The 144,179-nt window shown below is 40.0% G+C and overlaps 1 protein-coding gene and 3 long non-coding RNA genes across 5 annotated transcripts; all 4 read left to right on the top strand.

Moving 5' to 3' along the window:
* The first annotated feature begins 49,802 nt into the window (after positions 1-49,802).
* LOC128910606 (uncharacterized) lies at positions 49,803-61,278 on the top strand. The gene is made up of 3 exons (XR_008466789.1): positions 49,803-49,837; positions 52,234-52,297; positions 61,189-61,278. It is a non-coding gene; the product is annotated as an uncharacterized LOC128910606 (long non-coding RNA).
* A 3,963-nt stretch (positions 61,279-65,241) lies between these two features.
* On the top strand, positions 65,242-77,720 carry LOC128910604 (uncharacterized). Its single transcript, XR_008466788.1, has 4 exons — positions 65,242-65,507; positions 67,081-67,131; positions 67,963-68,167; positions 77,666-77,720. It is a non-coding gene; the product is annotated as an uncharacterized LOC128910604 (long non-coding RNA).
* Positions 77,721-78,417: 697 nt separating this feature from the next.
* LOC128910603 (uncharacterized) lies at positions 78,418-100,160 on the top strand. The gene is made up of 4 exons (XR_008466787.1): positions 78,418-80,969; positions 89,269-89,394; positions 95,527-95,705; positions 96,852-100,160. It is a non-coding gene; the product is annotated as an uncharacterized LOC128910603 (long non-coding RNA).
* Positions 100,161-104,132: 3,972 nt separating this feature from the next.
* On the top strand, positions 104,133-114,431 carry PCDH18 (protocadherin 18). 2 transcript variants are annotated; one of them, XM_054203845.1, is made up of 4 exons: positions 104,133-107,217; positions 108,202-108,290; positions 108,420-108,583; positions 113,247-114,431. In XM_054203845.1, exons 1-4 carry the CDS (start codon positions 104,713-104,715, stop codon positions 113,924-113,926), a joined length of 3,438 nt encoding a protein of 1,145 aa, XP_054059820.1. In that variant the 5' UTR covers positions 104,133-104,712; the 3' UTR covers positions 113,927-114,431. The 2 variants fall into 2 exon arrangements, with proteins under 2 accessions (XP_054059820.1, XP_054059821.1); XM_054203846.1 differs by having other exon boundaries at positions 104,134-107,217; positions 108,205-108,290.
* The last annotated feature ends 29,748 nt before the right edge of the window (positions 114,432-144,179 follow it).

Genomic DNA, 144,179 nt, shown 5'->3' with positions numbered 1-144,179 from the left:
ACCCTGATATTTCACTTGAATCAACTGTTTAAATGAGCAGTTTAATGACAGTCATTATTTGTGCAAGATTTGCTTATGTAGCAACTTGAGTATTTATACAAAGAATAGAAGCTTGATGAAACAGAGTTAAGAAATGCATGCAAGCAAAATTAGATCTGCGCCAAACCATCTTGTTTCACATTTTTTACATTAGAAGATGAACTCTTCTTCCATAAATGGAGAAGTTTGTATCGCTTAATAGGGGAGAAGTTAAAAAGAGTCCCTCTGAATTTTAATTGGATTGATTACACTCTAGGAAAAATCTGAAGCCTTCTTCCTGTTTAGTCCATCTGTATATGTTACAAGAATCTACTTTTCTCTGGTGTGCAGGTTTCTATTTGCAGGCAAAAAACCCAACCCTGAAATTCTCCAGGAAATGTCTTTCTACTTGCTGAAGAGCGCTTAGTAGTAGTGCTTTCACAGTTACAACTTTCCTTATTAACATGGGATACGATTCATCTTACCTACAATGTCTGCAATATATATGTTTATATCTCATGGGCATAAATCCTCTGACTTGTTCTAGGTGTATCTCACTCAGGGTGAGACGTGTAGTCCACAGGAGTGCCTACTAATCTCCTTGGAGTACGATGAGATCCTAGAGAAAGTATCTCAGATCTGTACTTCTGCAATGTAGATGTCTACTTCTGATCTGGTAAATCCTCCCACGTGGGCCACATTAATGGGAAAAAATTTCTATGATTTTTAGGCACTTTTAGACTTTTTAGACTACCTATGGACGTAACTTTCAGTTATACTTTTACACAGCCTATGTGTTTTTAGGAATTTGGTCCTGGTTAGATGCATCGTTTATTCTAGCTCATACTTTTTTTTAAAATCACTGCCACTTTGAGGGCAGAAGGAAAGATTAGGCACTGAGTGAATAATGTGTAAATTCTTGCCCCAAAGTGTTATGCCAAAGAGTGGCTCTGAACTGTTCCATTTGTGGAGCCACTTACGTCTGTTTGTTGAAGACATTGGTGGTGTCTTTCTGCTCTCATTAAGGGGTGACAGTATGCATAAATAAGTTTTTCCACTCAACATAAATTGATCTCTGAGCATTCTCTTGAGAGACGTATTCCTGTGTCTTGCTTGTCACTCGGTCCTTTTAGTCGCAATGCTGTGCAGAATATGAAAAAAAAATATACAATTGAATGTGTGGTGGGAAACGGTGCAGTGTTTTCTCAGGAGAATAGTTTCTAAAAAGTTTGTATTTGACTATTCTTGTGTTCACTTTACCTATGTATTCTAGTAAGTACATTTGTCCAGAAAAATGCTTACAAAATTGCTGGATTGGTTATGCAAAATAGCTCTAGAAAGATATCCAGAAGTAATGCCATGTGATCTGTACATAATTCTAGACTGTAGAATATGAGTTGTCTGCAACGAAGTGCTTAGAAATGTATTTATAGACCAAGAATTATATACTAACATTTTTTCAGCAATGATTTTTAATACAAATAAATTCAATGACAAGTGTGGTGTATTCATGGGCAACTGAAGAATTACATTGAACAAATTGCTTTCCATAAACTGTTTCCCTACTCTAGCTATAAACAAGACAAATATTAAATTATCTTTTACAGAATACAAATAGACATTTAAATTAAAGTCAACAGTCTAATCAGGAAGAGAATGCAGGCCATACAGTAAATTATCATTAATGCTAATTACATCTATGTTTTAAAAGTCTTGGACTTTACATGCAAGGCCATTTTAGTAAAGAACAGTGAAGAATATTTAATTCCTGGGAAACATAATATAGATAGACGTACGTATTTGCATATAGGAGTTTAGTTTATTGCAACAAAATAGGTAATGTAGATATATCTCCATCACACAACATAGCCACCCTACTGAGACTCATGCTTACACATCCTCTTACAGATACAGCTCTGTTAGCTAAGGCAGAAAGGCCTTCAGTTACCTCTCTCTTTCCCCCTCTTGTTGATCACCTGTGAGGTTTTTGCTGGATGTGGTCCTTCACAAGCTTTTTCTATTGAATGAACAGTGTAGAGTAACCTAATAAATTATCCAGTGTGCTTTACAAACCCAGCTTTGATTGAAGGGACACTGTTGGCAAAGCAGCGTGACGTGGTACTGGGAGCGCTTCAGGGGTCCTGGTTTTATCAGTCACATCCAGAACGGGATGTGCACTCGGGCCCTGGCATAGCTCCAGCACCTGGGGTAATACATCTGGGTCCGCACAGTGCTACTTGAGATCATGACTCCTTTGCGGGTGCCAGGCTGATTGGCCCTGTATGCAATGCTATGCTAACGTCGTCATTTTCTGCATCCCAATTTAATACTCAGCAATGCGCCGCACTGTGCTGTGCAGCACAAGGCTGCTGAGGAATGGTGTGGGGATGGCCACGCGGTGCCGTGTTGCGCTCTATAGCTATTGATTTGTGAAAGAGAATCAGATAGAAGCAGGCAAAGCACAAAAAACTGCAGCGCGTCTTTAGCCCACGCACCTTTTCCTATGTAGGTCTCAGCAGGACATAAAACTTATTCCAAACAGGCAAAACTACTATGTATTGACTAGGAAAAACATAGCTGTGTTATTGATGGAGAGTCATAGCAGCTTTCGGAGAGCTGTTCCACTGTTGGTAATTATGGTATAGAGCATTGAACAAATGCAATCCTACATACTCAGGGGTTTTATGATAACTATTCACAATTTGTTTTTGAAGTATTATTAACGTGACCTACCATTGATTTATGTTCGTTTTACAGAACAAACAACACGTGAATTTGCAACAGTACGAATCTCTGCCACAAATATGCCTGTGATGTTCTCCAGAATCTTTTGTTACAAATTGCAATTTGGTTGAAAATCAAATTAGGCAATGAGCTTGCATGGAATCCTGTTGCTCGGGTTTGTAAGCCTACAAAGAAAATAGATCAGTGGCATTCCGGTTTAGTTTCACAGCCAGATCAATTATGAAAATGTTGCTGTGTCAGTGAAGCTGCTTTGACTCAAGGCCACGTTGTTATCCTCCCACACTAGTAAGTCTGATACAGATGATGAACACGAATAAAGGATCTCTAGTTTCAGGGGGCTGTTGTGCTCCAGGACTGTTCATCTTCAAATTCTGTCTCAGCCATCAAAGTGTTTGAACATCAGGTTATTTTGAGAGATTATTTTTGTGTGAGATCTAGCATCTAAGTTTTTTTTTTTAAATACATTCATATTTTCAGAAAAGTGCTTTCCCATGATCTAATTCTAAAGAAACCCACTTGTAAGGATTGAATTTAGGCACGTTTTCAGAAATTTCCACAACCATGAAGTGCAATTTGCCATAGCTTTGATATTTTGACAATATTTCCATCTAAGGAAAATCTTAATTTTTAAGGTATAAAAGCAGAATAAAACGTGTTGGGTGGAAGGAAGAAGAATTTATCCAGCCTGGTTTGAGACATCAGCTGTAATAGGTAGCTCTGCTCCCTTTTGTTATTCCTCTTCCTTCAGTATAGCAAACAACACACGGTTTTTCAACTTGTCTCTTTCTTAGAGAAAAGTGAAGTATGGCTTCTTCAGAGCTGGATTGCTCTGATATTATTGGATAGAAGCAGGCGATTGGGATATAGGGAATCCACTATGTGACATATGTGATGTTTTATAGCGTCCTCTGCTCAGGTTTGAACAACAGCCTAATAAATCACAGTGGTATCTGAAGAGAACAAAGTAGCCTCAAAAGACAATTAACTAGATAAAAGTAGAACTTAACAAATACATGCTGGCTTAGACTAAAGCTGATTTAAGTCTTTTTACTGAAATGATCGCCTAGTTCAAGACACTTCTGCTAGTAAAAGAAAACAACCAAAAAAAAGCTTTTTATGAAAAATGAAGTGCAGCAAACAAAACGGTATATTCTAAAAGTAATCTCTGTGTTTTCTGTCTGCCAAAAATCTGTTTAAATCCTTTGAAAATATGAAAGGACTATCTAAGAATATTCCCTGATGGCTTTAGTAGTGTCCAACCTCTTCAAACTCATGGTGAGCTGGAGAAATTGAGAAGCTGAACCCATAGGATTAGTGTGTCTGGAAAAGGAGCAGAAAAAGGTAGAACAATGGAAGTTCATTAAAGTTAAAAGATAGTTTTGTTTTCTGGATTCAGTCTGAGCTTGAAAGGAGCTTGTGAGCTTCAGAATCCTGTAGAGATTTGACAGCTCAGAATGCAGTAAGCTAAATTTGTTGTAAAAATTATTTCTTTTGGCAGTAACACTGATCTATGAATATTAATGATTCAACTTAGCATACATTAGAATTCTGTGGATGGCATCCGCAGGAGCTCTGTAGAGGCTCTTCTCTATCTCACCATCCATGAAGCGTAATTCTGTTTCAAGGGAGGAAAAACATAACAAAGCCTCTTTTACTTGTCTATGAATCACTTGACTCACGGTTGGCTTTCAGCTGTATAATGTTCCTCCTAACCTGTTGGGAGCCGAGACGCATTTCCATGTAAGCCCCATAGCTGGCATTCACAATCAATAGGCTTGATATGTGCTGCCGTTATGTCTTCTTGAGTGGACACAAGAGGAAAAACTGCTCACTGCCAAACACCTGCTTTCTCTACATTCACACCAAAGGAATTTCTGCTGCTAACATATGCAAGGGCCATAGTATCAACATCTTCGTTAAGCTTTTAGTACTATGAGGAGCCAGGAATAAAATTAAGGTTCTGGTTATGCTCCCAAACATGTAATAATCTTTGGTCTTCCCAAGGACAAGCAATGAGTGCAGTGAGCGCAGAGCAAGTGAGAGGTAGAAAGGTTCTCAAATAGACACGCTCATTTGGCAGCTAATTGTGGGATTGTCCAGTGTGCCATTGCTACTGGCAATGGTAATGCAGAGCTCTGCGTGGTCAGGATCCTGGATGGATCCTAGGAGCAGCTGCTATTTAAAAGAAACAAATTTGATGGCAGAATAAATAGTGTGTGGGAGCAATGACAGCTGGCAACTCCACAAGGGCAGGTGAGTTGGGTGCTGATGGTGACAGCCAGGCAGGTGAGGGCCAAGTACCATGTTGACAAGGAACCTGAAGTTGTCAACACTGTCATGGTCATGGTCAGGTCCAGAGACGGTGACTTGGGATCAGCCCCAGCTCAACAACTGCCCAGCAAGTCTGTGGTGGTGGGGTAGGTCCCAGGTCAAGTCAGAAAGTCAAGTCAGTGGGTGGAGTGATCAACTTCACTCATAAGAGAGTAGTAGTGAAATATTTATTAATATAAAACTGTGATTTAACAGTTATTAGTGAATGTGACAGTGTTTTATGAGATTTGATGGAAGGATACACTTGATTATTTACTGCATAGGGGATAGAGTCAGACAGAACTGTTAGGGAGACCCTCCCATTGAGTCACTAGGTTCAGAAAGGACCCCCTGGCTTTCTAAACTCCTTCTCAGAGGGGAGTCTAGGTGCGGCTGGATCCAATCCTAGTCCCAGACTTGGTCAACGGTTTAATTCTAAAGGATTATATATGCGCAATCAATCCTTTATATCACTTAGCTAAGGTTTCAAAGTTTAGTATGCTATTAGTCACTCACTGAGAATCTGTTGCAGCAAGGAATCTCTCAACCTCGAGGAGCAGAACCTTAAGCGAGTGTCCCCACTCAAGGGGAGATCCTGGCGTGCAGCCCGCTGCCGTGCAGGAGAGCTCAAAAGGCTCTTGGCCTGTCCACTATTTTATAGAGTAAGATAATTGACCTACAGTCATATTCGCATGGGAATAAAATATCTAGGTCCCCACTCCAGACAGTGTTTTTGACTGTGTTGCCAGCCATCCCCCAAAATCCAGGTGCAACTCATCACAGCTCCCGCTGATGGTTATGGCTTGAGCAGGATCTGGGAAGGGGGAGAGCTCACTGCCACAGCGAGGGTCAGGGTTAAGGAGGTGTGAGACCCAGGCGCTGGCAGGGGTGAAGGGCAAGACCTTCAGCTTGAAAGCTGCTCCCAAGGGGAGGAGAGGGGAGCTCCTTCCAGCTCCTGCTTCACACCAGATCTTAGCAGGGAGCTGGCACTGAGTGTAAGGAGCTAAACTCCTGCAGAGGCACTAGGGCCTGGCATCATAATGGTTAAAGCAACATGAAAATATATTACACCCATTAGGTTGGTTGCCTAAGAGATAATATTCCAGTTTGTGCCAACTTGTCGATATAGAAGACAACCTTTACCTCATCTCACAACACAACAGCCTTTGATTCTGCATGTGTGTGTACAAATATATATATATAAACATGCACGTTGGGATATACTGAAAAGTGTACTTGTTTGGATACATATTTATATTGTTTGTGGCCATATGTTAAAATGTGTTACTAGTCTTTAGGCTAAATAACAAACCATATGTTTTCTGATTTTTTAAATTTGATTTTATTTTGGTAGATCCAAAAAGTGCGAGGAGGGCTCTACAAGAAATAGCTGAAAGTGAAAGTACAATAGCGTTATCAAGGTGCAAGACTGGTAATGTAGGAAAAAATGCACAAAAGAAATATAGCGCAGTACAGGTGGTTACAGCAATATTTGTTGCAAATCATAGCTAGCTAATGATCTGATCCTGTTTCCTAATTCAGACAGGTGTCTTTCCAAACCTCTTATCACCCTGAAATGTCTGCCAATCTCTTGGTCTGATCTGAATCAATATTCAGTAATGAGTCGTATGCATTAGTCATGTAGGTACGCATTAAATGTGGTTACAAACAAACACGTTGTATGCAATACCTGGATTAATGTATGGATAGGCAGAACTTTAATGTTGGAGCAATTCCTTGCCTTGGAAAAGGGACATTGTTCCCTGTAATGAGTTACCAACCTGTTAAAGGCTTAAGCAGTCATGGGAACAGTCATTAACAATCTGTCTGGGCAGGGTGACAGTTTGGAGGAGGCCCAGGAAATATTAGCATATCCAAAGCAAGCAATAGTGCACTGTTGCTTGAGGAAAGGAAAGCTCCAACCCTTCCTAACTGGGTTACTCTGTGCTGGAGAGAAGGTGGGAAGACATCTGGTGTTTGCACCTGAGGAGTCTCAAAGGGGCATATATATGTGGTCAATAAAAGACAAAAGGTCTGTCTAGCCCTGAAACCCTCTCTGTGAAGGTTTTATGACAAAGCTGAGAATTGTATGCCAGCTTATTAGAACTAATTGATGTGCAAAGTAGACAGAGATGACTGTTCTACCTTCTCTGAAAACTCAGAGGATGGGAGTGTTTTTTTGGCGGGGTGTGGGGACACAGGAGCAGAGAAAGGATGGATAGAGACTCAGAAGATAACAACATTCAAATTGCAAAGCTGGTTTAAGAGCTGTTAATGCAGGAATCTGGAAGGTAAAAATAGTGACTTCCCCTGGTGCATGAAGTGAGATATGTAGGAGTACGCCTGAACCTCAGGAATCCAGAGAGTCTGGGGCAGCAATAGTAGAGGGAAAAAGCAATTTAAAATAAGTAAAACTTTTATATTTATCTGCTCTCATAGTGGTTTTGCTCTGCCGGTCTCAGTTATAAAATCAAGGACTAAGGAGGATATTTGAGCTGAGAACATCCTGTTATGAAATTTAATAAGTACTGCTAGTACTATTTCATCCAGAAATGCTTCCACTTACTGTGAAGGAATTACATTCTCTGCCTTCTCTCTCTCTCTTTCCAACAAACACCAGAGTAGTCTGCCCACATTTTTGTTAAGGCATCTTAATGTGTGAGCTACAGTTGGGAATTGTACCTTAATATGATTTTAATTTGTGTTAACATAACTGAAAGGGTTTGGCAACCCTTAGCAGCTGAGCATCATGAGAATGAGAGGGGTACATTATGGGATTATTCCAATACCTTTATTTTATTTACATTTTTTCCATTTCCTGTTTTCTTAAGCAATATCCAAAACTCTCATAAAAGTCTGAAGATAGTAACTATTTGGATGCCAAGAAAATATGTTTATCCCTTTTTATCACAAGGATATAAAGCATAATGTTTTAATTGCAGGCAAGAGAGCGTAGCTGGAAGCACCAGCCAGCATAGCGCTGTCAGAACTATTTCTGTCTCTAAACGGTTGGCTTTGAGCAGAACACCAAAGATGACAAAACTCAGGAATCATTTTAGGGAGCTGCTGATTCTGAAAGTAAGATACCAAACATCTGTTTCTGGCTCGTTAGCTTACAAGTTACCTTGATGTGGGGAGAAAGATGTGTGCATGTTATATTTTTCCCTACAGCTTTAGCACAAGGTTTTATTGAGTCTCCTTTTTTATGCCTGGTATCTCTTCATACACAAAGCTGTCTTGGAAATCTGATGTTTCCTATCTAGATCTGCTGTCTAACTGAGAGTAGAGTCCAGTACCTAAGTGATGCTTTCGCCTGCTCATCACCCTGCAGTCAGAGAGGACGCTCCTCCAGCGCTCCTTTTGCCTTTCCCAAAATTTACTGGCAAAGAGTCCGAGGTCAGTTTTTATTGCAGGACAAAGAACCGTGATATATGTCCTCCGAAATCCAAGGTAACACATGTTAGCTGAGAGAGATTGTCCTTGAGGAATATCCCAGTGGAGACACCCAGGCTCTGTCTGGCCTGCAGGCCTCGAGGGTGTCCCCAGGCCCCTCCAGGCGCGTCCGTGCTGCACAGCAGACGGCAGCTGTAGGCCAGGCCCGGTTCACAGACCTGTGCAGGGTTGTCCTTGGGAAGCTTTTCTAACACTTCTGTGTCACACCCGGCTGTTCAGTGGGAAACCCCATCACCTTCCAAAACCGCCTGACACAGACACCTGACCTATGGAGGTGCTGCCACCTCCACGTCGTTTTCATTGTCGCACGCTATAAGAGTAAGAGAGAAAACTGGAAGTTCCAGCAAGCATGGATAGGAAGAAAGATTAAATCAAGTCTGTGAGACCAGCTGCCTAAATTATCGCTACCCAATGTCCACTGGACACATATGAATCGTGAAGGATATCACCCTCATCCTTCAGGCCTTTATCGATCGTGAGGGGTCCAGCTGCTGGAGCCAAATTGCCTGGTAATGTTTTGAACTCCCGTGTCCTTTTAGCACAACAAAGCACCTTCTCCTTTCAGTGTGCCCAAGGTACGAATGGAGGGTGCCAGCCCTCACGCTTGGCAATTTTTTGTTCCCTCATCCCATTCAACGAAGTCCCATTGCCCTTCTGTTTCTCCTTCACTTTCCCTCAGCATGTTCAAGGGGTGACCCTTCTCTCATTAGAGAGGCCTCTCCCCCTGAATGTCGGATGTGGTAGGGAGGTTTCCTTACTCAAATAACTAGAGAGGGAGAAAAATAAGAGTCTTCTGTCGGAGCTCAGACTGGGGTGCTTCCTATTAGACTAAATCTCCTAGACATCCTTACAAATACACAAGCTACTGAATATCTAACATGTGTGCCCGTGTCCTTAATCTCTGAATGTGGTTCACAGTTTTAGAAAAGTCTCAATTTGCTTATTGTCAAAGGAGTAAACCTTCTTTTGCTCCTGAGTAGGAAATGTGATCAGAATAAAGAAAATGGTGTTACAGAAAGCAAAACTTGCTCTTTCTTTTCTTCACAGGACAACTTTCCCTAGCCTCTGCCTGTTCGAATGCCTGTAACTCATTTAAAGGAGCAAGAAACACCAGCCTTCCACTAACAAAATGAAGTCTTATGTAAGGGTAAGTTTTTCAGCTTACTTCAAAGGATATCCACTGAATTTGTAGAGGTTGCTTATTTTCTGTGGGGGACGATATTGTCCCTTAATTAGGCTTTTCAAATGTAAATTCCTGGCAATGAAACATTTTAAGGATAAAAGCGTTTGTTTGTGGCATAATGCCTCAAAGTGTCAACAAATGTGAGTCTGTAATCTCCATATGTTTTGATTACTTGCTATCAGAAGCAGCTTCTTGCAAAGCAAAACTTTTTTATTTTTTTTTCTTTTCCTTTTTTTTAACACTCTGGCTGTATCTACTCTAAACTTACACCTGGTGCCAGTACTCTCTTGCAACCGACATATGACTGTTTGAGTGGGAACAAAACCACTTTGACAGATGGGCATAAATTCAGGGATGCCAAACAGCCAGTGCCTGCACTAACTTTGAATGCTAACAGGCCATTCATACCCAGTAGTGTCAGAACAACAGCCTATTCACAGCTCCAGGTCATTAGCAGAGGAGGGGGAGAGAAGAACATGTAGTCAAATTAATAAACCTGAAGATTACATTGTTGTTTTAATGCTATAAAAATAGATAATAGGTTAGAATAAATTGTCTAAATATCTTAATCTAGAGAACCAATTTATATAATGCATAGAAGGAATTCATACATCTTCAGTGGAAGCAGCTGCTGAAAACTTTGAAAGAAATCCGGAAGCGATTCTTTGTCCAGCAGTTCACAAAATAGCTTGTTTAGCTGCAGCAGTGACGTTTTGTAGCTCCCTTGAGTCATCTTCAAAAACCACCCTCAATACGGGACCACTCCTAGTGATCAGCTATTTGCGCAGACAGACTCTGGCAATTTTTTTAGGAGAGGAGACAGACCGTCCAGTCCTCCTCAGTTGCTTTCTAGGGTGGCCTGTGCAATGAACCAGGTATGCAGCAGCAGTGTTCTGCAGCTGCTGCATTAGTTCCACATCACTTTTCAAAGAAAGATTTTGAAATGAAAGAAATTACACAGAAGATAAGTTGCTAAGTTGAAAGGAACAGTTCAGCTGGCTCATGTTCATGTACGCAGTTCTTCTGGGGATACAGGCTTGCAGCTTGTGAATAAACAGTACCCCCTGCTTCAGTGAACTAGACACTACTGGCTTTTGTACACTGGACTCTGCAAGGATTTGTTTCTTAGTTTTTTCAAGGAAAGCCAGAGACCTTGAGGGACAACAGTGTCCACCCTCCTATTTTTTAATAATTCCTTTCCATGCAGAGTTATCAAACGTCTTGGTGGGGCTTTGGGTAAGGTAGCTAACTCAGGGGAAAAAATTTGGAAGGGAAAAGACCTTTATCATCTAGGGCATTTTTAATGTGTCCAGAATTGCACATTACTCTTTGTGCTTGGTGTTTTCTCTTGGCTAGCTTCAGGCTTGCAAAAACATTTAGTGAAAAGGAAACACTAGGCTCAGGGGCTTAGATGGAATTTAGGACATCTGAATAGCTCTCAGAGTGTATAAAATAAGCTGGCTTTTATCTGGACTAAGGTTGTTGACTCTTTGGGGGCACGATTGTTTAGGATTTAATTTACAGTTTTGGCTACATGGCACAGATTTCATTTAACTTTCCCTTCAGGCACGTATTGAAATTTGTTTATGACAGAGATTTTTCCAACCCCACTGTACGTTTGTTACTAGGGCGAAAGGGGTGAATGACACTTCCTGGCCTTCTACAGCTCTAAATTTAGAATTTTTTAATGATGACCTCCTGTTGTGGCTCCTTCCTCCAAGTTTCCTGTTATATTTTTTCCATGCACACGTTTTTTCAATTTGGAAGAAGCGTATACTTCAGTTTAAAGAAAGGAGCAGAAAAAGAAATTCCCCCTCTGAAAGAGAAAGCATTTTTGAGATATTGCTCCATCTTTAACATCCACCTTAATCTATATGTGGTGGTTTTGTCCACACGGACTTGACAAGTGGAGACAACACTTGATTTAAAAGTTGCTATGGAAAAAGAATGGAACTAAAATGTCACTAGTCTATTTTAAAAGGTATGTAGAATTGATTTCCAAGATAGCAGCATAGATCATTAGAACCTTGTTTTTGGGAACACAGTGACAGTTCTGGTCATAGTCACAACTGATTTAACAGGCTTGAGTGGATGGAGAGTTTGCCTCATTTGGAAACTGGAGAGCTCAGATTCATTATTACATTCTGTTAAAAGAGTGAAACTTTTTCTAAAATTTGTATCTATATTATAAGATCGTTGACATCTGAGAAATGTGTACGTACAGAAACATGTACATTCTTGTAAGAATAGATAAATGTACCCTGTTTTTTCTGGGCCCTGGTCCGACAAATACTTATTTTTATGTATCTAAACATATAATACTTTCAGGAGAGCAACTGACACAGCCTAGAGAGCTCTTGTAAGCACAGATGAGCTATACATGTCTTGTCCTGTAAAATAGCTTTTTGCAGTTCTGATCCATTTCTGTTTTGTGGGGGAAAGGCAGGAAACACAGGCACACGAGTGCTGTGGAGGAGAAGTGGCATGTGCCCCGTTCCTGCCCGGTGGCTTGTGACAGGGGCAGGAAGGATGATGTGTTTGAGGCTGGTGTACTTTCCAGCCGCACACAAATCCAGGATGTCCTGCTCATTTCAGGACAAGGCATAGAACATGAGATGCTGCTTTCTGCTTGCAGCCCTGACAGGCGACCCCCATACTGGATTTTCCCTATGCACGTAACATATATTCTGGCCATGGCTCATGGGAATTGCAGATGGACCTTTAAGGTTAGGTTGAATCCTGGAAGTCATATGACCTGATCAACTGAGGACAACTGTTCCTCAATTTTTAGTCTTTAAGGTTTAATCTACCCTTGGAGCAGGTGGCAGCCACATTTGAGACAGCTGTGGGATGTGCTAAGACCCAGCACCATAGCTAGCTTGCTTTTGAGTTTTTTTCGTATGTATGTATGTGCTCTTTAAAGGCTGTTTATTTTCAAAAATCAGTATTTTGAAAGACAGAGGAAATCCTGTTAAATATTGACTTTCTCTTCAAATGCCAGATGTTGTGAACCTTCCATCTGCTGATCACTTTCTAGACAGATGCCTGAAATAAGATATTAGCCCTTCCTACCTCTAAAATATCCCTGCTGCTTCTGCTGCCTTTCTTCCCACTCTTCACATCAATCTCTGAACTTCGGTTCTCCTACATGTATACAGAAATATGTGCTTGATTTCTACTCTTTCTACTGTTTTACTGAAAGTCTTGCATTTCATTTACCCTTTCACAGTCTTCTCAGACGTAGAGCTGGTATGTTTGAGACATTAACAGAGATTTAAACTTTTGCCCCCAATGAACTAATAGATATGGAAGAACCTATGAAACTGTGGATCAGGCACCCACATTTTTGCTCTGATCTATTATTTTTGGTGGCTCTTTTATGATCTCTGAACTGCAGGAGATTGTCTGCAAACTGAATGCTTGTGCAGTACTGATGGCAACATTTCAGGAACTAAACAGCCTCAGAAATGTAATGGTGTGGATATTCATCTCCTCGCTCTGCTGCTCTTGGTGCTGATCCGTCGCAGGGAGTGAAGGATGGGGTTTTTTCCCTTATACGGTCAGGAACGAGAAGGGAAGCCCTGGGATCAGAGCAGAGGGGACCATGTTGTGATCTGCAAAGTCACATCAAGGCTGGCGTAGGGTGAGATGTTTTCAAACAATCTTCAGTCTCAGCCTTGTCCATCTGGTGTATCGCCTACCCCTGTGACAGGAGATAGCAGCATCCGCGGGACAAAGCGAAGGATTATCATCATGTTGCTCTAAAGCACTTAAGTCTTAGTGTAGCCTGACCTGGGCAGAAGGCTGTGGTCTGGCTTAAGTAATTTTGTTCTATGCCCAGCAGTGTGCTAAGGCAGACCTGGTTCAGAAGGCATTTGGACGTATTAATAACATCTGAGCAGGGAAGTCACCCAGAGAGACTCTACGCAAAACCAGCCTTTTTATGCAGAGGTGATTCGAGTTCTTACCTGGGGGGGATCTGGGCTCCTCCCTTGTCTAGAGCGATTTGGGTATCATGCCATTCGTGGCCACTAGCTTAGAGCTTGCTAAACGGCTCCGGGTGAAATGGTCAGTCTTTCACATAAATAATTTAATATTTGGTGGATTAAGGACAGGACACTTTACATAAATCTCATATTTACGATGTATCTGAATGAGAAGAGTCATCTGAAGAGTCTGATCTTTCTACCAAGAGATATATGTTTTCTCTGCAGTGTAGAACAAGATCTTTTGCACTTTAGAGCAGTGAAGCTTACTTCACCCCTGTCCTTACCTCTTTTTGTGTGTGTATTTCCGTCCTAATTTCCACGGTATTGTTTACATGGGTATTTTCCAGCTCAGTGTGCTGGCCTCTCTGAAACTCAATCTTAACTACAACTTGTTAGTGCTACGTGGACAATCAAAGTTGTAATGTTGGCTAGGCAGCTGTATCGTTAAAATTAGGAACATGTTTAGCACATAATTCCTGATTGTAGCTCTAGCTCTGAGTCATCCAGACCTGTATCTAAAAGGCAATTAGAAGTTTTAAAGGACTTCAGGCTTTTAAATATCTTTTCAAACCGTGGCTTCAGATTGTTTGAAAATGTTAATGTGCAGATAGGTTGGGAGATAAAATAGTATTTACAAAATGTTGAAATGGCATTAGAAAAGACCAAATAGCCTGGTAACAAGATACAAAGAAGCTATAGGGTTAGCACCAAGTTCAGATTTTTATTGGCCAGAACGTTGCAGTGTGTTTAAAGGTTGTGTTGTGCTTTTGGCCTCTGTGAGACTGTTCAGCTTTCAGCAGGTCCTGCAGGGAATGTACTGTGTCTGGGTCCAGAGACAAAAATCCTCTGTGCTTTCCAAACAAGCTCGCCACAAGGGGAGGTTCCAGCACAGCTCACGCTGACCCAGTTCAAACAGGGTTAGAGTTTGCTGGGTCAGACCAGGCTGCAGAGACTGGCCAGAGTCCTAGCTTAGTCGCTTCACTGTAGCCAGGTACTGTCAACGCTAAACTTTGTATGCAGTCAGACACCATCTGTGTTGTAACCTCGCCCAATGACTCCATTTTAGTTGTTGATGCCCCAAAAAACTGAGGAAAATCCATGCGTGATCTGGAAAACAGTGGGGATGTTTGGACTATGAAGAAGTAGTGGGGGGAAAAAGATTATTCCATTTCACAGATGATAACGTTAGATCTGATTATCGCTCTGCTACAAAACGAAGACCCTTTCTTGAAAATTCACTGTGAAAGAATGTGGGTCTGCATTTAGCAGCACGCTGCTGGGGACACCCTCCAGGCTCTGACTCAGGTGCCAAACAGGGAGCTACAGGGAATTTTGTTCCAATAAAACTTAGTTGAAATCAGAAGAAACCAGTAAAACTTGCCAGAGCGCTGGTCAGGGATGTGAAATTTTTTTGTGACCACATGCTTTTGGAATTGTGGTGCATTTCAGCTGCAGATGTGCTCCTGGAATCAAGTTTTAGCATGTTCTGGTTTAATTCCAGTGATAGTGATAGGGTATTTTTGAGTGAGTTGGCACTGCGTGCTCTCTGGCTTCAAATCATTATACCTTCTGCTGTTATTTTGCTCCTACCAAGCGAGTGACAGCCATTTGCAAAAAGGAATACATTTAGCTCTGTAAACACTACTGTGAAGGAAAGAAAAAAAAAATCAGTTGATTATATTGAGCCTAGCTTTTAAAAAATGTATAAAAAAGTTAAGTGCATGTGTTGCTTATGTTCATAGCAATCCATATGTATGCACGTTATACATACAAGACATTTTCATATATGGACATAGTTCATATGTGCCCTAGCAACCAGTGATATCCCAAATGTTTATTTAAATGCCTATTAATTATGTAGTTTGAATTTTTCTTTACTACTGAGAATGCCCTATAATGTGTATAACTTTGAAAGCTGTTCGGTGCTGCGCAGCGTCCTGTGGAGATACTGAAGGATACCATAAGGAGGGGTGCGGTCTCCATCCAGAATTCTGCAGGAGTGATCTTTTGCTGATGGGACGGAGGGAGGGTGAATTAGCCTGAGTCACAGTTTCATACCGCCCAGGATAGGTTTCTCCTAGTGCCCAGTAATCCTGACTGCTGCCAGGAAATACCCAGATCCAGCCCTGGCGATGTGTCTGCTCCAAAGAAACTTAACAACAAAGCTCTAGTGGCTTATATTCTGGGAAGCTCTAGTGTGGAAAAGACATCTGAGGCAGGATTGAGCCGTATGACTTTGGCTCAATTTTGGCAGAATTAACTTAAGTAAGGGTGAAAGCAGGTCTAGCTGGTTTATCTAAAAAAACACTCCCATAGGACCCTGCATTGGTTCAGATGAGGATGTGGATTATTTTTCTAAATATCTGCAGGACTGACACAGCCTGAGAGGTTAACCAGAAAGCTGTTGGTAGATGTAGAACAGAATCCAGGTCTCCTATCTGTCTTGTGTCTTAGCTCCAAAATCATCCTTTTAAGGAGAATTCCCAGGGCCAGTCATGTTTTGTCATTCTAAGCATTAAATTCACTGGTATTTTAATTTTTAAAGTTTCATAAAGCTAAAGAACCCCTTTTTTAAGCTGTCCAGATGCTTAGAGGCAAATTTCTTTTCTTTCTTTTTTCCTTCTAACTAAGCCTTCCTTTAACTGGGAGGGGAAAAAAAAAAAATCACAAGAGAGGCTTTATGCTACTTTCCTGTTTTCCAACATGACAGATGCATTAGAAAGTGTAATGCACTCTAACAAACAAGGAAACTTTGCATATTGAATATAGCACATGAAATAATAAAAGAAGAACAGCTGCTGAGAGACAGAAAGGAAAAAAAGAGAGATAAAAGTTAACTTGAGTTGTGTTTTATATGAAGAGCTTTGAATTCAGTCAGATTTAAAATTCAATGCCAAGTACATTTACAGACATCTGGGAAATCAGGTCACATACTCTTTGTTAAGTCTGCTACTACTGGTATAAAACAGGACACACGGAAATGTAAGCCTGTCACAAGGGCACCCTTTTTCTTTCATAAAGTGACAATTTAACAATTAAATTCATACAGTGATTAATGTGACCAGTGATAACTGGAAACAGGATAAAACGAGGAAGGGGTTATAACGGGATACAAACTTTTCCAAAGTTTAAAGCTATATGAATCTACAAGTTCACGGAGTAACATTTTTGCCAAATCTATATTTGCTAAATGAATGCTAATGAAATCTTGTGGATCAGGACATTAACTTATTGCTGAAGGCATTACAAACGCGCACATACGTCACTGCAGAATGAATAACTGTTAATACTGAAATGATTTAATAGGATACTGCTGTGCAATTGCCACTGATCTCAACTGTCAATCTGTAGCCAATAGAGAGAATGTATATAGCAAGTTGCCTTTGATTCCCAGGTGTTTATTATATTTACTTTGTATGAAATGTTAGATTAGATGTACTTTCCACATCCCCAAAAGCTTTGGGATAAGTTCATAGTGGGTTCGGTCTCTTACATTGGACTTGAAGCTTGGAGAATAAGGCAGACAGTGCTCAGGAAAAGCGAGTGAAGCTGCATAAGGTGACCCTGATGCTGAATGAGCTTTAGGAGTTGCATCTGCTTACGAGGAAATGTCTGTCCCTAGTAGGTCAAGATGATGTCTGCAGTGTCCTAAGCACAAATATACAGGGAGTGGTCCTGTGGTTACAGCAGTAGCACTTGTGCTAGCTTGACACGTGAGAAATAGGAAGAAGTAGCACAATGTGCTTTATGCCTTTTCATTGCATTTTAGCTTTCCATTAACCACTCCTGTAAATATTTTCCTAGTCATAAGTCCTCACATGTGTTTTAATTTCCAGAATTGGAGATAGGTCCCCCCATCCTTCCGTAGAGGAAGGTTGAGAGTTGTTTTGGCTTTCATTTTAAATAACATTAATTTCAGTGTGGGTGAGATAGCAAAGCAATGCAAGATGAGACATGTTCTGTTTAAGTCTACGCTGAATTTTCAGAAATATACGTGGTCTTCAGCAGGGCACGCTCCCCAGTAATACTTTGAATGCAACTGAGAAATTAAGCACACTGGTCATGCATGCTGCATTGCCTTCTTTGCTTGAAGTACACAGTGAACTTAATAAACCCCAAGGAAGATATCTTAAAAAACTAACATTCCTTGTAGGCTCTGGATGCTCCTTGGAATGCTAATAAGAAGCTCCTCCCCTACATAGTCCATTAATCCTTTCAGCCTCTCAGTAATTCTGTGGAGGAGGCCCAGCAGGTCTGGCTGCTCGCCTTTTTGCTTCGGACCCAGTACTGCAAATATCAGAGTACAGATTGCACAAATTTCAGCATATGTGCCTGGAGCCTGACGACAGCAATTGGACTGAGACAACAGTGGGCACTCCACCTCATGCAGCGTTTTGTGATTTCTTCAGAAACTAAAATGCTTAGCCCTGTTGGTTTGGAGGAAAAGCAAAAATACATGTATGTTGCCTTGCCCGAGTCTCCACGCAGCCTGACGCAGTAATTCCAAGAAGACAAAAAGGCTGACCAAAGGTTGAGGGACAGCAGCCGGATGATTACAACAATCTCTCTATTTTCTTTCTGTAGTTGACTGAGAGGCGGTGTGAGCAAGTGGGACTTCTCCTGAGGGTGACTGCTTGGGCGTACTTGTAGGACTTCTGCGCAAAACTAATCTAAGCAGCTTTCATTGCCAGGTGACATGAGTAAGTGCCATTTGCACTGATGTGGATAAGGAGTGCAATGATATTTTCTTAACAGCTGTGGCATAAGACCAGTAGACTTCTGTAGAGAGGTAGCAGTAACCAACTGGTGGGCTCACATAGTGAGAAGTTTACATACTTGTGTCACAGGCTAATGATGAGATCAAGGCGTAATTTCGGGGCATTATTGTGTTATTGAATGTCCCTGATAATTTTTTCTCCAGTAGGATTCTCATCACATTGATCTTTAATGGATTTACCTGTTGCCTGAGTTTTGGAAATTAGACCATTCCTGGTTCTAGCGTTAGCCCTTTTAGCGTGGGGGTTTGTGCTCTCCAGCTGCTCCGAGGAGCGAGGCAGGAAGGCTAGGGCAGTATCACAGACTCTCCTGCAGAGAGAAAATGCTCAACTGTCTGCATAAGTTCTTCTCTCACCACCTCTGCCTTGCTGAAGTGGCGTAAAGAAGGCTGTATGGAAATGAGAATCTACTTTTCTCTCTTTTCTGATCAAGGACGGCAGATCTCTCTCTGGTGACTACTCAAAGCATTTAATGTGATGATGGTGGGAAGGTGCATTCAATGCTATCGGAGAAATCTAGCTTGATACCATTCTAGTAGTGACCGAGCCTGAAATCCTTTATTCATTTGTAGTGCGTGGTGTTTCATTCTCCCTGCTTGTTTCTTCCTTTACTCATCTGTGCTAAGATTTTTACATTCCCTCAAACAAAAGCTTAGGAGGTGTTATTTGGGGTTGCTCTCTAGGCTGTACTGGATGCATGCCAGTTTGTACCACCTGATGAGACAGACCACTATTTTAAAATAAACATCATATTTCTTTCAGAGAAAGAGAGAGAAGGGAGGGGAAAAAAAAAAAAGAAAGAAACAGAAATCCCACCTAAGCCTCCAGTATTTTAAGTGTTGAATTTCCCATCACATTTTCTTGGTGAAGATGAAAAGCCCTAAAAGAAAATCAGACTTTGTAATCAGATGATGATGCATGAAAGGATGTGTCTGGATAATGTGACAGATGATCCTAACCTTCATTAATGTGCTTTAATTGGATTAAGCTCTATGAAAGGCCTTTTCTTCTTTTTCAACACCTTCAGGGCTCTTGGCTGCACAATGTGAACGTACAGAACATCCTGCAAAAGGGCACTCATCCAGCTTCATAGACATATGCTGTACATCCTGACACTAAGTTAACATAAACAGAGCTTATCTTCAATGACATGGCCCCTAGGGTGCCGGAGAGTGGTGGCCATCAAGTGATAATTGGGCAGTTACACGATTTGTTGCAGCATTTGGAGCACTAAATCCCTTTACAACCGAATGGGTTGCTGCACCAGGGCTGGAAACTGTCAGCACACATATCAGGTCTTCAAACTATTTTTAATAAAAGCACAGATTATAGATGATTGACAAAGGGACAGCCTCGCTGCTGCTGTTAATACTGAGAATGCTATTCCCTGCGTTGTCTCACAGTTTTCAATAGGACTACCTGGGGAGTAAGGTATTACCGAGCATAAGCCAAAGTGGCAGCCACGCTCATGAAATGATGGACAGGAGCAGAAGGAACATATGTTTTGCCTTTCTGGATTGGGAACCTGTTCTGCATCATTTTAGGCTATTTTTGTAAATAGAGTTTACTCACTCAACTATTTTTCTGACCTCTGGCTCAAGACTTACTCATTTTGCCTGCTCTTAAAGGTTCAGCACTGACAAATTCCTCACAAACGTTCACTGTTGTGGATTTGGATGCTGCATATGGGTGGTTGGAGGAGAAATAACTAAAAACAGGCTTAAAAATAGGTGTGGGAGATAGGAATTGTGTGCTGAAGGAAAAGAAAAAAGGAAGAGAGAAGCTTTCTAAAACAAGAAATGCCTTTCATGTCACATAAAATACAGCATCTCATGTTAGCCCAATTTGCTGGTCATGGAGCCTTTCTCTCAAATGGCACTTACCCTCCAAAAGCAGTCAATTTTTAAAAGGCACCCCCCGAAAAGCACTAAATTACACGGTTAAGTATCAGTCAATGCATAGGATGATGGCTGTGGCAGTTGTGCATTCAAGTCTGAGGTGCCATTGTATATGTGTATTTCTGAATGCCTGGTCTTTTAAACCTCAAAAAAGCAGGGGCAGCTGGTTTTGAGTATTCTTACATTACATTGGTTTTGTGTTCTTGAAAGATTTTTTTAAATTCGTTTAACATACTGTATTTACAGTCATATTGGAACTACAACTTCATGGGAAGTTACCAACTGTATCACAGCTAGAATACTTTGTGCAAAGAATGTTCCCACAATATGTCTTTGGGGATGCATCTGGGGGAAAGCCAAAAATTCTGAGATATTTCATATTGATTCATGACTCTCCAAATGTTATTTTAGTCTTCTAGATCACAGAATGTGGCACACTCAAGATTTATTTCTTTTCCATATTTTAACGGTTGTTTGTCAAAGGTCTTTGTCCTATTTTTAAGCTGACTTTTGCAGCTTCCTTTTTTGCCTTTTATTTATTCACATGACTCCAGAACACTTGATTTTTACTTTGGGAGTATTTTGAATCTTGGTCTTTCCCTTAGCATTAACACATTATTTCTATAACTTAAAAGGGATTACAAATTTTGCACTGCTTTTGAAAGCTAGATTTGTGTTTTATTTGCTGCTTGAAGTCATTAGTGTGGATGGTAGCAAAGCCATGCTGGAAACAGGTTTGTTCATCTGCCTTCTCATTCCTTGATGTGATTAAATCTACCATGTTGTTCCGTGGTGTTTTGCGGCCTATACAAGTTTGTCTTTTTACTGAAGGACAGGGAAATAGTGGGTAAAAGTACCAATCAGTTGGGGCATAAACAACTCCCTAATGCATAGCATTTTGTCCCAGCACAATATCATACCTCTGCCCTGCTGAATGTGATTCCACACAGAAACCCTCATACCCATTCAGGAGAAAGTGCATAAAGCGAAATTACAGACACACAAATAAATAGAAGTCAAATATTTTACGTTCGCTATCAAATCCCTGTCAAACAATCACAGTTGCTTTATTGTGAAAAGCTGTGTTCTGTTGCCACAGACATTTTCTAATCTAGTATCTTTGTGTAACCTTAATAATTCTGTGTAGTCTACGTGTTATTACAGCTTTAGAACTGGAACTTTACACTTAGTTGTTAAAAAAAAAAAAAAAAACCAAAATAAAACAACAAGTTGTCAACTCTGAGGTCCAGACGCCTGTTAGACTAACGATATAAATTGCTTAAAATTATTTAGGTGGGCATATTTATGTTGAGAATATTCTTGCCACCCACATCTTATGCCTAGAGAAATGACACAGGGAAAACGCTCCTTCAAAAACAGAAAAAAAGCCTTTCACGTCATTCTTGTATGCCATAACAAAGCCATAAAGAACACAAATCCTGTGGTTTTTGTCTTCCTTTCTAGGTCACCTTTTGCTAACTTCATGCTGCTTTACTCGCTGACCTCTGAAATGGAGCAGTCATCCAATGACAGTCTGCTTCAGGCTAAAACTCTTTTCCTCTTCAAACTGCAACGTTTTCTGTTAATAAACTCTCTAAGGTCATACGTTAGTAACCAAAATATATGCATGTTTGTAGCAACCAGCAGTGCTGCAGAAGTACTTTAGAAGAGCACACACTATCAGCACATCAGAGTGGTGGCAGCACTGGTACAGGGAACCATAGCCTGCCAGAAATAGCAGGAGGTGACGACGCATTCGTGAATATTGGCTTAGAATTAACATTTCTGGTGTGCATCTACTTTAGGTGAGCACTCTTCTCTGGGAGCACGGCCTGACTCTGCTCTGAGCACCCATGTTCCGTATGTCAGTGGCTCAGCTGAGTGCACTGATGTTGTCCCAAGGCAGACCAAGCTCAGGTTGCCTACAAATCCCACCTGCCTTTGCAGCAGATGTGGGAAAGTCACAGGTGACATGTAACCCAATTTTTCTCCTTTCTTATCCTTCCTCAGTTCTTCTCTGCATGTGTAAAATTTTTTGCCTTGGCATTTATGTCTACGTCCACCCAGCGTGGAAGACGAGATGGTACGCAAACTGATGTAGGGGGCAAAGAAAAAAATCTCAACTAGCATTTGTAACAGCGGTTGGTCAGTTTGTTTGTAGGTTTATACAATGCGATGGCTTTTGTGGCATGGGCACAAAATTGGTAGCTTAGCAGTATCTTAAATTTGTGTAGCTTAAACTTCTTTTTATTGTTGGAGATGCCTGACTGTCTCCAACACCCCAAATGGAAGGACAGTGGAGGCATGAAAGCATGCCTGTTATCCCTGTGTTAAGTGTTTAACCTGGGGCTGCAGGCAGTTGTTTTGGTGCTTTCTGTTCTACTGATTGCTTTGTTGCACTGCAGGGATTTGCTGGTCTAAATAAAGTCAAGAATTTCTGAGGTGTACTCCATTACATGCTGTAAATACACAGGTTTTATGTATACAGTTAGGAAGCGTCTTCCCTCTATTTTTCTTTAACTAGGCAGGTTAAAAGTCTTCACCTGATTAAAACAAACAGGAGCAAATTCAAAGAGTGGCACTGTATCTGAAGACATCCTAGAATAAAGGCCGTTTTAGAAACTGAAGCATTTGTTCACCAAAACCCTTTAAGAGCATTTAAGGGGACACTTCCTGTTGCCGGTCCTCTGGCGTGGGGCTTTCGAAGGGAAAGGCAGGGAATGCAGGTGATGCTTGCAAGCTTCAAAGCTCCCCGTCTCCCTGGAGAGACAGATAACAAATCATCCGAATTCTCCGCATCATTCTGGCCTCTCTGCTCCCTAGTTTGGAGCCAAACATATGGTGACTGGCTGCGGGCAACATCCTTCAAGCTGGCAGGACAGGAATGCTGGCTGTCAGCTCATCTGCCCCTTTCTTTCCGCCGCTTCCAAGGAGCGCCTACGATATCGCTCTCGTGCTGATATTTGAGTGGGCCCAGACTTTTTTTTATAGCTCCAACCAGGAAAGCCATCGGGCACTCCAAAGAGCTATGAACCTGAGCCAAATGCAGACAAATTAAGGAGTGAGAGCAGAAGAGTTACATCTGCCAGGTCAAGCTGGGTGCAAAATGGCTTTGGAGCTGCTGAAATGGAAGAGGAATTTCACCACGCTGAACTTCTCACGAGAAAACAGCCCACTCTTCCGCGTCCTCCTCCCAAGGCCCGTGTGAGTCAGCCCGAGTGGTATGCAGTTTACAGTACAGCTCTGGAGGAAAAAAAAATAACAACGGGCCTGAGAATCCCAAAGAGATAAAGATGCTTATTATAGAGCCCTTGTACTGCTAAGCTGTATTTTCTCCCAAGGGCAAAATGTTAACAAGTAGCAGCGGTCAGCGTGAATATCAATTTAAAAGCATTTTTCTCTTTTCTGGAGAAAGCCTTTGAAAAACTGACTTCATCAAAAATCCATTTCCTTTCAAGTATTTTACTACTACATTATTGATACCATTTCCTTTTTAGAGTATCATTTACACATAAATATAATCCTTCCCTTTCTTCTTTTAATTAGTCTGTGCCAGCTCAAGGTCTCTTTTGAATGCTGGATACAATCTGTGGGAAGAGCAGGGCACGTAGATTGTTTTTTTTTTTTAATGGGGAAAATCAGAATGCGCACTTCAACTTGACGCATGCTTACATATGTAGACCTGCATGTATGCATGGTGCACGTGTGCATGTCCTTAAAGGATTTGGTCAGCTCCCTTTCTTAGCATGGCACGGACTCTGGGCTCGGTGTCTTACATTGAAGTTGTACTGGTGCAGGCTCATTTATACACAGATAATGCTCTCAGGATGGTCAAGAGAGATCATTTGATAGTTACTGCTAAAGGAATAGTCACCAACCTGCCAAATGTCATGTGCTTGATGCACTAATTGTCAAGCCAGTGACGAGGTGCCAGGTAGCCCTGTAACACTTCTGTTAACCACTCAAACTGGGTAACATGGGCTTAGTTATCTGCACCTTTTCCCTGAGGGCTCTGAGAATCAGTGAATCAAAGTCATAAAATGAGATTGACTTTGTCTCCTCTTTTCTGTGACCTGTTTTGCTTCCCATGTGTCGTGCATTTCTGTTAACATAAAGCTGGAAGCCAGATGCAAAATGGGATGCTATTTTTGCTGCTCCCCTGGGTCAGTAATAATAGTTCTAGGGAGTAAGTGGCTTTTTGCTCTTGCTGTTGTGGGAATAGGGTTGGGCTGTGTGTTCAGTAGTGAGCATCTACATCTTCTAGTTGGGAAGATCCATGCAAGATCTTCCACAGACTGTTACTTTCTTGGCTCCTGAGTCCTTTTGTTTCCCCTCTAATGCCATGCCAGATACTGGTAGGATTATATAAAGCACACAGTGTTGTTAAAATCTTCTAAGAAAATTTCCAAAGCAAATCTCTGTTTCCCTGAACAATCCCTGATAAGCAAAATGAAGCAATATGATGGGTGTAAGGGTTGGTAGGGTCAGGAATGCAAAGCCAATGTAGAGTTTGAATTTAGCTCTAGAGTTTCATGAGTCTCCATATATAAATGCTGAGGGCAGCAGCAGTCAAATATTGTTTCTAAAAGATATAAAGGACCAGAATGTCAAAAGCCTTATTGGGAGATGCAGATAGAGATGCCTGCAGAAGTGAATGAGCCCAAATCTTTCTGGCTAAAGAGGAATTGAAAATTCCATTCCATGTATTTCTTCTAAGCACATGTAATGCAATACGCATTCTCCTGGTCAAAAGTATAACCTCCATGTAATTAATATAAGTACAAGCATATGAGGCTCTTCCTATGAAACAAAACAACCTCAGTTAAAAGTATTCTTCTTAAACATGCTGCTTCATGTTTAAGCTGACAATAGTTTTATGTGCAGAAGTTTGGAAGTTTATGCTTCATAGAACCATGGAGTCAGCTCACATGAAGTAGGATACAAGATGTCTGAAGGTACTTAACTTCATGTTTAGCTGAACTTCATTTGATCCTTTGTCCATAAATGAACATGCCTATATTAGATTTTTCTCTTAACAGAGATCATGTTTTTTCCTGGAAATGACCATGATTCTGTTACTAGAGTTGAAACTATCTTCCAAGCAACTGCTATCAAATCAGTCTCAAAGCTATTTTATCTAAAGATGTATCAATTAACCATTTCATGTATTTGAGATCGCTGATAAAGACTATTTAGCAGGTTCCCCTTTCATTATAACCTGAGGGGTCTGATCCAGCTTGAATTGCCAGAATCTCTTGAGAAAAGCAGATCTGTGTTTTCAAACTAGTCTGAACTTATGTCCAGATGCCTTGGGTAGGAAATCTTCTGCAGATTGCTCTGACTTTTGTCCTAGGGTGTACTGCAGCCTAAAAATTTTGAAGGCCAAATTACTTGCATTCATTAGTGCTGGTAGACCTGTGCAGCTACCTTCAGGCTAGTTCACTGTCTCTCCAGTGGTGTCTCTTTCAAGCTACAACTGCAGAATAAAGATGATAGCAGTAGTAGGAATGTTTTTATTTGTGGCTTGAGAGGATGGCATCAAAGGAGGTTAGTGAAGCAAACATCCCTAAAGAGTAGACATAAAGAAAAGTTTGGTTTTGCATGTATATTATTTAATAGGTAGAAGGATCCTTTAATACCATATATTTTGCAGTTGACTGTAAAATTTCTGCAGAGCTTTTAAGGTAACTCACTGTGGGCTGCCTTAAGAGCTGATCTCGGTCTGTGGACAGTATATATGACCCAAGGAGTTAGGAATAGGTTGCAGTAAGGATACAGGCGGTATCCTGTGTCCCACTTTCTTCTCTACCAAGAACCGGATTTTGCTCTGAGTTGGCTGGGCTGTCCTGCCTGTTAGTCACAGCTCACCTGTTTCTCCTGCTCTTTCCTTTAACCACCATCGCAAGGGAAAACTGACCCCTTTATGTTGGTATCTCCCCTTTTTGCCGCAGCTTGCTGTAAAGACAAGATAGGGATAGAAGAGGCAGTCTGAATTCATTTACTTACCTTTACTCGGTCACAACAGACAGTGGATGCAGTCTGTCTCCAAATTAGTATTTCTCCTGTGGCACAGTGACTTGTGTAAGCAAAACTCTTTTCAAGTTACTCTCGAGATGAGTTTTGAAGGGAAGAATGTGCAATACTAGGCAGTACTAGAAAGAAATGGTTTCCAGACAGGATTTTCCTCTGCAGACAATAAAGTAAACTCTGTCTCTGCCCCTTATGTATGTAATTGATTCAAGGTGGCCTGTCTTGGGTAAACACTGAAGGGGGGAGAGGAATTAAAAATGGTTGTTAGGGTGTGTGGAATTTACAGGATGAAAACAAAAATCTGAACATAAGCTTGAAAATATGGCTTTTGCAGGCAGAATGAGAAACTTTTTGAAAAACAACACTGAAAATCATTGAGGCTTCAAGTACATGCTTCAGCATCTTCCTTGTGTCTTGCTGTGCTAGCTTTGTGCAATGTTACGTTCTTCCAGAAAAAGAAGAGCGTAACAGCTGGTCCCAATTATCTTAACTACAGTGTGACTACACACATAAATGTCCCACATTTCCATTTAGTTCCATTGGTTAATGAATGAGTTATTAAAAAAAAAAAAAGGAAAGAAAAAAACCCAAAACGTGGCATTTGTACTCTGCTCCGCCATTTGTTTCTGTTTACTCACATCAGTGGAGCTCAGTTCACATGATCTCCATGATCAGAGGCCAGCATATTTGATCAGAGAAGAGAGCTGTGCAGAATTTAAACCAGCAGAGTAGGAAAGACTATGTTTGATACAGAATAACATAAAAAGGTCCTCCTGGAACTAAATGACATTTTTTTAGTAATGCTACAAATGAGGACAACTGTACTAATGAGAATGCCTTTTTTACTTCAGCTAAGGGTAACTGAAAATCACCCAACATTTTGGACCCGAATGACCTTTATCAAAGTCAAAGACTCCTGGCTACAGCGAGTTATTAAGGCAAAACCTGTATGGTCTGTACTGTCCTTGATAAAGGTCACGTGAGACTAAATGTCAGAGCTTTTCCATCTCTTCACCTTAAGTAAAAGCACTATTTTATGTACTAAAGCTGTCTTGATTCATTTAGTGTTTTAAGGAATTATTTGAGTCCAGCGTGCCCAGAGGATTTTTGTGTTAGTTTATAACAAATGAGATGCTGAGTTTGGAACAGGCAGCACCCTGGAGCACCTGCTTCATGCATTAGAGAGTAAAGTCAGGCTGTTCGACCGCCCCTGTTCGGGACTCACCTTGCCCTTTTAGAAGTCAGGCGAGAACAAAGAAGAAAGCTTCAGGAGAAAGTCAGGCACTCGGAAACTACAGGGAGTAGTATGTCATTAATATACAGCCAGTGCTTTTTCAGGCTGTCCTCTATAAATAGTTTTCACCAAAGGCCAGTTTCCTCTCACATGTGATGCTTGCAATGGCCCTGTGCAGGAACCATTTCTCCCACCGGACGTGGCCTCCTCAGCCCAGTCGCACTCACTGGTTTCATATGAACTTAAGTACAGGATGCTTTGCAACTGGACTGGAACAGCTGGTGCTCAGTTCTCTAGCCGCTGTTTGTCAATAGCTGGGTTGGAGATTTTGGGGAAAATCATGCCTTGGAGTCAATGAACGCATTTGTGTGGCCTCTTCTTTGAGCCAATGCTCAAAATATTTTTCTAAAGAATTTATTATTGTTTATCTAATGTTAAATGATGTACATGGTTTAGCATTATCAGTGGCCTTGGCATTATCAAGACACCTCAGTCCATAAAGATGAAGAGGTCTCAGCCTCAGAAACTGCCAAGATCTGGATGTTCTCTGTGGAGAACTGTGGAGGTGGGACCTTGTCAGTGTGGGTATGGTAGCAGTCAAAGACTTCTGGCTTCATAGCTTAGAAAAGCCCAGTAAATCTTTTAGGATAGCTCTCTGATGGAAAGGGTGCTTGGACCATAGCAGGGCCTTGAGGACCACACAAGGTTTTAGGAGGTAGTGGAAGTATATGAGTAAATCTGGCCACCCCCAGGGAAGCAGATGAGAGGCTATGGCTTCCTGCACCAGGTAAGACTTAGCTTCAGCTGAATGACAAGGCAAGAAAATTGCAACTGTGGAAAGAGCAGGAAAGGATAAGTTCTTGTCTGGTTCTTTGTTATGAACTTCCTGGAGCATTTTGCAGTCAGTAAGGGGAAGGGAGAGAAGGCTTCAATTTGTTCTGGCCAGGCAAGTTCCTGGTAACAGTTATAGTCATGCCTAAGGAAGATTGATTTTTCATTTTTCCTGGTGGCCTCCCCAGTCAGCCCATCCTTTCCTCCCTTTCCCTCTTTTATGCACTGATTCCCTGACTAACTTTGTCCTCAGGAGAGATTCTGTTCAGCTTTGACTAGGGATATAAGGTTAATGTGGTAATTATTTTGACCAAGCTAGCATACTTAATCTGGATTTGCAAGATGTCAGAGTGTCTGTTTTATGTACTTCATTTCATTCGAGCCTGAACTTGGGCTCATTTGCTACCTGACTTTAGGAATGTATCTGGCCGTTCTCTTATTCTGATGTGTGAAGTGAGTTGTCTGTTAAAATCTATAACATAATTGTGAAGCATCTATGAATAAAATCTCTAGCTGGGTGTAAACTGTTCCTGAAAGGAATGGTGCAAGCTGCATTTGAAAATGCTATCCTGAAATAATATTATATGGATGTATTATAGGGAATAAATAGAACTCTTGTTTGTTTCAAAAAAAAAGAGAGGGAGGATCACAGTGCAAGCCGTTCACTCAGATCCATCCCTTCTGTTGCTAAATAAGGCAGGCATTTAGAATAGGCTAATACCACACTCATGGTTTTACACTTTATTTGCATTTGCCTACCTTTGAAATAATGGCATATAGGATTGTTTAAAGTCACAATATCTGATAAATCTCATGATGGTCCAATAGAATGGGAGAAATAAAGGTTTCAAAAGCCTGTAATACCCATATTCTAGTGTCTTGAGACAAGACAAGATAAAAAAATACATCTGCAAATAAATGGGCTGCTATTTAAACAACATTTATGCTTTAAGAATATTTTGCTATTTCTTTTGGAGGAACTACTGACCTGTGTAGGTCTAGTTTGGCTATATCAGCTACGATAAGAGGTCTGGATGCTTATGTGCTATCTGAGCAGATTACATTATCCAGATTGTGGGAGGCTTTTTTGTTAGAAAAAAATAACATACTATACAAGCTTCCTTTTCCCTCTTGCAACAGGATGTGACCTCCTCCTTTCACTCTCCATTTAAGACAGCCTGTCTGAGGAAAGCAGAGAGCATGGCGACTTGTCACTCACTGGGGTAGAAATCTTGTTTGGGAACTGGGCTGAGATCGTCTAACCCTGAGGCAGAGGCTAGCTGAACCACTGTGAAGACACGTGTTAGGCTTTGTGAATATAAGAGGGGATTTTTGTTACATAAAACAGGTCCATGGCAGTGTTTCGTGTGGTATCAAAGGAAGCTACTATATAACAAGTAACTTGCTCAAAAAAAAAAATCAAAAAAAGAAAAGGTTATACAAAAGACCTTTGTGTATCTCCCAGGGCAGCTCTGCATCAGGATGCTCTGCTACAGAAAATTCTTCTGTAATAACACAAGAGAGTGAATATTGATTCTCCTTTAACTATGTGGTTACAAATGCTTTTTAGGCAATTAAACAATGCCTAACATTTTACCATTTGCTTGCACTAGTTCTGGCTGGCTGCCTAAAGTTCGCAGGAATGTCTCAAATCCAAATGTTTAATAATCTCCTGGGTTGTCTGTTCCATATTTCAAAACACTAGAGCAGCAACACTTCCAGAATTATAAATAACACAATCAGATATCACTGTATGCTTCCTACTTTAGAAATAGATCGCCAATGTAGAGAATATATTTTCAATTTACTGCTTTCAAGTCTGGTATCAAAGATAGCTTCTCACTGTCATCAACAAGTATATGTACAGAGAAGTTATATTTAATAATGATAAGAAAGATCATTTTTTACCAGGCATACAGTCTGCATTTTAAGGCCAAGTAACAAACTTAGTTGCACTTCTGGCTTTTAAGGATGGGCTTTTCAGAAGATCTTACTGTCTACCAAAGACAGTTAAGTTTTTGTTATTGACTTAAGTCAGTGCAATCAAGTAGTGCTGAATGCTTTGGGAAATTCCACCGACCCTCCAGTATAATCCAGAGTGTGACTTAAGTTATATTCATTTACTATCTCCTACTTTCGCTATGACCTAATTTAGTAACTGTTGTTTTACACCTGTGTGGTTTTGAGCACTTTTGTTTCTGTAAGTATTGGCAGTTGCTTTAAAACTTTGTCTCTTACTGTCTCTGTCCCATTCAAAATATGAGACTTTTGCTCCTAATTCACTTGTGTATTTCATGAATCACTGTTTCCTACCCCTCACCGCTCCTTATTTCAAGAAGGTGATCTAGTTGCTGAATCCATTTTGGAGCCAAATATTCCCATTTTGCAGAAGCTTTTACATCTTGAGCCTCAGTTCTTCACATAAATAAAAATAACATAAATAAAACTGAATGACAAAATACTTCAAACACAGGACAGGACAAGCCATATTCTTACTATCTTAAAAGTAGAAAAGAATGGTTCATTAGCATCTGAAAATTTCAGTCACAAACTCATTTCTGAAGGTAATGCCTTATTCAGCAAGCCTTTAAAATTGTCTTACTGGTGTTCTTATGCTGTGATCCAAAGTGCACTCAGGTCCCTGGAGAGGCTCCTGTGTCCATCAGCGGGGTTTGGATGTGGACCAAAGAACAACGTGCGGTCAGGTAGGAGGCTCTGCCAGAGTGGAACAAGGCTGTAGTCTCCAGAACAGGATGAATTGGCCAGTCAGGTCTATAAAGATTTCTTTAATAATATTTCTTTTGGCTGAGTCTCAGTCACCACTTCTTTCTTCCTTTTTCATAATACCCATTTTGGCAGAGCTCAGAAAATTCTTGGCTCTCGCAAAGATTCTTAAAGTGTCGCATTTAAAAAAGTTTTGAAACAATGAGCTGCCTCAGAAAGGATTAAGAGCCTCCATTTTTCTTCAGACACATATTCAAACTCTGAAACAATTAAACAGGATGGAGGACAGAAACTAAATAGCAGCATCAATAACAGGGAAAAGTATCTTCAGATAATAATGTGGTCCTGTTCTAAAGAATGCTTGATATGATTTCTGCATTGAAGGGCATTTATTTCAGTGCAATTTAATTCATTTCACTTCATCTATTAAAAATATTTAGAAAGGAATATTGATCGAGAAAGTTAAAGTGTCAGAGTTTTTGTAATTTCAAACAATGCAGGCAGGTGTAACAGCATATCAAAAAGAAGAAAAAAACGCTATTTTAGATACACTTTAATATATAGGGAACATTGATAATTTACAGCAAAGTATAGATCCTATTAGATTTTTACTGTTCTGCAATGTGTAAAAAAACTTGCAGTCATGTAGTCCAGTGTAATATGGGAGATAAAGAAATTCAGACTACTCAAAAAATAGTGGATTCTTTGTTTCCTGCTGAAAACCATTGGAAAAAACCCCTTCTTGAAATATTGACAATATAATTTGTCAAAGTAGCAGCACGTAGATGGACCCTGCATCTGGGCCACAATTCCAGTAGAGATTTTAAGCATGTGCTTAACTACATGCCCATCAATAGCTTCTGCTAGGCTCGTTAGTGACACTTGCATGGTAATACTTAACAGCGCACTAAATGCTTGACTATTGCAAGGTCAAAACATTCATTCACATTTAATGATTTTTGGAAGTCCTTCTCCATTTTTAAACCTCACAGAATCTTTAGACTTCAAAGATTAAGACTATTATGAGCTGATTCTTATTAATGACTAATCAAATGCCTGTTCCTGAAAGTGTTATCTGCTGTTGTTATTAGGCACAGGAGTTATAGTTCTGTTGGTACTTTCAGCCAGTATCTGAGCTGGAGAAATACACTAAAAAAAAGTATGACATTAGAAAAGAAAGTCCATTAACTACCTATTTTTAATATTGGGCTGTGGGACAGATAGTGATTTTTATAAAAATGTACCTGTTATTTAAATGTATGGTCTGTGTATGACTAAACTTTGACATACTAATAAGCTTTTAAAATGTATTATTCTACCATACGCTACAAATGGAGTGGCCAATTTTAAATAGTCCCTAAAGTGCCATTCATTTTCACATGTGCAAGAAAGTAATTAAAAATGCAAGGTAAGTGATGGCTCAGATTTTATGTATTTGCATTGGATTTAAACTATCTAGAACGCCAAGAACCACAAAACTGTATCCTAGAAGTGTTAATGAAACTTACTATTTTTTCTAATCTTACAGATAAGTGGGAAAAAATATCTTTTAAGATCACAGGCACTGCATAAAGTTTTGCTTGGTTTCTTAAAAACTGTGTCTCTTAACACCCAGTGGACAAATTAGAAGTTCCCTAAAAATTATTTTCCTTAGGCAGTCTAATAAAACTGAGTAAGACGACCACATTCTTTTTTACAGTGTGGGTAGCGCTATCCGATTGTTGCTCCACAGCTTAGCAATAACTGCATTCAAGGGTGTCAAAACGTAAAACACTGTTGCTCTTCAGAATCGAAGCTGCTCTATGAACATTGTCTTTGTGACTTATTTGGATGATTCTCCTAATGAAAGGAGGAAATAAGAATGTTTTGTTTCCCTTTGTAGCCTTAAATTAGAATTAATAAATACTAAGAGAAAAAATTAGGATGTAGTATATGTTTGTGAGTAAAAAGATGTGTTTGTATAGTGTAAGGGTATGGACTATAGAGGTAGGTTGGTTGGACATTTATTTGCAGATGTAATTCCCAGTTTTTGTAATTGCAAGCTAATTTGTCCTAGGACCTTTTTCATACTTTCATCGGAGTGTCTTCAAGCAGTATTGTGTTTCATTGCTGATATAGGAATGCTGCTTCTGTATCACACTGTTCTGTTCCGAGAAATTTTTTCTTTTTCCTGACCTTGTATTAGTGGCCAGTAAATATCAGTTTTGGTTTTGTGCTAACAGCTTGCCATATAGTAAATATCTCTGTCTTCTACGATGTTTACCTGCACAGGACATTTCCTGAGGACAGATGTCTGTTGCTGAGCCTCATACCTATGAATGAGCAAGATAAGATGCTTTATTTAGTATCCACAGGTAGCTTCACCACACAAGCTATCCTAGGGCCCTTACCTTTCTTGGATGGTAAGACACCCTACTGAAAAATGTCTCTGTTTCAATACGAGTTTTCATTAGTCATAAATGTAAACCTTCCTCTGTCATAAATACAACTGTTCCTTTTGCCAAGCCCAAACCAAAAACAAAGTCTCCCATTTCTTGAATGAATTCTTCCATTTTATGAGCCTGTGGTTCTGCTTCAAAATCTGACTATCTTATGTTAGTTTCAGTATTCTGTAGAAAGAAAGCTCCAAGAACAGTTGGTTACTGTCCACATGAAGACAGCAAAATCCTGGGTGCCCTTTCTTTCTCTATTTCCCTTTCTGTGAAAAGTTATTGGAATGCAAGGAATTTGGCATTGCAGGAGGTCATACTGGAAGTTATCATCGTATCCTTCAGGACAGCTCAAATGATTCTCTCTCTTCACAATCTCTTTCTCGTCAACTAATGCTTCCGCAAAATCTGTCTGAAAAACTGCATCTGATCTGAAAGTGTTCATCTGGGGACTGGGAAAAATGCTGCAGAGATGGGTAAAAAAGGGTTGAAATATCACTTTTTTTTTTTTTTTAAAGTCTTACATTTTATTCTCAGAGTTGCATCATAAATAACAGTCTAAAGGCAAAGAGGATGTAGACGTTGTGAGGTATTGTATGTATTTGAGCTTTGGTCTTCAAGGAAGAGTCTGTAATCAGAAACTGAATGTACGACAGTATTCAAGGATAATCATATATACTGGTAACGAAAACTATTGAGACACTACTGGGTTGCTACATGTTGCTCACTGTACATCTTTCTAATGTAATTTGGTGGAAAAAAGATGGAAGATGACAGCCAGAGAGGTCTTGGAGTCTCTGTCTGAAGAGATATTCAAAACCTGGACACCGTCCTGGTCACTGGCTCTACCTGACCTTGCTTGAGCATGGGCGTTGGGCTGGAGGACCTCAGGACTTCCCATCCAAATTTAATGATTCTACGATACATTATTGGTAATCAATGTATATGACCCTTTCTTGCAAGAAAATGAAGGCTGGATTAAGAAAGCTACAGAATATCTAACCTTGTAACCTATTTATCCAGCCAATGTCCAAGCTTTCATAACCCAGTGTATGTCGATCTCTAAAATCCGAATCTAAATCTGACCTCACTATTTTTGCCAGTCTCTGTTGCATTGTTGTTATTTTTAAAATACTGTCATATCTCATATTCCACAAGGTCACACAATGTATACTATTTAATGGGCCACCAAGGTTGGTGTGGACTTGAAAAAGACCAAATATTGATGTATGGGCTGCTCTGCGCTTCGTTATAAGGATATGCTGTCATTAAATTGAGAGCCTTGGAAAGTCATTTGTCTCTCCTGAGAATGAAAAGATGACATGGTGATCTGAGGCCCACCTGAAGCTTGTGTCTAGTAAACAACGTAGCTTTTGGGGCTCAGAGAACTGGACCAGGGGGTGGGAAAGAATTTGTTTGTTTTGCAGGGTTAGTGAGTGATGGATGAGAAAAAAATGAGATGGCATCTAAAATTTGTCAATCATTTCTGAAAAACAAAACAAAACTTTCTTGGCTTGTTTTTTTTTTTTGTTGAGAATTTTTGCTTTCATTGTTTTTGTTTTCATTGTTTTCTGCAGAGAGCACTTTTTTCAGAATCACACCATTAAAACATACTTTAGTATTTCTTTTTCTACTTAGCCTGTAATTCCTTTTGCTCCAGCTACTTATTTTCTCCAACATATTAGCTATCGTTTGGCATAGTCAAGTGCTGTGTGTTGAATATTATCTGTCTCAATCTTACCCAGAAAGAGTGAAATTTTGATCTGAAGGGAGAAGGGGGTTTTGAAGCCAAGTCCTATGGAATCAATCCCGTAAGGGATTTTGAATCCCAGCAAGTCTTTCTGAAATAATACTTCCACTGATTTTAACGGTAGCTTTTCTTTCATATGTGCTGAGAAATGCCTTATACAATTCAAATCTGGTAAACTAACTGCAACCATATACTATTATCTGACATTATAGGAAGCACTCAAATATAGCATATTCTTTTACACAAGTTTATTGAATGCTTAATTTCATAAAAGAGGCAGAGAGGATTACTGGTCTTTTTGATATACAATTTAAGTTCCTGGAGTGACTCCCACTTGTCTGAATTGGCTTCCAAAGAGAGACAGAAATATGTTGAAGTGAGGAGGAGTGCAGTAGGTAAGGCTTAAACTGATAGGCAATTTCATTTCCAGTTGCCCTGAGGACTCTAAGGGTTGAGATAACTTGGAGAGATCATGTGAATGTATAAACTATGTATCTATTTTATATTTGTGACACAGAGCTTGCTGTATGGTTCAAGGAAATCAATTCACAGCTTTTAGTAAAGTGTCATTGAGACTAACAGCACCATGTGCAAATTAGCGCACATAACGTGTCTTTCTCCTTGTCCAACAGTTAATTGTTTACCAGGGACTCTGTCAGTGCTGACATGAAGCCTTGTTACTGAACATAGTTTAAGCATTGTACATTTACAGCAGAGAAAAATAATGATTTAGGGTGTTTTAATTTTCTGACAAGACATTTTTTAATTAAGGGCACGAAATACATGAGAAAGTGATGATCATATAGATTGCATGTTGAAAACTCAGCTATTTCTTCCTCAGCAGAGCTGTAGCACAACTCTGTAAACAACCTCAGTGGAAACAAAAGTGGAAACCAGGGCACTTCTCAAATAACACTCCTCAGTTCAGCTCTTTCCCCCCCCTTCCCTTTGCCCAGCCTGTACTTTGACAGATAAATAACTCTGACAAGCGCACTCCTGTGGTGTGGAAGTACAGGTCTGAGATTTTGTGGAGGGTTACACTTCACCATCTAAGTGTTCAAGTCATTAAGGGAGGAAAAGTGACTTTCATTATCATTTCAGTTTTCCTTGCATTAATTCCTATATGTTTGCGCTAATACTGGCAGTGCTTATACCACGCTGTGCTGAGAACAGGCAGTCTCCATGAAATAATCTCTCACCACCCACATGCAGCTCAGGAACTGCTCACCACTCCCTACTTCAAAGCACCTTCAGACTTCGTTTCCACACTTGTTCTTGAGTTTGGCTTGCTCTATGAGTGCCTAAGTGTGCTTTGACAGTAAGGCAGAATTTGCACTAATTGTCCTCTGGAAGTGGTTTGAGGCTACAACGTGAGAGGGTGAAAGCTGCAAGACAGACAGAAAACCTAGAAATAGCATTGGCTCTTGAGAAAAAGCAAAATGTGAAAGAGCAAAACAACAAGTAGGGACTCAAAGTGCATAGCAAAGCCCTAGTCTTTGTCTCTCTAAGGGAAACGGTGCAGAGTTTTACCTCAGCTTCCAGAAAAAATGTGCATCTGAACATAAGCCGCAAAAGTTTACAGTGGGGAGAGATCCTCAGCAAGTGAGGTTCAGATTTAGGGAGGAGAGTGAAATTAGTTATCTGAGTTAATTAGCAAGCTACGAAAAGCATGTATATCAGCATGGTAACATGTCTCTCTTGCTCCTGGTGTTCTGGCTCCTACTTTTCTATCTTTGATACACATCTCCCTCCTTGGGTTTGCGATGAATCACCAGTTTTTGATGTATAGGAAAGTCTGCCTCACTATGACAGACTCATGGTGAAAAATAATTTTTTCTTTGTTCTAGGGTCAATACGTTTCCATCAGCAGGATTGGGCAGGGGGCTGGTGTTCACGGAACTACTGTTCTTTGAAACCTGACCACTGTCATCTGACAAACCTACATGTTAGGAGAGGTTGGTTTGATGGAAAAGTCTCTGTTTAATTAGTGACGAGAACAAATAACAGGATCTTCTTAGTCATTTGATAGACTTTACAGACCAGGCCTGTCCTTATCCCTGGAGTAGAAATAATCTACTCCATTTGTAGTTCTTCTGAGACTTCTCCACAGGAAATTTTTACATCAGGTTTCTTTGTAGAAGCCTTGTTAATAGACCTAACCAAGAATGCATTTCCCTTTACAACGTTTCAAGTCTGTGAAAAGGCCTTTCACACTCTCAAGAGCTGTTTCTATTGTAAGTCTGTATATGCTTTTCTTCAGCGAGTAATTCACATTTCAAACATATTTCTGAGAGGAGCTAGGGGCTGTCTTATCCCAAGAGGTCAATGGACAGAAGTATCTATCTAGACCAAATTGCTTCTAAAGCTTACTTGATGACAGAAAAGGAATGCCTTACCATTGAAAGGCTTTGAATGTCTTCACAACTGCCTCTTCAGTAACCAGTCAGAATTGATGACTCTTTCAGACATCTGACTTTCCGGGAAAATGTCAGTATCCGAAATAAAATTATGGTACTTAGCCCTCAGCCCTATTCTTTCAGAAGCAGAATACTATATTTCCATTTCTTTAGCATGGAAGAATTTGACATTTGCTATATGGGTCTGATGACCCTTGCTTACTTATATATGAATGTCTAAAGAGTGCACAAATTCAAGAACAGCCCAGCATAGAAAGGAATTAAGGACTAAAATTGTCAGGATAGATTTAGGTCTTCCTCAGTGCAATACTTCCCAGATATACATATCATATTTGCAGATGATAATCTAGGAAAAGCAAGAAACAAAGAAAAGGGAAGAACCTTCAGAAAGGAACTGCTCTTACAAAGATAGGACTAATTTGTTTCATGAATTAGGTCTGTAAGCACAAACTCTTCCCCGTGGTTGGACACCTGACGTAATGGACTTTCCCTGCTTACCTGTTTCTCGTTCCAAGCATTTTTTCTTATTTATGTTTGGGGTGGAGGGGGTTGGGTTTTGTAACTTTCTTGTTATAGATTTGTATAAAATTTTGTGCTCTCAGAAGCTTTGAGTTTCTTAAAATTGAAAGACTTTCAATTTAATTTTACACTTTCTCTCTTTCTCTTACGCCTTATGCCTCTCTCCATTCCCCCTCCTTTCTTTTTCTTCTTGCCTTCAGCTGCTCTTCTGATTTCCTTCTGTCTTCTGCTTTTCTACTCTTAATTGCTGCTTTTGAAAGCTAAAGTGAAAAAAGGGCTTAAATATTTCCTTCTACAGCAATAACAGACATTAACTGCAATATCTCTGAACACCTACCAAGAGCTTGTGGAAAGAAGGCTTTCTTTTTTCTTCTCTTTAAGCTGTGCTTTAAGCAGTCTGAGTGCGCATCATTGTGTTCTTAGGCAAAATGTCTTGAAGTGAAGCCAGTAAGTGCTGTTACAAGGCATTACAAGGGCTCTGTAATGCAGTAACACAATAATAATTAGCGCATCTCAATGGATACAATTGGAAAAAACGCCAATTAAATTATAATTATAGGTTAATTTATAAAACTACCATAATTATGAAGTGTTTTAACTATATATCTTATATTTTTAAGTACTTAAACCAATTTGGCAATACCAACAGGGAGCTAAAAGGGATCAATATTAATATATGTAAGGTTAGCTTCATTTGGTTGGTTTGTTTTGGTTTGGGTTTTTTAGGTGTAGAAGATAGGTGAGTTTACGTTGCCTCAGAGATATTAGAGTTGCACTGATCCTGTACTATGATCAGTGCCTTCTGCCACCGAGTGCTTGGATTCCTGAGGCAAACTTGCATGGTCTTGCAGGAGTGACCACTAGATGAACATTTCCTTAGGCTAGCTGAGCTTACGCTGGGCTCTCACGATAAGTAACATGCTTAGCCTGAAGGGAAAGTAAGAGGAATGAGCTTGTTTGGATAAATTTTCCTATTTCACACCAAATTTACCCCTTTCATGCTCTCCCCCCTACTACTCCTTTGCATGCCCTCTGCACGTATATTAACGCATTCAGTCTGGGAAAAAATATTCATGCATGTTCGGAAGACTCTACATGTTCACATGCATACTTTCTACCTTTTCCAGTGCATATTTCCTCTAGCTGATAATTGCGTTTCTTTTGAAGCCGCAAGGCAAAACTCCCAACATTCCCGACATTGTATGTAGCAGTTTCATGAGAAACCTAGGGGAATGGTAAAATTCTCTGGGAGAATAATGAAAACCTTATAGAATGATAAAAGCCCCAGTCATCTGTCCCCTGACTACATAGCATTGTTATCCTGTCTATCCAGAAAGGATAAATACAACTATTCAGAGAGAAGAAAAAAAATGGAGCTGCACATTTTTACCCCAAAACTTCATGTCATTATCTTGATTCAGCAGCACAATAATACAGCAATCAGTTGGGAATCCGAATAGGTTTTCAACTGGGACAGATTAAAAACTGAAAATACTAACAGATACTTGATGTTAAAATCTCTCCACTGTGTGTTTCAGTGAATGTGTGCATTCCTAACTACAAGAGAAGTACAAGACATAGACATCATAGCTTTGAGTGCACAGGGTACAGCATTTGTTTTAAAGACACAAAGCATAATGGGAATTAGTGGAGAAAAACCAGCATCTTTATCTGCTGATGAAATTTTAGCCTCCAAATTAAGCACAAAGTAGGATGACTAAATCGCGCATATTCACTCTGTGGAGTGTGGGACAATAGAATCAGGAAGCCTGTTAATTTTTTTTTGCGTGGAAATTTGGTCAGTGGTAGATGATCTGAGCTTCTAAAAATGGGTGGATAAAGTTGAATATGAGTAGAGAGGAGCTTGGCATAGAGGAACGCAGAAGGACATCAGGAAGTTCAGACAAATGTGGATAATCTTTTAAAAAGCATCAGAATTTTGGAGCCTTATCCGAATCAAACTGTTAGTTCACCTACCTTTACCCTTATTACTTTACCCCTTGACTTGGCAGTTATCCCTACATATAGCTTCTATGCTGGCATACATCAGTATTTAATTTTTTACTTCAAACAATGCAGGAATTATTTTACATCCTTTCCATGTGTTCCTTATTAGTATCTTGAAAGCAGAGGGACCGACCTCCCAGCATTTCCTGCTCAGAAAGCTTTCAGTTCTAAATGTCTAGAGAATATCTGAAAATATTTGTTTATAAACACATTTTTAGAACTTAACTGCATATTCAAAGCCAGGCTGGATGTGAAAGACGTTTACAGTTGTCCATATAGCCAGATCTGGAATGTGAGTTGTTTATTACAGGAAGAAAGGTCTTGAAGAGCCAAATAAAAAGAGAACTGTAAGTTTGATAAAGTTTTGTTTAGTCAAAGATCTAAATAAATTCCTGAAGGTTTTCTCTTGCTCTCAGCTACTTGACGCCTTTTGATCATTTACAGATGGCTTATGTGGGACTGTTATGAGATCCAAGAGCAAACCTTCTGCAGACTTCCAAGCCACTTTATGCTAACGCCCAGTTATCCAAACAATAAGTAATAAATCAGATACTTCAAAACCGTTCTGCTACCATCTTGCAGAATGTAACTCCACCCTTCAGGACTAACAGCTGAGGCTCAGCTGGGAATACAGAAATAGGTGCGATCTGTGTGATGCCATTGCTCTGAAGATTAATAGATCAGGAGTTAAGTTTGCTTGATACTTTGGCCTTATTTTGAACCACATAGCTGCTGTGCTTTAAAATCCGCTGTTTAACCTGAACTGCAAATCTCCACATAGTTTTCAATACAGCCAAGAAGTAAAGGAAAGATAATGCCTTTTTATGTCAAGATATTTCAATAGAGACAGAAAAAAGACAGCTATAAAAACAAAAAAAAGGTTGACATTTTTAAATGGTGCATATACATTAAAGACAATTTGTCTGGATATCAGTCGTGGGATCCTGTATTTGTCATCTTCTAGCCATACACAAGGGGACTAAAAATAATTTTTTTTTTTTTTTTTTTTTTTTTGATAACAGTCTTGGGAGCTTATGTCATTTCTCTGTTATTATAAATGCAAAGTCATGTGTAGATGGGCTTGCTGGGAACCAGACTTGCTTTTTCAGAGAAGTAAAAATTTTTTGTCCCCTTCGTGTAAAACACATCAGTAGGGCTACATTGTCAGAGTTTTTCCTTCCATAAAGAGATATTTGAATCTCCTTAGAACAGAAGAAGAAATACAGACTTTCAATTTATTCTGATCTTTATGATTTTTAATGGTACATCATCATCATAACAACTAAAAGAAAAACCCAGCTACATTATAAGGAAAGATGACAGTGTACGTTGCTTTTGAATTCAAATATTAAAAGGATTACTCTGTGTCTTTTCCCAGGGAATGGCTATTTTTCATTCAAGAAAACTCAGTCTGGCCAATAAACATGTCCATATTTTTGTGAGGAAATGCCCAGACTTACCATTCCCACTTTACCTTTTGATTATAAAATGTATCGTCACTTTTCAGCTCAGTTTTCTGATACATTTCAGTGATTGCATCCTAAGACTTTTTTCTTCCCATCTGTTTAAAGAACTGCTGTGCTTTTTTGTCAGATAAATTACAAAGCTGCACGATATTTAATTTTATATTTTTCCCGTTTAGAAATTGTGATGATCTGAAATTTCTTCAGCTGTAGCTTTTTTCCTGTCTTATGTGGACATCCCAATACTCAGCAGACAGTTGTTATCAGGGCTTCCAGCATAAGTTATTTCATCCAGCCTGGCAAAAACACAGCTGAATATCAAAGGGATATTAACATTTCAGTTTGCCAAGAGTGGCAGATCCGATTCAAAGCTGGCCCAGAAGACTGCAAATAATGGCCTGTTAAAGAAAGGTGACAGATTATTTCATGCTGTGTTTCATGTGCAGTCTAAAAGCATGCTGTGAGACCTGGCTAAAGCTCTAAAGAGGAAAATACATCTTATGGCAATATTCAGCTAACAAAACGGGAGAGATACATACAAATCTCAGTGCATTCCTTTAGTCCAAATTTATAGGCTGGGACAATAATTAGTAAGGATTTTCGCCTCTCTTTTGGCTCACAAGTGGCTTGCGATCACATTGTAGGGCTGGGCAATATCTTCATTCACGCTTGCTTGAATAACTTCTGTGAATAATTTGCAGCTTCTTGCTTGTTCACAAGCATTTCACCAGTCACAAGCATTTGATATGCAAGCTGTTTCCTTTGGAAACACGGGTCACAGAATGTGTCTGATCCCTTGCTGGATCAGAATGAAAGTTTGGATGCAAATTTTCCTGATGATTAATTTAATACTTTTTTTTTTCCCATTTGAACACACTTGCATTTCCCAACAGAACATGGTTCCATCGATGTTTTTCTGATCAGTTCTAGTGCTGAATCTCTGAAAAAATAATTAGCTAAAGGAAAATGCAAACCATATGTCTGTACCTGTCTCTATAAAATGACATGCATATACAAACATCCAGGAAGTACCGTAGATCATAGGGGCCCTATTTAGACTAAATTAAACATGTTTTGGATCTCACAGTTCTTGGAAGGCAGTGCACTGGTCTAATACACTACTCCAGACTATTAATGGAAAATATTTTTTTCCAGTGTGCGTGCCAAAACCCACACTTAGTGGAGCTGTGGAGAGGAAACTCAAGAGTGGGTGATGGATGCTATTTCCTATCTTGAATCTGTCTGTCTGCTCTTGCATCTCCAATAAATCTAAGCAGCAAAACTCTTTGTGCTGTAATAAACTCCTTACATCAGTCTTACAGGGGGATGGGGTAACTTGAGCAGGATCTTTGCAGTTCAAAAAGAAGTAAATGCATCTTCCTGGTAATGGGAATCAGATCCCTCGCTCTGAGTGGGAGGCACTCTTCCCTTCAGTGCTTCCTGTGACTGATGCAATTTGTAACCTCCCCTTTAAGCCCAGTGCCAACTTCTTGTCCCGTTTTAGCTTTTCAAACTCAAAATGGGTGCATTCACTTGAGAAATGTGAACAGGGTTGTGCATCATTAGCCAGGGTTCAAGGTGTCTTGGCTGCCATGGTTGGTGTAATTTTCAGTGTCATTCAAAGCACATTCACTGATGAGTGAACTTACATAATAATTTCTAGCGATTTGCTTTGATCAAACCCCATTAGCCTGTGGGCAAGACACTGGAAGATGTGACTAGAGCAGATGAGATGCAGGTGAGAATGTGGCGGGTATTTACAGCCATATGTTGAAAAGGTGTTAGTTACGTGATCACTATAAAGAGAAAATCAGGGTCTCTGGGGAGGCAGATTGGCACCGAGCAAGAATGGTGATAAACCTTCCTCATGCTTCCTCCTCACCGCTGTTTCTATTGCTGTTGATTGGCGTTTCTGAGCGTGGTCCTTGCAGCAAGCAACATCCACGAGCAAGAGCTGGTCCCCTTGCAGGCTGCTCACCACAGTGGCCTCAGGCTACCAAGACAAGAAGTTCCAAACCCTCTCTGCAGCACAGTTGAGTTCCCGACAGTCACGCTGTGGTTACCAGCGAGAGGCTTGCCCAAGGCATAGGTATCAGCCGAGATAACAGGTACTCTGTGTATCTCAACCTAGGGAAGAGAAGATGAAGGCAGCATGGTTCAGGGAACATAGCTGGCAGTGATCTCCTGGGTGCTGAACCGCAGCCACTGAAATTTTAAAGCGTTAGGAAAGAACAAGTCAGATTTTCAAATATGCTTGTATTTAGCAAGGTGTGAAGGGACACATTTGTCATCTATTGAAGTAGTAGTCCTCGGGCACTTTTTTTTTAAAGCATTTTTTTATTGAAGTGGTTATTGCAATAGCTAATCCTTTCAAAAGCATGTTTGTGAGCATTTTTTTTACGTTACAGAATAGCCAATAATGAAAACATTTGGAAGGAAAACCACATTTTTCTTGCAATGTTTTCCCATTATTGAAGTTAGATCATTTTCAAATGACAATGAACAAAACAACAAACTGAAAAATGAAATAAACTATACAGCCAGCTTTGCTTGGGAAGAGGATTGGCTCTTTACACAGCAAGTAAGACCACTGGATGCAATAGTTTTTCATGTGCATGAAAATCTGATCTGGGTAAAACTATTTATCAGTCTCTGAGAACTATTTTCATGATGTCTTTTTAAGCAGCTTGTTCCATATAATTTGAGGGATTTTTTTACTAACTCAGCAATATCTGGGAATGAACTGATCAATACATTCTCACATCTGTCTACGCTCATTGGTGACAGCTTCCCAATGTCATAGACAAACAGCATCTTTTTGCAGTGCTTTTTAGCTTCTCTCTCTCTTGTTCTAAGCTTGAACTGAGTTCAAACAGCTACCGAAACATTTCCAGCCGGGAGAGAGGAAGCAGTAATAGCTAACCCTATGATGGGCTGAATATGCCGTTCCCCTTTGAGTTGCAGGAAGAACCACCTACAATAATATTTGTTTCAGGTTATGGTTATTAAAAGAAGTTCTCAGGGAACTCTTCAGTGTGGGGAAGACAATTCAGACAGGGCATCAAGAACACCAGCTTTATAATTCATTGTATATATGATGTCCTGAAGAAAAAGTTTGCTGTCAGAGGATAAATGGATATTCCTTCCTCCACAGAGTAGTAACGATTCTTGTGTCTTCACTTTGGAGAGATGACTATAGTTACGGCAGGGGAATAGTTTCATCCTTCTGTGACTAGCAAATAATATTTCTTATTTCTCCTTTGCAAGAGAGATTGGATTCTTTCTTTTGTCAAGTTTTTTCCTCATTAATATAGGAATTGCTTAGGAGAACAGTCTTCACAAGCTCTTTTCCATGTATCTGAAATGATGAGCAATTATGGTCTTCAGGATAATAAAAGCCTGAGATGTAGACAGGAGTTTTGTCTTTGTCTATTTATTACATAGCACTTGATGCAATGGCAGGGGTTTAACCGAGAGGCATCTTTTGGTATGTGGAAACATTCGGGCTTATGCTTTACCATCAGCCACCAAGAATTCAGCTTGCTGCAGATCCCAGATGAGGTGCAGACCTGGCGGTTGCAAAAACCATCTGCGACCTTACAAAAAGCCTCTGCGGTTTGTTATATTTAGACTTTAGCCAATTTTGGGGACCCTGAAGTACCTTACTTCTGCACAGCGGTTCACACCTAGGAAATACCCCAATATCTCAAAGGTGTAGATTGTTCTGCTGTCAATCAATGTGGCAAGACAAGGCCACGGTGGTGCATTCTCTCCACTTCCCTCTTCCAGTGCTCCTCACCTGACTGGTGAAAGCAGCACATGTGTGATATTTCTCTTCCTTCTCCTCCCTGCCCCTTGCCCCAAGGTTGTGATGCTGGAGGAAATGATTTCCAATGGTACTGAGTAAAATCAGATGTGGGAGTCACTCAGTCACCTATGTAAAGCCACACAGTGCCGTGTTTACCAGAGTTATTTCTCAGTCTGTAACTGCACTTAACCCAAGTGATTTGAGTATATGTGTCTGTGAGATTTGGACTTGCACAATAGGCCAGGTAACGAGCAAAATAAATTTTGCAGAGTAGAACTGGTATGTTCTTATGAGTCAAATTAAATGTAATGGGAGTTAGGTGTGTGTTTGATCAAGGGGACAGAGCCCCAGTTCTCAGGATTGGTATGCAGCTTGCCTGAAAAGCGAATGCGTTCTGTGTGCTGTTGTAAGAGGCTGCTGGAGAATGAGGGTTGCCATAGCAATACAGAAAAATTTTAAACAGCTAATACTTCCTACACCGCTGAATAGAGTGGGTTGAGTAGCAGAGTCTGAAATCACCATCTTTAGCACAACTAAGTTCATTTTAAATGCATTTATTAAATGTTTTCTTATGTCACACTGGATGCTCTACAGGACCTCAAAGTGCTGCACCAGTGTAACATATAATCTGGAACAGCAGCACTCAAAGGCAGGCACATTTAAGTGGAGTGATGACAGCTGAGTACCGCAACATAAGATGATTCAAACCTTGGTGAAGGACCAAGTATGACAGTAAGACAACTGCCAAGTGATGTTGTGTCCATTTGGAAGAGATAAGGACATTTGATTTTGACAGACCCTTCTGCAGTCAGGCTCCACTGTAAACTGCATATTATAGAAGGCTGGAAAAAAATTTATAAGGAGACATCACTTTCTCTAAAGCATCCACTGTATGACTCTCACTTTTTATTTTTTTTCTTGATCCATCTTGCACCGGTCTTCTGCCACTGACAACAGCCAGTATTGGATGCTTTCAGAAGCTATAGACAGTGCAGAGAGATGGTTCTCCCTTCTCCAGTACACCTGTCCAGGAGCTAACTCGTCAGGCAAACTGCATAGTTGATATGTTTATGAGCTGTTAGGTGTTTTGGGGTAGGTTTTTTTGTTTGGTTGGGTTTTTTTGTTTGGATTTTTTATTATCTTGCTGCTTAAAATCACAAAACTTCTACACATTCAATTTTAGATCGAATGCTTAAGTAGTTTTGTATTATCAACAAGCTTTGTCTTGCCACTGTTAACTGATTTTTTTTTTGATAACTTACGACTGTGTTGAACACTATGAATCTCAGAACAGATCCTTGTAGGATTTGAGACAGAAAAATGTTTTATCTGTTGTGAAAACTGAATATTTAACCCATTTCCTATCTTTAAATAGTGATTAATTCACAACCAGATGCTCTCCTTTTTCCTTTCACATGTGGGATCTTGGCTACAGGGTTTTGAACCCAGAACTGTCAGAAATTCCATTCTACTAAATCCAACATCAATTCCTAGAGAACCTGGAGATTTTCTATATCATTTTTTCTCCAGCTTGGGGAAATAAAGTTGCTTAGTTGCTGAGCATAATATAGTTTCCTCCAATGATTAAGAATTGTCACAAGTAGTCTATATCCAGATTTCTCCCATGAGCATATCCAAAACACTCTGAATACTTAGCTCCGGCTTTTCTGAGCCTTTGGCCTTGGTGTCCCGTGTTCAGCTGCAGTTGCATTATTCCAGGCACAGCAGAGTCAGTAGGCTCAAAAATCTCTCAGCAAACACATTGTTCTGAAGTAAGTTTGTTATGAAATCACACTGTCTTCAGTGCTGACAGAGACTATTTCATTTTTGCTGAATACTGTGCAAAGTAATGAATCCAGCTATGGACTTGCAAAGTTACATTATACAGTCACCCAAGGGGGTTCTCCTTGTCCTTGCTGTGCATACAGAAATGTGCAGTCTAGCAAGTAACTTGTATGTGGCTGCATATTTTATTTTTCCTCTAAACACTGCGCTGTCAAAATGTATCTGTCCTGTCACATGGAGGAACTGTGTGTCGAGTTATAACTAAATCCCTTTGAATAAGAATACGGTGCATTAATTGCATCCTCTTTTGAATTACCATCTTTTTTTTTATTTTTAATTTTTTTTTTTAAATTATCCTGATTGCTTTTGGTAGCACATGATGTCTTACAGGCTCTGCCCACAACTTTAAGCGCAGACAGGCTCATGGCTAGCTGGATGCTTTCATAATCAGCAGCAGCTGTGTTCATTTGTAAGCTGACATGCCTGCATAGCTGGGCCTGATGGTTGGTGACTTCCAAGAGGAAATCCAGTCGTTTTTACAAACCATGTATTTCTGCAGCATCGTCCGTAAGTTATGGTATGTTTTTCCTTGTCAATAATCACAATAGATTGGCACCTTATTCTTTTGGGTGTCATCTCCTTTTAATGTCACTGCCTTTAAAGCATTTCTAGTTTTTTTTTAATTGTGGTTTCCCTTTGAGCTAGTTTCATGACTGACACGTTACAGAAGTTGCATTTGTACTGTATGAGCATCTTTGTCTTGATGATCCCCTGAATAGTGATAACACTGACTGAGGAGGAAACGAGCTGTCAGCAGATGTGAAACTTTACAATGCGAGTAGATTCAGTTCCCTGTCCTTGTTATATCTCTGGGATTGCCAGGAGTGAGATACTGTGAAATTACTACAATGACATATATGTAGATGAAAAAGATGGATAAGAAGGTAATACATATTTGTCCCAACTTCTGATTTGAACCAAATATCTAGAAGCAATTAGCTCTTGCTCCTCATCTTTAGCATTCTGATGCCCTATCAGCTGTATTTTCCCAAATGAATAAATAGTACTTCTACCCCTCTAAATTTTCGAGAAATTTAGTGTAATTGCTGACATTGTCTCAGAGGATTAGGCAGCCAAAGTGCTTTGACTTTCAATAAGATAGAAATCCTTAGGGATACATACTACAGTAGTAGCAGACTCCTCTTTTTTTGTCTTGCTTCCCACATTCCCACTCATACACCAAGGTACATGTTAGCAACAAATAATAATAATATTGTCAGCTCTGGCTAACTTGCCTACATACTGCTCCTGTTTGTGCTTTCTCCCATTGTAGTACCGAGGCATGTTGAAATAGCAGGTATTTATAATCCTCTAGTCACCTCCCGCAAATCCTCCCTTCCGTGCCGTGTCCCCAGAAGGGACGCTTGGGGACTGAGCAGAGAACAGCTGAGCTTTACAACATGCAGGAGATGTCCTCCAAAATTTAGTGACATACCCTCAGGAGTGCAACAGCAGAACACAGAAGCACGAGGATGGCTTTAGAAAGTGTCTGTGAACATCTGTTGCTAAGCTAACCCAGATGCTTGGGCCCCAGTGTCAATTATCCCAGTTTATGCTATAGTCCAGGCATGTCACAGATCCCCTTTGAAAAGGGGGCTTCAGTTCCGAAGTGATGTCAGAGTATTAGTAACTTTATGATCTCAGCCTACGAGCTTTTGCCCAAATCCGGAAGAATCTGTGTAGATATATGAATGATGAGACACCGTTTTAGGCAGATGAAGCTATAAAATCGTTGTATTGCTTCTACTGTATAAGCTCTATTTTAAAATTGATATAAAATAAGGAAGGCAGGAACACTGATTTCTTATGTAATATTTTATAAATTTTTTGGTTCTGAAAGGTTGCATAGAAAATACTGCCGCTTGCATACACTTCCCATTAGAAAGTTTAACTGGAAATTACATGCAGTTTTATAAATCTCTGATTGTTGTACCCCCCAGAATTAGGGCAGGTAATAGAATTTTTACTTCTTGTTTATGAATCTTCCTGTGAGAACTCAAATAGAAGAGATCCCTTCTAATAATGCATTTGGCACAGTTCTGAGGAAACAGACACCAGGAAAGCCTTCCTAAAAAATTAAAATAATTTTTCCTCTCCCCCAAAGCCCTACCACCATGGGCAAAAACGGAGAGAAAAGAGGGCAGAATGAAACAGATGTGAAATGTGAGGGTCCTTCAGAAGGCGTTCTCAAGGAATAAAAGAACACATTTATATTTTATAACGTGGTCCCCAATCACCAAAGAAAAAGCATAAAATTAAGCAATTCCCTATAGACGTTCTGTATGATAGCACTGCTTTAATAATTCAAACAGAAGTCTCTTTTAAAAGAACTCAATGTACGACTCCCTCCTTCCTTCCGAATGCATTACCCTGACTGACTGGGAGAACTCCGCATGAAGCAGTTCAATGGTATAGTAGCAGCTATTTTTTTTTTAACTTGAGTTTCCTTCCTCTCCTCTTTCTCTTATCACCCTGGATTTCACACGATGATCTGACTGGCCGCCTTTGAAAGTCACAGTAATATGGCATTTTCCAGAAGCGCACGGACAGGCAGAAGGGAAGCCAAGTGAAAGATTCCCGGATTTCTTTACACAACTGCTCTCTTTTTATAGTTACGTTAGATCACGTGGAAAACTGGGCTCCCTAAGCATACAGTTTCTTCACAGGAGACTTTACACACTCAGATCCGATTACAATTAATAGCAACTGTGTGTCTGATATGCCATTTTTAAAAAGTATGCTTTCTATGAGGGCTGGAGTTGAAAGGCCAGCAAAACATTCCAAAACTGCATCTCCATAAGCAGAGGAAGGTGCTAGCGTTTGCAGCCATTGCGGTCATTTTGGGTTACAGTTTGGGGCCTCTGGTAAATCAAAAAGTTCATTTCTCAGAAGGTTTATGAGAAAAAATTGTCACTCCAAGTGTCAGAAGGATTGGTTAATGGTAGGGGTTTTTTGTTGTTGTTATTTAATCCAGTGAGCACTGATGATAAATTTGGCAGTGAAAAAAAACATTTTCCATGGTTGCTTTGTGAGACATCTTGGGTAACTGCTTTCCCTTCACGAACAGAAGAGCTGTACCCAGTTAAAGCTTCACAAAGCACAGGTTGGTAGGAATGCACAAAGAATATGAGTGAATAACCAGTGTTTTTTGATCATCTTTAATCTAGTTCTTATGACTTCACCAGACAAGAATGTGGCAAATGTTATAATACATACAAAGGAACTAATTTTCTCAGTGAAAATAAACAAAACTTGTTAAGATTATAAACACCTTTTGGTCTTTGCACTCCCATGTTGGGAATGTTATTTCTCAGATGATATTTTAACACTATGGCTTTGCTGTAGAGCAAAACAGTAACTTTGGGATAGATCATCCCTTTTGGTTATTACGTGGGTGGGAAAGTAAACTTCCCTAATTTGAGGAGGCGAAGGAGTTGCCTCCACAGCTCATTTTCTTTCTTAAAATACTGTCTCTGGGTAACTGGGAAGGCACCAAGTATCCTCATATGTTTTATGTTGGCTTTCTAAGTTGCTGAAGAAGGAGCCTTGGGAGCTGATGTGGAATGTGAAGTGCAGAAATTCATGCCGTTTCCCCATTATTTATATAATGTAAAAGCCAGGATCACTGAAATAGACTAAATAGATTGCCACTCAGGCCACTTGTTAGTAGATTGGCGCTCAGCCCCCAATGGAAAACTATCATGAAGAAAAGCAGAATCATGTCTCCTTTTCAGTCCTACCTGGAAAAAGCAGATGTTATCCATTTTCCCTTTTCTGTCTTTGTCCTAGTTCAATTTTCCAGCTAAAACATATGACAATACATCTGAATTCCTTGTCATGCCAGGCCACAGTTCTTGGGATTTATTTTTCGTGTATTGGAAAACCCATACCTGGCCACAGGTTTCCAAAATAACCTTCTGCCTTCCCAACTACATGCAAGTTTATACTACCCTTAGCGTACTGGAGAAGCCATGGTAATGAATATATAATTTAATAGGGATTTTTCTAAAGATTTTTTCCTATGTGACCTTTTCTTAAACTCAGTCTCTCCTCTTTTCATCCCTTCTGAAAATTAAACATGATGCAGTGAGAAAGAATTTGGTATGAAGTAATTTGATAACATTACCATCCAGGGTACTAGCTATTTTTAAGATCTATTATTTCATATTTCACTGCCTCTATCACTTTCCCCTGCCTTGAGCTCCACAAGTCTGTCCTGGTTATATCTGAAAATCACACAGTGGAAACGTGATCCATCTAGTAAATGAACAAACAAGGGAAGGAGAAGCCATAGGAAAATATGCAGAACAAATCCACTTTGCTGTGTTTTCTATCAAGGCTTTTCTTGGGTCCCACGGAAGACTAGGCACCTAAAGTCATATTACGGAGTAATGGGATTTGAGTGTGAATCTTCAGTGTCCTTGTAGGAATATCTGCACCCCCTCTTGCCTGAAGAAAATGGGATGCATCACGGTACAGTTGGCCCCATCCCTGTTGTGTGATCTCTACAATTATCCAAGAGGGCTGGCAGGCCTCACAGCTCTGTCCTCATTGCCTCCCTTTTAAATAATATTCTTGCTGTTCAGAAAAGGTTCTCTTGCACGGGGATTTTTAAAAAAGAAAAGAAAACTGCTGCTGAAGACTTTGTATTTTCTACATAGCATTGAGTATTTTGAATTTAGGAGTATCAGCATCAATGTCTTATGTGATAGTGTATTTCCCTTTGCTTATATGTTGATAGGGTGTGGTTTTGTAGTTTGTTTTTCTTTTATTAAGAATCAATGTTTTTCAATACTTATTTTTAGCTCTTTCTAAAAGACCGAAGACAGACAAGACGTCGTCTGTGGAGCTCCCAATGCAAGTTACATTGTAAGTCAATGCAGTAGCTTTCAAGTTTTGGTTTTGCGCACAAAATGCTCTCAGAGGGTTTAGGACTAGTAAGGAAAGTAGTAAGGGGGGAATTACAGAAGACAAGGGTGGCAACATGTTGTCTCTCTGGAGAATGTGTTAAGAGGCCAGCCAATTATGCAGGTTTGGCATATTGAAGGTTTATATCATGGGACAGCAGCTCCCCTTTATAAATCACTGTGATGATAAGGAAAACACACATCCTGTTCCCGAATCCAAGGAAGAAAAGCCTACATCTGTTTTTCTTCCCTAAGCATCTTTCCAGATACATATTCTCTGGCTACATAATAACTTGAAATGGACCTCAACTAATCTCCATTTTCAAGCATTTAAAATTCTCGGTATTTGAATTTAGAAAACAGTAACCAAAACATAAATAATTCTTATATAGAGGTTAAAAAGGGATGAAAACCAGAAGCCTCAGAAAAGAAATATGTTCAAACTCCTACATGCAAAAGCCAGAGTGGTCATTGTCCACCGCTGCTAAGGTGGGTGGCGTTTTCAGGACCAGGCTCCTTGGGCGCCACCTTTATGGAGACATTAGAAGGAGAGAGGAGGAAATGCTGTTCTGGAGGCTGATTGTTACAAAGGAAGCCCAAATATAAGGCCAGTTTACTTAATTTCAGCAATCCTGGTCCTATCAAGTCCATATTTTTTATTGTGACTATACTTTTAGAAAGGAGAATAAAAATGATGAGCCCACATACCTAGAACATCAGGAAGAAATCTGGAAGCCAACTAAGAGGAAACAGTACTACATATTCAGCACTTTTTGAGGCTCCCTATACTCCCCTTCTCTAAGATGCCAGTTTTTTCCCCTCTTGGGTATGACTTCTTCAGCCATCTAACCTTTACTTGTCCTTTAGCCCTCTGGTACGAAGCAAACCCACAGGCTCCTATGCGGTGCTTTTAAATCACAGACAACTTGACTTAGGACGTAGGAATCCAGCACAGTCCTAAGGGGTCGATACGATGCTGTCCTGCCAGGCTACACCACCTAGTTCCTGCTTCAGCTTTAGCTTCCCAAATCATCCTCGGTATAATATTTTGTGATATTTCGTGAAACCACAAAGGCTTGCTAAGGCCAGATCCTCCTCAGTGAGAAAAGTTCCCAAGTAATTTGACTTCTTCCACACGGAAGTGTCACTGAGGTAAATTGGGCTGCTGTTCTCTTGGATTCACAGAGGTATGACGAGTCTTTTTTTTTTTTTTTTAACTCCTTTTTCTTTTTTTTTTTTTTTTTTTGTGATCAGGCATTCAGAGGTAAATGCTCTCCTTCTGGTTCTGTGAAGAGCTTTTACATTTCAGTGGTCATACCATTGTAATGAGTGAAACCAGCAGACCATCTGGTCCTCTATTTGATCTCTGGTAATGGCCAGTACCAGATGCTTCAGAGGACAGAGCAGCAGAATCCACAGACGAATAACCAGCCGACAAGAGAAGGGTTTTTTCAGCTCCTGTCAATTAGTGACTCATTTATGCCTTATAAAGTGAGCATTTTTTTATTTCTTGTACTTTTTGTTATCCAATAATCTTAACTTTCTAATTGTCCAAAACTATTTTGCCTTGGATTCTGGAAATACTGATGATAAAAATATATTCCTTATTCTCCACCACCTTTTTCAGGAGTTCATTTCACATTTACAGTTGATAATAGAGATGATCATGAGATTTTACATTTTATGATGTAAAGGCAAATTTCAACACAGCATAATTATCCCAGATCAGTTAGCAGAAATTAATTCGTTATTTGTTCCAATGGTCATCCTGTTCTTTAGCTCGGACTTGTTGTTTCACCCTAGTTGAGTGGCAATTTGGTTTTGTACTGATTAGAGTAGAAACTGTAACAAATCTTAAATACTACAGCTGGACGTACCAGAGGACCCTGGTTGAGTGGGCCTTGCTTTGGTGCAGGACAGACATAACAATATTGAATCCTAATTTATAATTCAGGATTATTGAGTCCAATTAGTACCTCAGAGCCCAAAAGCTTTGTTGATCTCATCTGTTTCTAACTGCATGCTCCTACGGCCTTTGCCACAACAAAGTGCTACCTTCATTGGTACCTCTTGGAGGTATTGCCACACAAACTGTTTAATAGTAATTTCTAGTTTGCTGGGTTTTGTGTTAATAAATAACAAGCACAAAGTGAATTTATTTCAGGCTGTTACTTCCAACTAATATGTTACAATGCACTGCTGTTGGCCAGGCAGTGGGCTGTTCTCAGTAATGGTTTGTATATTTTAACTTGTTATTTTTCGTCTTTAATCATATTACATCCTTTGTTTTTCCCTTTCATGCCAGAATGCTGAACCTTTGTGTCTCATAAGATGAAATTTGATGCACTGTCTCAGACCTGAAAGACTGCACCAGAACTTTAGACCAGACTCTCTGTATGACACATGTGTGATGGAGAGTCAGAGCTGTGTGACTCCACATTTCTAACCAGGCTGTATGTGAAGGAGGTTCAATGGTCAGAAACAGAAACAATGGTGCACTGGTTTTGGCTGGGATTGAGCTGATTTTCTTCACAGCAGCTCTTACGGGGCTATGTGTCGGATTTGTGACCCAAAGCAGTGTTGATAACACACTGATGTTTTAGCCATTGGCGAGCAGTGCTTGCAGAGCGTCAAGGCCTTTTCTCCTTCTCACGCTGCCCTACCAGCATTTGGCTGGGGGTGCACAAGAACCTGGGAGGGGACACAGCCAGCACAGCTGACGCCCTCAAGTGACCAAAGGGATATCCCAGACCATATCACATCATGCTTGGCAATAAAAGCTGGGGGAGAGAAGGAGGGAAGGGGTAGATGTTTGGAGTTACGGAGTGTCTTCTCAGGTAGCCGTTATGTGTGATGAAAATAGCTAAACACCTGCCTGCCGATGGGAAGTAGTGAATGAATTCCTTATTTTGCTTTGACTGCACACATAGCTTTTGCTTGCTTTACCTGTTGAACTGTCTTTATCTTGACCCATGAGTTTCTTCCCTTTTGTCCTTCCCATTCTCTCCCCCATCCCACCGCAGTGGAGTGAACAAGTGGCTGTGTGGGGCTCAGCTTCCTACCAGGGTTAACCCCCAACACATGCCTAAAAATCCAACTATCCTTCCCAAACAGCTATTGACTTCCTTGGCTCACTTTTTAAAAATTATTCAGACTCACAGCTTCCAGAGGTCTTTCAGAGTCTGCTAATTTCTCAGATGTTTTGATCTGCTTTTTCCTATCTTTGCTGTGCTTTACAATTTTCTCTTCTCATTTTGCTATTCAAAAATAGATCTAACAGTGAAAAGGACAGGTTTTTTTTTAACAGAAGGTTATCTGAGAAAGAAAGGTTCACAAATCAGATCTGCCATCTAGCCAGAAGAGGACTGCAAAGAATTAATTAATATATGGAAGGAGCATGCAGCAGAACATGATTTCACTTAGAGAGCACAGAACCAGCACATTTATGACAGAATTGCTTTGCAGCTACCTCAGGGAACACAATATAAAAAATAATCTTATGCCCGGAACGAAAAATAGTGGAAAAGACTGCACATTATTGAAAGTTAACTGCAAAGTCCTGAAGAGTAATTTTGTCAAGTGTGTAGAAAAGCTAATGAAGTCAAATAGCTGTGAAGTCTCACTGCTGTTTCATGTCAGACACACGACTGATTTGCCTTCGTATGGAACTGCACGTGTCAATAGATCAAAAATTCATGTACGCTCTAGAAAATCATCAGCCTTTTGGACAGGCTTAATGTGCAATATGCTATATCGGTATGGATGCAAATTTAGCAAGTTCGAGAGGCTTGTGCCATACAAGTGTAGATACAGATTGGTTCTTAGATAATTAAACATGTGAATGCTACCTTTGATAGCTGAATTATGAGGTGGTATTTAGGTATAGTTCTATCAAACCCTGCACAACATGGACATTTCAATGTATCTGTCATCTGGCAAAGCTCTTCCGGAGTACACAGAAATGCTACAGGAATTAGTTATTTTCCTCTTTGCTAACAACAAACTTATCCTTGTTTTCAGCTCAGTTTGGTGAAAATGTAACAACTTTTACAAATCACTGCAGGTAGTCAGGCAGGGTAGGTAGGAAGAAATGAGTAAAAAATAATCTCTTTCCAGTGTGAATATTTACCGGGGCATGAAAAGACAATTGATTCTCACCATGATTAACTGCAAGAAATCCTAACGCAGCAAAAAAGCCAGTGATAAATTGGCACAGGGAAGGGAATTGAATGAAAGGAATAGGTTTTCAATATAAGCATAATCTAAAGCATGGCCTCAAGTCACCAGATGGCTCAAGGGATTAGCAATGCTATATAGTCTTTTCACCTTCCTCCTCTGTCCCCTCCCCTTCAAGCAACAGGTTCAAATGTTCAAGTAAGTAACATAAGCATCCAGACAGACAGAGCTTAAAGGGTCTTTATCTACAACAGGCAGCACGGTAAAAGCCATCACTATCTAGTAGCATTATCTCCGTGAGAAGAATTATATGCTAGGGCTGTGTGAATATTTCTTTGTCGATGAAAAGAAAAACATTCATTTGGGTTAAATTGAAATCTTCCCTTTGAAAAGTTTCAGTTTATCTTCAGGCCTTTTTAAATGACATCATTTTGTTTATGTTCATTTTGTAAATTTCGAAAAGAAACACCATTCTGAAATGAAAGCAGCAAGGCTTAGAAACTGCTACAAATCTCACATTTGCTTACTCCAATTAGGAGGAAAGTGTTAGATGTAAACCATAAATCTGTGAACATGCAGAGGGGATGCGATTCTAAATTTTCAGTACACAGAGTGTTCTGTCGGAGATGTTTTGCTGAAGTTTGCTTCTGGTCATATTATTTTCTTAAGGGAACACATGCACATACCATAAAAGTATGATCATAACTGTTAGTAAGTGAAAATCCTTTAGGAAATATTAGTAGACTACATACTGCTTAAGTTGCCATATGAGCAAATGGTGGCGTAAAAGGTATTGAGGAGTTATCTTTTCCCCTATATTTGAGTGCTTGCTTAGGAGATAGGTAAAAGACTTCAACTCTTTTCTGGAGAGCTATATGCTGTTTCAACAGCATGAAAAGCAATAATCAAAACCATTGATCATATTCTACATTTAAATTAACAATACCGATTATAGTAAAAAAAAGAGAACTAATGAAGGGAAAAAAGGTAAGGCAAAAAGCCACTGAAGCCTGCGTATAAATGTAAGTCATAATACTGTACCATTTATTCTGGTGTGGCACTTCTTTAATACAAAACATATATGTATAGCTTGAGTTTTCAGCTGATCATACTCTGCTAACTTGTAGCTATAGACTTAAATTACTCTCTCGCTTTTCTTCAATAGAAGTAACATTTTAGCCTCTGTGCAAGATGAATGCAGAAGAAGAAAAAAAAGCTGTTTGAGTTTAATGACCTAATTTTATGCTGCAGCTTTGATAAAACTCTACTTTTCTCCTTTTGCTCAGTTACTTGCCTTCTGATGCCTGTTTTTGCAGGCAGCTGCAGTACAGTGCGTGATTTAGACTTCAGATGCTAAAATATTTATTTTCGTATAAGTTCAGGCAAGCTCTTAATGTTATGTCTAAGTTTCTTTTGTAAATCTTGACCTTTCAAGGTAATATGTTGGCCCCACTGATGTCACTGGCAAAGCTTGAACAGAGGGGACGTTACCCTCAAGGATGTCGCTGTGGTAAGGCTGTAATGCCCCTAGGGAACTCCTATATTCAGATTAGATTCACATTGCCTGTGATTTCACTCTATATGGCTTTTTTTGTCTGACCTAGAACATGCTGTTATTGTCCCGAATGATTAACAGTACTTATTTACCAGCTGTGCTGTGATGTTTGGGTACAACGGTACATGTGAAGGACAAAGTTTGGGATGTAGATCTATGTTGACTGCGTAAAGTCACAAACTAACATGGTTCAGTTTAGGACTTGGTGCCATTCATTGCCCTCTTTCCTTACTTCCAATGATGTATGTGGTGGTGTTGCGGAATATGGAGCAGACAAATGTTAGTTTGAAATGGGCACAGTCTGGCAAATCTCTACAGCCTCAGGGCCTTTTGACAGTCCCTCCTTACTTAACCACTGTGCGCATTCTCTAAAGTCAAGGAGCTTCTCTTTTCTTGTACTATACAGGAACATGAAGAACAAGAAAGGGGATTTCTCTGTCCTTTGCCTGTTTATATTTAGGCCACCCAATTTATATTTATATTTATATTAAACAAAATCAGAGAAGAGAATGCTCAACTTAAACAGCAGCCCCTGGTTCTGCCAGGACCTTTCAATAAATTATTGCTTTGTGCATAAAGAAATCATTAGATTAAATATCTTCATGGAAGAGAAGCTCAAAACAATGTGACAGCCATCACTGAGCAAGTTCAATACCGAATAGGCAAATTTTTTATCAGTTCCTCTTACTTATAGGGTCTTACCATAATCATGATAACTAATGAACCTAGAAGAATAACATCAGGAAAATAAATAACATAGTGTTAGCTAATCTTGAATACAGTTTGGCATCTGGAAACAGGGAGGTACAGACTGAACTGCATGTTCAATAAGGACTGCACAGCAAATCACCAAGCACTACACAAGTTCACAGTAATTCACCTGAGAACAAGAGTTCATATCTCAGTAATCTTCTCCTGAGTCTCTCTTTCAGGTTTTTCACATTCTGTCTCTATCTCGTTTTCTGTCATTTAATACTTCATAAGTAGCAGACCGTCTTGGTTTTTTCTTTAACAACTTCTCTTTGTCATCTCCCTTGGAACTTGCAGGATTTTTTCTGTATTATATGTACAATGTATTTGTGATAACCATCGTGACAGCAACATGAATTTCAGCACGCTCGCAGACTTAGAATTTTTACGGTACAATTACTGTGATGGCTTTGGCAGACACACGAGCCTGCATTTTGTTATTCAGGCAAAACTTCTGTAAGTTCATTGAATGCCGTTAATCAATGGAGACCAATCATGCTGACGTTGAATTCACAAAGTTTGCTTGATGTTTATATATTGCTACCTGAAACTGGATCATGCACCAGTACGCTGAGAGTCATCAACTCTAGGCTTGGGGGACCTTTGAGCTTCTCCTGCTTTCACTGGTTATCATGGGCTTCATCTGAAGGACACGCACCATTTTACTATCAGTTGAAGCTTTGATTCAGATAAAAATGTGGGGTTGATCTGCTGGCCTTCAGCCATTTTAAAATTCCTTAAATACGTTGGTTTCTGGGAAGTATCTGCTGTGCAAAGTGATGCTCAGTCTGAAAGTTGCAGAACTGGCATCTAAACAGAGTAGAATTTATTGTAGTCACAGTATTTCTATATGAACTATTTAGCGAAGTGCAGAGCGTAAAGCTATGGACTGTAAGCATGGTTGCATGCAAGGCAAAAATGCTTTTTGGTAAAATGTACTTTCTAGTCCTTCTCTGAGTGCTGCCAGTGTTGTTTCAAAAATATTTGAGCCATAAAATTATTTTTACAGGAAAAACTCCTTAAAAACATATGTAACTGAACAACTCAGAGCAAAATTCAGCCTCAGAAGTTCAGTGTCAATATCCTATGTGCTAGACTTATTTTGAAACCGGGTAGTTTGGGACAATTTTACAGTTGTTCTCAGATTACAATAAAATCCAAACCAGACTATAGAAACGTGGAAACGTTATTGTTAGTCTGCCTTTCGGCTCTGGTCTCATAAAATAAATTTGAAACTGCAGATCTCCAGCAGCAAAGCTTTCAGACGGCTGGCCATTCAGGACCCTGGGCCAGAGAATGGAGGTGGGAGGACCACCCTTTTCAGAGGTGGGCTCGGGCCGTGTAAACAGATGTGGCTGGGCTGAATGGGGGTCCCTGAATGGCAGCATTGTTCCTCGCCTTCCCGGCCTCCCGCCCGCCCGCCCAGCAGGGACCCGGCACAAGTCGCGCTCAAGGATGAGAGCTTAAAGCCCGCCTGTTACAATTTAAGAAAACCCCGGCTGCACCGAAGTTTTATTAAGTCTATCAAATATCACGAACGCCAATTTGCCTCCCCAGAGCCATTTCAGAGGCATTCCTGAGCAGATTTTGCAACGGTTTTTCTTCCAACGCGTGGCAGAATCCATTTTAAAAAGACAGCGTTAAAATCATTTCCAGTGTAACGTTCACATTTCTAAATTAATTGCAGTTTATTTTTGAAACCGACTTATCTCCAGTTTTCTGTGACTCATGATGAACCTATAAATAGCAGCTTTAACATATACATACATACATAACGCTGTTCTATAGCTTTACCTTAAGTGTATTCCAGGAAGGAAGACTTGTGAGATATTATAAACATATTTTATACAATTATATACGCCATGCATTCAGTAAAATCTTCTAAACTGCTTGTAGGGATATGATTCAACAGTGATGATACAATTTCATCTTGAAACTTCCACGCCACTGCTGAGTTACCATGCACATGTTCATGGATTTATTTCATAGGGGACTGTTATTGTTGAATACTTGTCAAGGTCGCGTATACCAGCATTTGGAAGCTTGCCCAGGTTCCTTTAAATAACCCCAGGGGCACAGAGTTTTGTGATTTCTGAGGCCTTTCTGGGGAGGAGACAGCAATAGTAAAGCAGTTCTAGTTTAACAGTTTAACCAGCACTTAATTTTACAGAAATAAAGCAGCACCGTTTCCCCCATTTAAGTTCAGTAACAAAGTTATTCGTAAAATATGCAGTGTTGCATTCTGCTGCGCAGGAGTGGCGTTTTTTCCTCTCCCCTAGCACAGACAAAAGTTTGTAATAAATGTATTTCAGATGTGTATATTCTATCGTCTTGTTAACTTTGTGCATAAAGGTTGTGAATGTATTTTGTAGACATTTCTGTGGACTGAAGCATGCCATGCATTGCCAAGACAGAAAAAGAGGAAGCAAAAGAGAAGGGAGAGAAGAGGGCGAAGAAATGCACGCTTTGTAAGTGCCAGTTTGCATTTCTCTCATATTCAAAAATTAAACATAGGTCTTCTGTAGCAGCTCAATGCGCACATACGATAATAGGTCTAGTTAATTTTCCAACCTCAAAGTCCTTTGTTTGTCTCGGCAGCAGCTTGAGAAAGTTGAGAAAGCAAAATAAACCCAACAGCGTACTTTAAACAGTATTTCAGGGTCACCCTGAAAGCGTTCAGTTTGCAGTTCTGCTGCGAATCTGCCACCGCAGGCAATGTCCAGGAGTGTGCACCGTCCCCTTTTTGTGGGACAGGACTTGCTCGTTTAGTCTTAGGCACACTATTAAAGCCTGGGTTTTGTTTATTTTTGTTTTTTGTTTTTTGGTTTTTTCCCCTTTTAGTATTATGATTCTATCTCAAAAAACAGTGATAGGGAGTAAATACGGGCCTGATTTAATTTCTTGTTCTGCCACACACTCTGACTTTGTGTCTCATGTCATTAATAGATCTAATAGGATTTTGGCGTGAAACCAAAGAGGGGGGAGGGAGGCGGGGATGAGCTGCAGAGAGAGCTGCTGCCTTTCTCAACTCGAAAGCGATGTCAGGCCTATCAGCCTTCTCTTTAGTCCTCCCTGACAGAGCTGGAGGCATTTCTCTATACATGAATGTGTCTCATGCATTCATGAGGCTTTTTGACACCGCAGCCTCTTTTGTTGGGAGCTGGATCACAGCTCTGCCCTTCTCTCAGCTGCCATATGGTGCCGTGGAAAGAGGCTTTCAAGAGAGAGCAGGACTGAGGGACCGAGGCAGAGAGAAGAAAGAAATCGAACTGCGGCAGATGAAATTGATTTATTTTCAGAGCAAAAGGGGCAAGTGACTACGACTGGTGGAGAGGGGGGCGGGGGGGTGCCTTGGAATATAAAACCCTCTCCGGAGCAGGCGAGCAGGCTGTCCGGATGACAGCCATGCTGTGCTTGTTCTCCAGGCGCAGCGCTTGAAAATAAGCATAAGCATTTTTGTTATCTTAGTAATGCTATCTGAGAAAGACTTATAGCCCCGATGCCTCAGCACCGGACCTCAGCAGCTTCATTTCAGCTTGCCATTTTACATTTTTTTGGAGAACAAAATCTCTCTGCCCTACCATGTGTGCATAACTGTCAAGTATTAGTCTGACAATGTTAGAAGTGTCCAAAAAGTATCTGTCTCCAGCATGACGCTTAGAGAAGGACTGTTAAAAGGAAAACATCAGATGATAAATTCTTTTATCTGTTCAATGAGTACAAATCCATTAAAATCAATTGAGTTTGTTTAGCCTTACAGGTCATTACCTTATTTTACCAAGGTGACCTACTCTTGTAAAAAATAATATTAAAACCAAGTCAAATTTGCTTCTTGGTATTTTTCATGCCTTATGCTTCATTCAGCTTCAGAAGGAGGCCTGTTTCACAGCTGCCTGCAGTCACTTTGACTCCCAGATTTGGTGGCAAAATATTTCAACTTGAAAAAAAAAGTAAAAATTATATGTATGGGTCTTTATGAAGAGACCTTCTCATAGAGATTATTTAAATTTTGTGACAAATTGAACTTCAAAGTTGATGTCAATCTGGATCAGAAGAATACGCATAAGGACAAGCTTCTCAAATCCACGTAGGAAAAATTCTGATAAAACTGATTGAAATTGCAGTTCTTCTTCCCAGAAAAATTATTAAATTTGTGTAACTATTTTCATACCTCTGTGGGACTGAACTAAAGTATGCAGAATGCATAGGAAGGGAATCAACAATATTACTTAGAAATTTTGAAATGTTTTGGTTTAAATTAACCGGGTGGGGTTTTGCATCCCCTGAACTGCTTCAAGAGACTTATGGGAATTGTAGTTCAAGGGACACATGAGAGGACTGGGGAGATCAAAGACACGGACCATTTCCACAGAAAAGCAGATACACTGACAGAAGAGGCAATGAGAGGGATATGGTATAGGTTTGACAAATTGTGATTGGCATGGTAGCTAGGGAATCATTATTCGCTATTTCTCAGTGAAAGGACTGGAAGACACCCAATACCAATTTAAAATAAAAGTTTTTAAACGAAACAAGGAAGTGTCTTCTTCACACCATGCATAATTAAATTGAAGCTCTCATTGCTGCAGAAAATTCTGAAGGCTGAAAATATAGATGGATTTAAATAGACTGAAATATTAATTTGTAGAAGCATAAAGTTGATATTGCAGTGCTTTGGATGCAATCTGTAGCTCTGGAAGTCCTGGAAGCGGCACATTTTTGGGAGCTGGGGCAATATGTCAGAAGAAGCTATTAATTTCTAATTTTATTGTATCTTCTTACCTCTTCGACTGACCACTGTAAAAATACAAATGGTTACTAAAAGAACATTTTATCTGCCCTGGTATAATTATTCTTTTGTTCTTATAAAATATTTATCACTTCCAGTAAGGTTGGCACTCTCCTTACTCCATTTATCCTGTCAGGTACCATTCATATATTTACTTCTGTAGTTCACTTTTGATGTTTAACTGGAGGGAAGATATTGAAGCGTTTGGGAGATACATCAGACAAGGAAAGCTGGCTCCAAGGGGAATATTCCAGTCCACTTCCCATAAGACAGTGTGGGAAGCTCAAGCAGCTACTGAAAGAAGTTGAACTGCCTCAAAACAAAATACTGCTTTTTTTCTGAAAAGTCAACTGCTTGGCTTGGATTTCACCCAAGGTGATTTCTATAATAGATTAATTAGTTTTGAATCAAAAAATTTACAGACTTTGTTATGGAAAAAGACTCTTCTATAGAGACTGGATTTTCCATTTCCCAAAATGTGCTAGTTAGCTTAGTGTATTGATCATTGCAAATGGCTTTCTTTAGGAGCACAAAACAGTAACCAGGGTTACTAATCATCTAAAGATGATTCTCACCCCTCACTTCTGAAACAGCATTCCATATGTTTGGCTTGTTTCAACCTGGAGGTGGATCTTCCCTGTCAAGGTTTAGGACCATATGGTAGAACTGACAAAGGAGGAAAGCAGTCGAAGGAAGAATAGGAGGCAGAGCCCTTGGAAAACCCAAAAGCAGCAGAGAGGGCACTAGAGCAAAGCCAGACGACTGTGAGGGATAAGGGCTTCTGCTGTCAATCCTCACTCGATAAAGAGCTGTTCTCCCCACAGATATGTTTCTGTGCCCTCAGTTAATGCTATCGCTCTGGGAGCTGATGTGACCACCCTGTGGTTTCCTTTTCTCCCAGAAGAAAATCAAGTTCCTTTCACACATAGCGCAATGTTGTATGTGGTCGAATTGCAATGTTGTTCCCTGTTTCTAGGGATGAACAAAAGAAGGGGGATTTGCTGAAGTGTTGGTGGTTGGTGTTGGTAGGCTCTTGCTGTGCTAGCAGTGCCTAGTGAAGCACAGTCCAGCTCTCCGCCCTCTCATCCATCCCTCTCTGTCTATCAGCATCCTCAGCTTGCAGCAGCACAGGAAAGGAAGGTGACTTTAAAACTGTCCCACGCTGCACAGCAGAGCTGTTGGGACAGATCACACAGCTCCACTGAAACCCTGTAATACTTGGTGTAGGGAAACAGGATTGCCCTTTCACCCTGTTCACTGATCAGAGGAGATGGAGAAATGCCAGTCTGAATTCCTTTGGCTTGGATTCAGCAATGCCTTTGAGTAAGAGTCAGCAAAGCTTGTTTTAAGTTAATGATTGTGCTACATGCAGTCCTCATGGAGAACATGTGCAAGGGATCATGTTCCCCTTTTATGCATATGTCAGCCCTTGAGAAAAGTAGAATGAGATGAATAAAACCACTTCATCAAGATTATTTCTGAGAATTTTCCACTGAGCCGTCCAAGTTTCGTATCTTTCAGAATTTAAATGATTTCTATAGTCGTGTTTTGCCTTCTGCAAATAAATACATATGCAAATGAATGAAGGAAAGGAAAATAATATTCTTCTGAGTTGGTGGTGGTCACAAAAGAACTATTGTGTTACTTGTTTGTTGTTGCATTTTTTCTCTTTATTTGTCCACACTAGGAATCATTCATATTGTCAAGTGAAAAGACACTGCAATTACTAATCGCCTTAAAAAATGCTGCTGCTTTTTGAAAAGAGAAAAGCAGGATTTGGGCTAAATTGTGACCCTGCATTATAAATCAGTGTTAGTCACAAGTATATTTATTCAGTATTCGCTTCTCTGGCTAATTTTGCAGTAGGAAGAGAAAGACAAGTTTACACAAAAGAACAGATAGGTAAGTAATATTTTTCTTTTTTATTTTTTTGCTTATCTTTTATTATTGTTGTTGCTGTTATTATTTACAGTTAAGAAAGGAAGAAATGCTCTACTGGGCCAGAGCAGTGGCCCATCTATCTCAAGACTATTTCTTAGAAGGGCCATAGGGAAGGACACGTGAGTCTAAATGTTTCCAGCAGTCCAATCCCCTTGGCTCCTTGACATCCAGAATTGTGGTACTAGCTATTTTAGGATTAGGCAGGAACATACCCCCTTTTAGTCCATTTGGTGACCCATTGACCATGAGTTTGTCCAACCCTTAACCTGCTGATACCCCTAGACAAGAAATTGGGAATATGTATAAATAAATAAATAATGTGAAAGAGTGCATTCTTACCAGGTTTAAATGAATGCTTTACAGTGTAAAGGAAATTATTTAGTAAAACACACCATTTAAATAAAATTTAAAATGTTTTATAGGCTCACAGGATTTGACCAAATAACTCGATTTACACATAAGATCTACCCTGACTATGGCATAATTTGTGATATTCAGATAGGCAGGTTTACAATTTATTTTAAAATATAATAGCTATAGCTATGAATTTCAGCTTCTCAAGAATGCAGAGTATGACTGAAAAAGTCTTAAAACTCAGTGTTCATAAGTTTAATTGAGCACCTTACTTCGAACAGAGCACCTTGCTATATTCAAAGGAAACTGTTTATGCAGTATCATACGGTTAACAACTTTGACTCACAAGTGAAGTGAAATGTTTTTAACGAGGTCAAGCAAATCATTTAACAATTTGATTTTTGTAAAGACTCAGTCTCAGTATACATCATAAGCATGAAAAAAAATTACAATTCCTTTTGACAGATGTCTTTGTTTCTGATAATTACCCTGCCAATTTTCTATTTGGGCTACCTGGTAAAACTTCCTTATTCTTAAAGGCAGAGAAGGAGCTAGATACTCAGTGCTTCAAAGGCAGGTAAAACATGTTAACACAAAAAACCCCCAAAACATTTCACCAGCCCCCACAATATTTCCAGTATGGCTTGCTTGTGATTCCCTATTACAAACCTGTGGTAATTGTACTGCGTGCGGGTAGTTTTGCCCTGTCTTTCAAAAAGGGTGCTAAAGCATCGAAGATAGCTTTCTTCGGGTGACGCAGCTACAGAGAGTCCCTGAGGCCATGGGATCTGAACTAATGTTTATCACTGCATAAGAGTATGACATCCATCTTAATTTCCATTGAATATAGTGTTTTGGAAAATCATTTAACAGGACGTTAGACCAGAACTGCTCTACTCATGCATCTCGGTTCATAATTCTGGGTAGCACAGAAGTGCCAAAACGCATTGGTTTTCAGTTCCTGTTCTTCATACATGTATTTGACAATGAAGGCATTATTATATCAGATTCATTCAAGTATCATAATGAGGTGCCTCATCACTTTACAAAAATTACATCCTATCAATAACTGTAATGACAGTAAGATTTCATATGGGTTATCTGTAGAAAGATATGCATATTTGATGTTTAAACATAATCTGATGTATTTACAGCCTATGGTAATTATGCTTTTTTTCAGGGGAAGTAACTGACAGTGCTTATTGTGCCTTGACTGTTCTGCAGCTTCCAGGTAGGTTATTGCTATAGTTTGACAACCGGAACTGTTCTTGAGTCTGGCCTGGCATAAGGGTTTTTTTGGAGGAAAGTTTCTCAGTGACTCACAGGAAACTGCTACTCAAAAAGGACTTGGCAACTACTAGTTTATCAGAGAACCCTTTGAAAGCTCTGACTAACGGTACTGAAAACTTACATTTAGAAACTAATACATGAGAAAGTTGCAAGTTGGTTTTGCACTGCATGGAAGATTTTGTGGAGCACTTATTGTAGCACCTATTACTACATGTTCTCTTCATTTTAGCAGCCTTATATCAGCAATACTGCAGCAAATAGCTCAGATACTGTCTAACTAAACCAATACAGTAAATTCCTGTGAGAGCAATATGCCAGAACTTGACACTAGCTACTCATATGGTTTTCAGGGAAACATCCTTTTCATTTTGTACCCAGAATTTCCAATGCAAGATGTAGCCAACTCACAGGTACAGCAAAAAATGCTTGAACGAGCACTGTTAAGAAATTACTGCTTGCAAAGGCTGAGTAGAACTCTGCTTTCCAATTAAAACAAATTGTTTTAATTTTAAATATATTTAATCTGTGTTAGTAATGAATATAGATCAACAGAATACAAGCTGAGTGCCTAAAAGAATCTTAGGGATTCTTTCTGTCCATGTGGGAAATAAAACATTCTTACATAAAAGTTGTTATACCTGAGTTAGGGCATTACCAGAACGCAGTATTGAAGCAGAAGAAATCAATAGAAATCATGGTGCTCAAAAATGGTTTAACATTCAGGGAATAAGTAATTCTTAAAAATAAATTTTCTTTTTTTTTTTTTTTTAAGGCACTATGTAGAGCTGGCATTGAGGTGGGACAGCTCTAGACAATCACTTTAAATCAAACATATTTCATACCATATGAAGAAAGCAGAATGATGTAGGTCCTGTCCTGCATCTCTTCTGCACACAAATTCCTGTGTGCAGGAATCGAAGCTTTGACTGATGCTCTTTGCGGAGGTTAGTCTTGAACAATCCAAGTAAGTTCAAAAGGTGGGTACCTCATTTGATATCCTTTTTCATTTTGTTCTTGTGTTTATATGTTATCTCATATCTATGTGAAATTGCAAAGTCTATCTTTTCCTGTTACTATATTCTTTATATATTCTATGTTCTTCAGGGCTTTAAATTCTAGGAGGTAGAAATGGGAACATATGGATGCTAAGAATTTCTGTTTTCACTCGTAGCATCAAAATATTTTCAAGCTATTCAATAGTGGTGAACCCACAACATATGGATTATGCAATATATGTCATATATATACATTTGTGTGTATATACTATTTCTACAGTGGGCAACTTTAGAAGGTCTATGTGCTACCAATGTCTTAGAAGTTGTATCTGCCATTAAAATGTCAACCAAGTCACGATGGTCAAGATTTTCTCAAATTGTTGTTAGGTTACCAAATCCCCTGATTAGAAACGGATACGCAGGAAGTTAGTAAGCTCCGAGGACTTACTGATTTTCACTGATTTCAGTATGATACAAGCATTCATAGATATTTACACTTCCAGAGATAACAGCACTCTTGGAAGAGCTATGTACTTCGTACCCTGCAAAGGAAGGAAACTGGGAGCTGTGCTTCCCAGCCAATTTTCTTTCACTGGAAACTCCTGGGTTCTCAGCACCTTTTGCTGAAAGGTAACATCTTATTTAACTTTACTTACTTAAGTTACAAAATTCTGCAATGTACAAACTTCCATAATCATTGTAGTGTTGCAGTTAATTAAAAAAAGAATCAGAGAAGATCTATGTTCTTTATAACTGGAAGTGTCCAATACTTTTACCCACAAGGTTTCTTCAAGGAAACTGACACTGGTTTTGTCCATGGTATTGTCCATCCTATATACTAGGATATATGGTAACCCAAACTGCGTGGGTTGGGAAGGAAAAAAGAAGTCTGGGCTACTTTTCATGCTTAATGCCCAGTAAATGTTAATATAGTATATAATTACTTTGAGTCCAGTTTCATCAGTAATTCTGCTCTCTGAATCATATATCGTTGATTTCTCACAAGCTAGAAGTGTACTTTGCTCAGCAGCCAAAGGTTTGCTTCTAAGGATTTTTAACTTTCTGACAGCTGGTTTCTGCTAAATTCTGAAAAAAAAAAAAACAAAACCAAACCCAAAAAAACCCCCCCAAAACCAAACAAAAACCCCAACCCCTACATACAGGTTTAACCTTAAGCATAAGTCTTCTTATTTTATCCCCAAGTTAAGCACAGGTCAGTGGCATGCATTTCTGCAGTCTTGGCAGATGCAGTAGGTGATTCCTTAAACAAACACAAGCCTAAAGAGAGGCAATATTTGCACAGATAGCTATCGAGTCAAACAAAATAAGCCCCCCATTTCATTACTGAATGCAGTGCAATAAGGACATCCAGCCTCTGAACAGAAACACATTTCTTCTGGTATTTCAGCCCTAGAACACATTGAAGGATCCCCGTGGCCAAATAAAGTAAGTCGAAAAACCATGTGTAATGAGAAGCAGGATATTATCCTGTTCGTCACTTTTATGGGGTCACATGCCTCCTAATGTTAAAGCTGGATCATATAGCACTTTAGTCACACAATAAGTAAGTAAACACTGAGTCTCCCCTCTTCCTGTCCCTGCTCCTTCCTCCCTGACCCTCAGAGGAACAGAGGAAAGAGCAAAAGAAAGGGAAAAAAGACAACTTACATTTGCTAGGATTTAGCTTCTGGCAAGAGACATTAGAAGGAATTCATTTCCTGGCACATAATTTACATGTCCAGTCCTCCCTCCCACTCCTTTTTTTTTCTCCCACCCTTCCCCCCTATTCCCCCTCCAAGCTGTCTCCTCTCGCCGCAGCTTCCTGCCGTATGTTTGCTTTCTATTTTCAAATCCATGGGAAAGGATACTGCTCTAACACACAGCTGCAATCCTGCCTGTGCCCATGCCGGCTGCTGCTGCCACCTTTAGCTTAGGCCACAGGTATTTGGACTTCATTAAGTGATGGTGAAGCATCGAGCAAATGACAGTCATTAAATTTTAGCAGAATCAGCTGGAGAAGTCTCCTCTTCTCTTTGAGGTTTTTGCTTTCTGCTAGCAAGCTCCAGACAAAATAAAATAATTTTCAATTTTAAATATTTAATCTAAATCCTGTTTTAGGGTTTTATTTTGGGGAAAAGACAGTCATGTCCCTCTTGCTCATTAAAGGGCTCTCTGTTGTGTATCTTTGATGCTGCTTTGGGCAGCTCTGCTACTTTGATCCTCTTAGAAATAGGCTCATTACAACATCCACCTCGCAGAGTAACACTTCAAAGAGCTTTGCGAAGGACAAAGGGAGGAATTTAGAAACAGAGCCAAGTGGCTCTCAAGTATCTTGACTAAATTAACTTTGTATTAAGAGTTACTGGCCCAGTTGCAATTTTGAGAGGAGGAAACAAAGAAGTAACTCTGTATGCTTCTTTCATGCATTTTATATCAAATTAATAAACACATTTGAAATCTTCTAGGACTCTCTGCCATAACTTCTGCTAAGCTAAGTAGACACCACAGTTGTCACATCAAACTTAACAGTTGCTCTGGACTTGTTAAAAAGGCAGATTTACGTTACTACTCGATTTATATTGTTCAGAATGATAGAGCCAACATTAAACAACCAGTGAGATTAACAGAGCAAACAGGCAGTTCTCAAAATCATGATCTCCAGAAATAGCAGTAACCATGTACATTTTCAACACTCTGAAATCTATCACAGCTGTAATGATTAGTATTATTGGTCATTCTCCAATCTGATTTCATTTCTTCTGACATGTTTGACTTAGGACTTCAGTTAGGAATTCATTACCATTACAATATATTATTTGTACTATGTGCTTTCAGCACAAATCACAGTGCTCGGTGCTGTACAAATACAAGCTATTTAAGCAGCCTTGTCCCAGAGAAAGTACCATGCCAATTAGAGAGCTGAGCCGATACCCTGAGTGTCATAGTCATGCTGCCTAACAGGAGAGGGCAAAGCAGCCTAGTCCTTGTGCACGACTATGAGCTTAGACCCTCAGCTCATATTGCCATAATCTCTGCCATGAGAAAGTTTTCTTTTTTCTTTTGAAATATCAAATGACACTAGTTTAAGTAGCAATGATTCTTGCCGCAAACCCTATGCGTGTGCTAGAAGTCAAATGCAGATGTCATTCATTACTCTAACCACTGGAACAGCCTTTGAAAACACGTATATTGGTCTCTTTCAAAGACAGCACAAGGACAAGGCAAGTTCACTTGAAAGTTCCGATTTTATTATTTATTCTATTTATTCTGCCTTTTGAACACCTTCTCCAGAAGGTTTTCTGAGCAAATGAGAGCATCGATTGTCTGAGGTCCCAGTAACATAATCTAATCCTGGTTAGGCTTGGGCCATTCTTAGTTTAGAAAATTCCCCTTTAACTAGCAGGTGTTTTACAGCACCTATTATTACAATGCAAGTTGTGTCTTCTGTTGTGAAAGCGTATTAAGCATGGAATAAACAGAGAAAAACCACCAGGAAGCCTGCACCTTTTAGGTGCCGGGATGGAGGGTGCAGATGGCTGCCATTCATCAGGCCTAGACCACGTTCATTATGTGTTTTATTGCTCCGCAAAAAGTGCCATAGTTTCTTGCCTACACATACTTCTACTCTATCTTCGTAGCAATCCTTAAAATGCACTTATGTGTCTCCTTGAACCATTAATTTCCCTCTTGCAGAGGGTTAGCAGTAAATTTAATCAATGAGCTATGATTCTACTGGGAAAAACAAGATAGAGCTGTATAAACTTTTGCTAATACACAAAATTTTTTTCAAAAGAAAGAAAATCCGAGTTTATATACATTTGGTCTACCCACATATATTTCTTTGGTCAGTGTGAATTCAATTCTAATATAATTTCAAATTATTCTTCATCTGGGTTCAACAGGAATCCCAGGATTTCCAGTCTGGTAAAGGAAAACAGAGAAAGAAACCTGACTGGGATTGATCCCTAATTGTGACTAAATTTGAGGTAGAGCATTTGGGGACCAACAATGAAGCTATTCATTGACTTATTCATTCCGCTTATTTTGAGGAATCTACTTCCCAGCCACTCCAGCCCATATCAGCCTACCCAACTGAAAGATGTGGTGATCAATCAACTACTTCAATTTTGTGAATAATTTAGTCTCTGCTGTTAAATGTGTTAAATTGGAGGTTAAGAATCACTACAATTTCACTGTTAATATGTCCTATAGCTGTACTATTCTGCCAGCAGCAACTCTCGCTCTCTTGTTCCCATCTTCAAAGTTATCATTTAAATCTTTAATCTAAGATTCTAAAGAAAATATTGACACACTGTATATTTCATTTGCAACCTGTATTGCAAATTGCACCTAACTCCATAAGCACTTCTTTCATATTTTCTGCTAGTCCTTCTGTCCATTATTTGTTGGTTTTTTTTTTTTCTTACAGGATTTCTTGCAAGTAATAATGTGAGATAGCCATCTATGTAGCTGCATTACATTCCTTATATCCTTCTTGTGGTAGTTAAAGTAATCACATAGTGATTGATCTACTGAGATGTTCTGATAAGTAAACTCTGGGATATATGTAATCAATCTGCTCTTTAAATTTTGTCTGTGAAACCCAAATACACTTTGTAAGTGTTGTCTTCATTCTGTTAAATTCTGCTTAGCCCTGATTATCCCAAGGAGTGTAGCTTTTTTTACAGCCAGTGCAATAGGTAGAAGGCCCACTTGTTTACTTATCATTACTTCAAAATATGCAATCAGTTCAGAACAGTTTGGACTTTTCCTCTGAGCCCCTTGGACCAGGCAGTTTTATTTCTTCCCAGTATGGCTCGTATTTGATGCTTCTAGCTCTCCTTAGGCTGGAGTGATAGCTCACCCTGAAGTTCTCGTCCTTTTTACAACTGCAGAAATGAAATAAAAGTTCTTTCCAGCATCGTCTGATTTGACAATTGCGACAACATCATTAGCTTAATAAGAGACAGAGAGAAATCCTATCCATTTCATAAGCAACAACAGAGGGCTGCAAGTCCGTCTCCACCTGGAGGTTACTCTAGGTTGGAGTTAGAGAGTTGTCTCTCTTTTGGGACCCCGGAGAGTTACATTCTCTCCTGGACGTGATATCTCAACATGATACTTTAATGCTCTTTTGTATTTTTCTCTTTTATGCAAACCACGTTAAAATCAGCCTTGTTCCTGATTAATCACAGCCTTCCATTCAGATGTCTGCTTAACCTTTACACTTCAGCAACAAGTCTGGAGAATCTGCCTGGCATAGGCAGAACCCGTATGAGAAGTTAGGAGTGTAAGAGTGCAGGCACCTGCAGTGTACCCTAGTTATGTCTGTACATACATGCAGCTGGGGTCCTCGCACGTTGAGTAAATGAGAAAACCTTGATTTTTCCAAGTTAGTCTTGCTTTGGACATTGATTACTGCCACGTCTGGAAGATGAGGCATCCATATGAGAGATAAATCTAAAAATGGAAACAGCAGAAATGTCTACCCTGTGCGGCACGGACTGTGGGATCAATTCTTCCCTTCGGGAGAATGGTCTTTAGGTAGAGTAGCAGTTTCCTGTTCTTAGTGTACTTGATCTCCGAAGGAATTTCCCAAAGCAAAGACCAGGCTATATGCAATTTCCTAAAACTTTCCTGCTTTTATTCTGTCGCAGGCCAGAGAGATTATGGGCACTGACAGCAAGTCTCAACAGCAATGTTTTCTCCACCAGTATGTCACTGACAGAGCCAGACGGCCCAAGCAGTGACAAACAGAGCCCTTTCAAAACTGCAGTTATTCCTCACTATTTCAATGACATTTCTATTGGCGTGGGCATGCTGTCAACACTGGGGTTTTGATATAGCATGGTACTAACACAGTGGTTGTTATGACCGTCTTTTATGTAGAAAGGTATTCCTTTCTCTGACTGTGCCTAACGAAAGCTTAGAAAGCTTGAGATATTCTTCCGCTCTTGAACTGACCTTTGTCATTTCTGTCTCTAAATCTATGGTGTATCTTTTCACAAGAAACTCAGAAGTGTTTGAACAGAATACTTGCTGACAACTTGCCTTGAGGAAATAAACTTTTGTAACGAAACTCCTGGAAAAAGCTCTTTAAGGGCAGTCAGAGGTTTACTGTTCTGATGGGCTACATGATGGCTTGAGGGCGATTCTTTCAAAGTTATCTCTTCCTCTAAATTTCTCACCATTTTCAACACAGTTGACCTTTAGGCAACGAAATACTGGTTTCAATTCACATCTTAGCTCTTCTCGGTTCTTCCCCCAAAAGTAGACCCTAATCTATATTTCAGCTTCTTTTTAATATCTGTTTCCGCCATAGCCTCATGGACAAAGAGACTGGTTTTTGCAAAGCTGCTGGCATTCCCAAAGGAACATCCATGCCCAGTATAGGAGGAAACCCAACTTCTACTGATTCCTTTGGTTGGCTAGTAATGTTCAAGAGCTATCTGCCATGTCCGAGCAAATAAGATTTTCCTTGAAAATATTAGGTCTCGTATTTCACCATCTATTCCATTCTCCTCTTTCTCTACTGTCAACTGAAGAAGATCCTGTTAGGACAAACCGAACTGTGTTTTAAAATCTGCTTACTAGAAAGCTGAGTTTAGTGTTTGTACAATTCTATTCTATCCTATTTTGAGCAATGTAGCAGCCTCTGTAACAGATTCAAAAGCAGCCAGTAGTGACTTATATTGCGTTATTAACAAATCCCTCGATTTGCTGGGAATCTTGATTACATACGAGTTCTCGAAAAAGTATGCTATTTGCAGCTGCTGTCCTTTGGACAACTTTTTTTCTTCTTCAGTCCCTCTTGTAAAGATGGGTAGATTCTCCAGATATAGCTGTGTTAATTGTGAAGCACCCTTACCAGCACTATGAGTGCATCTAATTCATCACGCGGAGTCCTGGAATGTCAGCCTTCTACAACACATAAATATATTTCTATTTTTAAGACAACTTCCATATAAGGAGAAATCAAATCCTGACACATTTCTCAAAATTGTGACACATCTCTGGGAGGCTGTTGCCTAACTACACTTTTCAGTTCAGAGTAAGTTTCTCTGTCAAAATCTTAGGTTTATCGACTTCTGCAATTTTCAATAGCACAAAGAAATTCATAGCAATAGGAATATATTCATGAACTTGGGCTGCTTTCTCATGGGAATGTAGTTTATCTATTTGTTTAGTTTCTGAGGAAAAAAACCCACTTGTTTTTATCAGGGAAGCTAAAAAATCAGAGGCAACTGTAAAAGACAAATAATGGAAAGGGCTGACAAAGTGAGACTGGAGGGAAAGGAATGTGCTAGACTTTTTTCTGTCTTTAGTAACAGTTAGTCCTCATTTTACCCCAAAACTCATGTTTTCATGGGGGACTACGTTCCCTTGTTGCTTTATGGCAGAAATAAAACCCAATGATCTGAGTTCTTTTCCAAGAAAAAGACTAAAAGGTACAGGTTTGTTTTTTTCTTTAAGAAAATGTCATTCTAAATGCCTCTAGATAAAGAAATATTATAAGCAACCTAATATTTCTTGCACTGCGTGCAGGCTAGTTTCTTGAGAGTTGGTACCATACAACAGTATCTAGGTGCTTGTGTTTACTATAGACTTCTGTAGCAGTAGCAGATAGATTCATTTCAGGTCCATACCTTTTTTATAGACTTCCACAGTAGAAAGACTTTTTTCTTTTCTTAATTGCACACATTTAGTAGAAGGCGGCTCTATTTTAAATACAAATTTTATTTTTTTGTAAAAACATATTTTAACACTTACTAGTTTAAGAAGTATATTGAAGCATTTATTTTTACTAACAACTAAGTCAGAATTAGTCCTCCAGCAAGTTGTTAACCTGCTACGGTATGCGAATTGGGATAGCTTACATCATCTGGGGTTCCTGTGCTATTTGCACGGTCATTAGGGAATGGATGAGATAGTCAAGCTTGATGAGACAGTACCCGCTGTGGCTGGTCCTACTCCCGCCTGTAAGACCTCTGGGTTCTTCTGACTACTGCGGGGTCAACAGAGCAATCACTGTGCCAGGCACGAGACAAAAAGCCAGACAGCTTCTTTCTGCAAGACGAAAAATGAGATGGCAGAGTTCAGTGATTAAGGCAGCGGTCAAAGAGATGAATGTGACCAAACTGAGACACTAAACTGACCAGACATAATTCACAAACTAGTATTACTCCAGATAACATGACAAAGTGCTCTGGCCCAGGGAGATCTATTTTTGATGTACTGGCATCTGAACAAGAAAACTGGAATTAACAGTCACATAATTTGTTTCCCACTCCCACCCCTCTTAAATTATTGGACAGGGCTCATGGGAGAGTACAGAGGTTCAATGCCAAGGATGATGAAAACTGACCCATTTCAGTTTGCATGTGACTGGCAAGATGAATTTCAGAGAAACTGTGGCAAAAGCCTCAGGTTTCCACTGATGAATGCTCTACAATTGATCTCTCAAAGACAGCAGATGGGAAACAGAGCGAAGCTTTTATAACACAATGGAAAAGAGAGGGACATTTCCAAACCAAATAAATAAAAAGATGAAAGCATAGCAAAGAGCACCTTTATAACTGTGGGTAACAAAGGGCTACGAACTCAGCCATCAAAACGAAGCTTTCTTTTGCTATCTTTTTGCAATCGCCAGCATTGTTATCAGCCATACAGCAAACGGCACCTCGCTAAATGCAAAGCAAAGTCATGCCTGATCTACACATTGACTGCAAGTACATTGGTAGAAGGAGACATAAAATTATTTTTTTTAATCAATTTAATGAAAGTGTGAGGTAAATACCTTACACTGGGTTTGAGGTATTGAGATATTTCTTTTTCTAACATTCAGTGGAAATTAAATTGCTCTCATCAGTGTTAAAAGTGTGATTCAGTCGTCTCTGCGCAATGTCTACATAGCCTTCATCTAGCATCTTCAGTTGCAAACCTCTATAACTATTATTACTGAAGGCTGGGCACAAGCTAATATTCTCTGCCTCCACAATTTCTGTACTGAAACTGTTGCTGAGGGAACAGGTATATCTTTTTCTAGATGTATAAATCTGATACAAAGTAATTATATTGGGGTTTGTGTCAGTTTAGCTAAATTAAACCAACGTGAGGTGTTAGAAGTGGTCCCAGGTTTCAGAAACAAAGGTTTCTTACAACGCTCGCTCATGGCCGTGGAGCAACAGCCTAGGTGTAGGTATGGAAGGCCACTAATACTTATAAGTAACCATTATGAATTAAACGCAGGTGAAAACAACTCAGAAATGCTGTCCATAATTTGCTAAGTCTCATTTGCACAAGGATAATAATTTTCTGAAGCGGTACCATGTTACTAGTATACTGTTTGTTGTCAGCCATCAATTTGTCTGTTGCCTTTTTTTATTGTTGATTTCCTCCTAAAAAGCAGGTTTTTAATAGCGGTTTCTGCCTGGAATTACTTGTCCTTTGGATAAAATGGTGTCGTCTTTCTCTCCTTAGCAGGTACAGCTGCAAACACTGTTCAGTAACTAAAGTAAAATATTTTCCAGGCAAGATGACAGGTAGGTAGATGGCAATTTGCATGTATTAGCTGGCAATACCTGAAGTGGTTTCTAAGAGTCAGGTTTGAAATAATTTGCAGGCAAGCGACTTCTCTGTGTGTATATATGTCTATATGACTTTTTTTTTTCTCACAGACCTATTGTTCTGCCCACCTCGTGTAGCTGCATTTGCGAGATGCAGTGTAATACTCTGTTTCTTGCCAGTTTAAACGTGGGCTCAGCCTTACAGTGACCATGGCCGCAGAGCTGCCAGGCAGTTCGCAGCCAGACTGAACTCAGCCTTTTTTTAAAGCCCAGTCAGACAGCACTCACATGGGCCTGCAAAACTCTATATAGGGTTTAACCTTCATTATGTCAAAGGAGCCTTTGAATATTCATTTCTTTTCAGAAATAATGGTTCTGAAAGTTCCCAGCATTGGCTATATGGTAACGTTTTGCTCCCACTGGTCTCACCTATAAGGATGAAGGTCAGGATTGAGTGGATGAGTTGATTGTAGCACAATGTAATGTCTACTGGCCTATTTTTACCCTCAGAAGGAGCTAGAACCCTCTATTCACATTTTATATTCATTTATGCCTATTTGCTAAGTAATTCTTTTCTTCTTCATCTTTCTATACCCTGACACCTTAATCTTGCTGACATCTTACAATAGTTAATGAGAAACAGCTCCCTGTCTTTTCGTTGCTCGCTTTCCCTCTCTTAACACGAAGGCATCGGCTGATAGTTTACTTTGCAAGACTTGAAAATGTTGTGTTGTACTTCTCTTTTGAAGAATACATATATATTAACAGGGCTCAAACCAAGACCAATAATGACAGCCTTATAAACATGATTACTAGCTGAGACACAAGTACAGACACTCTCTTGAATATATCACCCAGGTATTATTTTCAGCTCCAGACCTGAAAACAATTTCCATATTTTATAGACAAAAAAACATGACACCTAGCTCTAGGAGAAGCACAACCAATCTAATATCTTTGGAAATACAATACTTCTTCTACATAACACCGTCTCAGGGATATCTATAAACTCTGTGTCATGAGGGTATTTCACTAATTCCAGTTCCTTTAAAGTCCATCATCTACTTAAGACATGCAAATATTTTTAACAATCCAGATCTCTGGCTCTCAAGGGACAAGGTGTTCTGAGAAAACAAACAATTAAACTCTGTTAAGCTAGCGCTCAATACCTAATGTAATTAACGTTGAAAGAAAAATACAAAACAAAACCAACAAGGGGTTGAATTTGTTCTTAATATATTTTCAAAAATCCGGATAAGGAAATCCAGGTGGCTGGATAAACCATAAACTACTGTTTATGCTATTAATGTGAAAGAAGGAATTATCACGTTGGCAGGTTGCACTCACGGCACTCTCAGCAGAGACGGTTGTGCAAGTCTCCTCGGTTTTTCTCCATGTGCTGAAATCAGGACAGGAGTATTAGGAGAATTATTAAACCAGTCACTGCTCAGCTGAAAAGATACTACCTGTACACCCATCTTTTCATGCCAGGTTAACTGCTCCGTGACTGAAATAAAGAAAGTTTTGTTAAAAGAAATCCTAACTCTAGATGGGTCAAAGGACCTATTATTTTTATTTTTGCAGGGAAGACTGTTGGCTTATGTTAGCGCGCCATATACAGGAAAGATCACGTGCTTCTTCCAGATAGGAACCATGCCCAATGATATCTATTCTTCTAGGGTAATATTCAGATTGTGAATTCAACAGCCTCTCCATGCATGCCGCTTTTTAAGTCCTGTTGAAACTTTGATTGCAATGTGCCAAGCCTATGCCTTTGTAATACTAGCGGCTGTGGCAAACAGTAAACCTGCACAGGCTCAGGGTCTGCCTCAGTCAGACACCTCCTTGATCCCTCTCTGATCTCACAGCCTGCAAAAAGTAAGCCAGACCAGTCAAAATTGCTTTAGATGGTTGCTTCTCAGGTTTGGATGGGAACTGTAATATTCTAATTCTATTTTTTTTTTTTTCCCCTCTTTTTTTCCAGAAATGGATGGGAAGGATTTTCCTGATGACGACTGTTGTAGAAACTTCTTCCGAATCTAATATATTTATTTTACGGTCTCTTCTCTCTCAGTATTACAGTATACAGTATGGCCAAACTTTTCTTGGCAGCACTGTTTTCACTTTTTTTGTCCCCAAGATGTTTAGGCTGTCTGGAAATACACGCCTTTTACACTGTCATTTAAAGCTTTATCACTTAGGAAAATTAGTTCTCTGATGAAAATCTGGAAGTTCCTTCTAATTTTAGGGTGTTATATCTGCTAATCTAATAACTGTTTTGTGCACTGTTTCATTTATCTGAAAGTCAGGGAGAAGGGCTAGTGGTGGTGAAATGGACCTCCAGCTGTCTGGTGGTTTGAACTGGGGCTTCTGCGGTGATTTTCTGTTTGCAACTGTCCTAGTTCAAAGCAATAATATAGTTTATGTACTTGCATCTGTCTTATTGCCCATTGCGTTTCTCTCAACGTTCTTGAGAAACCAAACAGTTAAAAAAGGTCTTTGATAACACGAACCTCTACCTGATCTGTTGTTCCAAATACAAACAGTTTCTGAATATCCTGAGCTAACATACTTTCATTTCTCCCTCAGCAATGGTCCTTTTGAAGATAAAATATTCCTACTCAAATCCTTTTTTTTTTTGGCTTATAAGTCATAAAGTGTCCTAACACAATGGGAACTACCCAAGCCATTGTAGAAGCTCTGCTAGCCCACTGATGGCTAGTAGTTCTTCAAACACTGAATTTCATTGCAGAAATTCAGAGCTTACCTCAAAGCTGGACAGTGTATTACAGTGACTGTCATGAGTTGATGCAAAGCTTACCAATGGTAAAAATCATCTACCTTTATGTTGGCTTATACAGATTCAGATAACTTTCATGGCTCCATGAAAGTCTTTGGTAAGGATGAAGAGCTGGTTGTATTGTTAGCATGCTAGTATGGCTGACTTCAAAATAACTTCCCATTGAATACTTCATTCATCCACCAAGAAATTATCCCAAACCTGGCCTAGAACACAACGATTTGTGAGCTTCAAATTTGAGGAGAAGCCATACTGTAGTTTAGGACTAATTCAAAGCCTCCTTAAAATTCTCTCTTGTTTTTACCCACAGGCTAACTCAATTCTTCTTCCCTCTGGCCAGAATGCATGCCAGTGAAGGAAAAATTTATTTCCTGAAACTATGCTGCCTTCAGCAACTTCAAATAGCTCTAAATTATGTGTAAGTATGTCATTTCTTATTGATATTTCTCTTTTAATGTTACTGAGTGCATAGGTCTGTACTACTCATTTAGGATTTTTTTCGTAAATATCAGTTATAAATTACCAACCCTGTTTGGGCACTTATCATTATTCAGACTATCAAGGATTAAGCAAGTATCAAAAAGTTCTTGTGGTGTTTTCTCCTCAATCCTGGCTTGTCATTTACTTGAATTCATAAAGCTTTGCAAACTTCAGATACTTTTAATGGTCTGTCTGCTTTAGCGTTATCATAAAACCTTTTAACATTTCACCTTTGCATTCTTCAGGATGTGACCTTTAGCTTTTTCTGGAAGTATTAAGACAAGAATTAATTCTGTCTCTCCAGTAATATCAAATTTCTCAGTCACCAGCATCCTACTTTTTTTCCATAATGGTCCTATTACTGTCTTCCCTGACAGTTTGCTTAGCTACATACAAAATTTCGAAGCGTAGATGAGAGAACCTGGGAACAGCTCCATGTATACGTTCAGCTGTAACAGTGTGCGCCACACTTAGTAACCCATGGTGCATATGCAAACTTTCGCACACTTCTGCTACTCGTATAAACGCAACATGCCTGTGTTGTGCGGTATACGCCATCATTTTGGTATTTATTACTGAGCACAAAAGTGATGCCAATCAAACATTCTTGCAAGACCTCTTGACTAATGTCTTGAATTTTATTCTTCGACATTATTCCCATTAGCCTGGGGTCTTTAACCCTCAGATCTTCCTTTTCAACTCTAAGAAAGGAATAGTGCCAATACTGAATTAAATATGAACATAATTCAGCGTTTGAATTTCTCCCTTATTCCATGCATTAAAGTTCATTGGGCCAGGATTTAGAGTTTGGTAATGTTTACAAGTTAAAAATGGAGACATTACAAGTGTCCTCTTTAATGTAGCAGTTAATGAAACATGACTGTTGTTCTTCTAAAATTCACTTCTTCATTACTAAACTAAGCTTATAATTTCCTTTATACATTATATCCTGACAAAAAAAAACCCTAACATACAAATTTTTCAAGGCTTTCTTGCTCCCTTGTTTAGTCTTTACATACCAATTTTCCAGAAAGAAAATAGCTGACCAGCCGACTATGCAAATGAAAAAAACCCACCTCTATATAAAAGTATTGTTAAAGAAAATTCCTCATAACTTCTCCTTTATGCTGCTTATTCCTTTTTCCTGTCTCTAGAATCATCCTTTAATCCTACTTTTACATTTTCCTAAACTAAAAGCCTCAAAAGTTGCTGTAATATGGGAAAGTGTCAGTTCTAATAACATATCTGCTTGGGATACAGAAATCTTTCTTTCTCTTCATAGGAATATAATCTAGTCTTTTATTAATAATACAAGTTATCTTCAGAAAGAGATGCTGCGGAGAACTGAACTTTCTTCTCTGTTTTGAATTCACTTTGTTAAAAAAAGGTAAATTCCAGGATTATGTCTGTCATCCAAATAATCTTTCTCTACTTCACCACAATATCATCTACAGCTGGATTTGCATCCCCCCATGTTGTATAAATTTTATGGTTCTTTCTCATGCATTATTCCTATGGCCTGGACTGATTCATTTGTAGTTTTTGCTGTAATACTAAGGGCTTTTTGCACCAATTCTTTAAGAATCTTAGGGTTTTCCAGTTACTCCTATTTGAGCACATACAGTTGTGACTGTATCCTTTTTGGATGCAGTCATTTCTGTTTTCCAGCTCCTCGTTTGCATTAGCCATCCTCACTTTGTCCTTATATTTAAAGAACTGGCCCCCATACAGCAGTCCACTGAGAGACCTGGAGTTCTGACTTAGTACATCACAATAGACCAACAACATCTGCTTTCTGTCCTCCACTCATCAAATTATTCAGAAATTAATCTGATTCTGTTATGGTATGCAAGCTTTCCAAAAGCACGTGCATGATTTAGGAATACAATTTGTATTCTCATAAGTGCTGAAGCTGTCAGGCCCAGATATTTTTAAGGGTAGTAAATGTATAAGTATTTAGCTAGACTGGGATTTCAGTTGTGTCTAGGTGCCTAACTCATTGATTTCAGTGTACTTTCAAAGTTTCCTGCAGTGATCATTCAGATTATCAGGTGTTTAAGCATCTTTCAAAAATCTTGCCTTTGAGAGCTGGCATTTCAGAGTTTGCTAAGGCATTTCTGAAATTTCTACCAATTCTCTTTGGTTTAGTGAGAAATCACTGCACAGTAAAATTAAATTACTTTGTTTACCTCTGCCAAAGAACCTATTAATTCCCATTTCTTTTAAGAAACATTTTTAAAAAATTATTATTGATTCTATACAACTTAATATCAGGTTTTACTTAAACAATTTTCTCCTGAGTGCATCTTCCTGGGATCTATGCCTCTGTTCTGGATAATGAGTACCGTATTTGAAGATTAAAAAAAAATAAGTCTAACACACATATTGTTATACAGGTCATATCAAGACTACACTTTCTGGCTGAATATTACCAGGAAATCAACCACCAAAGCAATAAATGACAGCAGGCATAGCAGTGACATTCTCAAAATGAAAAGAAGAAAATTATACATTAAAATAAAGCTGCAACAATCCCCACAAACCAAATGAAGGAGGAAGGACCACAGTTTGGTTCTGTTTTCTGTCTCAGAAAGGTTAATTGTTTTTCAGCTTTGGCAGAAAAAAGTACTACTGAGTGTGAGTGCATGTCTAGGGAAATGAGGTTAGTGATAGCCAAATGAATATTATGTACTGATAAATCAATATGAAAACGAATTACAGAAGCTCTTCCGCGAGTGTAATCCATCTTCCTTTTAAAGTCGTCTTCAAGTTTATGCACCGCTGTTTATTAGGTCTTTCACCCGAAGAGAGGAGAGTGGCCATGTTTCCCCTGCTCCTTTCCATGACTCATTTACCCACATACTGACCGATGTCTACACAGTGCTGATTTATGCGGACGCTCCTTTCCTGGCATTGGGACGGAGAGAACAGATTAGAATAAAACGGGATTTTGAAAGTTAGCCTTTATGACCTGGGAACTGGATTTGTTTTGGTTTTCTTCATAAATTCCTATTCATGAAACTTTTTGAGGATTGTGATTTACTTTCATTTGGTAAGCAAGTGAAATAAAAACAATATCTTTCAAGTGTTTTGGGAAACGGGGCAGAACAGAAGCAGATATTCTTTCTGTGGACAGAATTCACTGGATGACCTTTGTCTTCAGTCGAATTTTCATTTAAAATTTTGTTGAGGGAAACAGGTTCCAGTAAATGTCTTAATTTAGGTGAAACAGCATATTTTGCCAAAAATATGATTAGTTAAAAACATCCTGGCCAGCTCTAGCAGGAACACAGAAATTACACCATGTTGTTAGGCTGTTTTGCAGTCTGCTGACTTCAGTATGCTTTTATGTTGTTTAAGCATCTGCACAAGAAGTGTGCTGCTACTTCGAGCTCAAATCATCAGGAAAGCAAAGGAAGAAGCTGCAGCTTCTCATCAGGTCCTTTCTTCCCCTCTCCTGCCAGGTGGCTGGCTTTGTTCTGCTGCTTCCAGGGATTTTTCTCTCTCTTTCCTGTACTGCTGGCTGCTAACTGATCCTCCCCCCGCCCCCAGCATTTTTCCCAGCTTCTGCTCTTCTCTGTTCACTCGTCTCAAACATGGATCCTGGGACCCCTTTCTGCTGGCCACCTGAAGCACCCAGGCAGCTACCATACAGGCAGCGCTGCATGTTTCTCCTGCTCCCCTCACCCCGGGACTGTTTTCTTCCACAACGCACTTTCTGGAGATGCCCCCCAGCTCGGTGGAGGCTCTCCTCTTTCCCATACCTTCTCTTGTTTTGAGCTCTGTCACTGCTAATCCCCAGGCTGGCACCCACCGTTTCTTTCCAGCTGGCAAGGAATTTCTCCCCCTCCTCATCTGTTCATATGCCATTTTCCCAAAAGACACAGCTGGATCTTGGAAGTGATAATTCAATCCACATGTCCAACAGAGGAAGGTAAACTAATAGCCAGAGCTCCTCAATATGTTTTTGGAAATCACAGTACTTCGGGCTTTAAGTAACCTGAATATCGCCACAGTGTATCCCAGAAGCTTGCAGAAATCTGCTATTAGACGACTCAGCGGGACCCAGGTATCATTCTTTTCCAAAGCTGCATAAAGAAAAATGTAGCACTTTCAACTGCAATGCCTAATTGCGAACATTCAAAGCATTAAATATTTTGACAGCTGGAGGAGAAAACATGTCCTGGAAATGTCCAGGATTGTTATTCATGAAGTGATGCAATGAGTAGAAAATCTAAGTTACTTTAATATATAAAAAAAGTGAAACCTTGCATTTCCTGGCAGAATCTGAATAACATCTTCCCTTGGAAAGGAAAAAAGGGCAAGTGAAAGAAATCCTTTCTAGATGGTTATTATGTAATGACAAACGCTCTGATAGCCCCTCCGTTAGACTGATCTGAATAATGCTCGAGCCAGACAAGACCTCCCCTGGCTTTAAGGGTCTTTGGATGAGGCTCTTAACCATATAGAAAAGATAGCTTGACATTTGCATGCAATAAATTACCCACTCTTGGCTTTATGCTGTTCCAGTCTTAACCAACTTCCCTTACACACATCCACACAACAAGAGCTGGCACTGGCTGCTAGCACAAAGAGGTTGGTCCATATAAGGTCCTGCTTCCTCCTCCCCATTCCAACACAAAAGGTGAATGAACAGGAGCACAGGCCAGTTTTTGCCCAGAAACGATCGTGAGAAAAAGGAGTTACGTGTTCGAGATATCTAGAAATAAATTGACTACAACCAGCTGTCTAAGTAGAGTAAGTATAACACAGCCCCACAAGAGAGAGGTTGTTTAAACTTTGAGCATCGGATGCTATGCCTTTGACTTACTTAACCGTGCTGCTTTGCTGAGTGGAAAATCTAGTTACTTGAATGTATAAAGAAAATGAAGACTTATATTCCATGACAGAATCTAAATAACGTCTTATCTGTCCAAGTGAAAATCATGTCCATTACACTAGAATGGTTACGTACATCATCCTTCTAGTTTACATTGTTAGAGTGCTTTTACATCAAAGATGTCATTTTATCTTCCATCAGACATCTGCGGGTTTCTCGTGCAGCCTCCTCTCTCTCTCCTCCCGCTCTGCCCTCACTGCTCATTGTTTTACTATCAGGTACTATGAAATTGTAGCTATATTTTTCTGAGCTGTTTTTCACAGGTTGGAGTAAAATGTATTTATAACACGAGTAAATTCTTCATTTTAAAACATGCAAAAGGTATTTCTTTATTCAGAAAACTGTCCGAACTTAGAGCAGCAAGTGTATTATTAGAAGCAAGGTGTTTCACCATAAAAGCTTTAAATGGCATCTTAAAGCTTTTTAAATACAGTGTGTTGCCTTTTGGACTCTGTAAATCACCAGCCTGTTAGAGGTCAAAAGATAATCATTTAGAAAAAGGTTTCATTCTTTAAGAAGGAAAGTGGTAAACCAAAGTTATATAAATAAGCTGTCTGCCCTGAGACTTAGTCACCTAGTGTGATGAGGTACATGTAAGAAGGAAGCATTTCTCAGAATCAATAAACACCACTTTACTCATTCAGAATTTCCTTGGTTTACATGTTTGACCTTGGGATAAGTACAGCATTCCAACAATGTGTTGGAATGTATTATTATCTTTCTAGTTCTTAGCCATATTCTAAATCTTTAGTTTATCCTAACATAGGTTTATAGTAAAATTACCAGCCTACCTGCAGAAATGTGTGTATATATACATATATTCCAAATTTGAAATATATGTTGTTGTGAAATACGACTCTCAAGTGTAAGGTATATAGCATTATCAATACGCTTTGATGTTAACCTCTAACAAAATCATAATAAATTAACTTCAAGCACGGCAGCTTGGATCCTTGACTGTCCAACAGCTTCTCCAGTCAGCAACACTATAATTAGGATGTAAGTATATGGAAACGTAAGTGGCTGCAATTTGTAAGGCCGAATTTTAGATGCTTTTAAAACTCCCTTTAACCCCAGAACTGGGATAAATGTACAGGCCTGACTCCTATGAGCGTGCAGGCACGCTCAGAAGGAACCCTTTCCTAGGCAAAACATGCAGGCATTAATTTACGGTTTTCGTCTTTTTTTTCATACGCTGGCGGCTTAATGCTGAAAGAAAGTTTTCGTTATCTGAGTTGATAGCTAACAGTCAAAGTTGTTCTCTTGTCTCTGTATCTTTCGGCGACTGGGAAACTGATTTATAACAATACATGGATGCACTGAATTAGAAAAGACAGTTTTAGAGCAGTGACATGTTTTTTTTTCCTACAGTGCACACTCCGCTGAGATACGTCAAACAGGCTGTAGGAGAGCTGCCTGCGCTTGGCAAGGTTCTCCTGCCCACTCGCTCTTTTTCTTCCTTTCTTTTTCTGCTTGTCCTTTTGACTCCTCCGATTGCGAGTGGAGAACCGCTCTGCCAGCCGGAGGGACAAGGGGGGCGGGGGTGAAGGTCTTATTCCCTGGTTAAAAAGGGCACAGCGACTGGTGAGCTGAAATCCCGGCTCCTGAATCGAACCGAGCCCATCAGATCAGCTTGGCGAGTCAAGATCTTAGCCAAATTTCCCTCTAAAGCAGCTCAAACAGGCTGTGAAGGCTTTGAACTTACACCCAAACTTGCTTTTATCCTGAAATTTCCAGGAGAGATCGGATGATTTCTCAGTGATGCTTAAGTGTCCTAAACTGCTGTTTCAAAGACTGTTTCCTTAACAAAATGTCCATGTGCATTTATAAATCTAACACCAGTTTTCCAGACTGAGATAAGGTCGTTTGCAAACTAGACTTTCTATGCCATTTTCATTATTTTATTTAATGAAATTTCAGAGATGTTATTTAATCACACTAAACTGTGCATTCAATTTTATTTGCAAATTTAGGATAATATGCCTTTTCTACCTAGTTGTGCCTATACAGAACGAGCACATCCTCTGTGACTTTGGATACTAAACACGTTCCTACCACTGAAGCATTTTCCCCAGCTCCTTCCACTGCATCCAGAATGCAAAAGGAAATTCCTTTCCTACTTTTATAATCTTTTGAATCCCATGAGCGGTGTATGCCTTCCTAGCCCGAATTTCTTTTACTTTTGCTAAACAAAGAAGAAATGACAGAGAAGAATTTCCCGTAAGATGTCACCATATGCATCTGTCTGTAATCCAGAATCCAAACTGGCTATATAATGGATGCTCCCTCTAGAAGGCCCTTATGGAATACAGCTCGGTGTGCAAAAAGCACATTCGCGATGGTATGCATACATATATATATACACCTATGTGCCATATGCAGAAGCTTCTGACATAGACAAAATTGTTACATTCAGGATAGATTTTGTCAGAAATGTCCACCTGACTGGATGAATGAATTTAGCCTTGCCCCATACAAATATAGGCACAATAATGTCTGTGAAAATCGCCCTTAGATCTGATCTGCCACTCAGGTCACATCCTTTCATAGCTGTTTGGAAACGCTATGCCGTAGATGGGGGCTGCTACAGGAAATGGTAATATTTTGGACCAAAATTTGGGCACATACGTTTGAAAAGAAAGATGACAGCTGCTTCTGTTTGCCAATGACAAAATTGGAGTTCCTTAAAAAACTAATGAAAAATAGCTTACAAAACAAATGTAGCTTCTTTGGCTTCATTGTAATTTACAAATGTAACTTTTTTTTATTAATTTAAATACAGTGCTGAATATATATGTGTGTGTATGTGTATACACATATTCATATATAAATATCTACAGAAAAGGTAATCATAATGGATTATCTTAGCAAATTTGCAAAATTGCAGAACTAAAAAATAAGTGTCGTCTAGGTGAAGAAGAGGATGCAATGTTCAGAAATAATATTTATGTTCAGTCAAGCAACTGTGTCAGGAATTTTCATGATTAAAATAAAAATTGTCAGGTCACTCAATATAACATTTTTTATACAATGAAACAACTGAAAACTATTAATTTTATGATTTTTATTATTTACTGAAAATTGTTTTGATTTTCCACAATAATGAAAATAATTCACCATGAAATTTCACCTCGCAAGGTTTCACCGAGAACCTCTTTTATAACACAACACAAAGTGTTATGATCATATTTACTGATTTATTGGAGAGGCTCAACTTAATGTAACAACTTCAAATGCAATCAATTCCAGCAATGTATTTCAAGTCCCACTTTTTGTTCATATGTATTATATTTTTTATTTTCTCATAAATTCTCTCTCTTTTTTCTTTTTTTCCTAGGAAGTAAAATAAAGGTCTTCAAATCCAGAAGTTGTTCTCCACTCGCTGTGTGTTTTTCTCTGAGGAAATTATTGCCTTTTAATCTGCCATTCATCTCACCCACATAGGAACAAAGTGGATTTTCAGGTCAGATACCTCTCTCACAAATCAATAAGGTGTCGTTGAAAAGTTGAGTTGGAAAAGTAGAGTAAAAATATGTGTATGTGACTTCCGTGTAAAGGAGGTACTTACACGCGTACAATATTGAGAGGTGTTTGAATCCCTCATCACCACCAGAACCCAACTGGGTTCTTGGCTGGGCTGTACAAGTGATGGAAATGAAGTCTCACTGAATTCACGTTTTTGTCGAGGAGGTGTGCAGGGTGTTTTTCTTTCAGGCAACTTATTCCTTGAGGTAAAATACATCCAGGTATCTATTAGGTTTCACAAAAATATAACTGGCAAAAAAGTAGACTTTCTAAAAGGCTCTAGAAGTGGCACTGTGAGGCTGTGAGTACCTGGGCAGCACGAAGAAGATTCAGCTGTGTTGTGGGAGTTAGTGTTGACCCATGATAATGAAAATGGGGTTCTGGAGTATAAATAATTGATTTTTCCAAAGTAAAGCTTTTATAAATGAAAGAAAAAAAAATAATCTCCTGGTTTAATTTTAAAAGGAATCAATTATTGTAATTGAGCTACAAAGACTGAGCTGGTATTTAAGTAATGGGAGTTTTCAGAAGCGGATCACTTCGAAGACAAACATCAGCCTGTCCAAGAAGGCATCGGGCCACTTTGAGGGGGTTTTTTTCCCCCTATGTAGTATAAGCTTTATAAAACAACTGCCCTTTGCCAGGTTTAACCATTATGTAGACTAAAGAGATGGGAACTGGCTAATGCCTCTGAAGCACTTAAGTGTCCTTCATTTCTCCTGATCATTTGTACTGGTTTGGCTGCAGCAGCTTGTGAGGCATTTTGGCATTGAGGCTATTTCCACACTGTGGCGTTTGTTTCCATTTGGATCTAAACTTGCTCCAATTAAAGCCTGTTCCCTGGTTTTCTGCTGCTCACAAATGCACTGATTCATGAGTAATTTAACAATATGTATTTTTAAAAATTGCTGACTTATCAAAAGTCTGATTTCTTTTTTTTTATGTCAATGTTGGTTCTGACAAATTTTCTAATCAAAACTGGACTCCATACGAAAACATTTAAGCATCTGTATTTCTATGAATATCTTAACTTCATGACTTTACTCACCCTTCCGGAGATGAGGACATGAAATGTGTCTCCCACTTGAAAGACTCGCCTCGCCTTCCCTTTCCTCTTGCTTTCCCTTTCCCCTTGCCTTCCCTTTCCTTTCCTTGCAATACTAATTGACAAACAAAACGCTTCCGAGCAAAACATTTTCTTGACTTGTGGGCTCTTCCCAAATGTTTCACTGCTCAAATCTTGCTCATTCCTGCTTCAAGCTTTCGTAATTTGGATGGGAGTTAATGAGCCCCACATGTCCTGGCTCCCAGCATCTGGTCCTCTGCATCAGCAGAACCACCCTGCTCCTCTGTGCAAGGTCACAAAAAATAACATCATTTCTCAGTACCTTTGTCAAGTCTTTTTTTGTTGCTGTTGTTTATACTCTGAGGACTATATTTGCCTGTCAACTGGCCCTGAAAAAGGTACACTGAATTCAGAAGGCAGCAAATTCCCTGCGTGGCCATAAAGACAGTAGACAAAATAGCACCGCAGAGCTCCGTTCTCTCTTCGCTTCCCATGAAATATGATCCTGAGATCTAAGTTTTAGACTTGATAAAGCCCTCTGCAGAAATTACCCATTTTACCAAAGGATCTGCTCCCCTTTACACTAACAAAATTACAAGGGAGAAAGCCCCAAGGGTGGCACCTGCTTTCAGCGGAAGTGCTTCTGTGGAAAGATCAATGATTATTTAATTTTAGAAGGGTATACGTGTATAGATGTATGTATACAAGTATATGAACTACTTTTCAGCCATCTCAGAAAACAAATCACAATGAGCAGTAGAGAAGCATCAAAAGCAACTCATCTGATCAAGCAAAAAATAGCGTAAGGCATCTAGATCAAATACAGCGATAATCACGGGGAAAGGAAAAAAGATGTCCTCAAATCTCAAAGACAAGACTGATCTATAGGTTTTTCATATGGATTTTCCATATCAAGGTAGATGTCCGTATCGAGCTATGAAGGTATTCTCTGTCACTGCCATAGTAATTGCCTGTAGTATTTGTGTACCATAACAACCCTATAAACCACATAACAGGCTGTGATTCACTAAAGTAATTTAGCAGAAAAGACTGGCTAAGAGAACGGTCAGTGGCTTTAATTACTAATTTTTTACACTTAAAAGGATATGGGGAAATTCACACGGGATGGGAAGAAAAGCCTAATTAATTGGGAAAAAGTATTCCTTCTTAGAGACTGTTTAACCAGCACAAACCATAAGCCAAACGAATGTAATCCTACTTCTTTCTCAGTTTGAAGAGTTGCAGCAACAGCTATCTTAAGAGTAATTTTCTTTGAATTTTGATGATAACTGAGTATATCAGAAACGTCAATATTAATTTGATAAAGCAGAAAGAACTGCTGAAAGAACAGACTCAACCATCAATTTCAGGAGCTATCTCAGATCGTATCGGCTGCAAAATATGTGCTCTAAGCTTGCCTGATGTAGCATACAGCATTCAGGAGCACGGCCCCATCAAGGAAAACACTTAGGACTGAGGGATAACTCTAAGGCTGCATGTTTGCAGGCTTGGATTTGTCTGTCAGTCCCTTACCACTGTGGTAAGTGGTCAAAATACTGTGAGAGCAGTTTTGCATAATAACACAGAGTCAGCCTTAGAAATGGTATATGCCATGTAGTTAGGTAGACATACCAACTGGGAGCCTGAAAAATGAAAACTGCTATAAAGTAGTATTTTTTTTTTTCCAGTTTTCAACAAAAAGTAATGTATTGCGGGAATTTTTGGTAGGAAGGATGAGGCAAAGATAATATCATAGCACTTCTCTGTTAGCAAAGTCAGGCTGACTTTATAGGATTCAAATGCAAATTTATACAGGTCTTTAGTTCAAGGCTGACTCTTATTTTATTATATTTTTTTCCTCTTGAGGTAGTTACGATGCTTACTTTAAATACTCAGTGCATGCATTTGATTTAAAATACACCAAGCTTTCATGGTTTTACAACATTAGGAAGAAAGCATACATAATAAAATGCATAAATGATAAAATTATTGTGTTTTGCAAATGGATTTTACAGTAGATTGGATGCCCTACAAAATACTAATGATGAGATGTCAGAGAAGTGCTCTCTTTCCCTCTCTCCTCTATTTCTGTGTACATACAATGACAAACCTGATAATCTCCATTCTCTGTTGTGATTTTGGGGCATCATAAATTAAACCTAGTAACGGAGATCAAGGCTAGTAATTTTCAAAGGGAAATATCTCTGAAGTGTCCTTCTCATTTCATTAATGTGTGAATCCTAAGACTGTGGATATACCTCAGTTGAGAACAGAGGTCAGTCATTTCGGTCTCATTTCCACGCGGATGGGGCATATATAGGTTCACATTTGTTTTTTTTTTTTTCTTTTTTATTTCTGTAAAAAGAGACATTCTTTCAGGTGGGTTGTTGCTCTTCCGGTGCAAACACCTCTTCTGTGTTTCAAGGAAATAAATGCATTTATAAAAAATGAAGTTCCCTTCAGTTACACTCGGTTATGGCAAATGAGACGTGAATGTGGCCCACGTCAGGAGTCATTCAGTGAAAGAGTTTATCTCCTCCGTTAAATCCTGTTAAAAGGAGGGACTTGTGCTGCCCAGGCACTCGCTAGTGACAGCAGAATTTGGCTCAATAGCAGGTATTTCAGGAGATGGACTTTACAGAGGCAATCAGGTTGGTTAATGCATACAATCCAGGTAAACCATAAACACAGTACTTCCTTCTGCAGCCTCTAAGTTTTCAGCCTTATTCCAGTGAACCGACGTCCCTTTACATCCAATAGAGCCAGAAAGGGTCCAGTGAGCTCCCAAATGGCACACGCAAATCAAACCATCCTGGGCCATCAGACACTAAGGAACTCAAATGAAGCTTGAGGACTAGTTATGAGAATAATGTCTGTTTGAATTATGAGCTATGGATTGTAACCATGTTGAAGAACTAATGGATCAACTGCATTTCGTGGTTGAGTGCTGTTTGACCTGGGTGGAAATCAGAAAAAGAGTATGATCAGAACTTAGTTAACAGGATACATAAACTATAACTTCCAAAAGTAAACTCTTAAAATATTATTGGCTGCAGATACGAGACATCCATAGGAGTTTCCTTTAAACTTGATCTGGATTCAGCGATATGCACTTCGGCTGAAATTAAACCACTAATTCGTCAGTACACGTAGATACCAGAGTCAACAGACTTTGTCCTTCTCATGCTCAGATCAACAAAGAGATTGGAGTTTATCTTCATTAGCTGTAAGCAAAATCTGGTGTTAAAGTCAGCTTAGGAAGAGACATCCCTAAATGAGCGGAAGTGATCCCTAATGAAAATAGTAATTATTTAAGAAAAAGGTTTCCACAGTTAAAAAAGAAAGCACCCCAGTTTAGTTTCAAACCCCAGCAGACCTGGGGAAATACGTGCTGTTAGCTTCCATAGCGCATATGACAGGTTACATGTTACTTAACTGGTTTAAAACCGGTGCAGGTGTTTTGTCTAAAGTGATCATAAAACAAAGCTAACAACAAAAAACATCAAAGTTGTCAAAACACTGAGGTTTTCTTAATACGTGCTTTGTACATTTATCACTTGGTTTTATAGCTTTTAGAATTCAAGTGACAAATTGTGAGGCATTTTTATTTTTTATTGTTAGCTGTTGAACCATTTCTTTACCAAGGTACTCCAAAAAAAAAAAAAAAAAAAAGAAAAAGATTGGAACTATGTTATAGAAGCTATATAAAAATAAGTGTTTAAACAATACAGGATGTCTAGGAGAACGGTGCCTAGCAATAATGTTAAGCATTGCCATGGAGCTTAACTTGTGTAACACTTAATCCCAATAGCAATATACCAAATCCACTTAGACTCTGCCATTTATTTTTATCAAGTTTTCCTTTTATCTATATATTGAACTTCTTTAATGGAAATCATCCATATGCCATACTGTGCGCGCTTGATTTATTCTGCATTTGCTTAATAGCTTCGTTTTGTGATAGAAGTCTGTGGAAGGACAAAACAAAAGACCAATATCTTAACAGCACAGACGCCTTAAGAAAAGGCACCGACGAACAACAATTATAACTACTTGAAAACTGCGAAAGCAGATTATTGAGATTCATTACAAAGTTCTTTTTACTGAACTTCTTGTTTCTTTAAAAATGTTACATATACATAAATACATACAAATACATATATATATATGTGTATATGTATAACCCCTACAAATTATTTCAATGAAATATTTATACACCTATATTTGGAATATAAGCATGTCAGTTTATGCTTTAAGTTCCAGTCACCATAATATCACTGTCTACTGATCTAGTGAATTAATGAAAAAGAAAGACCAGCTGCCTCATTACATCATACTGAAGTGTTCCAGGATCTGACATACATGTTTTGGACCACGAAATTAGGGAAAAAATGTGGGTGTACCCATATTTATGTAGCCTGGTGAGAGAATGCATTCCAGTAAGTTAAGGTTATTTTGGAATAGTCTTGCATGTTTGTTTTAATTGATGTCTGATTGAAACAAAAATCTTTCTGATGGATGAAAACTTTGTTCAAATGGCTCCAGAAAAACAGAGTGCATATTTTTACTACGTTTCTTTTTGCTGGCCATAAAAATGCTAAATTTTATAGTACAAAAGAACTATAAAATTATATAGTACGAAAGAACTATATATACAGAGGTCTTTCATTTGAACTAATGGGTTTCTAATGAGTTTTATGAATGCTAATATGTCCACAATACATTTCATACAGTTAAGACATAATGCACTACTTCTAAAATGGGTCTGTGTAAATTAACTTTGAAGGGTGCCTGTGTTAGTCTTTCACCCATTAATTGCACGATGTGAACCCCCAGAGCAGCTGATTTCAGAGTTCACCCCGGCTGGTTCTCACTTGGTGGAAATTTGCCAAAATGATTACATCAACTTCCAACAAACCACATGTGCACGACAACAGTCAGCAAACAATTACTTAAAACCCTATAATATAATTTGTAATTTGACATAACGGACTCTTCTTTCAGGGTTTGCATTTCCATGACAAAGCCAGGGGAACTGGGGCAGGTCTGCGAACAAGCGTGGGCTCTGGACATCAGCGGGGGAGATGCCCCTCGTCCCTCTTCTCCTCGGCGCTCCAGGGTCCTGCAACCACCGCCTGGAACCTGGGATTAAAACCGTGACAGCCATCATTTTGGGAAGCTCGGTAAAACTCCACTTCTTTCTTTTTGGCCCTGAGCGATGACAATGCCCAGCATATGTTTTGCCTAACAAGACAGAGAGGGGGTTGAGGAAAATAAACCGATAGTGATGATTTATGGAAACAATAACACTTCCTTGAGTTTTAAAAACATCTGAAAGCAAATGTCATGCCCCTGCCTCGTCCCCAGCTCTATGTGATGTTTTCCATCCTCCTGGGTTACAAAGACCTAGTAAAGGCTGAGTCTCGGGAAAGGCGTATTGTGGTAAATTCACTTCTGCTTTAATCTAATATTCTTCAGTAAGGTCACAAATTGCTGCCTATGCAACATTCAAAAACTGCAAGATTATCGCAGATTCAGGCCTTGAAGCCCTTCTGTTTTCTTTGTTCAAAGACAGAGATCCTTGACGCGTATTCAGGAGATAGATCGGTTTAAATTCTCTCCCTCTTTCTCCCTCCCCTCCTCTCTGCTTTTAGCCAAGTGATTTATTTGAAAATTGTGTGCCTTCTCTAATTTTCCATTTATGGGCTAAGGCTTCTTTGTAGAAATAAAAGGACATAAGGCCAGCAAGGAGGAATTATGCAGCATCTATTGTAAGGAAATGTAAAATAATTGCAGTTTTATGTGGGGTGAGGACACTTAGAGGAATGTGAAGTCTTTATCTGCAGATACGTGGTAACATTTTGTTTAGGCTGCGGTTGCCAGAGAAAGATGTCAATAAACTCCTACTTTCCATGATACCGTAAGGAGCAAAAGTCTCACTTTTTAGTCTGGTTTCCAAATTAACTCAAAGGTGGAAAACGGACTTTTTGTGTACATGATGCGAGAAAAAAAAAAGGAAGAAAGTTTGTCATGACTTTGCAAATGGTTAGGGGCTATAGAAGGACAACAGTAATGCTGTGTAATATCTCCTGAATCACGGAAAAAGATTATAATCTACTTACAGAAAGCCTACGATAGCATAAAACCATAGAATGTGGGTTTTAGGAATAAAGTGACTTATACAGAAGGGAAAAAAGCCATTACTATGCATACTGAAAGTTTATCGGTGGTGCTGTATGCAAGGCAGTTGATCTTAGGCTGTTAGTAGCTATTATGTCAATTTGCTCTTCCGTCCCCGAGTGTTCCTTCTGTGTGATCTGTTTTCACAGCCCCTTGGCCCAGACTCGGCAGCCGAGGAACCCGTACGTTCAGATGAATGGTAATGAGCATTGTCAGAGAGGCAAGAAAATTGAGTCCCCGCTCTGGCTGCCAGGCCGAGAGCTGCAGGAGCTAATTGTGTCAATGGTAATGAGACCGAGCAGGCAGCAGATGCTCACGTGCCTTTACAATCCAAATCCCACCAACAAATTCCTCCCACAGAAACTTTGAGGGACGTCTTGGCACCCTGGAGATGATGATAGACCCGGTCTCAGCCACATGCCACCTGCTAGAGCCATTGTTTAAAAAAGAAGGAGGGAAAAAAAAAGCCTATTATGATAACAAAGTTGTTTGCTGTCTCTTGCAATGACTTTATGGCACCAGTTTTACCATACTGCAGCTATTGAAAAAAAAAAAAAAAGAAAGAAGAAGAGGAACATCTGATTCTTTAAAAAGAAACATTTGTATTGAGCACTGTTAACAACTTACTTGGGAAGCCGGATGTTCAGTGTATGTTACATATTCTGCTGATAAACCATGCCTGCCTTTTTCCCATTACAGCTCCCACTGTGCCTGCTTCCTACAGCAGGTTTACATTTCCACATGTTTTCCCATGACATTGAAGCAGGGAGCATTTTATTTTCTCTTTTTTTTTTTTCCCCCCAGAAAAATCAAGAATAAAAAAATGCAGATACCCACGCGGAGTGCTGTATAAATATTTACTGTAAAATAAAATAAACAACATATTTGGTCCTTATTCACAGAGTAGGCCGGGTGGTGAATTGTGCCTGAGGTTTTGAAGACAGGAAGGCCATTAAGGGTCTCTTAATGACAGTCCTTTGTAACACAAGCTTGCTAAATGCTGCAGTAGAGAGATGCTCAAATCCTTCCAGGAAACGTTTTCCCAAGAACATCTTTTTCTGGAGAAATCCGATCAAGTGTCCTTTCTTGCCACCAGACTTTGTGTCCAGCTTTGTAGTCCCTTTGAGGCTCAGCGCTCTTCGAGGCAATTTAAACTGACCCTGAAGCTGTTCAAAATCCTTCCGTGGATTGGGTTGGTTCCCATCAGCCCCAGGGTCAGAAGAAGACAGAAGCGTCTTAAAAACTCTGGAGTTGCCTCTGGCTCCACCGCGGCTGCCCACAGCCGAGCTCTGGCTCTGCAGAAGATGATGGACCCTTTCCCTTCCGGAGACTGTCCTTAGAGCATGTTGGTCGCAAACAGCTGCTGGCAGTAGGTACAGATGAGCGGATCTGGATCATTTGGCTTAGGCTGTCAGCAGAAGATTGAATACATGCTTTGTCTGGTCTGAGGACACTTGAAACAGCAATTATGCTCCTTTTTTAAACTCCCAGGGGCAACGGAGAAAGTTATAGTTGCGTGAAAAGCTTGGTTTGAGCTGGTAGTTTGACAAAGTATGTGTTGCAGCCCTGACTAAATTCACATCTACACCAAACTTCAAACCCTTCCTTTACAGAAACTCCGCTCCTGTGAATAAAAGAAGTATCACAGACGCAGCTGCTCCTTCTGCTCGGTATAAAGTAAGAGCGGCCTTGAAAATATCCTCACACGCTTGTTAGTGTGTTGCAGGGTACGAGAGCAAGACCTCTGTCAAAGCAGGATAGCAAAAGTGTAAGACACCGAAAGCCTTTCAAATTTATTCACGTAAAGTCTTTCAAATTCCAGTGCATGCTGTATATTATTGTGTTAACATCTGGAATAAAACCAGATGTGGGAAATCCAATGCAAGTACGCCAGCAAGGCTGAAAACCAGTAAGCATACCTCAGGCAAAGAGCACAGAAGTTGCTAGAGCTTTCCATACAGGGAAAACTGGTCTGGGGTCTCCGACGGCACTGGTGACCACTGCAGCCCCACGGAGCCTGCGTCATTAGGGGACAGGAGGTGACAGAGCATCTCTGTTCCTTGAGTTCCCCTCTGCATGAACTGGAGGTTACAGCCACTGTCCTCTGGAGGATCTGGCTCTCCTAGTTATTTGTATTTGCAGTGATAGAGACGGACAGAAGGGAAAAAATGATGCATTAGGAAACGGGCAGCTCTACCTGCTGTACACAACAGGACCCACTGTTGGTTTCTTGGTGGCTTTGTGAGAAAGCGGAACAGGCCAACACAGCGTTACCCTTGCTGGCTTAGGTGTGGTGGGAAAGAAGTGTGCCGCAGTTTTCACGGGTGCCTTTTATCCCAAGCGTACATAATACTCAAAACCTCGTTTTGCTGAAGTGCATGTATTGCTCTTAAAGGCAATTTTGGGTAAACAGCTATCAAATAGAGATAGTCTACTTCACGATTTACAAGGAAATAACTAAACAGAAATGACAAATGCATCAGAGTGATCAAACAATGGAATTTCCATTATATACTCTGCCATATTAACTAAGCCTCAAAATAATTCAAAAGCATCCGGTGATCTATTACAGGCATTCGTTTTGAATAGGGGTTTAGTAAACTGTAAGTCTTAGGCATTTTTCTCTTTTGCACTTGGTAAAACTTTTGAGAGATAAATGTTTTATTGGTTTGGAAAAAGACTGAATATCTGGGTACAGTACTTACCATGCATGGAACATGTACGGGTTTAACTCGCTATTTATATACACAACGCTGCATTGCAAAACTGCCACGGAAAGTTACTCATGTAGCAGAAAATCTGATCCCCTGCCCTTTGCCACGATGATTGATGATAATGTAAAATCTAATTTTGAACTCACTTATCAAAAAAAAAAAATTCTCACCCATCAGCAGGTGGATGGACCATTGCAGTTTGATGTATTTTAATGAACGTTCAGGTGTTTTTTTAAGCAAGCTGAAAAAGTGAAAATTATAGATCAGGGCTCTGAATAAATTTCTCTGTTCATTCGTACTTCTGGGTACCTGGCCTTTTGTTCCAGGGCTTCTACAGGCTATTTGATGGGGCAGGAAGATACTTTTTCCTGGTACAGCTACTGCCTTTTCCAAATGTTTCCTGGGTGTCTCGGAGGCGACAGAGTGCGGCCTTTGAGCCCGTTCGTGTTGGACGCTGCATAGAAGGGACGGTGCTCTGACTGGGAACAGAAACTGTGAGGCAGGGTACCTTCAGCAGGATTACTTCAAGGTATAGGTACATATAGTTGAGGCACAGATTTTGGGGAGGTCAGGACTGATAGTGAAATCCACTTGATAAGTGGATTTTTGGCTTTTCTGATTCACCTGCCAGGATCCTCTGACCCCATTTTAGATCACCAATTCTCTGCCTTTTCAGGTGAACCAAGTAACTGATGCCTGAGTGGGGCTTAGTATTCCACAGATTAAAATATATGCCCTACCTAATGTATTTGGGCTTAATTAACAAGACTGTGATGCAGAGGTTATATTGATAATCCCATGGCCCGTTCTGCCTTTCATATCTCTTAAGATCTCCAGGCTCTGATGCACCTAAGTACTGAGAAAGGTATCGGGTACAAGCGCGACTGGTGAGATAGCAGATTGGACAAATACAGCGTTCATTTGTGATTAGTTCTATAATAGGACAAATACTGCACTAATTTGTGATTAGTTCTATAATATGGTTGTCTGTGCAAAAAGTCAGACTGAAGTGTCAGCCTTCTTTCACCCACTTCACCAACAGCATCGGATCGACCCTCGATCCGCTTATTTGTGGGGCCAAGAGGGAGTATAAAATGGTGATGCTCGTTCGCCTGCAAGGATCCTCTTCACTCACTCCGGACTCATGCGGCAACAGATGGAAATGGAAAGTACAAAGACCAGGGTGAGCTCTGCCATTAGTTTTGCTTTGGGAAACCACCCTGTTGAAGAGGGACGGAGGGAGGGGGAGAGACAGAGGGAGGAAGAAAGAGAAGAGGAGGGAGAAAGGGAAGAGAGAGAGGGGGAGCCCCCCAGTTTTGTCATTCATCGTGATGGAAATATTCCTTTAAAATACACTTCTGACTTCGGAAGACTTGTCTTTCACATTCATTACGCAGGTGTCAAATCAAATTTTATCTTGGTATGTCTTGTGCGCTGGAGCATAGTGCGTATGACATTTTGTAACATGATGCAACATAAGGCAATAAATCATACCGAGAGTGAATAAAACCTCATTTTTTTGTGCGTGTGAGCGCGGGGAAGGGAATGAGCCAAATGGCACTGTGCTAATTTCACTGTGCCTTTATCATTGTTAAGAAAATGATTTTCTTTCTCCCCTGCCCCTGCTGAGGGACTATTTTCTCAAAATAGTCCTTCAAAGTAAAATTCTCCGTCACCTAAGTTTTGCAGATATACCGTGCATCTAGGGGATCGGTAAGTTTTAGAAGAAAATATATGCTTGAGAGCTCAGTAAAACTCCTCGGAGAAACAAGACAGACTTTAAAGTATATCGACCACATAAATAAACCTACTTTTCAGCTCAGTGAAAAATTAATTAATCTGCTGTGTGGCTGTGGTTTCTGAAGCAGTACTGTGGGGCGAATGGAAGTGCTTTTTGGAGTCAGTTTGTTTTTCTTCCTCAGGTGCATCACTGGAGAATTTGAATACGATTTTTTTTGAGAAGAACGTTGGGGCGACTAGATCCGTCTGAGGTGGGAATAGCAGAGATTACTCGCCAGGAGGCCAAGCAGCACTCCGCTCACGTGCCCAACTGCATTCACAACACCACGCTCCCTAAGAAGTGTCTGCTGGCTGCACGTGGGACTCTGCCTTTTCTTTGTGAGGGAAGTCTGCCATGTCAAAGGTGGACTGGAGTTTAAGAGACTTTCAGACAAAACTCTTTCACTGGAGGTGGGAGGAATCGGCCTTGGGAGTGCTGCGACTGCACCCGGCAGAAGCAGCACTTCCAGAAGCGCTGCCACGCACTTAAACCTTGCTGCATCTAAACAAATGACCCCAAGGTGTGTTTCCGTCTCACTTGTACGTTCAAATGAATGAGGGGGAAAAAAAAAAAAAAGGAAAATCCAGGCTTTTTCATCACTTTACTTCAGAATTCAGATAAGGACTTTGTGATAATGACGTTTCATCGTCATTATAAGTGTAAATGCTTCGTTGCAAGCATAACCTGACTGGTGAAGTTGCAAAACAAAAAATAAATTCAAAAAGGGAAAAAAAAAAAAAAAAAAAAGAGGTGCTGTAACTCCTATCTGTAGGTACCCTGCTATCTATTAATATACAGAGCACGCCTCTCAGAAAGACTGATGTGATGAAGTGGAATTACTATTTGGAAAGTGATAAGAATTGCATAAAGCAAATTCTTCATATCTAAATGTACTAAACAGTTACTTGGAAGAACACGTTATCATTTAAGAGAGTATATGATAGTTTAGTTTTTAAGCAGTGAAATTATTTCTACTATGAATTATTCATCTCCTGTACTGCTCATGTAAAGGGGCAGTGACTCCTTTTATCAACAAAATACTCTTTATTGACATATAAGAACAGCATTTAATTGAACCTATTTCCCCAATTATCGTCAGAAAAGAGTTTACGCTGGTGTTTTGGAAAAATGTTTTAGGAAGATTTATCAGCGCTGCAAAAAAAGCTGTCTATGAACTAATGGAATTAGATTATCTTTGAATTCTCTCCACCAGAACTTAGAATGGCCACTAATTCCTTTCTTTGCTCTTTTGGTGTTTGCAAAGGGGTTCACTAAAGCCTGAATTGATATAATTATTGGCTTGGATTGTTAGAGATTTAGGCCAGATGGCTATGGGTTTCTAAAGTCCCAGTTGCTTGTGTTAGCTTTTCTAGTTTGCCTATAGGGTTTGGAGATCAGCAATTTGAAAGGGCTGCAAACTTGTAAAACAGTATTATTCATGGGGGCAGAATGTTCATCAGCGTGACCCAGTACTAAATACATTCATTATGGGCATTTCTATTCTGCACAATTTGCCACACGGCGCTGGTTTGTGAAGAAAAAAGAGACAATGGCTTATAAAATGCTTTTGAATGCTTAAAAAGAAGGAGAGTTCACGCTGAGCCTCCTCTGCTTGCTTTTTCAGCAAGAACCTTCTTAGTGACTTTGCTTTGCTGAGAGTAAGTAAATTGGGAGAATGAGAGATTTACTTTTTACATTTTTGGACACGGCGGGGAATAGGAAAGGAGCAATAAAAGAGAGTGATGGTATGATTATGGGCAACGCCGATAAACAAATGGGCAAAGTTAGCAGAAAAACACCGAAAAGCACGGCGAGGCTGCGGCTAAAATGGTAAACTTAAAAAGCAAATGAAAAGAAGAGGAAATAGAAATCACATCATAAATAGAGACATTTGAAACGAGAAGAACACATCAGGCTCTGTGACCCGGGTGCAGCCTGAAGCTCACATGACCTATAGCATTGCTAGTGCACCCAAAATACACCGTCGACTCAGCCATAAGATTGGGGGGGGTGGGGGGGTGTGCAAAGGTGTTGCAGTGTAAACGTGAAAACAGTTTTCGGCAACAGCAAGGAGGCGAGGCAATTGTCACTTTCCGAACACTTAATCTACCCTGTGGCTTCTTTCTCTTTAAAACGCTTGGCATGTGGGAGGTGTACTCAGCACAAATTGTCATGGTGAAGCACGAAGGGCTTTTTCAACTAGGAGGAAAAAGGTCTTCTGAAGAACCACTGGAAACAGCAAATAAAAAAGCGGAGGAACCCAGAGAGGCAACCGCACACACGCACGAACCAAGTTGGGGCAAAGGCAGCTGCGCTGGGGCCAGGAACGCGGCGAGCGGGAGCCGGGGGAAGGACAGGAGCGCGCAAAATGCGACCGGCTGGGGAAGGAGGAGGGAGAGACTTCAAGGAACGAAGGAGATCTGCCCGTGCTCCAGGCAGGAGCGCAGATGTTGAGGAAAAAGCAGGTAATGGGTAAATAAGCAGCAAGAAGACGCTCTTGAGGCATGGTTAGAGAGAGCCTCCCCCCTCCCCCCCGGTCCTTTACTAAGCAAACGCGCTAAAAAGATCCCAGTTAGTTAAACAAGGCAACCTAAAAGTATGTAAATTAGGCGGTTTTTCCCGGCAGGAAGGGGAGGAATGAAAATCACAAAAAAAAAAACCACGCGCTTGAAAGTGCCCTGAAAATGGGGGGGGAGAAGTTGATTTAAAGTTGCCTTTTAGTCATTTGTGTGCTTCCCTCCCCTTTCCGCCCCCCCCCCCCCGTTGGCGGCGGCACACGGTCGGCGAGCGGGGGCTGACGGAGGAGCCTCCCCCCCCGCCTCCTCCGCCCCCCGCCCGCCCCTCTCCGCGGCCGCGCAGGGCTGCGGGGCGGCCGCGCTTGTCCCCGGCGGGGGCGGGGCGGGCTGATTGGCTGGACGGGGTTCCACATGCCGGGCAAAAAAAAAAAACAAAAAAACCAAAAAAAACAAAAAAACAACCCACTAAAAAAAAAAAACCAACCCAAAACCACACACCCAACAGAGAAAAAAAAAAAAAAAGGCTTTGTCTTGAGGAGTTGGAGCCAAGTTGCGGAGGATTTTAGGCTGGAGCCGGCGAGCGAGGGGTTTTCATTCTGGCGGCGAGGAGGAGGGAGAGGGAAGGCGAGAGGAGCTCGGCGGGAGGAGGGAGGAGAGGCTGCGGATCCCGGCGGCTGCATCCCGGCCCTCCCTGAATGCCGGCGGCGGGAGAGGAGCCGGTTGCCCGGACACGTTTCAGCCTGGAAGAGGAGCGGGGAGTCAAATGAGAGAGCGGGATTGCGTACAGATCGTGTGTGGATGCCCTGGCACGGTGTGTATAAAAACAGAGAAAAAGTTTTTTCCTTTTTTTTTTTTTTTCCCTCTTTTTTTCTGATCGGGTACGATATTGATACTTGGCTGACTAGAAAAGGTGTTTTCAAGTTTTAAAGGACCAGATGAGCGCTGGGTTTAAGGTACCGGAGGAAGTGGAAGTAATTGCTTTTTAACTTGCTTTGGAGAAATGAATTGCAAAAACTTACAAATGCACCACCTCGGCAATAAAATGCACTTTATATTCATTTTTGCACTGATGATAGTATCTTTCAATAAGGCTGTGCTGGGCAAGAATTTGAAATACAGGATTTATGAGGAGCAGAGAGTTGGATCAGTAATTGCCAGACTGTCGGAGGATGTGGCTGATGTTCTATTGAAAATGCCTAACCCTTCCTCGGTTCGCTTTCGAGCCATGCAGAGGGGGAAGTCTCCCTTGCTTGTAGTCCGTGAGGATAATGGAGAAATCAGCATAGGAGCTAAAATTGACCGGGAACAACTCTGCCAGAAGAACTTAAACTGCTCCATAGAGTTTGATGTGATCACTCTGCCCACTGAACATCTGCAGCTTTTCCATGTTGAAGTTGAAGTGCTGGACATTAATGACAACTCTCCCCAGTTTTCCAGAGCTCTTATCCCTATTGAAATATCAGAGAGCGCGGCTGTCGGAACCCGGATCCCTTTGGACAGCGCTTTTGATCCCGACGTAGGGGACAACTCCCTTCACACTTACTCCCTTTCTGCAAATGATTTTTTTAGTATCGAGGTGAGAACCAGGACTGACGGTGCTAAGTATGCAGAGCTGATCGTGGTTAAAGAGCTGGACCGGGAGTTGAAGTCGAGTTACGAACTCCAGCTGACTGCTTCGGATAAAGGGGTGCCTCAGAGATCTGGATCATCCCTCCTGAAAATCAGCATTTCTGATTCCAATGACAACAGCCCTGTTTTTGAGCAACAGTCATATATAATCCAACTCTTAGAAAATTCCCCGATTGGGACGTTGCTCATAGACCTCAATGCTACTGATCCAGATGAGGGCGCTAATGGTAAAGTCGTGTACTCTTTTAGTAGTCATGTGTCTGCCAAAATTATAGAGACTTTTAAGATAGATTCAGAAAAGGGACATCTGACCCTCCTGAAGCAAGTGGACTACGAAGTAACCAAATCGTATGAAATTGATGCTCAGGCTCAAGACCTGGGGCCAAATTCTATTCCAGCTCACTGCAAAATTATAATTAAAATTGTGGATGTGAATGACAACAGACCCGAAATTAACTTAAACCTGATGTCCCCGGAGAAAGAAGAGGTGGCTTACATTTCTGAAGGGTCACCCCTGGACACTTTTGTTGCCCTGGTCAGAGTGCAAGACAAGGACTCTGGAGTGAATGGAGAGATAGTTTGCAAGCTTCATGGACACGGCCACTTTAAACTTCAAAAGACTTATGAAAACAACTATTTAATCTTGACTAATGCCACTCTAGATAGGGAAAAGAGATCTGAATACAGCTTGACTGTAATAGCGGAGGACAAGGGAACGCCGAGTCTCTCCACAGTGAAACACTTTACTGTCCAAATCAGTGATGAAAATGACAACCCACCCCGCTTCCAGACAAACAGATATGAAGTTGTTATCTTGGAAAATAACTCTCCGGGAGCGTACATCACATCAGTCACAGCCACAGACCCAGATCTAGGCGACAACGGGCAGGTGACCTACACTATTTTGGAGAGCTATATTTTGGGAAGTTCTGTAACCACCTATGTGACCATCGATCCCTCCAATGGGGCCATCTATGCCCTGCGAACCTTCGATCATGAAGAAGTAAACCAGATTGCCTTTATGGTTCAAGCTAGGGATGGAGGGAGTCAGCAGCTTGTTAGCAATACCACAGTTGTTCTAACCATCATTGACGAAAACGACAACGCTCCTGTCATTGTGGGGCCAGCGCTACGCAACAGCACAGCAGAAATCTCCATCCCTAAGGATGCTGGAATTGGCTTTCTTGTCACCAGGATAAGGGCTACAGATAGAGACTCTGGTATGAACTCTGAACTCAGCTGCTCCATAGCAGCTGACAAGGAAAACAGCATCTTTGTGATGGATCCCAAAACCTGTGACATCTCTATCAACGTGAGCGTTGAATCCGTTCCAGCAAAACAATGGGAGTTTTTTGTGATAGTCCAGGACAAAGGCAGTCCTCAGCTTAGTACTAAAGCACTTCTGAAATGTACTGTTTTTGAGTATGTTTATTCATTTTCAAGCACAGAGGCAACTTTGGTAAGCCAGCCCTCCCTGGACGTCTCCATGATAACAATAATATCTTTAGGATCGATATGTGCCGTGTTGTTGGTCATTATGGTTATCTTTGCTACAAGATGTAATCGGGAGAAAAAGGACACCAGGTCCTACAACTGTCGCGTGGCAGAATCGACCTACCAGCACCACCCAAAAAGACCCTCACGACAGATCCACAAAGGGGACATTACATTAGTGCCGACAGTTAATGGCACCTTACCCATCAGATCTCACCACAGAGCTTCTCCGTCGTCATCTCCGACCCTGGAAAGGGGACAAATGAGCAGCCGGCAGAGCCACCACAGCCACCAATCGCTCAACAGCCTGGTGACAATCTCCTCTAACCACGTGCCCGAAAATTTCTCCCTGGAACTCACCCATGCTACTCCAGCTGTTGAGGTAAGGTCCATACCTCGGTTTTGCACATCCATTCACACATGCATTCGCTTGGGCGCACGGAGGTGCTCCGCATGCAACCTGTGAGAGCAACGGGCAATTAGATCCGTGCCCGATGGGAATGTGTTACGGGTTTCTCTCTAGATGTCACAGCTTTGCAGTTTTCCTCCAATATCAACTGAATCCATTACCACAGGGAACAGGATTAAATCGGTTCTTGAGAAGAGTTATTTCTTGGTGCTTCCCTGTGAGGTCGAAAAAGCAGAGTGTAGCATAGAGAGTGTTCTGCTCTGGTTTACTGCTTTTTCTTCCTTTCCTCCTTGCCTTCCCTTTCCCTCCGTATAGCTCAGTTTAAGAACGAGTGCCAGAGGGTTTATATACGGAAACAGTACAGGGAATTCTTTCATGAATGGGGATGGAGAACTAAAAGGTTAAACACTGACAGGGTTTAAGTACAGCTGTTGTAACAACATATGATCGTAGTGTATCTCATATGTATACATGCTCTATCTCAAACTTCGAGCCTACCTAGCCGAGTTTTTACTGCAAATGCCGTGGAATGGCTTAAATGAGAGCTGTGTCCCGGTAACTCCTTACAGGCAGAGCAATGGCTTTTTATTTTGAATTTGGATCCCGGAATGGTAAAGGGTTAATTCTAATCTACTAAAACAAAACAAAACTCCACCTCTGTTTAATTACTTGTTTTACTTGTTAATGAATTAATGATTATGAGTTCAGAGGCTAATGAACAGCAGTGTGTTTCCTCATTGTACAGAGTCTTCAGATGCTTCCTGTGGCAGACACTACACTACAAAATAGTCTGTTGTACTGCATTATGTATGTGCAGGAATTTGATTTAATTAAACTTTAAAGGAAAAAAAAAAAAACAACCACCCAACAAACAAACCTGAGAAGTGAACTAGTGCTTTTAAAACTAAGAATTTGAGGTTTCATTTCAAGGAATCAGTGTCTTCACCTTTTCTTTAGCAGGTTTCTCAACTTCTCTCGATGCTTCACCAGGGCCAGTATCAACCAAGGCCAAGTTTTCGAGGAAACAAGTATTCCAGAAGCTACAGGTAAGGATCTGGACTGTTCTGCTGCGCATGCCTGTACATGTATCAGAAAATATGTATTTTTAATCAAAAAGCAGAACGCAACATACGTGAGATAATGTAATTCCAGGATCACCACAATTCTCTTTACAGATATGCCCTACAAGATATGGATAAATTCAGCTTGAAAGACAGCGGCCGGGGTGATAGTGAAGCTGGAGACAGTGATTATGATTTGGGGAGAGAGTCTCCGATTGACAGACTTCTTGGGGAAGGATTCAGTGACCTTTTCCTTACAGATGGGAGAATTCCTGCAGGTAAGAGCACAATGGAAGCCGAAACAGTTTATTTACAGTGCTGCCTGGCTGTCACTTTGATAAAGCTACTACTGAGAAAGCAAAAATTCTTTAGCTTTCAAGTCCTGTGTTTCCTTCCTTTTTACTCTGCTTCATGTTAAATATTGAGCCGAAGCCTTCACATACCTAGTAAAATGAAACCTCAGACACAACTGAAAATCTGCCCAGAGCGATGCCTACTTTTTTCTACTACTCACATCATCATGAGCTGGCTCCAAATTCCCTCCAAAAGCACGATCTGCTCCACGTCCTTAGACTTTTAATGACTGGGTGGATGTTTTTGCAATGCTAGGCGGTTGTGGTTTGTTAAAAATACACTGAACTATAATTTGGGAGATACGTTTTCCACAGTGGGTTTGATCTGTACCACACAAACTTCTCCCGTTCAGAAATGGATTGTGAAAGTGGTCTAGAAATATGGGTGGAGAAGAAAGAAAAGTGTATTTTTTTCCCACTGAAAAATGAAGTTGAGTGGCAAGGGAAGGATATAAACACGTCCCAGATTTTAAATCTTGCAACCCTGGAAGAAAGAGCTGAAGAGGTGCCATTCAGGGACACAGGGCAGAAAAGACAAAAAGCCAGAAAAGGGCGAGTGAAAGTAAGATAAACACACACGTACGTATTCATATGTATGAAGTAACACTGCTAAATTTTATGCCCAGTTATAAGTTGAATAAAAGAGGCTGTGGGAAATCACGCTAAGTACAGGTATGAAAATTTTGTACTTACTTTAGTAATTATACAGCCACTGGTTGCATCCTAGATCTTGTGCTTATTTCGGATCATATTCGGTTTTCTCTGTATAACCGACAGGGCTGGATAATTTCAGTATGGTTCACTGAACCAAGCGCGTAAACTTAAAAAGTTCAGTAAAGTCGTTTTACACTCGGGGGCAGATTGCTCTGTGGGGTGGTGCAGCACACGCGCCCTCCTGCAGGGACCCCCACGTGCTGCCGGGGCTGGAGGAGAGGAGCCGCAGCCCCTTCCCTCTGCTGCCACAGAAAACACCGGTGAGGGGATTGCACCTGACCTTGGTGCATTTCACCTTAAGAAATATGCTGTTACGCTAGGCAAGAGTAAACCCCAAAAGTTTGATTTATTCTTCTTACACATTTTGACTTTAAAATTTTCTTTGTGTATTTTGCTCCGGACTTGGTGGTGTTGTCACCTACCCAGGCATTCACTTACCTCCTCAATTTAGTCTTAGGTACCCAGCGTTTCAAAACCAGACACCTTGAAAAAATTACTATTTTTTCAGAATCCTTAAACTGGAGTCCTAGTATATTTTTATCCTCGTCTCCCCCAGCTCCTACTCCTTACTCCTCTGCCCGCTAGCGTGAGGCATGTCTGGCTCTCCCCTGTGGTTAGGAAGGAGGCAGGGAGGGACCTGCCGGAGCTCTCAGTTGCCGGGGGAACTTCAAGTGCAATGGTGTTTGCACTGGCATCCAGCCCCGCGGCTGCCGAGGAAGAGCTGCCCCCTTCCCGGTGGGCAGCTGGGGGGCTGCCAGCAGGCGGGACCGGTTGCCTTCATGGCTAGCTGAAACGCCCATGACTCATTTTCAGCTCTTGCAATTCAGTCTCTAAACAGGGGTAGGATTTCCAAAAGTACCCGTCCAATCGCCTCCCAAGTAAGGAAAACGCCTGCTGAGTGCAGACGGAACTGGGTTGGGCTATCCAGGCGGGCATTTAATCTCACCCAGGCGTCCGCTTGCCGCTCTGCGTGGTCTTAATCCATCAGATAAGTATGCTGAACCTGTTCAGATGGGACCTGAATTGATCAGCAGTCCAAACAAATCAAAAGGAAAAGAAAACTTCCCGGAGGTTTCCTGTTCTCCGTTTTTGAAAGGTCTCTGCATTGTCAGTCCAGACACAGGCAAAGTGCTTTGAGAAAAGTCCTTTCAGTTTGTCCCTTTAAGGTGGCACTGGACAGGAATGGAGCCAGCGCCTCGAAACTTCAAAATTGACATGATCAGAAAGTTAAATAACTGTCCTTGAAAGGCTTGTTTCTTTCTCTCCCACTTTTTAAATCCCAGCCAATAAGCTTTTAAGTTCTGGGGAAAAACAAATAAATGCTGTTGTGCATCTGGGCTTTTTTTACTTATTCCTGGTTTAAGGACAGGCCGTGACACCGTTCATTTCCTCAGAGTATCTTTTGTCCTTATGTTCAGGAATGTCAGCATTTATTATCTTATACCAAACCCAATCCTGATAACATCAGTAACAAAACTCAGAATAAGCCAACCCTCACTCCTATGCTAGACCATCGAAAGTCTCCCATTAATTTACAGGAGTCATCTTAATTAGAAGAGTAATCCTCCCCTTCTGGGATGAGCTGAGAGCTGGTCCAAGCCCCATGGATCACTTAGATATCTTTTCTCCTTGCTGACTCCTAGGCGTTTTATGTAAAACAGCACACGCGTGCTTTTCATACGTGGGAACAAAGCACTTGAAGGCATTTCAGCCACTCGTATCAAAACTTCAGCCCCTGATGTTTTCTAGGTTGCTTCGTTTGTTCGAAGCTCACTGGATCAGCAGGCCCTTTGCAATAGCTTGTGCAGCATCCAGCCTGCAGCCTGGACTTGTATTCTTGAAGAAATTCATACTGTCACGTGTAAAACACAGAGAAAGTTTATTCTCAGAGGAATGGAAAGGGCATTAGGAAAGCAAACAAAATGATAGGCTGTGTAAAGCGCAGAGATAAATAACGCTGACAGTGTGAGAGTAGGACTTTATCAATCACTGATACGTCCTGAGCTCAAATTATTCCGTTTGGTTCTGCTTACACCATTGCAAAAAGTTTTTTTCATAAACTGAGCGGGTCCAGAGCCAGATGGGAAACGTGATGAGAAAGCGAGGAAGACTTACAGAGCATGACTGCAAACATTTCTTACGTATTCAGTATATAAGGAGTAAGAAAAAGAAGCTCTATTCTGCGTGGGCTAATCTAACCGTTAATTGGTAAGGGATTAGGGCAGAAGTTTCTTATGGTCAAAATATGCATAACGCAAAGAGTCCGGCATTTCTGAAAATTTTCTTTTGAATTACGTGACTCAAATTCAAGTTAGCAGCCCCAGCGGCACCTGGGTCTTTTCCAGCAGGTCTGCCAGGCACCCAGGCGGTGCCCAGCATCAGCCGAGGCTTCGTGTCCAACAGAGCTGGTTCACTTTGGAGAGGAAAATTTGGCCTCTCTCCTGGCACACCCCTCTTTGCAGGTCTGTCAAATAGGGCCTGGCGTGGCTCTGCTTCCAGGGACTTTTCCCAGGCTGCTTCAGTTTGCGGGGGACTCTTGCAGTGGGCCAGTTCGGACCAGCGCAGCTCCCGGGGATGCAGTCACTGACCCCATTGTATTGCTTCTCCCCGAGAGCCGCCGCTGAGACCAAGCAGCTGAAAGAGCAGCTCTCTTGTCTTCTGCTCTTCAGCCCTCCTGGCTGGCCTGGATGCCCACCTTGGGGGTTAGAGCCCCCCTTGTGCCAAAGCCTGAGCCAGAGCTCCAGTAACCTGAGCTACGGAGCTGCAAGTGCACCCCAGAGTAACTCCAGCATAAACACGGGAGTCGTATGGGGTATGAGTTGAGCCCTAGGTAACAACTGGGTTAAAATTTAACTGATTCAGTTAAAAAGGTAATATGGTAGTGGGTCACCTCGTATTCAACGTACACCTCACTGTCAGATCAAAAGGAGGTGTGTTCATGGAGAGGGAGGTCCCTCTGCACATTTTCCTTCTTTCTTCTTTATTTTCCTTGTCCATTTATTCCCACTTTATTACTTTTATATGCTTCTCTAATTACCTATGTAAGACTTCACTAAAACATAAGTAAATGCTTGGAGGCAGAAACTCCTTCATTTTATTTTGTATTTGTTTTATGAAACAGCACTGAACAGAGGGAGCAAATGGCTTTAAGTCACAAGTGCTAGTTTTACACCTGGGATTTACATGTTTATCTTCAAGCCTAGTTAAGAGGTCATGTTACTGTCTTGCATGTTCTGCATTTATCATTCTGATTTTTTGAGACCGTTCAGAAATGTAAGTACGTTTCGATCCAGGCCATTTCTATTTGCTACCTTCCTGCACACAGAATCATAGCATCACAGAATGGCTCAGGTTGGAAGGGACCTTAAAGACCATCTAGTTCCAACCCCCTGCCCTGGGCAGGGACACCTCCCACTAGACCAGGCTGCTCAAAGCCCCATCCAGCCTGGCCTTGGCCACCTCCAGGGCTGGGGCATCCACAGCTTCTCCGGGCAACCTGTTCCAGCGTCTCACCACCCTCACAGGAAAGAATTTCTTGCTAATATCTAGTCTAAATCTCCCGTCTTTCTGTTTAAAACCACTATCCTTTGTCCTATGTCTCCATTCGCTGATAAGGAGTCCCTCCCCATCTTTCTTGTAGCCCCTTTTAAGTACTGGATGGGGCTATAAGGTCTCCCCGAAGCCTTCTCTTCTCTGGGCTGAACAACCCCAACTCTCTCAGCCTGTCCTCACAGCAGAGTTGCTCCAGAAAGTAAACCCAGACACCAGATTTGAACATCTTTGGAGAAGTTCAGTCCTTGTGTTAGTCCCTGCGAATCTAAGCGATATCTGCAAGAGGAGGGGGATGCTCACTCTCCTCTTTTCTCTCTTGCAGCGATGCGGCTGTGCACGGAGGAGTGCAGGGTTCTGGGGCACTCCGACCAGTGCTGGATGCCGCCGTTGCCCTCTCCCTCCTCCGATTACCGAAGTAACATGTTCATCCCTGGGGAGGAGTTCCAGTCGCCCCAGCAGCAGCTGCAGCAGCAGCAGCAGCAGCAGCAGCAGGGCCTCGAGGAAGATCCACAGCCCGCTGACGCCAGCGAGAAGAAGAAGAGCTTTTCGACGTTTGGTAAAGACTGCCAGAGCGAGGAGGAGTCAGGGGACGCCTGCACCTCCTCTCTCCTCTCCGAAATGAGCAGCGTCTTCCAGCGCCTCCTGCCTCCCTCGCTAGATGCCTACACGGAGTGCAACGAGATGGATCGCTCCAACTCGTTGGAGCGCAGGAAGGGACATTTGCCAGCCAAAACTGTAAATTATCCGCCGGGGGTGGCAGCCTGGGCAGCCAGCACGCATTTCCAAAATCCTGCCAACAACGGGCCCGCTCTGGGGACTCACTCGAGCGCGCAGCCTTCCTCCAAGTGGCTGCCAGCCATGGAGGAGATCCCAGAGAATTACGAAGAAGATGATTTTGACAACGTGCTCAACCACCTCAGTGATGGTAAACACGAACTCATGGATGCCAGTGAGCTGGTGGCAGAAATTAACAAGCTGCTGCAAGATGTCCGGCAGAACTAATTGTTTCAAAAGCCTATTTTTCCATGTTTATGGAAAACTGGAAGGGGGAAAAAAAAAAAAAAGGAACAAAAAAGAGACTGAGAAGAACTGGCGTTGCCAACTAGTTGCATTTATCATAAATGTGTCTGTGTATGTTGAATATTAAAATACTGTATTTTCATATGTACACAATGCAAGTGTGATTATCTTTATCTGTATTTTAAAAATACATTTGTACCTTATATTTATGTGTAATTTAACAAATAAATTTTATTTTTGTACACCCACAGCAAGCATGTTTTCCTAAATGTATATAGATGGTACCACCCTTGTCAAACTTCCATCATTCTTGCCACACAGGTATGTTAAAAAACAAAACAGGAGGGATATTGCTTCCCCTTATTATTTCTCAAATGTTACAAATACGAATTCAAACCACTGAAAAGTTATGCAAGCATTAGTTTTAATAAATGATCCAACACCTTGTTGCAATGTTTCATTCTTATAATAAAGAGTTGTCAACTCCCATGAAGCCTAAAATGTCCTTTTTATTTTGATGCTTTTTGGTCTATAGAGTCATTTTCCCATTTAATTAATGGATTATTGCAAACTGGGGTCTTCCTCTCTTTTACAAGTAAGCGTTTTCCCAGGTGAACAAATCACGGAATTCAGTGATGGGACTTCCAATGTTATCTCGGCAAAAAACTGTAAATCTGTTCTGCTATGGTTACGCTGCAAAGCCAGTTGAGGTGCGCGGTGTAGACTTGAAAGTCAGCAATAAAATCAGCTTTTCTGACCTCCAGCTGAATTCTCAAATTATGTAAATAAAAAAAAAAATTGCGATTGACTGGTTTCTCCTTGTAAATGATACCAAAATAAAAGGAATGTTGCACCTGGGAGGAAAGCAGCTGATTATAGCTATATTTGGCCTCTGTTTTAAGCGTGTCTGTCTGGTATTTGCAAAGCAGCGCGGAGGTACTTGAACTCCCTAGGAAAGAGCCATCCTGCAGGTACACTGGCTCTCGCCGAATCCCATCCTTCCGTAGCGGGGTTTCTCCCTGTACTGCTGTACTGCAGCTAGCTCACTGAAAACTGAGTAACGTCACCAGTGCAGGGTGCTGTAACTTGTATTTCTCAGATAAAAGTCACTGGGGTCCCTTTTTTTTTTTTTTTTTTTTTTTTCCCCCCAAAGCATTTTTGGTTAGCCTGTCACACAGAGGGAGATTTTTGTACTAGTAAACAAACTGATTTTACAGGTGAGAAACACGTGTGGGTTCAGGACTCCTGATGCTCATTTCAGGAGAGTGTTAAGTTACTCAGAGATGGCCAGAAAGACTGATATTTTGGGGTTTTATTCAGAGCTGCAGATGCATATTCTTTATAGTGTGTATTTTTTGCCAGAAGTGTGAAAAACTGTTGAAATAATCCAAGTGAACCTGGGCAGAAAAACTGGTGTATACCTTTATTCTGGAGAATTGCACTTGTAAAGTACCCTGAAGAATATTTTTGAATGCTAGACATAGAAAAATCCTGTTTAATGTTACATAACAAAGCCAAAATGTCTGCATAAGTTTTATTTGGTCTATGTGTAAGGGAACTTTAATCTCATAGTTGGTTTCACAGTGCTGTAGCAGTGGCATTTGTAGATACGTAGACGTTAGTTGACACCTGAATAATAAAAAGATTCTCAACTTGTTTACACTTCAGGAGCTCATGAGTAGAGCCACGCTGGTTAGACATAGCAGGACCTCAGATTTCTAACCAAGTATCCGTACTGGCAGAAATGATAATGCAGGTGAAACAATAATCTAAACGTCATTTTGTCAATATGACTTACACATTTAAGGGAGTTCCCTTATCAGCGCAAGAAGATCCTCTAACAGTCGAGGCTCTGTTTCTGTTTTGGAGAGTTGTTCCAGCACCTTTGAAATGCCGAGACCTCAGCCTCATTGAACTAACTTCTCTTACTGAAAGAAGAAGTTGTTACATCTCATTTGTCAAATATTTGAAAACCTTTTCTCTGTTTTTCCCGTTCCTTCACACTAATACGTCTTAACGGCCCCAGTCAGCCTCACCTGGGTCCCACCCTCCTCCCACTCACCCCAATGGCTCAGGAGCTCATTTAAGCTCAGCCTGGGCCATTCAGCTGTTGTATGAGTCCCTACCCTTGGGTGGCTAGATGGGTGTGGGACTTACTTTATAACAGTGTCTCCAACCCCATTTCCAACCGCCGCTGACTGGAGTCCTCCGATAGACCCTCATCCTGGCTTGTCACCTTGCCGTGTTGGGTACTGTTGATGGGTCCCACTACCAGCAACTGGCTCAACCTGCTGCGTTCAGGTACTGTAGGATGGCACTTCTTCAAGTGAGGGTGCTGCCTCTGCTGGGATTGCCCTCAGGTCCTGGCCTGTCCCCTGCCCCCCTCCCCGGAGCTGCCCTGCTCTTGTTGATGTTGAAAGAGCACAACACGGTGGTTTGACGGTAGCTGTTAAGCTTGGAAATTATTTTGGTTTTTCCATTGACATGGAAAAACCACTGTTGCCTGTTACAAAATCAGCAGCTGAAAGTGAAACTCCTGTTCATGTGGTGCAGGTTCATCCTTTATAAAGAAATGCAGGTAGATATTTCTTCCCCTTCCTAGAAGAGGAAATATTAGACCTTCAGGCTCGGACTGGTTTGTGCTGTCTGCGGATTTGCGGGGCAGCCTGATAAGCTCCATTTTCACAGTCACATCATCCACTAGGGATTACCGACCTGTTTCAAATTTAAAATCCTGAAATCAGTTTGTGCCCATTGGCCCACGTCTGCATGGATAGTCTCAATGATTTAAAGAGCCATTGTTTGCGGAGGAGGCTTTCTAGCAAAAACAGATTGCAATGAATTTCTCTGGTAGCGCCAGACATCCAAATATCGTAAAATACGTGAGGTTTTCCTAGATGGGATCTCTGTACCAACACACAGTAATAGTATTTGGTATGTGCGTTGCTGCAAGAATCTTATCTTGTAAAGAGACCTGTTATAAGACCAGTCTCCAGGAGCAAAAATGTTTACTTAGATTCTGTCTCAAACGTATCAGAGTCTGAGCTGCATTTATTATTGATAGGAAGCTTGCTAAAATATCTGTAGATTGTGGTAGATGAGGGAAAACTCTGTCTTAATCCTACTCTGCTTAGAGGCCATCTTTTTCTCAGGCTTCCCTTATAAAAGAGAGAAATTATCTATGTGTCTGTGTACAGGTATAAAAAACCCCTTAGCACCGAATCTGTTCTATACGAAGAATAGGGAAACAGGGAAAACTGTTGTTACATAGATTTTTTTTAAAAAAAGAATAAAATTAAAAAATCTGGATTTGCAACATTTGGACAACTAATAGAGGGTTAGGGGTGGGTGGTATGTTTTAAACACCAAACATGAGTGTAATTTTCCTGTCCAGAAGACTACTTGGCTAGCACTTTTACAAATGCTTGGCACAGTTTTATCCTTGAAGCCAAAAAGATAGAAAAGGTCATGAAAGTCAGCAAATATTAATCATAGATGAAATTAGTAAGGCTTTTGAAGAAATGCAAAGCTTAATTAATGGATGCTCAACCACTATTTTTCTCCAGACTCCACGTATGTTTTCTTTTTTAGTCACTTCTGAAATGGATAAACTCAAAAGTGTACTGCAATAACGATCCAGAGATCGTGGGTTGTTTGACCGCTTATTTAATTTGTGTTTAAAGTATTTCTGTAACCACTGCATCGCACTTTAGTATTCCTTGTCCATTAGGATAAACACATTGAGAGGATGTGGAGGATGTGGCTGTCAATAATGTCTTTGTTGCATTCTACACCCTGCTCGTGTTTATAGTTACTCGGTTTAAAAACAGCAATAGAAAGCAAACAAGAGCTACCACAAAATATTTAACCTTTACAGTTTCCTATCTTTTTTTTAATGAAAAATTGAAATTCATAGAAAATGTCAGGAAATTTAATTTCCTCCTCTTCTCTGCAGCCTGCGGAGAATGTCTGATGTTTCCAAAGATTAGAAGACTTGAAAAAAACCCTCAATTTTCAGCTGCATACATGAAACATAAACTTTCCATACTGCAGCACCTAGACTAGGATAAGAAGCCAAAGTTTGCCTGCGAGCTTAAAAATAAAGAAAAGTCTGGATTTATGAGGAAGATCTTGTGTTTAAACCTTGTCAGGAAGGCGGATACATGGAGGTTAGTTCAAGTTGCTTTAAACAAGTGCAAAAAGAGCTCTCTCTTGTTTAGTTAGATGCAGACTGTTACAGAATGGGGTGAAATTGTGCCTGGAAGTGTATCCGGACTCTAACAGCACATACAGCTTGTCGCGCAACATATTCTGTAACACAGTTTATAGAAATAAAAAAAAAAAAGGAAGTGATAATATTGTAACTTCAATCTATAAAAAATATCAATAATTAGCAACCCTATTGCACTTTACATCTTGGAGCTGTAGAATCATAAATGAGCACTTAAAACAAAACAAAACCCAATAAATATTCTGGGATCATTTAACCCACTACTGAAAAAAGAGCCTCTCCAAAGAGACGCACAGGAACAGTTTAAACCGTACTGTAAAAACTATTTACAACAGAATCGGTGAATAATTCCTTGTTTAATTAAAACCCAAGGGAGACTCTGGCAGAAATGGGTAATAACCTAAGCTGAAATTTGACCAGTGCACACATACTTCCACCTCTTGCCCAAATAGCACCGTGGGAAATACAGTGAGAAATGACTGTACAAACGGTTTTACAGCTTACACGAAGCGTTTAAAGCATCACCGTGCATCCAGTTTCATCTCACGACTTTGGTGTAGTACTGATTCAAGAGAAGAAAGCGCTCCATACTGAATCAAGAGCACCCCTTGTAGATAACCTAGATATTCCTTGAAGGACTTTTATCCTTGTAATGACCGCACACAGTTAGTGCCAGGTAAGCTTCAGGAGTTCACGAAGTCACAGAGAAAAGCTGCATGACCGGAGTGAGACTCGTGAAGAAAAAGATTTTTAAGCATGTTAAGTTTTAGAGCTACAAAATCTCTTAAATAAACCATTAGTTCACCTAACATAATTTTTACCGTCTAAATCCTAGATGTAGAATCTCGAAACATGGATGGCTACTTGTTGGTTGAGTTTATGTCTGTGACTTATAGCATTGCCAATGACTCTTGACAGACGGGTGATTGACTGCATATGTTCCCATGGAAATGCTACGTTAAATTCTCTGGATGTGGAAAATACTTGTGCCTGGTCACATCAAAGTCTGTCAATGCCTAAATAATGGAGGGGGGGGCAAGCAATCTGTTGCCTAACTCATTTGAGGGCCTCAGTGGTGCGGAGGTTTGCCTGTCTGAACGGGCACGCAAGATCAGACCCCAGAGAAAACACAGGAAGAGGAAAAAGAGAGCTGCGCACTGGGACAGGCACTGGGAAGCAATTGTCTGCCCTCCCAGGCCGTCACCCCTCAATGCTCATTTGTTTCTTTTCTCTCTGGGGCAGAAACTATGTGTGTTAAACGTTAAACAAAGACAGCGGCTTCAGTGGTAAAAATGGAACTTGTATGGTAGGCTAGTGGTTTGGAGAAGTTGAAGCTTCCTGGGAAGAGAAAGAGATTTGAAGCTGGGGTTTCTCGTAGCTCCGGTGATGATAAAGGCACCCACCCTACTTTCATATACTTGTATTTTGTGAGGAAGAATTGTCATAAGCTCTTGCCCCCAAAATTGAATTGATCGTGGTGGGTTGTTTGTTTGTTTTGTTGTTTAAAAAAAAAAAAACTTTTAGCTTTAGCCTTTCGTTAAAACTTTTGCCTTCAACCCAAGTGCGGTATGCTGCCCTCCCATCTTCTCCCTGGGCATTCCTGCCTGTGCTCTTTGCTGCCGCTGTTGCTCCGACAAGGCTAGTGTGGAACGGCTCCAGGAGGCGGTCTGGCTGAAAACTAATGGCTTGCTCGTGCTGACGTGTGCTGCTGCAGGGGGGGGTCCCCAGTATAGCGTAGCCTGGGCTTTGGTTGGCATCGGTTGCTGCAGACCTGCGCTCTTGGTCATGGTGAACATGCAACTGTTGTAGTTTGAGAATTGCTGAGAAAGCAGCTGTGAGGGCATGGAGCACAGGGATCTGCAGGATCTGTTTGGGTGATGGAGTCTGAACTCGGCGCCTTAGGGCTGCTCTGCCAGTAACAGGTGCCCAAATGGTTCAGACATGGCCGTGGAGGGTGGTTTCTCCCTGTAGGCTGGAGGCTTAATCCATGCCACCATCGTCTGCTTTTCTTGCTGGCTGGTTCAGGTGTGGCGTTCCCTGCCAAATGCAGTGTTCTTCCCGTGTATTGCACAGAAAGCGTGTGAGTGCTGTAGATCCCGCTATGTTAAAAGGTACATATGTTCTTTTGTGCGTTTGGCCTTAAATTGCCATGAAAAATAGTGTGAGAGGTAAACTTCCCTCCTATTTGTTTAATTAAAATAATTCCTTCATTGTTTTGTGCCTTCTCTTATTAGTTGGGATAGTAATACCTTTCATCTCATTGAAACACTGAATGGCTTTTTTGGGGAAAAAATAAACCTAGCACGGGGAGTGAAGGGACTGGGGAAGCCAATGCTGTCCCATGTGGTTTAGGAGAGCTCTCTGCGCAAAAAGTCCACAGAGTTTTTACACGAAATATGGACAGTGATAATTTTGATTTTTTTAATTTATTTTAGGTGCTAAATTATTCTGTGCAAAATGGTATTTTTGAGTTGCAATATTTCCCCGCTTGGCAAGATTCATTTCCAGCTGGTAGGGCAGTGTCCTAGGGTCACCATGGCAATGTTAAGTAGAAACCATGAATTATTCCTTAAAAGGAAGTGTTCTTTCTGCTGTGTGTGGAAAAATGAAACAGTCTCTCACATATGGTACTGTGGCTATAATAACTTGGCATAACTTAGCGTCTTTATCCTTTAAAAAGATAAGACTTCAGCAATGATTATATTTAGATCTCGGAAGGAGAATTCAGACCATCCAATTACTATTACGTATAGAAAAAATAGCTAAGACAAGGAAAATAAGCAAAGTCTAGATGAGAGAGATTTTTGTTTGTGTCTCTTTTGCACAGGCTCCAGCTGGTCTTGAAATAAAATGGTTGCTCTCTGTTCACATAAACAGATTTGCTACATGTTTAAAAGTGCATTGCTATAAAACGTGTGTGAAATGGAAAAGGAGGCACATGTGAGCCTGATAATCAATTTTACATGTATGGCTGGATCGTGGGCAGACTCTTTCTATTTAATCCTGGATGGGTAGTAAGGCAGCTGATTGCCAATACCCCAGAAAAAGCTAATTCTAAGAATCGTGTGGTCTAATGAGCTGAAGGTACTGCCTGCGTGTGAGAGTGTGGAAAAAATCCGTTTCCAAATTAATATAGTACTGTGCAAGAAGAAAAGGAAAGGAAAAGGTTAAAAAAATTTCCAGTTTTCTTGTTAATCAGGCCTGTGCTGCTTCAAGTAATGCCTATTATCCACAACATTTGCAAACTGACAGGTAACCTGGTTGGCTTTTATATAAATGATGACAAACAACCAGCTTAGTGCACCTCTGACAAAGAATGATGGACGTTTTTTATTCAAATAAAATGAAAACATAAGCCTGGTAAATTGGCAGGCTGGAGACCACCTGGGCTTGTTTTGACCCATCTGGCTTTCTTAAATTCTTAGGATAATTAGGCCACCTAAATAAAAAGAACGTGTTGGTTTGTATCCAGACTAGAAAAATGTTTGTGGTGAAGTGATAAATTTATCATCTTTTCAACATTGCAGTGGGTGATACTAAAACCCCTGTACATTCTCAGGTTTGGGGTTTTATTTGTTGTTGTGGAAGCTTGCGTCTGACCTTGAGTCTAGGGAGAGTTCTAGAATTTAACTTTTAAAATCTTATAGGAAGATAATATAATTTGGGCATGAGCGCTTCAGCGGTGCAATAGGTGAATGGCATTTGAGCTGCTTTAAGGAACCAAGTTACGCTATCGCAACCATGCCGTACGATCTTAAAAATCTATGGAACAAAACCACAAGTGTAGAGGTGTGTGCTGAAGGGCGACCAAAATTCAGGTGTCTCCAGTGGCTCTTGTCTCACTTAGAGCAGCAAAGTGTATGCTGCACGTGTTTGAGTGCATAACTTCGTATGGGAAATAGCAAAGGGATTCATCACAGAAAACGTTTGTAAACAACTGAAAACTCGCTGGCTTTCTGACAGCGTGGGTGGACAGCAATAGCACATGCTGATGCTCCGTATTACTCAACACAGATTTCTTCAACATCATTTACAAAAGTCTACAAGAAAACACTCAGAGAGAACATGCAGCGGTTCGAGTTAACTGTGCGGAGTGACAGTGAAGATTTGTCAGCGTAGGTAGTTCCGCATTTTTGCATGTGTTAGAGTAAATTACCTCATTCCTTCGTACCACAGGGAAACTGCTTTATGGAAAAGGTATGCACACGTCATTAACTGCAGTCCAAGTACAAGATTTAGGCAAAAGAAAGCACATATTTCAAATGTGTCAGAAAGGACCCAACCTGATTATTCGGCAATTAAATGAGAATGAAACTTCAGAAGTTAAAATACGAAGTTTAGCCACTTGTATCCATGTAAACTTTACTCACAGCCAGTTCAAGAGGGGAAAAAAAAAAAAAAAGAAAAAGATCACGTTCATATGAGTGTGCCTGCTATGGGGTGCTTGCCTTAGTTTCCGAGAAGTTATTCCAATGTAAAATGAAAATCTCTATGCGGAACGCACTACTGTTTTGCAAGTAAGTTTATTAATTTTTTTTGGATTGAAATATAAACAGATACTGAAAGAGAAAACATATTCATAAGTACCAGAGATACTACTCTTTCTGGGCAGGGCACAACCCAGTGCGAGCACATCAGCTTTACTATGACAAACAATTTATGTAGGTTTTTGAGTGTTTGTAGTTTTTTTCATCTGCTTACAACCCACCTTTGGCATCATTGCCATGACTAAAAGAACTTCTGAAAGACTGTCGCGTTAAGAGTAAGTTTTTAACGGTAATGTTTCATTGAAAATGAAACTGCCGTAGAATGGCAAACCACGTATCATCGGTGTCAACTTTAATTAGCATGTGAAAGAATAAGAATAGATACTGTTTCCCTGAAACTCCAGGGAAGCCTCCCAAAAGGCACTATTACATTAACAACTTTATTTAAAATTGAGCAAATAGAAAATACTTATTCTCCTTCACTTCCTATGCTGCTTCTTATCCTAATTTTCCAAGGAAAAAGGAAGGGCAGGGAAAAGGCCTGGCCAGTCCATGGAGAGTAGGAGTGCTCTGCCCTAACTGTGCTCCGGGGTCTAAGTACCTCAGAGAAGGTACTGAGCCTGTTTGGGGACTCTGAGCTGGATGTCAGACATGCCTTTCTGGATAAATCCTCTGGGACAGGTGCCATGCTGGATGTAGTAATTTGTGACTGGTAAATCTTGTCAGGTGTGTGTTGCCTGACTGGGTAGGAATCAGCTGAGGCTGATGAGGGCTGGGGGAGAGTCTGTCAATGAAGAGCTGATTCATCCAGCCCAGCAGTTCCGGCATGGTCTGTTTAAAGCTTGGCTGAGGCCCGAAAAGGCTAGACGTCCATCAGTGCTAGTGAGAAGAGTCTGAACGGATTTGGTGCCTCTTTCCAAGGGCTGTTGACTGTATGGGTGGTGGCCAAACATATGGTGACTCCTCGGGCTGGCAGGAGGAGAGTGGCTTGCTCTGCCAGCTCCTCAGCCTGCTGATGCAGTGGGGCTCTGGAGAAGGCTTGTGCCCACTCTCTCATTTTCTTTCTGCTTGTTGGATGGGTGTTCAAAAAGATTAATACCCTCTTTGCACCCTGGGACTCTGACTGAGCTGGCCAGGTAGCAAATGGTGCTTCTGGAGAGAGCCCGGCTTGTAACTCAGGGAGTGAAGAGTGGTCTGGGGAAGTGGAGATTTGGCATCTTTCTTGACTGAGTGCGTTGTCCTCGGTAATGGTCTTTTTCACTGAAAGCAGCGACATTATTATTATCTCTCTATGGAGTCAATAGGCAATAAATGAAAGCCTGTCTGACTTCAGAAATGAAAATTGATTCCTTCAATCTGGAGACAGCTTGTGCTCTCTCCATCCCCCCTTGGAAGCCGAACACACAGAAACCTCTGCCAAAATTAAGATGATGCTGCGAGGGTATCAGAAACAGCTCTCATAAATATCAACAGGAGGAAAAAACACAAACAAACATGGGTGCAAAAGGGTAGTGTCCGTTTGTTCGTGCTAGGGGCAAATTGGGAATGAGAGAGAGGAATGTCACCCGGGTGTAAGGTGCATGAGAAAATATTTCAGCCCTAGTTCTTCTCTTGAGAATAGTTCTGCAGTATGTTCCCAGGCAATTTACAGAAGAGTTACTTACTGTACATTACATATGGTTGGAAGAGTGTCTTTGGGCAATTTCGTTAAATGTTGAGCCCAGGACTCATTGCACAAGACCAATGAAATGAAATAAGATATGATAGATTACTTCTAAAGAACACTAGCAGCACTGTTATATGTTTAGTAGCGTTACGCAGTTTAACGGTACCTTCCCATAAAGCATTCTCTGAAGGAATGATACCTGAAAGCAGAAATAAGGGAGAGTACGCTCTCCAAGTCCATAAAAATGTGAACACTTTTTGCGAGGGTTGTTGGAGACAACATAATTATCCTTGGGTTTTTTACCTCACAGTTTAGAATACTTCTTTCGGAAGAAATTATTGATGAGAGAGAGACTCCAGTTGGAGCAAGATAGGAAGTGATTTTCCTGTCTTATTGCAGCCTACCTGAGGGCAGCTGTCTGGTCCTGATGCCCTGGAAGGGGTCCTTGCTGCTCCCAGTATTCCTCTCCATCATGTTAGCAAATTAGTCTGTGACCTGTGAGGGGTTTTAATCACATTGGAAAACCCTCAGGCGAGCCCTTAGTAAAATAAGTCATTTAAGTATTTAGAAAAATAGCATTTAGTAAGCTTAATTTAGCAAGCTTACTTAAGCACAATTTTCTGGTGTCTTCTAGGGTTCCAGTATCTGTTAACATACTATTCACTCCAGCCAGTGCTGGCGGCTCCGTTGAATCACTCAATATTTATGGTTGTTTAATCTACTGGGCAAATAACCTAGAATATATATTGCTGGGACTCAAATTTATTTTATAACACAACATGAAATTCAGCAAAATACTTATGTTCAATCTGTTCAGCCAAGAGGACTATTCTCTAAATTATTTCTGATGTGTTTTCTCGAGATGGTATTGGGGTTTTTTTTTTTGTTTGTTTTCATAGCATTTCGAGGAGATCAATGTAAAGTATGTTAAATACCAAAAATAAAATCAGAAAGACTTCTGTCCCAGGTGAATTGAATTGGCTTGAGGACGATCAAACTATGACTGAATACAAAAGTGTTTAAAGAGGTTTTCATACAGTGAATATCAATACTCTGATGAGCTGGTGTGGATGTTTTCTTAACTTTAGAAAAAGGATATATATTTTTTCCGAATGCAATTACTTTAAAAGACACTCAATTAGGGAATACAAAGGTTATTTAAACATATGAGTGCACGGGGAAGGGTGCTAGTCTGATTTAAAACAAAACAACAAAATCAGACCACTGACAAAAGCTGTTTTGTAAAAAGACATCTCTGATCTGCCATAGCCAAGTATGTCAGAAAATACAAGAGGTTCATTGGTCGTGATGATCCTAACATTAGAAGATAAGCATATTTCATACTTGTTCCCTTGTTACTTGGGTTTATATAAATAGCTCAGTGACTTCAAGTGACAAGTGGAAAAATAACAGCCAAACTGGAGACAAAACAAGAATAGTTATATTGTTAATTTCACAAACAATAAAATTCACATCATTCTAGAGAGTTTTTAGGAAATATTCCAGTTTTTACAGGTGGTAAAACTGATACAGGCATAGGCAAGTTCAAAGAACAAGTGGAAACCAAAAGCAGGTGTTAGTGTACGACCAGGCAGGCTTCTGCTCCAAATCATACTCAAACCAGGGTAAGAAGTGCATTCAACAATGAGTTGTCTCCGCCAGGAGATTAACTAGTCCAGTGGTATTGGTGCCAACCTCTGTTGTACAAAGACACCACAAAATTTACAGAAAGGCAGTTCAGGCTAAGCAGCGTCACTGGTAATGGAACCTGCAGCAAATGTTCTCTTATGACTTTCTGGAAAACCACAATTACTTTCTGCTCAAACTTATGTGTATTAATAAAGTAATTTGATACTGTCGGACTGGCATTTTCCAGCAAAAGCTTGCCAAGTGCGGTATATCCCAGCAGTCTGAACTCCAGAGTGGATAAATATCTCCTTTTTAAAAAAGTCGTTTCTGAAATAGGGCAGATTCTACTACAACTTAAAGAAAAGAGTACCCTGATATCTACAGGAGTCTAATGCTGGAAGGCTGTCTCTTGGTTGGTTTGTTGACAGAATAATTAAATTTCTTGCTAAATAGTGAAAATGCTAAATCATTTTAGACAATGAGCATACTCTTAATATAACTCTTCTTATATGGGTTTTAGTTCCCTCTTAGTTCCCTCCTTTTCTCTATTCTCTAATGAGATTCAGTTTATAAAAGGTTATCTGGTTCCCTAATCCAGAAAATGGACACGTTAAAGGACCCATCTCCCATTGATAACAGTAAAAGCAAAGGCTGAGAGACAATGAGGAGGATGTGTCCTGGATCTCATTCAAGCAGGACATTAAGAAAGAAAAGGGTACCTGGTTTACTGAGCACGAAATCTGATCTCTAAAACATTACAAATGGAAAATGCATGTCTCCATCCTGCGTCCACATCCGAGTTTGTTTTTAAAGTGACTCCTTAAAGTGGAACATGATTAATAGAAAAGATAGGAGTATCAGCAGCTGGTTGTCCAGGAGAAGTGCTTCAGACCATTTTGGTCAGTTAGCAAACAGACCACAATTCTTCACAAAGAATATCTAACGAGGATCATGGAGCAGGATCATGAGTAATAGCCTTAGCAACCATTGTTAGAAGAAATTGGTTGAAGGCTGGGGGAACATTAGGGCGAAGGGAGTATCCCCACGGTACCTCCTGTACTATTCTGTGTTACGGTAATTTTGTCTTCTCATAGCACTGAGTGTGTCTTTTTAGCTGGAGGCTATCGGGGACTAAAGGGATGAGTAACAGAAATGCATGTTTAAATTTAAATGCAGACTTTCAGTTTGGCTTAGGATTCAGGACATTCAAGAAATTTCTGTAAGAAACAGGAACTCATAGGACTGCAGAAGACAGTAAAACGAATGATACAGTTATTTTTAAAAAGGGAAAAAAAATAATATGGCAGAATGGGGGACCTAAGTGAAAGAGCAGAACATTTCTAGTTCAGAGACTGGCAAGGAGCTCTCTGTAATCAGCTCATACAGTTCCTGCAAAGCATAACAGGATGGAAATTAGAGACAGAAAATGCTTATTAAGTTATGCAGGCCATTTCCCACTGCTAGCAGAGAGGGAAAGAAGTGGAAGGTACATCTCATGTCACACTCTCATGTCCCCTCTGGCTATATTCAGAAATTACATTAATAAAATCTGGAGGGAGCCCCACCCAGTCGCTTTTAGCCAGAGGAAGCTTAGCTGATGTGAAATGATGGGAGAGGGGAGGGAAAATTTGGGGGATGCTCAAAGAGAGAGGATACCCCTTTACTTTGTGACCTGGAGCACTTTTATTGAATTTATTGGTGTAGGAAATGACCAAATGCTGCAAGGATAGCCTGGTTTGCCCTAAGAGCTATTCTCTTGTGCTCACACCCCAAAGCCTTCTCTTCAGATGTCTTCCTCAGGGGCTGTACAGGTCCCACGCTGGAGGTACCAGCCTACAAGGCCCCCGGATCATTTCTGATGGATGGCGGGTGATGTGCCAAAGAGGATACTTGACAGCAATTTGGAAATTTTGCAAATTAAAAAAAAAATTATGATACTTGAGTTCTTTTGACCTGGTACTCAGAAAATCATAAAAGCGATATCAAAATTTTATGGTAAAAGTGGAAAAGTCCTTTTGACTCTCCTTAAAGAGCTGACAGCTAAAAATAACAGAGTTTTAAACTAAATGAGATCTGCGTCTCTCTCTCTCTTTTTGTTTGCTGTTCAGCTCAGCACTCTTTTTTTATTCTGTTTTTGAAGTTAAATTCCTGTAACTGCTGCCACCAAAGCCAGGTCATGTGGGCAGCAATTCAAGACTGAGTAATTTTGTGAGCCTTTTTCAATCACCCAACTACAGGCGTAACTACGGCTGCCAGAAAAGAATCTAAGTGTTTTCTTTTCATTACTTTCTTTATTTTTTAACCTGTGGAATAAGTAGTTTATCTGTGTTTGAGGTTTTATTTTGGTTTTTTTTTTAAATTGCATATTTTTTTAGTATGTTGGCAGATCACTCTGAGGCCACCCGACTGGGGTTTTAATTTTTTTTGAAAGCACAGTTGTACTTCCACTCCCTCTCTTTTTGCTGAGGGTATTTGCTGGAATGTCTTTTTAAAGTGCAGTCCCAGGCAGTCATACAGTCACTGTAAATAACATGCAGTATGCACACTTGAGCAGGACAAAGAAACAGACATAAAAAATATTAAAAAAAAATGCAATTTATTCACCCTAGCATGTGAAAAGTCTGAAGTGAACCTGTTACCAGCTTTAAAGATTAATGAAACCTTTATTTGTTTGATTTGGTGAAAGAATTATTCTGGCATCTTGAAATGTAACACGGTGGGGGTGAAGTAAGCCAAACTGCGCTGGAGTCATCTTTTAAGAGCAAAGATAGTCTGCTCTTCTCCGAGACTCTGGACAACAAATGTTTTTGCAATTGTTACCATACGATGTCTGCAAGATCTGGGTCTCACCAGTTTATGAGGTATCACGGATCTGATCTTTGTTGTGTCAAAACGGCTGTGTCCTTTGAAGTTATAATAGCTGAGCAGATTTATATCAGCTACGATATCTGGCCAAACTGATTGACTGATTATTGCTGTGTTTTGAGGAAGGCTTGCCTTTGATCTCGGATACTTTCGAATGAAAGGACAGCCCAGTGCATCGCTTAAGGTTTCATACTCTACCAGTACTTCCCTGTGTGAAGCTAGGGGAGATCCCAAAAGAGGTTTGTATTGTTGGTGTCTCAATTAGCTTGCTGCTCGCAATCTGTTGGAGAAGTCCAGGGAAGCTCACGGTCACCTTCTTAACCACAGGAGACGAGTACCTACCACTAGCCTTTCCCTTGAGCAGCAATGAGCAGAAGGGGAAGAATATCATTAAAACTGACATAGTTTGGGCTACATCAGATAAATGAGATTCTTCTACCTCCTGGGGTTAAAAAAATCGGGGTTAAAAAACAACCACAAAAACCCAACAACAACAAAAAAAACCCAAACAAACAAAAAAACCAAACCAAAACCTCAAAACCAAACCCAGACAAAAATAACAAAACCCAAACAAAAACAAATCCCAACTTTATATCCATAGAATACAACTGTCATTAAAAGTAATATGAACAGCCTAATGGAAATAGCTATTTAATATCCACATCAGAATGTTCTGAAAATTAAAATTTGTATTGTGGGTTATTCTTTCTTACTATTACTCTGGCTCCAGTTGTGGTCACATTAGAACCCTCCTAATGGGGACAGAAGAGTTCTTGGGAAAACAGGGGATGGGCATGATTATTCTCACAATCACACGATGAAAGGCCATTAAATGCTTATCAGCTACCACTTTTTATTTATATTACTTTATATTTATATCTTCCTTTACCATTTGGGAAATAAGGATAAGTTTCTGTAGCCTGTAAAACATGAAATTGTAAACTGTTAAACTAGAAATTCAACTAAATAAATATCGTGGTTTCATTCCAGTTAAACGCTCTGTGACTATTCAACTGTAAGTCACCAAATGTTGATTTAATTATTTCCTTCCAGATCATGAAAGGTTTAAATACCTGTTGATTTTTCTCTCAAAAGATTGCCAATCGGTTTATTACACAGAAGTAGATAAAGGCAAAAAAAATTAGAATAAGATGAGCTATACAGCAGAGAAATGTATAGATATGAATCAAGCTATTAAGAATGGCGTTGTACTGCTAGAAAGGCTGATACCATCACATAAATTGGACAATATTTTAAGTAAATGCAACATTAGCAGAAAACAGCAAAAATATGGATAGCATAAAATTTTTTATGCTTATTTTCATAGGCATTGACACAACAAATCAGTTTCTCTTACTGAGAAAGTATTCTGATAAAGCTGAGAATAGAAGGTGAGAGAGAATTACTGAGACGTACATGTACATTTTTGTCAGTGTTTGTTTATGTTCAGAAACATAAAAGTCTGTAATAAAATTCAGTGACATAAAGAAGAATTTTTTCCAGTGGGAAAAAAAAAATCCATATTTACAATTTCAAAACTGGTTTGAATTACAAAAGCCCTTGGAATTTTGTAATATTTTCTTCTACAAGTAGAAAATAAGAGGTTAGGCTTTACATTTTTTTTAATATATTTTTCTTATAAAATCCTATAAATCTTCCCAAGCATATAATTTTCATATTTCTAAACAAAATATGAAGTTAAAGCAGGATAACCGAAGATTTTTTTTATTACTTGAAATACTTCCTTTTTTTTAGCAAATAAAATACAATCTTATTTCATAATTAAATAAATGATATTATGCCCTATTCTACTTCTGTATGTAATGTTTTTTAAAATGTTAAGAACATACTTATTGTGTTGTCTGTCCATCATCTTCTTTCTTTTCATGTTAAAAAAAAAAAATCTATATGTTTTCTGGCATAATGGCAGTAATTTCTACTGCTTAATTATATGTTGTTTAAGAGGAATAATTTTAGCAGTTTTGAGAGGCATTACATTATTTGAAAGACAACAAAACACTTGATTTGCATTCTCTGTTTCAATATATATTTTTTTAAAATTAAAAGACCAGCATTCTTTAGGCAAGTGTGAATAAAAATAAAAGAAAATTTATGTAGAAATTATTAATCATTACTAATTGAATTACTGAAAAAGATTGTTCTTTTATTCATATCCTGCCTAATCTTCGTAGTGATAGTTTAAGTGTCTAATCAAATTATTGAGTTACTAAAAATATTTTCATTTATGTCTGGTGTAGTGCAAATAGTGCCAGTCTTGTAACTTGTAAATGCAGCATATAGGGACAAGATTTAAACATCGCCATTGAAGATGGGAATAGTTGTTCAAAGTAACATTCAAAAGGAGCTTTTCATTGGGGCTAGAACATGCGTTATACTGAGGGGCTAAAAATTCAAATCAGTTTTAGCACGTTAGTCCCAGATTAAAGAGTAACTTGCCGATGTTGGTAATAGTAATAAGCCTAAAATCATTATTATCTTGTATTGCAATGTTATTGCCAAACCTCTAAACCATTTGGGTTACGACTGTATTGAACGAGCAGCCTTAAGTAATATGTAAAATATCTTCAGGCAATTATTCTGGTAGTGATGATTCAACTGTAGTTTCTTATAACTTCGGTTTGAGGAAGGTATCACGACGACTTGATGGGAGGAGGAGCTGAGGTTCTGACCATTTGAGGGTGTCAATGAGCAATTGACATTCTCCATAAGTCTTACGCGCTCGTGCAAGTTTAATCTCTGTCCAAACTACAGTCTGGGCAGAACCAAACAACATCTGCAAACTCTCTGCTACCCCTTCCATATTCATCAGCATGCAAACAGATCCCGTGAAGTGACACTAAAGGAATGTGAACTATAGTTAATCTGTCTTCACAAAGTCCATTTTAAATTATTGTTGCCAATCTTCTATCTATTTTTAGACAGGGATAGAAAAGCTGGTCTTACAACATATCTAGGTATTTAACAATCTTGAGCTAACAGGGAGGGCCCTGTTGAGGAAAAAAAAAGCAACCCCAAAGCCCTGAGAAGCCTGGGGGAGAACATGCTACTCATCACTATTTCCATCTCACATCTTCACAAATCAGTGCTAAATACAGCAAGTTTGACATGAATGTTAAACCACAAACCAAGACCTGAGCTTCTGGGCTTCTATGCCTATGCGTGTGGATTAGAACCTCCTGATTCCTTAACGAAGTGAAAACCAAACTAATACAGGTACACCCGCATCTGTTTTCCAAGGAAAGAAGGGGGATATGGCTACAGGATCGGCATGACAACTACATTATGTACTGCCTATCAGTTGAGACAGAACCTCTTAAAAGTAGGCTGCCTGTCCATTTAAATATGCTTAAATCAAACCCGGCATTTATAATCCATTTAGAAATCTGAAAGCAATGGGTATTAGAATTGGTCTATGAGGCTTAAAAAGAAAAAAAACCCCAACAACCAAACACTGTCTTCAGCAAGAAAATTTTTGCAACCCCTTTCCTCCTCCTCCTCCTCCTCCTCTCTCCATTTGACAATGTTTTCTTTTTGTGGTTTATCTGGTGTTTCATGAGTTGTTCAGTAGTTGCAGTTTTGAGTGATTCTGAGAATATCTGGGGACTAAATCTTTAGCTTGAAGGCACTATTGTTTGTTATTTTTTTGTATTTCAGCACTGTCTAGATGTCCCACTGTGGACTGAAATCCCACTGTTAATGGAGTGATACAAACACATAATAAAAACAAACTCTTGCCACATCGTCCCACTGGGTAGGAAATGGGTGGAAGCAGATTGTCTTTGGACCAAGAATAGTGAGGACAAAAGAGAGCTCTAGCCAGGGATGATGGGGGTTGTTACCCACCAGTGCACACTTACAGAAATCTTCAAGACTGATCTTTGAAGTTTTATATGGAAATATTGCCCAGCTGATTTACAATTTGCAATATATTCACCTCCAGTTCACCCCAATCCATGCCCATACGTTGGCATTTTGGTATATGTGAGCCAGAGTTCATCCCTGTGCGTTAGGTCGTATCTGAAATTATTGGACACAACAAATGATGGAAAGATTTGACATTTTGATATGAGGTAGATGAGAATCTGTCAACACCAAAATTACTTGTGAGTAAGATGAAGTTCTAATGGAAAGCAGGAATCTGAGTTTTGTCCACAGCAAACTAATTAGAAACAATTGACCTGAAATTAAAAAATGGGAATGTTTGATTCTGGTCCCACAAGCGATGTGTGAGTTGTTCCGAGCTAAGGCATTTGCTAACAGTGCATGTCAAAATGTTTGGTTGTTTAAACATTTTCTTGTGCCAAAAACCCATCCCCTCTACTCAGGACAATGCAGTGACTTGTAGGTTGGTCTTATAAACCAGATCCCAGTAATGCCCTTCAGAAGAAAAATCATTGCAAATAAATATTGATGTATTATTTATTAATTACTGTTTATTGTATTATGCCTAGACTAACAGCTAGTGGACTCAAAGCAAGAATGTTAAACAGGTGATCGGGAACAGGGACTCGGCAAATTCGAGTTAGACTTTTAATTCGTGTTAAGTTTTGTTGAGCTTTTTCCGAAGAGACTGTTAATCAAAATATTGGAATTACCTTATGATCTAAACATCCAAAATATTACTGAGCATAGCAACTCTTCCAGAGAGAAAAGTTAATGAATTTTCAGCTAACGTCCGCAGTAACTAAGTGTATTTGCCATGATTAATGACTTGTATCATCTTTCTTCAAGCAAATTATTGGAAGCAGTTCACTTTCAAAGCTTGCATAAACTGTGGACTTCAAATATTTGAGAAAATTGGGGTTTCAAGGCTCACTACTACAAACATGTATAGAATTTTATTGGCATGGAATAACTTCATTGACATGAGAAATTATACTGTAATTAAGTTTGGTGGAAAGGCAGCATGAGTGCCAGTGCTAAAGTGCAATACCTGGGCCTCCAGTAGAAAATACTTATTTTAAAAGTATAATAATCTTACTATTTTAAATGGAGCTATATGGGTAGACATAAAAAAAAAAAGTAGTAAAGTGATTTTTATGTATTAGTTAAATTTCCGTTGGAATTCATAGAGTAGTTTAGTGGGTCAAAAACCAAAGATGTATAAACATTTATAGAGACTGAGGGCATCAGCCTACCTTGAAAAAAGGGATGGTGATCTCATTTCCTATGCAACTAAATCATAAAATCCATCCCCCCTTTTTTTTTTTTAACAAAGATGCCGTTTTCTGTCTAGAAACAGCAGTGCAAATGTTCACCATCAAGCATAATGAATTTCTTAATTTACATGTAATCCATGAAAAGTTTTTAAAAAGTTGTCCTCAGACAATCTGTCCTAAGGATATGCCAGCTGGGCGTTGCTTTTTTAAATATATTTTTTAATTTATATAGAAAGGGAAAAGAATCAAGTCCTTAGTAAAGCTGGTGAAAAGCTGTCATTTGTGAGTGGTGAGGCACTAGACATGAATAACTCTGTGTGTGAAACTACAAGAGGGGAAGCACAGCACTTGCCTTTTTTTTTTTTTTTTCTTTTTCCTTGCCTGCTTTATGGCTTGTAAATGATAAATGGAATTTACTAGCAATGCCCTGCAGTAATATTTCAAATTATGCTACAGAATACACTGTAAAAAGTATTGAGTTATAGCAGAACCAAAGAAAAAGGCCTTTTTTTTTTTTTTTTCTTTTTCCTTTCTGGAAAAGGGTGCTGCATTAGGACACTCCTCAAACATCACTTACATATTACAGGGTGCTGCAATGCTTCAACTTCAGTTTAAATAACTCTAAAAATTACGTTAGTATCAAGATTTAGGAATTAAGCCAAGTTAAATCTCGGCGCTGAAGTATAAATCGGGGTAGTGGTTGGTGCCCACAAAACAACTCCTACAAGGGAGGGAAAACCTGAGCATCACGGACCCCACGCCACAAACCCCTCCTCGCCCCGGCCCACCCGAGAGAATTTGCGTTGACACATTTTTATGATGTTTTTATTTGTGGCGCCTGTTGAATGATGAAAACCAAGGCGAAAAAGACATTATCCTAGAACGAGGCCGCGGGTAGTGTCGACAATGTCCTTTAAGCCCTTTAAAAGGGGATCCTTTTGTCAGCTCGGGTGAGCGGCAGCTCTTTAACATTCTGAACCCGCTGTGGCTGCTGGGGCAGTTCGTCACCAGAGAATAGCGAAAGGCCCCTGGCATATCAAATAAAAAAAAAAAAAAAAGGAAAAAAAAAAGAAAAAAAAAAAAAAGAAGTAGTGGGGGAGGCAAGGAGGAAAGCGAGAGAAAGGAAAGTCCCGGGTGCACAGACAGCGCATTGTGTAAGCGGGGCTTAAAGAGCCTGCCGTTAGGTATATTTCATAATATGAAAAGACAGACCGATTTTGGCCCCCTCGCCTGGTGGGATCAGTGCTGTCAGTGCCATTTATTTTCAATCCCCCGTGATTTCTGTATCCCCACAACTCTTTTGCATAAAAATGAACCATAAAGGCAGTCAAAACACCTGCTTTACTGACAGGCCCGATTAAAGCTTTGATTTATCCTTCAAAGTGAGGGCTGATCTGCTGCTCCCGGGGCCTGGCGCTGGTGTGTAATTCATCGGAGGCTGAAGGTCCCCTTTCTGTGTCCCCCCGCTTCAGCTGTGGGCGCCTTTTGTACCTGCTTGAGAGCCGGCCCAGCTTCCAAAAACACCCACCCCAGCTGGAGGCCGGGATTTTTCCATCCCTACCGGCCCGAGTTTCTCGGTTCCGTCTTATTAAGTGACAGTAAATTACCAGGCTAATTGGGGAGGCCCCCAAACAGAGGGGGCCGTGTGTTTCTGAGGAGCCGCCGTGGGCTCCGGGGAGCGGTTTCACCAGATGGAAGGGAGCAGTGGCGCCGACTCCCGCTTCGTGCTTTCCCAGCGCTAAAAACGTCGATGCTCGATGTGGAAGTTTTATGTCATGTGGGAACTTTTTACTCCTTTGTAGCCAGGTTTTGTGCAGCGGCCTGACAGCTTCGCTTTGGGGCCTGCACCGACGGGGCCTGGCACAGGAACCTTCTCCCTGGGCTCATAATCAGCACAGCGAGTTGGGAGCAGGCCTTGCCATCTCTTTATGAGGGAACTGGGGGGGAAAAAGGTTCAAAGCTTTATCACTATCACTGCGAAAAACAGATATTTCTTAAACCTGCTGGGAGGTTGAACTGGGTCTGCTTTTCAAAAGAAAAAGAGTAATTTACTTAGTGGCTTGTGGGTGTCTGAAGACAGTGAACAAATTTGGATGATTTTTTTTTTTTTTTTAAATCCCAGCTTGTACCCTGCATGTATATTCCCCCACTCTCCCCCCAAAAAACAGCCTTTGAGATATTGTGACAAAATTGCCTTGTGAGAATATTTGACTTATGCACTGTCATTGATCCATTAAACCACTAAGCTATTATAGAACTGGAGCATGGTATAAAAGGAGGCCGAGCAAATCATTCCCTGTGGATCAATGCTCAAAAATTTCCCAAAGTGTGCTATTATTTTTTTTTTTAATTGAAAAGCACCTTTTCATTGAAACTAAAACATTCTGAGGAAAAAAATATCTATGTATTGTTACTTATAAATAAAACAGAAACAAACAGGATGATTACATTCAAAGTCTTTGTTCTAAAACAATACTTGTTTTTGAAACGTTGATTAAGTTAACACATAATTTAACATAGTAAAAATGTAATGCGCTGTTTCAGTTTGAAAAAAACAATGTTTCATTTGACCAGGTGCAACATTAAAAAAAAAAAAAATCAGGAGAGACTGAAAAAGTCCTTTGAAATTAAGCAAAATCCATCATAACAGTTTCCTGTTTAAAAAAAAAAAAAAAAAGCTGTTTCTTTATTGAAGAAATTGCTGCATTATTGGGAAGTGGAGCATTAACTTAAAACCAGCTTTACTATAAATTATTTAAATGGCAGAAACAAACCGTATGTAAAATTTACATTTGCAGTTGAGCAAGTGCTTGGCCTAAGTCTACAGTGCAGACGGTTCTCCTCACTGTTCAGGATGTAAAGTAACAACGTAGTTTAAATTCTGGTGTGAACTTCAGCAGATCTAAGAGGTGGCAAGACCAAGGCTCTGGTGAAGTTGCAGAAGTTGGGAGCACCTGGCTGCTTCTTGACCTCATGTTCAGGTGTGAGGTAGGCACCAGCTTGTCCTTATCTGGATGATTTGCTTCCATAAGAAGGATGAATAAACACAGGGCAGGCAGGACCTAACCAGCCTCAGCTGGATGTTGGTAGCACATGTGCTAAGAAGGCCTTAGGTTGCCCATTTGATCCTAAAATTCAGACTCATGACCTTTAGGTGTCTAGAAGTATGATTTAATCTACCTCAGTGCATAAAAATGGAGTTCTTTGCAAAAACACATCCTAGGTTTGTGCTAACCTGTGGATAGATGTTGGGTTATAATACAAAACCATCTGAAAACAAAACAGGCAGCAGTTATTAATATCAAAGAAATTTCATCTGGTGAGCAGCGGGAAGGTAAGCTGCTAAAATGTCTGCTTATTCCTCATCTGTCATTGCCTTTCTCGGTCTTCGCCTGACTTTCCCTGTGCTATTTACCCTGTTTAGACTGGCATGTGGCTTAAAACCCTATATATAATAAACACGATCTTTGATTTTAAGGCAGGCATAACTCTTACAGCTGATATACTTTTAAATAGAGTGAAATCACTTCAAGAAAATCTGAAAAAAATGCACGATAAAAAGGATGTTCCTGAAGATTTGTGTTGACATAAACACTGCTTTTTGTTGAAAAAGACAAAGGTCAGAAATAGAGATAGCCAAGCTCTAATTTTTGTTTTGTTTTTGCAAAGGAGGAGACAGTTTGCATGAAAATGGTTAGTCCTGATTTTTGCCTGGTGGATATGGGTTATTAGTCTTGATATTAGTTTTAGTTGCTGCTGGAGGGAAAACTTTCAGTCACCTAGGACTAGCTAATGTAGATTTAAACAAATGGCACACATATTACAAAATGCCACCATTCTTTTTCATTTATACAGAGCATATAATAATTTTTTTGTCTCCCTCATCCATAGACGTGTCTGTCCCACAAACCCCTTCTCATTGCTGGTTCTTTGCTTGTATTCCCTTCAAGCCATATGTTTCTTCACCCTCCATGAGATTGTAAATGAGAATTCAGTGCCCTCTCCCTCTTAAAATTCCATTTTGACCTATTCTCTCTATGCATAGAATGTATAAGCTATATATACACACAACATACATAAAAAGTACATGTGCGTGTGTGCATATTTATATTGTATAACACAGTTATGAATAGAAACCTTTGAAAACACCTCCAACAAAGACTGTAAAACTCTAAGTCGTTTAAGAACGAGTCACTCTTAAGAAGTTCTGAGATGTTTAAAGTGTTGCAAAAACAAGCCTGTGAGAATGTCGGCTCCTCTTTTGTTCCTCATATATATCAAATTCAGTGGTGCACCGCAGAAAATCGCATTGAATCCTGTTAAACTGGTCCTAATGGGAATAAAGACCATTTATACGTCCACCAGCCCTATGTTGCTCTGCACTAGGATTGAGATATAACAGCATGTCTTGATGGAAACTTGAGGAAGCAGAGAGATGGAGCAGTAAATGACGTGAGAAGGGGGAAACAGAGTGGGAAAGGGCTCGGGCAGGAGTTCTCACTCCGAAGTCTCAGCTAAAGACAGTGTTTTGAAGATTTGAGATAACTGTATTCAGAGCCTAAATTACCTATAACTTCTGAATTTTCGGCATTGCGGGTAAAACAGCTGAACAGCTTCTAAAGAGAAGGGCCATGAAATGGCCTTTTGCACATTGGCATGTTACTCTGCTCTAGATGTTTTTGTTGGTACACTCATCCTCTTGCTGGGCAAAATCTACTGGTAACCCATAACTGATAGCTTGGATTTAGATTAATTTTTCTGCTTGGCCCTAATTACCATTTCCCAAAGACTCCAGCCTCACTATAATCTTTGTCTTTCTATCCAGTTTCTCCAGCAAGGGTTTGAACATTGCTCCCTGCTGTACCTGAAAGTTAGAAGGAAACAATCGGTATCTGACTGTAGTCTAACTGTGCAACAGCCTAAATACTGTGTAGCATAACAGGTTCTGTGACTCGATGGCTTTGTAAGAGATATTAGAAAATTATGCAAAATACTCATTTGACGTTCAGTGTGTCACATAGAAAGAAATATTGTGGATGATACATAGGTACAGGACCAATGGTTCTGTATTGCTTCCTTGTTGTGCTTTATCAAGACTTTATTCAGAATGTTTCAAAGGATGTTTTCTTTACTCGTGCGGTACACCTTGCAGGCTCTCACAATGGTGCTCTTTGTGAAAAAATATTAAGGATTGTTACTAAGTATATAGCAAAAAAATTAAATATTTGCAGGTCTTAGTAAACTCTTTAAAACAAAATGAAGGAAAACATTCAGAGGTAAATCTCCCAGTAAGGACTTGGCAACCCCAAAACAGATTTGCTGCCAAATCTCTTTAGCTGGAGGTAAGCACAGAAGAAGGCTCTCAAGGAAATTCTGGAAAATATCCACAGCTTAACTATGATTGAAAAAAATACAAAATTAAAAAAAAAAAAAATAGAAGAGAAACCCATACCTGTTATTACAGACAATATATCAGTTTTAAGGTATTTTTCTGACAAAATGCTTAGTTTTACTTTTTAGAGTAATTTTCTCTGTATAAAGCAAAATTGCTTTCCTATACAAACCAAAGCAGCTTTATGAATTTTAAATCACTTACCCATAGCACATATAATGAACTTTGGATGTTAGACACAACTGGTTTGAATGAAATATTTACTTCTCTTTTTGGTCTTTAAAATGTTACTTAGTCTAAAAGATATTTTAATAAATGCATAAAACATGTTCATCAAAATGCAAAAGTAATAAAGTGCATATTTCTTTCCAGATACTTTTGTAATTGATTTTGCCAAGGGTGGTTTAGTTCAGATGCAATCTCTGTTTGTTCACTGAGGGCCTCTTCATTATGTTTTATACAGTTTCGCTGTATTTTCTATATCATGGATTTTTCATACTGTAAAATTTTAATTTTAGCCTTATTACAGAGTGGTTCTATTTACTACTATATGCAATACAGACTCATATTAAAAAGGACAAGAGCAACTTACTGCAATAAAAGAAATGAACTTGACCTTACAGAGATGTAGCATTTTGCATCTGTTAGAGCTAGATCTCACTAAAGAACCTTACAGACAAATCTCATGTTGCTCATAAGCATTCAAACCCTGGCTACCTCCCTGGAGTTTTGCTCTTGACTTCAGCAGTACAAGGCTTTATCTCTTGCTTGATGTCTGTAGACTTGTACAATACACAAAACTCCCGCTCTGCAACGGGATCTAGCAGAGTCATGGCTACAATGGGACTTCTCGTAGCAAACTCATGAGGGACAATCTCTCCTGGGGATAGAATAAAAAAAAAATTAAAAAAAAATGGCTAAACATAAGCATTTAGGGATGCTGTACCTGTTTGGAAAGCCAGCCCTGGGAATACAGCATGCCCAGAGAAATTGTGTTTATCAAACATGCAGTGGTCTAGAAGCAGGAAAAAAAGAAAGAGAACAGTAACTTGTAGTACCTGGTGGTGTATCGCCTCATCCAAAACAAAAATTATTTTTATTAAGGAAGAAATAGCTAAAATAGCTAGAGGGTTGCTTTGCAAACATAAGCAGAAAATTTAACAGCCTGGCAAGACTGATTTTTTCTCTTTTCTTATTGGAAATGCTTTCCTATTTAACAATTGCACCACATAATCTGTGGGTCAATAACCCAGAGATCTGTTATAAAAAGGTTCATATATTCGTCCAGAGTTGGCTGCTCTCTTCCAAGGGTTCTGAATAGATGCAAGTTAAAGTTACCCCAGGCAATGCCTGACTGGGTTCAATAAGTCCTCTCTTGACAACATCTTTCCTAGGACAGACATCATCAGAGAGAAAAACTTACACTAAGCACATGGAAGCTACATGTTACTGACAAGTGGGCAGATGAGTTAAAATCTGTATGTACTTTCCAGGATCAAACGGACACTGCAGTTGCAAGCGAAGAACTGGGGAAGGTTATACTAACTATGGCAAAGCTTGACTTGGTAAGGGTTCATTGTTTAGCTTTGTTTTGTTCAAAATATTTTCCCTCCACATATGCAAGGAGATTCACCTTTAATATTTTCTGATTTTAGCATGTTCTGTTGATTTTATTGTGAAAAGGTTACAGTCAAAAAGAGAAGAACAACATTAGAAAATGATTCAGAGCAACATACCCTTTTGTCATGCCATGATTTGAGTCTACATGGCTCTAGTTTTAAAGCTTGAAGACAGCAGCAGCACGTGTTCAATAATTCATGCTCTCTAATTAAACACTGATGACTGTGCCTAGATGAATTTTATTTTAAACAGAAGTGTGTCCTTAATGTTTTCTGTAAAAACAAATTGTCAGAAAAGAAATTGTTTGTTTTGCCACTTGGTTCAGAACATGGCAGTGGATTCAGTACAGGTTGCATCAATTCCTTTGATGGTTTGTTCATGGTCTTGGGAGACTTGGCACCAAAATCTGACTTTGTGTGCATATATCCTCAGTAAGCTGCATGGACCAAGGAAACTTGATAGTCTTGCATTCTGACTGCCTACAAATAGATGATCTTCCTCTACCTAGGATAGAAATGTAGTTTGAGTTGATTTCTATGAGTCAAAAGATGTTTGAAAACACAGTGGAAAGACAACAGCACTGTAGGTTAGCTAAACTTACTTTTTGCCATTTTATCTGCCTTATTACATACATCTGCTTTTAATAGCCAGCTGTGATATAAATTAGCCACCTGTCAATGCTTCCAGCTAGTGCATCTATCCCATTCCATCTCATTATCTGCAGTCAGTTTACCTTTTGCTAAAGACCAGTCCGGACTCATAAACACCATCAGGCTTGTTCACCTTTTAGATGGAGGATGCCTAATAAATGCTTGTAATTAATTACACTGTTGATTACGTAGGAGTGAATTGTCTGCCTCTGAAGATTGGATTAAAGGGGAAGTTAGACCTAGTCTCTCCTGAAATATGAAGTAAAATACAGGTTTAGGGGGTGTGTTATAATGAAAGGTGATCTTATGCAAAAATGTGACAGCTGTGTGGAGTGTTTAATGGACTGTCGGGCTGCTTTTACAATCAAAATAGTGTGCACAGCATTGTCTGCTGTAGCTGCATTTGCATATTGAACGTCCTTCTGTTCCCTTCAAAGATCATCACCCATGATTAGTCTGATACCAATCCAGTTTTAAGAAAGGAAGACCTGCTATGGGAATATCTAGGAGTACATTTCAGCTTTCCGGAGGAACTGTGGCTTAGTTTGGTATTTTTGTATACACAGTTGGCTTGTGGTCACATTAGAGGTAGTTGTTTAAGTAAGAAGATGGTGATCAGAGACCGCATAAAGATTATAATACTACAGTGGCAGAATAGAAGCTTTGGTATAAAAGCAAAAGACTGGAATACAATTAGCTTCTCTGCACATGTTCAAAAGTTATTTTGTCAAAAAATGGAATAGAAAAAGGTGCAAGATTAATTAGTTGCTATGACTGAAGGCAAAGGACAGGATGACATCTATTACTGAATATAGCTCCAAGCTTTTTTCTGCTCTTTCGTGCTCAGAACAGTGACCCTAATATAGGTAATGCTACCTCTGAGTACACAATACTTTTTTTTTATTATTTCCCTGCCCTTTAGAATTCTTTCTTTCCTATTGCTCTGTATTTGCAAAGTACCTCAAATTTAAAATAGGACCTTTGAAGACAATGGAAAGCGATAGCCTATCTCAGGGGATTACTTACTTAAGGTAGAACTTGTTTAAGGCTATGTATCCTGGCCGTATCAAAAAGGATGAAGAACTATTTGGGGCATTTTCTCCTATTCTTTGAAGACAAATAAAGAAAAAAAAGAAAAAGAAAAACAACCCCCCCAAAAAAAACTACAAAAGAAAACATTTCTTAAAACAAATATTTAGTTAGAAATGTAAGACTCTGGAAAGTTGAATGCTTTTTTCAGATGCTCTGTTTAATATTATCAAGTCAAACTCAAGCAATTGTTCGCTACTTGTACTTAGCTTTGAATAACACTATTTCTATTTCCTACCCGAAAAAAAAGCTTGTATGCTTGAGAGTCTGTCCTTTCTTTAAAGTTTGTTAGTTGGCCAAATAAGCGATACTATCTACTGCATAATACTAAAGTTGCTTCTTACCAGACAGAAATACAGTCTCCCTGTTGTAATAATTTCTCATGACAATGTTTATTGCAACTTCCATCCAAATTTCGAAGCCCTAACATTACATTTCTTTTTGTGCTTGTCTGTACCTTGCAACAGTTAATGCATTCATCATAACACAATGAAACCATTGAGTGGCAAGGCACAGAGTTCATTGGCATGTCAGAACATTTTGATGAGCAGCTCATGAGAGCCAGTCTACGGTTTACCTGGAATGTGAAATAAGCGACATGAATTTGGCAGGGCTCTGAGTTATCCTCTACAAATTTTTTGAATCAGCTTGTGATACTATGCAAAATATGCCTAAAATACTAGTTTTTCTGATCACAAGGCACAAATTTGGCACTTGACTCAAGGAACAGGGATACAAAAAAAAAAAAAAATCACCCCCCCAAAAAAGGGGGTGTGTGTATCTTTATCTTTGTGCTAATATAATTAGGATCATAAGACACTTATGAAAATGAAACTATTCCTCCTTTAAAAATAAATTTTAAAAAAGAGTGGTATTTTCATTTTGACATTGTCAACTTCTGGCTCTACAGTGACATGTGGATATGTGTCAGCCCAGAGGATGTTTTTCCAGTAACACAGTGTTCTGAATAAGTTACTCATGAACACATGGGCAACGAGCAAGTTCCGTTAGCTTTCCTTTTGATTGAGAAAACAACTGCAACAACTTATGTTCTCCTTTAACTTCCTACTCCAAACACTGTCAGACTAACCACAGATTTGAATGAACTTTCTGTCTGTGGTAAATCCCAAGCCAAATCTGACATGGTTTAAACATTTTTAGTTAACAAACACTGTTATTGAGGAAAAGAAAAAAAGAAGAAAGAGTAAAAGAGACCATGCAGCATGTATTGCAAAAATGATCCTGAGGCGTTGGGACGTCTTTATTGTTTCTTTTTTCCCTTTCTTTTTTTTTTTTTTTTTTTTAGTAGGGCTGGCATCTACTGATTTCCTTAAGAAATGCATTTCAAAGAATGAGGAAAGTAAAAACATATTAACAGTTAATAGGTGACTAGAAGGTGTCAAAACCAGAAGTATGGTAGAAAGTT

This window comes from Rissa tridactyla, chromosome 5 (genome assembly GCF_028500815.1).
Source record: "Rissa tridactyla isolate bRisTri1 chromosome 5, bRisTri1.patW.cur.20221130, whole genome shotgun sequence".
NCBI classification, from domain to species: domain Eukaryota; kingdom Metazoa; phylum Chordata; class Aves; order Charadriiformes; family Laridae; genus Rissa; species Rissa tridactyla.
The sequence above is the reverse complement of the archived record's forward strand: the minus strand, read 5'-3'. Positions and strand labels throughout refer to the sequence as shown.

What these genes read in the sequence shown, in the direction of transcription:
- PCDH18 (XM_054203845.1), top strand. Translation starts at nt 104,713, where the DNA reads ATGAATTGCAAAAACTTACAAATGCACCACCTCGGCAATAAAATGCAC. An exon ending in ATGCTACTCCAGCTGTTGAG is followed by an intron (nt 107,218 to 108,201) that starts GTAAGGTCCATA and finishes CCTTTTCTTTAG; the next exon opens with CAGGTTTCTCAACTTCTCTC. An exon ending in AAGTATTCCAGAAGCTACAG is followed by an intron (nt 108,291 to 108,419) that starts GTAAGGATCTGG and finishes TTCTCTTTACAG; the next exon opens with ATATGCCCTACAAGATATGG.